This window comes from Oncorhynchus mykiss, chromosome 6, assembly GCF_057628025.1.
Source record: "Oncorhynchus mykiss isolate SJ-2025 chromosome 6, ASM5762802v1, whole genome shotgun sequence".
In the NCBI taxonomy this organism is placed as follows: domain Eukaryota; kingdom Metazoa; phylum Chordata; class Actinopteri; order Salmoniformes; family Salmonidae; genus Oncorhynchus; species Oncorhynchus mykiss.
Genome location: NC_143027.1, coordinates 12450826 through 12579502, shown reverse-complemented (window position 1 = coordinate 12579502; position 128677 = coordinate 12450826). Strand labels below are relative to the sequence as shown.

The window sequence follows — 128677 nt, the reverse complement described above, 5'->3', positions numbered from 1 at the left end:
GCTACTCTTCCTGGAGTTTATTATGGATCCACATTACTTCCTGCCAAGGCAGCAGCTACTCTTCCTGGAGTTGATTATGGATCCCCATTACTTCCTGCCAAGGCAGCAGCTACTCTTCCTGGAGTTTATTATGGATCCCCATGAGTTCCTGCCAAGGCAGCAGCTACTCTTCCTGGAGTTTATTATGGATCCCCATGAGTTGCTGCCAAGGCAGCAGCTACTCTTCCTGGAGTTTATTATGGATCCCCATTAGTTCCTGCCAAGGCAGCAGCTACTCTTCCTCGAGTTTATTATGGATCCCCATTACCTCCTGCCAAGGCAGCAGCTACTCTTTCTGGAGTCTGGCAAAGTTAAGGCAGTTATACCATTTTTAAACATTACAATATATTCATTACAGAATTCACAACACACTAAGTGTGTGCCCTCAGAACCCTACTCCACTACCACATATCTACAATGAAAAATCAATGTGTATGTGTGTGTATAGTGCATGTTATCATGAACCGCAGTGGCGGTTCTAGCTTGTATGGCTCCCTGGGCGAACCCCCCCTTCAGCAGCCCCCCCCCCCCCCCCCCCCCCACAGAAAAAAATAAGACTCATAAATATAAAAAATAAGTAACAAAGACAAATAGAAAATAATGATTTTGATTTTCCGCTCGAGCATCAATGCATTACCCCTCCCCCAACACTGTCAACCAAGAGTCAAGACTAAACCAGTTCACCTTGATGGTTTGTATTATTCTTAATTTCACACAAACCAGAAAAGAATGCAGCAATATGTCTGTGAAACTATATATTAACAGTATTATGAATGAATTGTGGTTTATTTGGTTGTATTTCGTAGTGTGACTGATTTGACTAATTGCATTAGTACTGTACAAAGTTAGAGGTGCACTATTTGATAGATTCCCCTGCTCCCCCTACCTTGGGCTTCCAGTGGGGAGACCTGAGGTCAACCTAACCCCGCCCCCCTCCCCATCTCGTACTTCTGAGTGGGAGACCTTCCCAGGCGGTAACCTGCCAAGCTCACAAACTAGTATCAGGGCGCCCACTCCGACAAGGTTAATTGACCCACAGTCCCACACGGTGACATGATATCATTGACATGACGTGCAAATGAGCGATAGAAAACCGATCGCGCAAATGTCACCATTCCAAACATGTTGGTGCGGACGCACCGTGCCGCCCCTGGCAAGATGCCAGGGGATTGTGACGAGACTTCTGGTGGCATGTCTTGTGGGGTATGCATGGGTGTCTGTGCTGTGTGCCAATATTTTAAACAGACAGCTCGGTACATTCAGCTTGTCAACACCTTTTACATAAACAAGTAGTAATGAAGTCAATATCTCTTCCACATTGAGCCATAAGAGATTGACATGCATGTCATTAATGTTAGATCTCTGTGTACAGTACCTTGCGAAAGTATTCGCCCCCCTTGAACTTTGCGACCTTTTGCCACATTTCAGGCTTCAAACATAAAGATATAAAACTGTATTTGTTTGTGAAGAATCAACAACAAGTGGGACACAATCATGAAGTGGAACGACATTTATTGGATATTTCAAACTTTTTTAACAAATCAAATACTGAAAAATTGGGCGTGCAAAATTATTCAGCCCCTTTACTTTCAGTGCAGCAAACTCTCTCCAGAAGTTCAGTGAGGATCTCTGAATGATCCAAAGTTGACCTAAATGACTAATGATGATAAATACAATCCACCTGTGTGTAATCAAGTCTCCGTATAAATGCACCTGCACTGTGATAGTCTCAGAGGTCCGTTAAAAGCGCAGAGAGCATCATGAAGAACAAGGAACACACCAGGCAGGTCCGAGATACTGTTGTGAAGAACTTTAAAGCCGGATTTGGATACAAAAAGATTTCCCAAGCTTTAAACATCCCAAGGAGCACTGTGCAAGCGATAATATTGAAATGGAAGGAGTATCAGACCACTGCAAATCTACCAAGACCTGGCCGGCCCTCTAAACTTTCAGCTCATACAAGGAGAAGACTGATCAGAGATGCAGCCAAGAGGCCCATGATCACTCTGGATGAACTGCAGAGATCTACAGCTGAGGTGGGAGACTCTGTCCATAGGACAACAATCAGTCGTATATTGCACAAATCTGGCCTTTATGGAAGAGTGGCAAGAAGAAAGCCATTTCTTAAAGATATCCATAAAAAGTGTTGTTTAAAGTTTGCCACAAGACACCTGGGAGACACACCAAACATGTGGAAGAAGGTGCTCTGGTCAGACGAAACCAAAATTGAACTTTTTGGCAACAATGCAAAACGTTATGTTTGGCGTAAAAGCAACACAGCTGAACACACCATCCCCACTGTCAAACATGGTGGTGGCGGGGATGATAGGGGACGCCATGTGCGACTGACGTGTTTTCCGTTTGCTCCCGTGGTATTCTTAAAGTTTATGTGAATTCTGCAGCAAAACCATATTTATTTTCAAATATTAATTTGGTGATCCCTTTCCGTAAAAACCAAGACTACTTTGCTTCCGAATGTCAGCATGTCGACCAAACATAAGGCCAACATGACTTTGAGAAAACCCGGCCTACAAGACCGCCCTCTCCTGAGTCTGAGGGCCCGGGGACGCACACTTTACCCGGGGGCGCGGCTTGGCCTGGCTGCGCTGAAATGAACATTCTCGAGGCCATCAAACTACTACGCTCTGAGATAGTTGAAATGAAAACACAGGTGGTTGCTACGATTGAGGCCAGAATACAGGAGGTTTCTGATACTTTAAAAGCAGATTTAACCATCCTGCGGAACGAGACTGTGCTGGAGGCCTCCGCTACTAATGTCTCCGATTTTACTACATCCCTGGAGGCTGAAGTTAAACACCTAGCTGCGGATTTGAAAAAGGTGAGGGAGAGCTGTGTGAGTTTAGAGGGATTCTCTCGCCGCAATAATCTGAGGCTTGTATCAGTCCCAGAGTCCGCGGAAATGCATCGCGCCACGGATTTCGTTTCAGGGCTGCTGAAGGATGTTCTTGCCTTAGATGAAAAGCCCCTGATTGATCGAGCCCACCGGTCGCTGCGCCCAAAGCCCCGGGATGGGGAGAGGCCCCGTGACATAATTCTTCGAGTGCACTTTTTTCATGAGAAGATGGAGATCCTCCGACGAGCCCGCAATACCACTCTGAGCTTTCAAGGACAGAGCTTTTCCATATACCAGGACTACTCCCCCACTGTTTCCAGGCAGCGCGCAGCTTTCGGACAGGCCAAACGAGTACTTCGGGACCATCCAAGTGTGAAGTATGGACTGCGATTCCCGGCCCGTTTATGGATATCTCATGAGGGTAAAGACCACACATTTGAATCTCCGGAGGAGGCTATGGCTCACATTCAACGTCACATCAAGCAGTCTTGAATATGCTCACAGTTTAGCAACTGTTGCTTGCGAACTGTGGATAGTAAGTACCCCACTTGTGACACAAGTTTCATTTCTTCCTTTCTGTCTGCTATCCCCAATTTAGATTCTCATTTGTTGATTTTAGGGGGGGATTTCAACTGTAAAATGTCCCCAGTTCTTGACAAGTCCTCACAAACAAATACAGGCCCATCTAAATGTGCCCTACTTATTCAATCCTTTCTTCAGAAATATGCTATGTTTGAGGCCTGGCGTTTCCTACATCCTACAGATAGACAGTATTCCTTTTATTCTCATGTTCATCAAACATACTCCCGGATTGATTACTTCTTTTTGGACAAAAAACTTCTGCCTAACCTTCGGCAGTGTACTTACGAGAGTATTGTTATCTCTGACCATTCACCATTAGTGCTTGAACTAGAGTTTCCCCAGCGACCTCCTAGGTGTTATCAATGGCGTCTCAACCCCATTTTACTCTCAGATAAGGAGTTTGTCAATTTCACTTCTTCTGAAATTACCTCATTCCTAGAAATTAATTCAACACCAGGTATGTCCTGCTCTACCATATGGGAGTCTCTCAAAGCATACCTACGTGGCCAAATTATTTCTTATACAGCCAACCAAAACAGAGTTCGCTCCCAGCGACTTCGGGACCTGAGCGAGTCCATAGCCACATTGGATGAGAAGTATGCTATGGATCCTTCCTCTGATCTGCATAAAGAGCGCCAACTACTCCAATCTGAATTTGATGAGCTTTCTACCAGGCAAGCTGAACAGTTACTCTTGCGAGCTCGATACAAAGTCTATGAACAAGGCGACAAGGCCAGTAAACTCCTTGCACATCAGATCCGTAAATCTGAGGCCTCACGTTTAATTCCACAAATAAGGACCCCGTCTGGTGCCACCACAGTTATACATAAAGAGATCAATGATCAATTTAAACAATTTTACTCTGCGCTATACACCTCTGAATCCCCTCAAGACCCTTCGCTGATTGACTCCTTCTTTAATGGCTTGAATATGCCTTCAATTGATACAGACTCCCATGACTGTCTAGAAGAAGAATTTACGCTTGAGGAGATTGCAACAGCAGTGTCCGCAATGAAAAGTGGTAAATCACCGGGTCCGGACGGTTTTCCAACCGAATTTTACAGGACGTTTTCTGGTCTGCTTTGCCCATTCTTGTCCCGACTATTTGCAGAGTGCCTCAATACTTCAAAGCTGCCGCCTAGTCTTTATCAGGCTTCAATTTCATTACTACTAAAGAAAAACAAAGACCCCCTGGAATGTGGATCCTATCGCCCAATCTCGCTTTTAAACTGTGATTACAAAATCCTAGCTAAGCTTTTAGCCATCCGTATGGAAGGCTTGCTGCACCAAGTAATACACTCTGACCAGACTGGCTTTGTGAGAAATAGGCATTTATTTTTCAATATTAGGCGCCTTATGAATATACTGTACTCCCCAGCGTCGGAGGACCCGGAGGTGGTGGTCTCACTTGATGCCGAAAAAGCGTTTGACCGCGTTGAGTGGGATTACCTAACAGCTGCCCTTTATAGATTTGGCTTTGGCCCCAAATTCATTGCGTGGATAAAGATTCTTTATTTTTCCCCCATGGCTTCGGTACGGACCAATAACTTGTCCTCTGACTATTTTCCCTTGCACCGCGGATCCAGACAGGGTTGCCCACTCTCCCCCTTGCTGTTTGCTTTGGCAATCGAGCCTCTCGCCATTGCACTACGCTCTAATGATGCCATTCAAGGCATAATCAGGGCGGGCTGGGAGCAGAAAGTCTCGCTATATGCTGACGACCTCCTTTTGTTTATCTCCAACCCCGATACCTCATTGCCACGTGCCCTATCTGTTCTTAAAAAAGTTTGGATCAATCTCAGGGTACAAGCTTAATCTAGGCAAGAGTGAGCTCTTTCCGGTAAACAAGGCTGCTTTAAAGTGCTCTTTCACAAGTTCTCAGTTTAGGATTGTCCGGGATCAATTCACTTACTTGGGAGTAAAAGTGACAAGGAAATATTCAAATTTGTTTCAGGAAAACTTTGTTGCTCTAGCAGACAGATTGAAACAATCTTTTACTTTTTGGAATTCGCTACCCCTTTCTCTTATCGGAAGGATTAATGTCATTAAAATGAATGTGTTGCCCAAATTTTTATATTTATTTCAATGTTTACCCATTTTTATTCCAAAATCTTTTTTTATTTCACTGGATCAAACATTCATGCATTTTATTTGGAATGGCAAGGTACCACGGATTGGTAGAAAACATTTACAGAAGCCTAGGTCATTGGGGGGTTTAGCTTTACCAAATTTTCAGACATACTACTGGGCTGCAAATTTCAGAGCTGGTCTGTACTGGCTGCAGACTGATCCTACTGGCCCTAGACCACTCTGGGCCCAGATGGAGTCTGAATCGTGTAAACCTGCAGCACTTTCTTCTGTGCTGTGCTCGTCTCTCCCAGTGTCCCTAGGCAAAAGGTGTGCCAACCCAATTGTAAAGCAGTCTCTTAAAATTTGGAATCAGTTCCGTTTAGCCTTTAGCCTCCGAGGCTTTTCTCTATCAGGCCCAATCAATCAGAACATTTTATTTCCTCCATCTTTGAATGATGGGGCTTTTGGCATTTGGCACTCACTAGGCCTTTCCTCGCTAGCCCAACTATTCTTTGATGATACATTTGCCTCTTTTTCTCAGCTGCAGGAAAAGTTCAATCTCCCCCAATCCCACTTTTTCCGCTATCTCCAGACTAGAAACTTTGTCAGGGCTAACACACCTGGATTTCCCAATAGGCCTGCGAATACTGCTATAGAGAGCATCTTGGAGCTGAACAAGCTTCCTAGAGGCGCAATTTCAGATGTATATGCAATCATTCATGACCTACAGAACCCTTCTCTGGTGCCTTTATTAAAGACTCGATGGGAAAAGGATTTGGGGGAGGAACTTGGGGAAGACGCCTGGGAATCTGTGCTGCGCAGGGTACACTCGTCCTCTTTTAGCACTAGACACAGCCTCATTCAATTCAAGGTGGTTCACCGTATCCACTGGTCGGGGGCCAAACTTGGAAGAATATTCTCTGATTTTGATCCTACCTGTGTCAGATGTAAGGTGGAACCGGCCACACTGTTGCATATGTTTTGGGGCTGTCATAAACTGTCAGGTTTCTGGGAATTAATATTTAAATGTTTCTCTGATATATATGACACTGTTATAGATCCGTCTCCCCTTACAGCCCTTTTTGGAGTACTGCCCATGGGTACCCCCCTATCAAGAATCCAGTCGGACACTGTTGCTTATACAACTCTTTTAGCTAGACGGCTAATACTACAGAACTGGAAGATGGCAGCTCCCCCATCTTATAAATATTGGGTGAGCCTGGTGTGTTTGACTTGTCTGGAGTATGGTATCTTTAAAGCTATTTTTTTATTTGTATTTTTATTTGTGTTTTTTTTCTAGTTGAGTGTATTATTTATATTGCTTTGTCTTGTCTGTGTGTGTGTATGTTCAAAACTTAATAAACAGAGTTTTAAAAAAATAAAAAAAATAATGCAAATTGAATGTCCTCCATGATTCACCAAAATATACTTTGAAAGACCAAGCAAAGTACTTTAAGTATATGTTACCTTTTCAGTCTCCTCCATTTCCACTAACTGAAGTGAACTGTAAGGATTATTTTCCTAATAACAGTGTCAAATGAACAGCTGTACAGAAAGACTTGTGTGAGGGACAAATTGGAGAGGAGGAACGTATCTATTTATTATGACCAAAAGTGTCATTGTACACTGACAACTCAAATGTCCTCTTAAACCTGCAATCTGGATCCCTGCACAGCCTCATAGAGGATCTAGATAATTTATCTAACCTCTCAGGAGTACAACCGAACTATGATAAATGTTATTAAGTATTGGACCGCTAAAAAAATACAACTTTCACATTACTGTGTAGTAACTGTTTTAAAGTCACCATTGGCCTCATGGTGAAATCCCTGAGCTGTTTCCTTCCTCTCTGGCAACTGAGTTAGGAAGGACGCCTGTATCTTTGTAGTGACTAGGTGTATTGATACACCATCCAAAGTGAAATGAATAACTTCACCGTGCTCAAAGGGATATTCAATGTCCGCTTTTTATTTTTTACCCATCTACCCATAGGTGCCCCTCTTTGATCCCTGGTCTTTGTGGTTGAATCAGTGTTTGAAATTCACTGCTCGACTGAGGGACATTACATATAATTGTTTGTGTGGGGTACAGAGATGAGGTAGTCATTCAATCGTCATGTTAAATACTATTATTGCACACAGAGTGAATCCATGCAACTTGTTATGTGACTTGTTAAGCACATTTTTACTCCTGAACTTATTTAGGCTTGCCATAACAAAGAAGTTGAATACTTATTGACATTTCAGCTTTTCATTTTTAATTCATTTGTAAAACAAAAAAAATATTTTAACATAATTCCACTTTGATATCATGGAGTATTGTGTGTAGGCCAGTGATACAAAATCTAAATTGAATAAATGTTACATTAGGGCTGTAACACAATAAAATGTGGAAAAAGGTTTTTTTTTTAAATAAATAAAAAAAAATAAACATGGTGGTGGCAGCATCATGGTTTGGGCCTGCTTTTCTTCAGCAGGGACAGGGAAGATGGTTAAAATTGATGGGAAGATGGATGGAGCCAAATACAGGACCATTCTGGAAGAAAACCTGATGGAGTCTGCAAAAGACCTGAGACTGGGATGGAGATTTGTCTTCCAACAAGACAATGATCCAAAACATAAAGCAAAATCTACAATGGAATGGTTCAAAAATAAACATATCCAGGTGTTAGAATGGCCAAGTCAAAGTCCAGACCTGAATCCAATCGAGAATCTGTGGAAAGAACTGAAAACTGCTGTTCACAAATGCTCTCCATCCAACCTCACTGAGCTCGAGCTGTTTTGCAAGGAGGAATGGGAAAACATTTCAGTCTCTCGATGTGAAAACTGATAGAGACATACCCCAAGCGACTTACAGCTGTAATCGCAGCAAAAGGTGGCGCTACAAAGTATTAACTTAAGGGGGCTGAATAATTTTGCACGCCCAATTTTTCAGTTTTTGATTTGTTAAAAAAGTTTGAAATATCAATAAATGTCGTTCCACTTCATGATTGTGTCCCACTTGTTGTTGATTCTTCACAAAAAAATACAGTTTTATATCTTTATGTTTGAAGCCTGAAATGTGGCAAAAGGTTGCAAAGTTCAAGGGGGCCGAATACTTTCGCAAGGCACTGTACATGTAAGGGCCAGCCGTGCTGCCCTGTTCTGAGCCAACTGCAATTTTCCCAAGTCCCTCTTTGTGGCACCTGACCAGACTACTGAACAATAGTCTAGATGTGACAAAACCAGAGCCTGTAGGACCTGCCTTGTTGATAGTGTTGTGAGGATGGCCCTTTAGGCATATGGCGTGCCTAGTTCTGAGGGCTGGTCAGGAGACGGAAGGCAGTTTGTGTCCGAGAGGGCAGCCAGGTCTGACATTTACAGCTTTGGCAAGACTAAACTGCCCCTCCCCCCTTTCAAATGAAAATTGAGGCACACAGCCACCTTCACATTCTATTAGACAGTAGAAACTTTAAACCCTCATGGCTGAAAACTAAATTTAGTAAAATGAACTGATTCTCTGGATTGAGACCATTAGAAGAATGAGGACCCAGTAGCTAATACCAGTGATAAGTCTTCAGCGAGACCTATCCGAGACAGACAATCTTTGACCTTTCAGATTCCAATCTCAGCAGGCCTAGTAGTCCATATGACTCAGTGCAGGGAGGGTTTCTGATACACATTCCTTGATCTTTATGAGCCATTACAGGTGGTCATAAATTAAACATAGCGCCTTGCCCGCCAGCCATTACAGGTGGCCTCTCAACCATGGAACCCAGGCTGGTGCCCCTACGGACATGATCTCTGTCACTCATACCTACCTTACCCACACAGGCAACAACCATCAGCATCACTCCAATAGAACTGATTGCGGTGAGGGGAAGGGGGTGATGGGAGAAGTAGGCTCCATTAGTTTAGGTATAAAACTGTATATGTCGTATTCACTCTCTTCAAGAGCCGTCCATTATCTTTTTCAATTATAGTTAACACACATCCTGCATCATCATGCTTTCCTGTCTGTCTGTATATGATATGAGCAACACAGTAGAGTCCAGGGCTCTCCAACCCTCTTCCTGAAGAGCTACAGTCCTGTAGGTTTTCACTCCAACCCTGTTCCTGGAGAGCTACCGTCCTGTAGGTTTTCACTCCAAACCTGTTCCTGGAGAGCTACCGTCCTGTAGGTTTTCACTCCAATCCTGTTCCTGGAGAGCTACCCTCCTGTAGGGTTTTGATCCAACCCTGCGTAGACACATCTATCCAGACAGAAACCCATTTGCCCCATCTGGTCCATGACACCTACCTGAATGTACACCCCCTCATCCTACTTGTCCTCTCTTTTGCCTATGAATAATCTGTTACCAGAATCAGTAGCAGCACCAACAGTAGACTGATGTCATTTTTCAACAATAGCTAGGCTGTACAGTCCGTGGGCAGGCAGGTTGTCCCCATTCACTGCCCTAGCAATGCCTAGTGGAGGTGATCTACTTTGTAACTCAACCAGAAGAAACAGGCCTCTGTCATTTCTCGGGTGTTTGTTCAGTAGCCGTCCCTCCCTCCAACCGTACCGTGCCCGGCTCTACACAATCATAGCCTACCAACCAACCAACCAGCAGCAGTACAAAGCCAAATCACTGCCTACACATAGCGCTAAGCGAGACACCGCCCGTAGAGGTCTGAACTGGGATAGTGAAAAAGTTACGTCGCGCACCACAGCGGTGTCACACAATAGTGGGCACACCAGGGAATTTATAACAGTCTTGGAAAGATGCTGGAACGGAAGGAGTCTGTAAACGTTAATCTATGAATAGTTTGTTCTTTGCGGTTGAGAAATAATTGTAAGACTGAGTTGACATAATTGTGTCCTTTCGATAAATGTTGCAGTAGCTGCGCACCTGGATGAGCTACATTGAAAAGGATCTTCACACTAGCGCTCTACCAATTCGACGTTTCAAACTGCAAGGTCATTTTGATTAGCACCAGAAGTTTGCAATGTTTTGCCGAAATCAAACAACAAGAGCCACGATTGCCCGGGGTTCAGCCCTTGAAATGGAGATACGGCGAGGAAAATTCAGACGAAGTGTTTTGTTGGACACTTTACAGGTAATTGAGGTTCTTCTTTATTGCCACCACGATGTCCTTCCCAGTATGTGGTTTTCGAGGACAAGCGTATGGGGTTTTGTTTACTTTCACTGGTCGTTCCGCCATGCATCAAAGCGCAATGATTTCGCCCAGTGACGTAGCGCAGTTTCGCGGTGCCCCGCAATCATTTGTTCTTCTATGGGGCACTGAAAAAAATGTGGAGTATTATAGCTAATCTCAGGTTTTTACACATTTTGTCATGAGCCTAAGATAAAATGGTGCTGTTTTAGAGCTCAGGGATTCTTTAAAAATGGGACAATCTCAAATTTGTTCCCACAAATATACATTTTGTCCTAATATTAACAACATTTTAATTATGTATGTGTATGTATGTATGTATGTATGTATGTATGTATGTATGTGTGTGTGTGTGTATAATAATGAAGTGTCTAGGTTGAGCGTAAAAGTGATAATTTGAAAAAGTTTCTATACGCTAGATTTACAATGGTTTGGGAACTTCAGTTGTGAATGATACAAACCTTAGAAATCCAAAGATATATGGACCGCATGCTGGACTATAGGCTACTAATGATTTGAGAAAGACCTGTCATCCGGAGGCCGCACGCTTTCCTGCCGGTCCGTTTTTCAATGATACCGGGTAGTTGGTTTTATAGTGGAGCTGTGCTTAATATGAGCAGCTGAGAAATAAATATAAGATAACTTATTTCACTCCGGGCATCAACCACTGTTTGAGGAGCATGATCTCAACTAAGGGACAGGTAATATTCTGCCCAAACTCTGCATGCCATGGGCTCTCCAACCCTTTTCCTGCAGCTACCATGTGCATCACTTGGGGAAACCAAGTGAAATATGTTCGGGAACTTCGGTAGTAACATGTTTTTTCAACAAAAGATATTTCACTAAACTGCTGACAGCCCCTCTAAAAATGAATAAAGGAGAGAGGAGGAGATGGAAACGCACGGTGGTGAGATACTCTGTGTTGCTAAAAGTAATGTGTCACCTAATTCATTATGAGCACATAAAAACATGCCCTATTACTAGGTTATTCAAACTCAAATACAAATGTAATATAATTGTAGGCTAACTCTGTAAGCAGCCCTGCACAACCAATAAACCAACAGCATTGCCTAGGGCTATACTTTCTCTCCCAGACAAATTGTGGCGCATAGCATTAGGTAACCAGTCCATTCAGCATGAATAATAATGCACACCACACTCAAAGGTGGTTACTTGAATTTGTTTAATTTCGGAGTATAGGCTAGACCAATCATGTACCAAAGACATCTTCAATCAGTTTTGTTTGATGTTTTTCTGCCATGTGTAATATGCGGTAGGTTATGTATTGTATAAAGGCACAAACATCATTTTAATTCAGTTCGGGGTGGAGGGGGGGGGGGGGGGGGGCTTGGGCTCATAAGCCTATGCATAAGCTCTAATATGCATACAGGGTTTTGAATGAATCATCACCTTGTTGTGTTAGACTTTAAAGCAACATCCACAACAGCCTTATTTTCCACTCAGTTTCAACCTGCTGTTGAACTTCTTTCTTCAAATTGATCATCACAGTGAGGTGAGTTTTAAAAGCATGATGTTGTTTTGATAAGTGTTTGATGTAATTTCCTATTGCATTTGCGTTGAAGTCAGTGGTTAGAGGGACAATAGATCCCCGAGTACCAGGCCATTAGCGATCTGATGATCTTTAGCAAGTTTGGTAGAACCAACGCATGTCCAGAGTGCATAAAAGTAGATTACTGTGACTCAACGGTCCTGTCGAATTTTACTGTGGTCATGACACATGACTGGCGGTAATATGGTCACTGCATTCCTGTAAAGCTTTGAGAGGATCTAATGTTAAATACTGTTGAATATGAATGGCAAATTACTCTGGCTGCACAGCTGATTGGCAAATGTACTGTAAATTGAGAAATCGTGATTTAAACTGAATAAAAAGAAGAAACTACAATATGAAACAAAGATAAATGACATAGAATTATAGTAAAAAGTTTGTATGCACTGATATGTAGTCTACTTGTGCCTTTAAAGAAATTAATGTAGTTCTATTCTGTCTGTCATATAATCGATGAGGTGCCTGTTAATTTATCATTGAATCATACCCTACTTCGCCAAATGGGTGATTTAACAAGCGCATTCGCAATGTGTACCTAACCATAAACATCAACGCCTTTCTTCAAATCAATACACAAGTATATATTTTAAAACCTGCATATTTAGTTAATATTGCCTGCTAACATGAATTTCTTTTAACAAGGGATATTGTGTCACTTCTCTTGCATTCTGTGCAACAGAGTCAGGGTATATGCAGCAGTTTGGGCCGCCTGGCTCGTTGTGAACTGTGAAGACTATTTCTTCCTAACAAAGACTGCCAACTTTGCCAAACGGGATGATTTAACAAAAGCGCATTTGCGAAAAATGCGTAATCGTTGCACGAAAGTACCTAACCATAAACATCAATGCCTTTCTTAAAATCAATACACAGAAGTATATATTTTTAAACCTGCATATTTGGTTAAAATAAATCCAGGTTAGCAGGCAATAATAAATTAGGGAAATTGTGTCACTTCTCTTGCGTTCATTGCATGCAGAGTCAGGGTATATGCAACAGTTTGGGCTGCCTGGCTCGTTGCAAACTAATTTGCCAGAATTTTACGTAATTATGACATAACATTGAAGGTTGTGCAATGTAACAGGAATATTTAGATTTATGGATGCCACCCGTTCGATAAAATACGGAACGGTTCCGTATTTCACTGAAAGAATAAACGTATTATTTTCGAAATGATAGTTTCTGGATTTGACCATATTAATGACCTAAGGCTCGTATTTCTGTGTGTTTATTATATTATAATTAAGTCTATGATTTGATATTTGATAGAGCAGTCTGACTGAGCGATGGTAGGCAGCAGCAGGCTCGTAAGCATTCATTCAAACAGAACTTTCGTGCGTTTGCCAGCAGCTGTTTATGACTTCAAGCCTATCAACTCCCGAGATTAGACTGGTGTAACCGATGTGAAATGGCTAGCTAGTTAGCAGGGTGCGCGCTAATAGTGTTTCAAACGTCACTCGCTCTGAGACTTGGAGTAGTTGTTCCCCTTGCTCTGCAAGGGCCGCGGCTTTTGTGAAGAGATGGGTAATGATGCTTTTAGGGTGGCTGTTGTCGATGTGTTCCTGGTTCGAGCCCAGGTAGGGGCAAGGAGAGGAACGGAAGCTATACTGTTACACTGGCAATACTAAAGTCCCTATAAGAACATCCAATAGTCAAAGGTATATGAAATACAAATGGTATAGAGAGAAATAGTCCTATAATTCCTATAATAACCTCAACCTAAAACGTCTTACCTGGGAATATTGACGACTCATGTTAAAAGGAACCACCAGCTTTCATATGTTTTCATGTTCTGAGCAAGGAACTTACACGTTAGCTTTTTTACATGGCACATATTGCACTTTTACTCCAACACTTTGTTTTTACATTATTTAAACCAAATTGAACATGTTTCATTAATTATTTTAGGCTAAATTGATTTGATTGATGTATTATATTAAGTTAAAATAAGTGTTTATTCAGTATTGTTGTATTTGTCATTATTATAAATAAATAAATTATTATCCGATTAATCGGTATCGGCTTTTTTTGGTCCCCCAATAATTGGTATCGGTATCGGCGTTGAAAAATCATATTCGGCCGATCTCTATACACATGGATTTTGTATTGTAGAGTAGTGGGAACACACTTAATGTGTTGTGACAAGTGTTATGTCATGTCATGTCGTTTTTTTTGGGTGCATTCGGAAAGTATTAAGACCCCTTCACTTTTTGCACATTTTGTTACGTTACAGCCTTATTTTTAAATGTATTAAATCGTTTTTTCCCCCTCATCAATCTACATACAATACTCCATAATGACAAAGTAAAAACAGGTTTTTAGACATTTTTGCAAATGTATTAAAAATACAAAACTGAAATATAACATTTACATAAGTATTCAGACCCTTTGCTCAGTACTTTGTTGAAGCTCTGTCAGGTTGGATGGGGAGCGTCGCTGCACAGCTATTTTCAAGTCTCTCCAGAGGTGTTCGATCGGTTTCAAGGCCGGGCTCTGGCTGGGCCACTCAAGGACATTCAGAGACTTCAGAGACCCGAAGCCACTCTAGACGTGACATTTGGAATTCAGGTCAAAGTGTTCAATCTTGGTTTTATCAGAAAATATCATCTTGTTTCTCATGGTCTGAGAGTCCTTTAGGTGCCTTTTTGGCAAACTCCAAGCAGACTGTCATGTGCCTTTTTACTGAGGAGTGGCTTCCGTCTGACCACTACCATATAGGCCTGATTGGGGGAGTGGTGCAGAGATGGTTGTCCTTCTGGAAGGTTCTCTTATCTCCACAGAGAAACTCTGGAGCTCTGTCAGTGACATTCAGGTTCTTGGTCACCTTCCTGACCATGGCCCTTCTCCCCTGATTTCTCAGTATGGACAGGCGGCCAGCTCTAGGAAGAGTATTGGTGGTTCCAAACTTCTTCAATTTAAGAATGATGGAGGCCACTGTGTTCTTGAGGACCTTCAATGCTGCAGAAATGTGTTGGTACCCTTCCCCAGATCTGTGCCACAACACAATCCTGTCGTCTCGGAGCTCAACGGACGATTCCTTCGACCTCATGGCTTGGTTTTTGCTCTGACATGCACTGTCAACTGTGAGACCTTATACAGACAGGTGTGTGCCTTTCCAAATCATGTCCAATCAATTAAATTTACCACGGGTGGGCTCCAATCAAGTTGTAGAAACATCTCAAAGATGATCAATGGCAACAGGATTCCTGAGTTGCCATTGATCATCCTGAGTTCAATTTCGAGTCTCATAGCAAAGGGTATGAATACTTCTGTAAAAAATAAAACATTTTTTTATGTATTTGCTAAAATTTCTAAAACCTATTTTCGCTTTGACATTATGGGGTGTTGTGTGTAGATTCAGGGGTAAAAAAAAAAACTTTTAGCCATTTTAGAAAAAGGCTGTAACGTAACAAAATGTGGAAAAAGTGAAGGGGTCTGAATACTTTCCGAATGCACTGTAACTGTCTTAATGTTGCTGTACCCTAGGAAGAGTAGCTACTGCCTTGGCAGCAGCTAATGTGGAGAGAATGTGAATGTAGCAGTGCAGACTGTGAATTCTGAAAGGATACTTTAAGGAATCTTAATTGTGCCATAGTGCAGGGAATGAATCTCTGTCTATCTTGCTGTGCTGTGTTTTTTTTATAATTCATGTCACAGGAAACCTAATAAATGGCTAGAGAGGAGCACTCCATTATTGAATTGATTCGCTACTTGCCTTGGTTCCCTGAGTGAAGGCTGCTATCCCTCTTATTTGACCTCCGTAGATCAGATGACATTCTCTCTAGCAAGAAACAATTTCATGTTTCAAGTTTTAATGTCACACGCAGTACAGTGAAATGTCTTTCTTGCAAAACCCAACCATGCAATAATCAATAACAATGTAACACAAGAAAAAGAAAACACAAAAATAAGTCATATGAAGACCATAATAAGTAAGTTAGCATACAATATACAGGGTCCGTTCCAATAGCATATTTACAATGTGCAGGGATACTGATCCAGGTAGATATGAATAGTAAGGTGACTAGGCAACAGGATGTAAGATAAACAGAGGAGCAGCAGCTTGTATGTGAGTGGGTGTAGATTCAGTATAAATGTATTTGCATGTTATGTGTGAGTGATCAGAAGATGGAGTGAGTGAGTGTGTGTCTAGGGCCCTGTGAGTGTGCACAGAGACAAAAATAAAAAGGTCAATGAGGATACAAGGTTAACTCAGTCTGTGTAGCTATTTTGTGAACTTTTTGTCAGTCTTATGCTTGGGGATGGAAGTTGTTCAAGAGGCTGTTGGTGCCAGACTTGATGCACCGGTACCGCCTGCCGTGCGGAAGCAGAGAGGTGGTTGGAGTCTTTAACGATTTTCCGGGCCTGATATAGATGTCCTGGATGGCAGGGAGCTCGGCGCCAGTGATGAACATGGGCTGTCTGCACCACCCTCTGTAGCGCCATGCAATCGAGGGCGGTGCTATTGCCATACCAGGCAGTGATCCAGCCAGTCAAAATGCTGTTGTGCCTTCTTTGTGACTGTGTGTGTGTGTTTGGACCATTTTATGTCTTTAGTGATTTGGACACCGAGGAACTGAGGAAGCTGTCGACCTGCTCCACTGCGGCACGTCGATGTGGATAGGGTCGTGCTCGGCCCCCCGTTTCCTGTAGTTCACGATCAACTCCTTGGTCTTGCTGATGTTGAGGGAGAGGTTCTTCTGGCACCACACTGCCAAGTCACTAAACATCTCCCTGTAGGCTGATTCATTGTCACTGGTGATCAGGCCCACCATCGTTGTGTCGTCAGCAAACTTGATGATGGTGTTGGAGGCGTGCGTGGCCACACAGTCGTGGGTGAACCGAGAGTACAGGAGGGGACTAAGCACAAACCCCTGTGGGGCTCCTATGTTAAGGGGCAGCGTGGCGGAGGTGATGTTGCCTACCCGCACCACCTGGGATCAGCCCGTCAGGAAGTCCAGGATCCAGTTGCAGAGGGAGGTGTTCAGAGTCCTAAGCTTGGTGACAAACTTGGAGTGGACAGTGGTGTTGAATGCTGTACTAGTTGATGAATGAATGTGTCTGTGCAGATGTGGTTGGACTGCTCATGGCCATCTGATTTTGGAGAGGCATCATGTCGGAAAGTTATTACTAGTGGGTTTAGTTTATTAGGATCCCCATTTGCTACTGCACATGCAGCATCTACTCTTCCTGGAGTCTACATAAAAAGCACACATACATAACAAAGTACAGAACAGTTATAGACAACAAGATATTTCATTAAATTGGAGTATATATTGCAAAGACACCAATACCAATAAAAGATGCCAAAAGCCGGCTATTACCGGCTAACAGAAACTCGGCTAACAGAAAACCTGTCACTTAATTTAGCTCTGCTGTACTGTAGCTGTACTGTAGCTCTGCTGTACTGTAGCTCTGCTGTGCTGTAGCTCTGCTGTACTGTAGCTGTGCTGTAGCTGTAGCTCTGCTGTACTGTAGCTGTGCGGTACTGTAGCTCTGCTGTACTGTAGCTGTACTGTAGCTATGCTGTAGCTCTGCTGTACTGTAGCTGTACTATACTGTAGCTGTACTGTAGCTGTAGCTGTACTAAACTGTAGCTGTAGCTGTACTATACTGTAGCTGTACTGTAGCTGTGCTGTAGCTGTACTGTAGCTGTGCTGTGCTGTACTGTAGCTGTGCTGTACTGTAGCTCTGCTGTACTGTAGATCTGCTGTACTGTAGCTGTACTATACTGTATCTGTACTGTAGCTGTGCTGTAGCTCTGCTGTACTGTAGCTGTAGCTCTGCTGTACTGTAGCTGTGCTGTGCTGTAGCTCTGCTGTACTGTAGCTATACTATATTGTAGCTGTACTGTAGCTCTGATGTAGCTGTACTGTAGCTGTAGCTGTGCTGTACTGTAGCTGTGCTGTAGCTCTGCTGTGCTGTAGCTGTACTGTACGGTATCTGTACTGTAGCTCTGATGTAGCTGTACTGTATCTGTACTGTAGCTGTAGCTGTACTGTACTGTATCTGTACTGTAGCTGTAGCTGTACTGTACTGTATCTGTACTGTAGCTGTAGCTGTACTGTACTGTATCTGTACTGTAGCTTTGCTGTATCTGTGCTGTGCTGTAGCTCTACTGTGCTGTACTGTAGCTCTACTGTGCTGTACTGTAGCTCTACTGTGCTGTGCTGTAGCTCTACTGTGCTGTACTGTAGCTGTACTGTACCTCTGTTGTACTGTAGCTGTACTGTAGCTGTGCTGTACTGTAGCTGTACTGTAGCTGTACTGTAGCTGTAGCTGTGCTGTACTTTAGCTGTACTGTAGCTGTGCTGTACTATAGCTGTGCTGTAGCTCTGCTGTACTGTATCTGTACTGTAGCTGCACTGTAGCTGTACTATACTGTAGCTGTACTGTAGCTGTACTATACTGTAGCTGTGCTGTAATGTGCTGTGCTGTAGCCGTGCTGTAATGTGCTGTGCTGTAGCTCTGCTGTACTGTAGCTGTACTATACTGTAGCTGTACTGTAGCTGTACTATGCTGTAGCTGTACTATACTGTAGCTGTACTATACTGTAGCTGTACTGTAGCTCTGCTGTAGCTGTGCTGTAATGTGCTGTACTGTAGCTGTACTGTAGCTCTGCTGTACTGTAGCTGTGCTGTAGCTCTGCTGTACTGTAGCTGTACTATACTGTAGTTGTACTGTAGCTGTACTGTAGCTGTACTATACTGTAGCTGTACTGTAGCTCTGCTGTAGCTGTGCTGTAATGTGCTGTACTGTACCTGTGCTGTACTGTAGCTCTGCTGTACTGTAGCTGTACTGTAGCTGTAGCTGTGCTGTACTGTAGCTGAAACTGTGCTGTACTGTAGCTCTGCTGAGCTGTACTGTAGCTGTACTGTAGCTGTAGCTGTGCTGTGCTGTACTGTAGCTGTAGCTGTACTGTAGCTGTACTGTAGCTGTAGCTGTGCTGTACTGTAGCTGTGCTGTACTGTAGCTGTAGCTATGCGGTACTGTAGCTGTACTGTAGCTGTACTGTACTGTAGCTCTGCTGTGCTGTACTGTAGCTGTACTGTAGCTGTAGCTGTGCTGTACTGTAGCTGTGCTGTACTGTAGCTGTACTGTAGCTGTACTATACTGTAGCTGTACTGTAGCTCTGCTGTAGCTGTGCTGTAATGTGCTGTACTGTACCTGTGCTGTACTGTAGCTCTGCTGTACTGTAGCTGTACTGTAGCTGTAGCTGTGCTGTACTGTAGCTGAAACTGTGCTGTACTGTAGCTCTGCTGAGCTGTACTGTAGCTGTACTGTAGCTGTAGCTGTGCTGTGCTGTACTGTAGCTGTAGCTGTACTGTAGCTGTACTGTAGCTGTAGCTGTGCTGTACTGTAGCTGTGCTGTACTGTAGCTGTAGCTATGCGGTACTGTAGCTGTACTGTAGCTGTACTGTACTGTAGCTCTGCTGTGCTGTACTGTAGCTGTACTGTAGCTGTAGCTGTGCTGTACTGTAGCTGTGCTGTACTGTAGCTGTAGCTGTGCTGTACTGTAGCTGTACTGTAGCTGTACTGTACTGTAGCTCTGCTGTGCTGTACTGTAGCTGTACTGTAGCTCTGCTGTGCTGTGCTGTACTGTAGCTGTACTGTAGCTATGCTGTACTGTAGCTGTACTGTAGGTCTGCTGTGCTGTACTGTAGCTGTAGCTCTGCTGTACTGTAGCTGTAGCTGTGCTGTAGCTCTGCTGTGCTGTACTGTAGCTCTGCTGTGCTGTACTGTAGCTGTACTGTAGCTCTACTGTACTGTACTGTAGCTCTGCTGTTCTGTAGCTGTAGCTCTGCTGTTCTGTACTGTAGCTCTGCTGTACTGTAGCTCTGTTGTACTGAGATCTGAGATCTAGCTTTTGCTTGATAGGGACGTTCCACCCTGAATAAATCCTGCCCTATAGGCCCTTTTCTCTTCCAGTGTTAACACATTACTTATGGGCAATTCTAGTGTTATGGATGAGGCTGAATTGACAATGTGTGTGTGTTTGTGTATATAGAACAGTATACCCCAAAATGTGGACTCCTAAATGTTGAATGTTACATTCGGAAAATACTAACTTTAGTTTTGCATGCTTAGGTTGAATTTCCAGTGGCATTGCTCATTTTGTTGATGAGCATCTAAACTGTTTAGATTTTCACATTTTGTTTTTCAGTTTGTCATTTAGTCTTTCCACCGACAACAACCAAACAATCACTGCCTTCTCTCTCCATAATCCGCTTTCCATTCCTCATACAAGATTAATGTGGGTTTCAGCCATTGTGTTTCATGTTAATGATGTTAGATAATGTAGGTTTCAGCCATTGTGTTCCATGTTAATGATGTTAGATAATGTAGGTTTCAGCCATTGTGTTCCATGTTAATGATGTTAGATAATGTAGGTTTCAGCCATTGTGTTCCATGTTAATGATGTTAGATAATGTAGGTTTCAGCCATTGTGTTCCATGTTAATGATGTTAGATAATGTGTGTTTCAGCCATTGTGTTCCATGTTATTGATACCCTGGAATACCTGAGAGTTTCTCACAGCCAATTTCTTCCCTGTGGGACTGCAGTGCCCCCATTAGATCTCAATGCTCCGACAGAGCCAGTGGCATATCAATGAAGCAGGCAATGGTGTTGTGAAAGAACCCCTTTCACCCTGTGAAGCCCAATACAGGCTCTGTGTGGGGTTTCCATTAGCCGGTAATAGCCGGCTTTTGGTTGACTTAAATGTATAGAAAAGCTGATAAATAAAATTAGCACATGCTAGTTATTGCATATCAGATCTCCCCTCTTTCTAAATTCCGCTCTCATGTGCGTGTGCTTTAGATGGTGTTTTCCGCTAAATGCATTATGGAACAAACATTTGCACGTAGCCTACTGCCTTGTGCGCATTGCTGCGCTTAAGTGAACAAAAATAGTTTATCAACATTTTAAGATAAACCTTCTGATCTGTGGCATCAGACTCATTTGCTTTAAAATATATTAATATATTATGTAGCCTACAGCCTACTGGTTGTATGAATTTGGGATCTATCATCCCACAACTGTCCCAGAGTCTGTTTGGTATAGGCTATTTCTTTCTCGACAAGCTGACCAATAGAATAGGTCAACTTTTCTACTGTGGGGATAGTTTGACATAGGCTAGTGATTTTTTTTCTGTTCGTTACTCAACTTGTTGGCTGAGGAAAAGTAAACGTGGACAGTTATTTTAATATCGTCAAATTGCTCATCAGAATTAGGAAAGAAAGACTGCACATTGTTGCACCCTTGACTTGCATGTTCTGTTAATATGAATTACCTTCATCTATTTGTGATTTGTGTCATTCTGAGCACCGTGGGTGAACGCCCTAATGGGTTATGAACCCAATGCCTATGGGTCCGATACATTTAAATGCTGCAGGTCAAATGTCCTGAGCCACATTTTCCAGAACAGAAACTCATGTGTGTGTCTTTGTTTGTTCCACCACCACCACTCTTGCCAGGCTGGGCAGAGGTTCAGAGTTTTATTTTGTATTTTTTTATAGGTAGGCCTGAAGAATTCTAGGTAAAATAACCCTATCAAAACGGAAAGCTCCTTGAGAGGTAATACAGTATGTCAGGTCTATTGGGTAAAAATCAATGATAGCCCATTGTATAGATAATAGAACAAAAATGAACTAAACTTTTAAGAGATCAGATTTTTTTGTTTATATACTGAATAAAAGTATAACCACAATATGTGAAGTGTTGGTTTCATGAGCTGAAATAGAAGATCCCAGAAATGTTCCATACGCACAAAAACCTTATTTCTCTCAAAATGTTGTGCACACATTTGTTTACATCCCTGTTAGTGAACATTTCTCCTTTGCCAAGAAAATCCATCCACCTGACAGGTGTGGCATATCAAGAAGCTGATGAAACAGCACGATCATTACACAGGTGCACCTCCCGAGTGGGTGGGCCCGGCTCCCCAGTGGTAGGGCCTATGCTCTCCCAGACCCACCCATGGCTGAGCTTCTGCACAGTTGTGAAATCCGTCGATTAGGGCCAAATGAATTTATTTAAATTGAATGATTTCCTTATTTGAACTGTAACTCAGTAAAATCATTGATATATTTGCATGTTGCGTTTTTTACATTTTTGTTCAGAATAAATAGTTTGCCACAATGGCACACAGTTAGCTAGCTACCCACCTACTTCCTTTCTGTTAGCATCATGTTTTCTGGATACGCCTCTTTTCGAAATCCACCAAATTAAAATTTGTTTGTATTTAAAAAAAATATTATATATATATATATATTTTATGTTTTTTTGGCGGGGGGGTGTAGATCAGCTTTAATATTGCAGATAGATTGTGGCAACCACGGCTGGTTGTGATACAGCCTGGAATCAAACCAGTTGCAAAGAAAAAGCCATATCTCAGACTGGCCAATAAAAATAAAAGATTCAGATGGGCAAAAGAACACAGACACTGGACAGAGGAACTCTGCCTAGAAGCCCAGCATCCCGGAGTCTCCTCTTCACTGTTGATGTTGAGACTGGTGTATTGCGGCTACTATTTAATGAAGCTCCCTGTTGAGGACTTGTGAGGTGTCTGTTTCTCAAACTAGACACTCTAATGTACTTGTCCTCTTGCTCAGTTGTGCATTGGGGCCTCCCACTCCTCTTTCTATTCTGGTTAGGGCCAGTTTGCGCTGTTCTATGAAGGTAGGAGTACACAGCGTTGTACGAGATCTTCAGTTTCTTGGCAATTTCTCACATGGAATAGCCTTCATTTCTCAGAACAATAATAGACTGACGAGTTTCAGAAGAAAGTTCTTTGTTTCTGGCCATTTTGAGCCTGTAATCAAACCCACAAATGCTGATGCTCCAGATATTTAACTAGTCTAAAGAAGGCCAGTTGTATTGCTTCTTTAATCAGGACAACAGTTTCCAGCTGTGCTAACATAATTGCAAAAGGGTTTTCTAATGATCAATTAACCTTTTAAAATTATAAACTTGGATTAGCTAACACAACGTGCCATTAGACCACAGGAGTGATGGTGGCTGATAATGGGCCTATGTAGATATTCCATAAAATATCTGCCGTTTCCAGCTACAATAGTCATTTACAACATTAACAATGTCTACACTGTATTTCTGATCAATTTGATGTTATTTTAATGGACAAAAGAATGTACTTTTTTTTCAAAAACAAAAAGACATTTCTAAGTGACCCCAAACTTTTGAACGGTTGTGTGGTGTGGTGTGTTTTCCCGGGTTTTTCTTTATTTTTATTTTTTTCTACATTGTAGAATAATAGTGAAGACATCAAAATGATGAAATAACACACATGTGGAATCATGTAGTAACCAAAAAAGTGTTAAACAAACAAAAATATATTTTATATTTGAGATTCTTCAAAGTAGCCACCCTTTGCCTTGATAGCAGCTTTGCACACTTGACAATTGGCCCAGCGTCGTCCGGGTTAGGGTTCCCTTCTGTCCAGCTCCTCTGCTTCACTCTCTTTGGGAGTTGGCATCTGCCTTTTCAATTGCCCCGCACAAAACACTAAACTCACTGCAAACTATTCTGTCCATGCTGTTTTGCTGCCACAGAGAGACACCCATGTATGGATAGTGGGAGTGATAGAGAGAGAAATGGAACGCTAAGAGTTCAAACTCGACCCTACAATGTCATTTCTGACACTACCCACCCAACCACCATGGCCACCAACAGCTATACTTTGGTTTAGGAAGTGGTTGGATCATGTGATGTTGTGATGGAGACACCCACACCCAGCACACTCTCTCCCAGTCCCAGCTCTTCACCCACTCTCTCCCAGTCCCAGCTCTTCACCCGATCTTTCCCAGTCCCTGGCGGCCGCCCACTCTTTCCCAGTCCCAGCTCATCACCCACTCTTTCCCAGTCCCAGCTCTTCACCCACTCTTTCCCAGTCCCAGCTCTTCACCCACTCTCTCCCAGTCCAGTTAGCCTCCAGGAGCATGTGGCAGGGCCTGTGGAGCAGAGCGCCATGGGCCTCGTTCCAATACTTACAAAATGCACCCTGCCTTCCTGGAGGTTATAAATGATCTAGAAATGATTGGATGAGTGAGAGCAAGGTTACCAACCTATTGCTTTCACCAATCCTACATTGTCCAATCAGTGGGAATGTCAAGGCAGGGAGGACCCATCTCTCTTTGATCTGTACCAGTTCAGTCCGGCTGGGCCTATGATGCTGTGGAGCTGGTGCAAAACAACTTAAATTACCAGGGATGTAGTTTATTCCCAGCTTTGTGGTGTAGAAGTTATTTTGCTGGAGTCATTTACGAGTTGTGTGACTGCTTGTAATCTATCTGCAACATTCAATGCTCCAGAAGTTTTGTTGAGACCTGGCGCATACCTGCACTGTTCTCAGACATGCACTATTTCGGGCATGAGAGCACTGTTAAAATGTTTAATGTGGTATGGCAGAGATTGCATGACTATAAACCACCAATGTGTTTTTCCAGATGATTTATTTAAGCCTGTCTGTGCATGAGCATACAGGCTTAGAGACAGGCCCTACATCCTATATGGATATAGGGCCATCTCAATTCAATATGCTTTAATGGCATGAATGACAAGGTCAATCAATGTTGGCAAAGCGTAGTGATATACAAAAATTATGAAGACAGTAATAAAAATAGTAGCTATAAAATATATATATACACAAAAACATATTCAGACACCTTCAATTTTTTCAAATTTTGTTACATTACAGCCTTTTTCTAAAATGTATTAAATGTTTTTTTTCCTTCTTCAATCTACACACAATACCCCATAATGTCAAAGATAAAACAGTTTTGTAGAACATTTTGCAAATGTGTTAAAAATAAACAATGGATACCTTATTTACATAAGTTCAGACACTTTGCTATGAGACTCAATTTAGCTCAGGTGCATCCTGTTTCCATTGATCATCTTTGAGATGTTTGTACAACTTGAAGTCCACCTGTGGTAAATTACATTGATTGGACATGATTTGGAAAGGCACATACACCTGTCTATATAAGGTCCCACAGTTGAATTGTCCGTAGAGCTCAGAGACAGGATTGAGAATACGGCAGACAGAGTGGGAGGATCGTCACACACAGATCTGGGGAAGGGTACCAACATATTTCTGCAGCATTTGAAGGTCCCCAAGAACACAGTGGCCTCCATCATTCTTAAATTGAAGAAGTTTGGGACCACCAAGACTCTTCTTAGAGCTGGCCGCCCAGCCAAACTGAGCAATCTAGGGAGGAGGGCCTTGGTCACTCTGACAGAGCTCCAGAGTTCCTCTGTGGCGATGGGAGAACCTTCCAGAAGGACAACCATCTCCGCAGCACTCCACCAATCAGGCCTTTATGGTAGAGTGGCCAGACGGAAGCCACTCCTCAGTAAAAGGTGCCAAAAAGGCATCTAAAGGACTCTTAAGAAACAAGATTCTCTGGTCTGATGAAACCAAGATTGAACTCTTTGGCCTGAATGCCAAGCGTCACGTCTGGAGGAAACCTGGCACCATCCCTACGGTGAAGCATGTTGGTGGCAGCATCATGCTGTGGGGATGTTTTTTCAGTGGCAGGGAGTGGGAGACTAGTCATGATCGAGGGGAAATATGAACTAAGCAAAGTACAGAGAGATCCTTGATGGAAACCTGCTCCAGAGCGCTCAGGACCTCAGATGGGGGCAAAGGTTCACCTTCCAACAGAACAACAACCCTAAGCACACAGCCAAGACAACACAGGAGTGGCTTTGGGACAAGTCTCTGAAATGTCCTTGAGTGGCCCAGCCAGAGCCTGGACTTGAACCTGATCAAACATCAATGGAGAGACCTGAAAATAGCTGTGCAGCAACGCTCCCCATCCAACCTGACAGAGCTTGAGACGATCTGCTGAGCAGAATTCAGAGAAACTCCCCAAATACAGGTGTGCCAAGCTTGTAGCGTCATACCAAAGATGAATTGAGGCTATAGTTGCTGCCAAAGGTGCTTCAACAAAGTAGTGAGTAAAGGGTCTGAATACTTACGGAAATGTGATATTTCATTTTTTTGTTTTTTATAAATTAGCAAAAATGTCCTTTTAAATCTGTTTTTGCTTTGTCATTATTGGGTAAAGTGTGTGTAGATTGATGAGGGGGGGGGGGGGGGGGGGCGACGATTTAATCAATTTTAGAATACGGCTGTAACGTAACAAAATATGGAAAAAGTCTAGAGGTCTGAATCCTTTCCGAATGCTCAGTGTCAATTTAATTCACCACAGGTGGACTCCAATTCAGTTGTAGGAACATCTCAGGGATGATCAATGGAAACAGGATGCATCTGAGCTCCATTTTGAGTCTCATAGCAAAGGGTCTGAATACTTATGAACATAAGATATTACTGTTCTTAATTTTTTTATACATTTGCTAAAATTTCTAAAAACCTATTTTTGCTTTGTCATTATGCGCTATTGGGAGTAGATTGCTGAGGATTTGTTAGATTTTTAAAAATCAATTTTAGAATAAGGTTGTAGAAAAATGTAGAAAAAGTCAAGGTGTCTGAATACTTTCCGAAGGGGGGGGGTGACAGGTGGTCGCTCTGTCACTCACTCAAACTCAAACTCAGATTCACACCGATGCTGGTGCTGTTGCCACGGAGAGGAAGCACCTCGAATCATGAACACGGGGGGAGTCGTGTCGAGGAATGCAAAAACATCCCCTCAACTCAGCTATGCTCAAGACAGCCCAGGGCCTGGAGAACAATACACAATCTATCACTCAGTGCTCTGGCCCAGCTCAAGACTCATGCCTGGGGCACAAATGCCACACTGAGGGACCGCCTTAAGGGGCTGGGGGAGCCAAAGGGTTCCTCTTAGGTTTCCCTGGCATAATGCATGTGACAGGGGTGCATTAGTGATGCCAGGAGGAGGTTTAACCCCTCACCCCCCCTTTGAAACAAAGCCTGGACCCTCTCCTTCTCTGAGAGGCTTCCTTGGTATGCAGAACGTACCTTTGGCAAATAAATGATGGCGTGTATAGCTTGAGTTTGTTTTGCTAGCTGCCGGCTTTGTCTGTGTGTGTGGACAATGCTTGTGACTGTTTGTACATCCAAGATAGAGAATACTTTGTCCAAATGTAATACATCAAGCTGCGCCCCCCCATCTTTGCACAAGATTAAACATTTAATTTTTTGAAAACAGCATCCTGCCATTGTTCACAATTCACAATGCAATAGTATTATAATGCTTGGTGAGAAGGGAAAAACAAATGGCATGCCTTACAATTGAACCAGCCTCTCTCTCTCTCTTTCCTCTTCCCTCTCTCCTTTTTCCTTCTCTCCTCCTCCTTTCTTCCTGTTAAGTTGGTTGTGGGCATTTCCTCTGAAAATGATCCATGAGCACCAACATGTGAAGTTCATAGGAGCATGTCAAATGAAAGCTAAAAGTTTATTTTTGTGAAATGAAGGCATAGGTGCATTTTTCAACAATGTTCCATCCCCGAATATTTGCATAATTTTAGAGTTTTGATTTTGTGACGAACCGGCTCAAAGCCCGTAACAAAAGGGAGACAACGTGGAGGTAAGGAGTAACAAAATATATATTTATTAAATAAAGCAACTAAGGAAAATATACAATGGTGTGTGTAATCAGTAATCAGTAGTGTAAGTGAGTGTTTTGCATTGCATGAATGCGATAATGCAGGGTGTTGAAAGGTGCTAAAGCAAACAACCAAAAACCACCAAGAAACACAACTAAATCTATCAAAGTGTCTGCATGGAGAGAGTCTCCTCCGTGAATGTGGAAGAGGTCTATTTATCCTGGGACACACCGGGCCCAGGTGTTTCCCATGTAGCTGACGACCCTCCCAACTCCGCCCACCAGCATCCTAATAAGGAAACAAGAACAAAGAGAGAATACGGCAGACAGAGTGGGAGGGTCGTCACAATTTCTGGATAAACAGATGAAAAAGGGGTCTTAGAAAACATCAGAAAAGTCTTAAAAGGTATCAGAAATACATAGGAACACAATGTTGACCTAAAGACCCCTGCCAACTAATATCAACACTTACATTTTGTTTTGGAGAAACTGTTTACCTTATGTAAGTTTAAGAAATATTGCCTTGTGCCTCAGCTATCTTTTATGTGTCTTCCTCATGAGGGAGCATAATGAAAGTTCACAGTAACAAGTAATGGTAGACCTATAAATGATTAAGTGATTGAAACTCATAACGGAATTTCCAAAAAATCTTTAACGGAATTACTGCAACTGATTTGGCTACATTGGAAAATCATAATAGTCACAAACCACAGTTGCGTCACCTGTTACTGTCCTCCCTTCCACTGGCATTCTGTTATGTTCTACTGATAACTGTTTTATTTCTGTTGTCTGGTGGTCAAATCAAGACTGTCTCTCGCTCTGCCTCACTCTCTGATTCTCCAGTTAATGTCGCCTCTCTCAGCTCTTACCGACACCTACCCATGAGCCCCCTCCCTTTCCAATTACAGTGACCAGCATCCTCACCCACTGAGCACCGACCGACACCGGACATCCATGGACATTGAAAAGTATACTGAACAAAAATTGAAATGCAACATGCAACAATTTCAAAGATTTTACTGAGTTACAGTTCATATAAGGAAATCAGTCAATTGAAACATATTCATTAGGCCCTAATATAAGGATTTCACATGCCTGGATACAGATATGGATGTGTTGGTCACAGATACCTATTTTTTTTTTTAAATGGACCTCACAATGGGCCTCAGGATCTTGTTATGGTATTTCTGTGCATTCAAATTGTCATTGATAAAATGCAATTTTGTTCATTGTCCGTAGCTTATGCTTGCCCATACCATAACCCCACCGCCACCATGGGGCACTCTGTTCACAACATTGACCGCTCGCCCACACAATGCCATATACGTGGTCTGCAGTTAGACGTACTTCCAAATTCTCTAAAACGATGTTGGAGGCGGCTTATGGTAGAGAAATTCATGTTAAATTCTCTGACAACAGATCTGGTGGACATTCCTGAGGTCAGCATTCCAATTGCATGCTCCCTCAATTTGAGACATTTGTGGCAGTGTGACAAAACGGTACATTTTAGAGAAGCCGGAGGTGGGGACATGTTTTAGAGAAAAATATGATAAGAACATTGGAGCAGCCAAATGGACTGTGTGCAACTCACCATTCGCTAGAAAATATTTTGATAAAAAAATGAACAAATTAGTCTCCTTCTGTACACCTACAGTTGAAATCGGAAGTTTACATACACTTATGTTGGAGTCATTAAAACTAGTTTTTCAACCACCAAGTTAAACAATTTAAAGGCAATGCTACCAAATACTAATTGAGTGTATGTAAACTTCTGACCCACTGGGAATGTGATGAAAGAAATAAAATCTGAAATAAATAATTCTCTCTACCATTATTCTGACATTTCACATTCTTAAAATAAAGTGGTGATCCTAACTGACCTAAGACAGGGAATTTTTACTAGGATTAAATGTCAGGAATTGTGAAAAACTGAGTTGAAATGTATTTGGCTAAGGTGTATGTAAACCTCAGACTTCAACTGTATGTCTGTATAGCAGTGGTAGCCTTTTTTTATTTGCCTGTTCCTTTTGTGTGCGTCTCTTCACATTCCCTGCTGTTCCATAAGGTGTATTTTCACCAATTGCATCAGTAACCTGATGTGGAATAGAGTTCCATGTAGTCATGGCTCTAGGAAGTACTGTGTGCCTCCCGTAGTCTATTCTGGACTTTGGGATTGTGAAGAGACCACTGGTGGCATGTCTTGTGGGGTATGCATGGGTGTTCGAGCTATGTGCAAGTACAGACAGCTCGGTACATTTAGCTTGTCAACACTTCTTACGAGAACAAGTAGTGATGAAGTCAATCTCTCTTTCACTTTGAGCCATAAGAGATTGACATGCATATCATTAATGTTAGCTCTCCGTGTACTTTTAAGGGTCAGCCGTGCTGCCCTGTTCTGAGCCAACTGCAATTTTCCCAAGTCCCTCTTTGTGGCACCTGACCAGACTACTGAACAGTAGTCCAGTTGCGACAAAACTAGGCCTGTATGATCTGCCATGTTGATAGTGGCAGAGCAGGGCAGAAGACATAGCAGGGCTTTATTATGGACAGACTTCAGCCCCATCTTAGCTACTGAGTTATCAATATGTTTTAAAAATTACAACTTGCTAAATGTCCTCATTATTGATTACGAGATTTAGTTGAGGTTTAGAGTGTAGTGAATGATTTGTCCCAAATACAATGCTTTTAATTCTGGAAATATTTAGGACTAATTTATTCCTTCCCACCCATTCTGAAAATAACTGTAGCTCTTTATTAAGTTTTGCTGTCATTTCAGTTGCTGTAGTATCTGGCGTGTATAGTGTTGAGTGATCCGCATACATAGACACAGTGGCATGTTGTTAGTAAAGATTGAAAAAAGTAAGGGGCCTAAACAGCTACCCTGGGGAATTCCTGATTCTACCTGGATTATTTGGAGAGGCTTCCATTAAAGAACACCCTCTGGGCCTCCCGGGTGGGTTCGCACCCAGGCTCTGTCGCAGCTGGCCGCGACCGGGAGGTCCGTGGGGCAACGCACAATTGGCCTAGCGTCATCCGGGTTAGGGAGGGTTTGGCCGGTAGGGATATCCTTGTCTCATCACGCTAACCAGGTCGCCAGATGCACGGTGTTTCCTCCGACACATTGGTGCGGCTGGCTTCCGGGTTTGATGCGCGCTGTGTTAAAAAGCAGTGTGGCTTGGTTGGGATGTGTTTCGGGGGACGCATGGCTTTCGACCTTCGTCTCTCCCGAGCCCGTACGGGAGTTGTAGCGATGAGACAAGATAGTAACTATTAACAATTTGATACCACGAAATTGGGCAGAAAACGGGGTAAAATTCAACAACAAAAAGAACACCCTCTCCATAACACAAGTTTTTCAAGCAGCGGACTATGATTGATAATGTCAAAAGCTGCACTGAAGTCTAACAAACAGCCCCCACAATCTTTTATCATCAATTTCTCTCAGCCAATCATCAGTCATTTGTGTAAGTGCCCTGCTTGTTGAATGTCTTTCCCTATAAGCGTGCTGAAAGTCTGTTGTTAATTTTGTTTACTATAGAATATAGTCAAACACAATTTTTTTCTCCAGAAGTTTACTAAGGTTTGGTTGGCTATTTTTTATTATAAAAAAATAAAAAATGTTTGCAACTGCGACCTGCCCATATATAGCAAAGCAGTGTGACACAGACAACAACACAGAGTTACACATGGAGTAAACAATAAACAAGCCAGTAACACAATAAACAAATCAATGACACAGTAGAAAAGCCACCGGAGAGGGAAACGGAACAGAGGACGAAGGCGCATGTACCTCCGGATCCCAGCTCGAATCGGAAGCCCCTAAGGAATAAGGCGCCAGAACCTCTGGATCCAGGGCGGGAAAGACGTTTCTGGTCTGCGTCCCATCCGGGCTTAACATCTCCAAGCAGGCCCTCTTTGCCAGAGAACGCTTACTTCAACTTCCACGGCGAGTAAAAACATATCAAATGTTATTTGTTACATGAGCCAAATACAACAGGTAAACCGTAAAATGCTTACTTTCAAGCACTTAATAACCTCTTTGGGCTAGGGGGCAGTATTTTCACGTCCGGATGAAAAGCGAGTAAACTTCCTGCTACTCAGGCCAGATGTGGATAGAAAACACTCTGAAGTTTCTAAAACTGTTTGAATGATGTTTGTGAGTATAACATAACTAATATGGCAGGTGAAAACCTGAGATAAACCCAACCAGGAAGTGGGAAATCTGAGGTTTGTAGTTTTTCAAGAGATTGCCTATACAATATCCAGTGTCTGTGGGGTCAGATTGCACTTCCTAAGGCTTCCACTAGATGTCAACAGTCTTTAGAAAGTTGTTTCAGGCTTCTATTGTGAAAGGGGAGAGAATAAGACCACTCAAAGCAGGTGGCTCAGCTGAAAGCCATGAGTTGTTTATCGCGCGAGAGCCCTAGCTCCATTCCCTTTCCTTTCTAATGACAATGGAATTGTCCAGTTGGAATATTATTGAAGATTTATGATAAAAACAGCCTAAAGATTGATTATATACATTGTTTGACATGTTTCTACGAACTTTAATGGATTTTTAAAAACTTTTCGTCTGGAGTTAATTCCCGCGCTTTCTGCATTTGGATTAGTGAACTAAACGTGCAAACAAAAAGGAGGTATTTGGACATAAAGATGAACTTTATCGAACAAAACTAACATTTATTGTGGAACTGGGAATCCTAGGAGTGCATTCCGATGAAAATAATCAAAGGTAAGTGAATATTTATAATGCTATTTCTGACTTTTGTTGATTCCACAACTTGGCGGGTATCTGTATGGCTTGTTTTGGTGGCTGAGCGCTGTACTCAGATTATCGCATGGTGTGCTTTCGCCGTAAAGCTTTTTTGAAATCTGACACAGCTGTTGCATCAAGAAGAAGTTTATCTTTAATCCTATGTATAACACTTGTATCTTTCATCAAAGTTTATGATGAGTATTTCTGTAAATTAATGTGGCTCTCTGCAAAATCACCAGATGTTTTGGAGGCATAACATTACTGAACATAACACGCCAATGTAAACTGAGATTTTTGGATATAAATATGAACTTTATCAAACAAAACATGCATGTACTGTCATGACGTTGGCCTGGAGGGGAGGTTTATGACAGTCATAAATACCTCTTCCTCCCTTTTTTCTCTCTCTACCCTACTGATGTTACATTTGCAAATCCCTTGGTTAACATAGAGATTCTGGGAACATCAGAAGGTGGGGGGAAATGAACTATATTCTGGTAATCACCCGATGTCAAAGGAAGGCCAAAAAGATCATCAAGGACAACAACCACCCAAGCCCCTGCTTGTTCACCCCACTACCATCCAGAAGGCGAGGTCAGTACAGGTGCATCAAAGCTGGGACAGAGAGACTGAAAAACAGCTTCTATCTCAAGGCCATCAGATTGTTAAACAGCCACCACTAGCACAGAGAGGCTGCTGCCCACCTACAGACTTGATATCATTGGCCACTTTAATAAATGGAACAATAGTCACTTTAAGAATGTTTACATATATATTCTTTAATTTAAGCTTTGTTTAGGCAAATCAGTTAAGAACAAATTCTTATCTACAATGACGGCCTAGGAACAGTGGGTTAACTGCCTTGTTCAGGGGCAGAACAACATATTTTTACCTTGTCAGCTCGGGGATTCGATCTTGCAACCTTTCGGTTACTGGCCCAATCCTCTAAACACTAGGCTACACTCGGCTACCCCCCCATATCTCGCATTACTCATCTCATATGTATATATTGTATACTGTATCCTTCACTATCTATTGCATCTTAGCCGCTCTGTCACTGCTCATCCATATATTTTATTCTTAAATATTCTTACCCCATTCCTTTACTAGATTGTGTGTATTAGGTTTTGTTGTGGAATTGTTAGATATTACCTGTTATAAACTGCGGCACTGTCGGATCTAGAAGCATAAGCATTTCACTACACTCACAATAACATCTGCTTACCATGTGTATGTGACAAATAAAATTTGATTTGATAAGAGTCTTGCTTGGGCCAAGAAACATGAGCAATGGACATTAGACCGGTGGAAATCTGTCCTTTGGTCTGATGAGTCTAAATCTGAGATTTTTGGTTCCAACCGCCGTGTCTTTGTTAGACGCAGAGTAGGTAAATGGATGATCTCCGCATGTGTTGTTCCCACCCTGAAGCATGGAGGAGGAGGTGTGATGGTGTGGGGGTGCTTTGCTGGTGACACTGTCCGTGATGTATTTAGAATTCAAGGTACACTTCACAAGCATGGATACCGAAGCCTTCTGCAGCAATACGCCATCCCATCTGGTTTGTGATTAGTGGGTCTATCATTTGTTTTTCATTGTCCTGTTTACTTTATTTACTATTAGACAAGATCTTCGTCAGCACCTATTGACACTGCATTGACACTGCATTGAGTAGAATGCTCAGCTGGGCATCAGTCCTAAAATAAATATTCAAAACAATATTGTGACTAAACGTGCAATCCATGAATTGGCTATAAAGATTTGAATATGCTAGTCATCAAATTACAACTCGTTTCTTTGGTAATTTGTTATTGGGTCGTTTTTAAGGACACAAAGGGCTTAACTGTGGATCATTTGGCCAATATCTCTGATCTATTGATGGCGCTGGCAGTGCCCAGTCTGAGGTTTCTCTCTCTCTTTCTACTCTCGGATATGAACGGGTCTATCGGATCTGAACCATAAGGGGTCTGTTTTTCCACAGGCCTTTTCAAAACGGGTCTGAGTGTCCTCGGGTCCATTCGATAAATGTCTCCGTTTAAAATGCATACCAGGTCGGGAGGGAAAGCCACTTTTGAACCCATGAAGACCTCTACTTTAGTAGTATATACTTTAGTATACAGACTGGTCCTCTTTTCTGATTAAATTTTTCCTTTAGAGAATACACCCCATTTGATTCATTTTCCCATTGGCAGTCAACATACACATGCTTGCTTTCTTGTGTACACACACACACACACACACATCTCTTGTGTTGTGCAGCAATCAGTAGAGGGTGTCAGGTTATGGTTGAACAGCTGAAGGCCTGTTGAGAATGTGCTGAACATCCTTTCCCTTCCCTGTACAGACGCATACTCACACACACTCATGTCCAACGCCTGTGGGCCAGGGTCAGCAGACTCTGTCCAGAGGCAGGACAGTTTTGACACATTTGTAGATTAAAGTAAAATTCCTCCCATAAACTATCTTTTGGTATTTGTTTAATTCGTCCATTGTTGATATAGTCCCAAACATTTTTGCATGTCAACAATCAAGTTTTCAAGATATGTACTTTCAAAATACAGAAATACAGACAGTATGATTAATTTAACTTTTATTTAACTAGGCAAGTCACAAATTCTTATTTACAATGACAGCCTACCAAAAGTCCTCCTGCGGGGACGGGGGCTGGGATTTAAAATACAATACAAATATAGGACAAAACACACATTGTGACAAGAGAGACAACACTACATAAAGAGAGACCTAAGACAACAACATAGCATGCATCAGCTGTATTTCTGTATTTTGGCAGGAAGTGACTAACACAAGTCTGTCTCTAGAATGTCTATGCCCCTATCAGTGATGTGTATGGACACGTGTATATACACACACACACACACAAAAGCCTACACACACACAAAAGCCTACACACACCAAGACAATGACTAACTAACACCAACGCCCTCTCACGGCAGCCCCATTCACACAGTCACAAGCAGGCTTTTGTGTGTGGGCACCGACTCCTGAGCTGTCATGGGTTAAGACTTGTCTATGCAACACAGTTCAATGGAGATGCATCATTCCTGAATACCTTCCAAAAGTCTAGGAGTATAAAGACTACTCCCATTGGTAGGGTTGCACAATTCCAGGAATTTTCAATAAATTCCCTGATTTTCCTGAAATCCAAGTTGGAAGATTGCCCGGAATCAAGAGGGAATAAGCAGGAAATCCATAATCCTCCAACCAGGAGCCGTGCGTCCTCCAAAATACAACCCAGCCGAGCCTCACTGCTTCTTGACACAGCGCCCGCTTAACCCAGAAGCCAGCTGCACCAATGTGTCAGAGGAAACACTGTACACCTGGAGACTGTGTCAGCATGCATTGCACCCGACCCACCACAGGAGTCGTTAGTGCACAATGGGACAATGACATCCCTGCCGGCTAAACCCTCCCCTTACCCAGCTGACGCTGGGAGAATTGTGCTCTGCCCCATGGGTCTCCCAGTCACGGCTGGCTGCGACAGAGCCTGGACTCGAACCCAGATTCTCCAGTGGCACAGCTAGCACTGGGATGCCTTAGACCACTGCGCCACTTGGGAGGCCATTCCACTAGTTTCTGTTTTGTCTATTGTACTGATAGTTTGGCAGAGGAGGTCTCTCACTAAACTAGTTGAGAGAAGGATAGGAACACACGCATCCCTGGAGTTTACTAGGATGGGTAGAGATGGAATGTCTGCATTCATTCATGTTTAATGTCCTTGTTCCTGTACATAAGAGCCCTGATAATACTCTCTGGGACTAAACAGACGGACAGATTTCAGACCTATCAGTTAGTCAGTAGCATGTTTCAAGCTCACAGCTTTCTCAAACCAGGCAGTAACAGATGCTGGGGTTCTATTCCTCCTTGAGAGGAAACACACTAACGGTGACGCAAACATCAACCGTTCGCTGTCCCCCAACAGGTGGTTTCTTTAACACATTGTGGTCACAGCAAGCGGTGGAACAGCCACCCGCTGCTTTTAGATGTTTTTAGCTGTCTGCACAGTATCTGAGACTCTGAGCATTCTCTTGCCTTGCCAGATGCTGACTGACTGCTACTGGTCTGGGATGACATTGCAATCTAGTGCACATGGTGGTGGGGTCAGTATCCAGAGTGTCAGTCCAGTGCACATGGTGGTGGGGTCAGTATCCAGAGTGTCAGTCCAGTGCACATGGTGGTGGGGTCAGTATCCAGAGTGTCAGTCCAGTGCACATGGTGGTGGGGTCAGTATCCAGAGTGTCAGTCCAGTGCACATGGTGGTGGGGTCAGTATCCAGAGTGTCAGTCCAGTGCACATGGTGGTGGGGTCAGTATCCAGAGTGTCAGTCCAGTGCACAGGGTGGTGGGGTCAGTATCCAGAGTGTCAGAGTCTAGAGCCCAGGGTGGTGGGGTCAGTATCCAGAGTGTCAGTCCAGTGCACATGGTGGTGGGGTCAGTATCCAGAGTGTCAGTCCAGTGCACATGGTGGTGGGGTCAGTATCCAGAGTGTCAGTCCAGTGCACAGCGTGGTGGGGTCAGTATCCAGAGTGTCAGAGTCCAGTGCCCAGGGTGGTGGGGTCAGTATCCAGAGTGTCAGACTCCAGTGCCCAGGGTGGTGGGGTCAGTATCCAGAGTGTCAGAGTCTAGTGCCAGGGTGGTGGGGTCAGTATCCAGAGTGTCAGTCCAGTGCCCAGGGTGGTGGGGTCAGTATCCAGAGTGTCAGTCCAGTGCCCAGGGTGGTGGGGTCAGTATCCAGAGTGTCAGTCCAGTGCCCAGGGTGGTGGGGTCAGTATCCAGAGTGTCAGTCCAGTGCACAGGGTGGTGGGGTCAGTATCCAGAGTGTCAGAGTCTAGAGCCCAGGGTGGTGGGGTCAGTATCCAGAGTGTCAGAGTCCAGTGCCCAGGGTGGTGGGGTCAGTATCCAGAGTGTCAGACTCCAGTGCCCAGGGTGGTGGGGTCAGTATCCAGAGTGTCAGAGTCTAGTGCCAGGGTGGTGGGGTCAGTATCCAGAGTGTCAGTCCAGTGCCCAGGGTGGTGGGGTCAGTATCCAGAGTGTCAGTCCAGTGCCCAGGGTGGTGGGGTCAGTATCCAGAGTGTCAGTCCAGTGCCCAGGGTGGTGGGGTCAGTATCCAGAGTGTCAGTCCAGTGCACAGGGTGGTGGGGTCAGTATCCAGAGTGTCAGAGTCTAGTGCCCAGGGTGGTGGGGTCAGCATCCAGAGTGTCAGAGTCCAGTGCCCAGGGTGGAGGTGTCAGTATCCAGAGTGTCAGAGTCTAGTGCCCAGGGTGGTGGGGTCAGTATCCAGAGTGTCAGAGTCTAGTGCCCAGGGTGGTGGGGTCAGTATCCAGAGTGTCAGAGTCTAGTGCCCAGGATGGTGGGGTCAGTATCCAAAAGTGTCAGAGTCCAGTGCCCAGGATGGTGGGGTCAGTATCCAGAGTGTCAGTCCAGTGCCCAGGGTGGTGGGGTCAGTATCCAGAGTGTCAGTCCAGTGCACAGGGTGGTGGGGTCAGTATCCAGAGTGTCAGAGTCTAGTGCCCAGGGTGGTGGGGTCAGCATCCAGAGTGTCAGAGTCCAGTGCCCAGGTTGGTGGGGTCAGTATCCAGAGTGTCAGAGTCCAGTGCCCATGGTGGTGGTGTCTTTGTGTTACTATTCAGAGCCCGTTGGTTTAAGTGTAGCCTATCACTTCAGCATGTCCAGCCCATAAACACCTTCAAGTTCACACGGTCACTAAGATTGCATTCCAATTGGAACACTATTCCCTATTTAGTCAATAGGGCTCTGGTCAAAAGTAGTGCACTACATAGGGAATAGAATACCAGGTATGCATCCTAAGCCTCGGGAACAGGGGAACCAGAGCCAGGTCACATGCCTGTCTGCTTACAGCACCTGTACTCTTCCCTCCATCCCCCTCTCCTTTCCTTTCCTTTGGACAAAGGATCTGTTCACTTTCTCTCCCACACACATCACATCAACACCTGGCCATTGTTAGTAGAGGCAGTCAGGGCCTCCCTCTCAGAGGGGTGTGCTTTCTCATTCTCTCCCTCTGTGTGTTTGTGCATGTATGCTCGGAACGGATTTATAGTTATGTTGTGGAATTTCACAGTACATATTGTAACCAAAATACTAGGTAAATGTCTGTAGATTGTGTGATGTGCGTTAGTGTGTGTGTGTGTGTGTGTGTGTAGGCTGGTGGCTGATTGAAGTCCATGCTGTGTGGTAAAAATTAAAACACGAAGCAGAACAGACTCTTTGGTCTTTTAAAAACCTCTGTATGTAGAATATTGTGTGCTATAGCTTGGAGAATGAATAAGTGTGACTGGAAGACAACGTAATGTTTGTTTACAGCATTAGGGCTGTTTTCCTAAAGAAGTTAAATACGCTTTGTTACGTTTCCTGGCCACGATACTAACGTGTATCATGATACTGGTATCGTCCCGGCCCTAGACTTAACATGGTCCATACACACCCACACAGTCGTGAAGAGGGGACGACACCTCATCTTCCCCCTCAGGAGACTGAAAATATTTGGCATTGTCCCTCGGATCCTTAAGTTCTACAACTGCACCAACAAGAGTATCTTGACTGGCTGTATCACCACTTGGTATGGCAAATGCACTGCCCTCGACCCCAAAGCATGGTGGTGCAGACGGTCCAGTACATCACTGGGGCCGAGCTCCCTGCCATCCAGAATCTCTATATCAGGCGACGTCAGAGGAAGGGCCAAAAAATTGCCACAGACTGTTCACTCTGCTACCGTCTGGCAAATGGTACTGGCGCATCGGCTCTCGGACCAACAGGCTCCAAGACAGCTTCTACCCCCAAGCCATAAGACTGCTAAATAGCCTTAAGCCTGCTAAATAGTTAAATGACTATCTGTACTGATGCTATCTTGCACGAACTATATTCACACTCACTCACACACAGTAGTAGGCTAGATTACCAACAATGACGAGACAGCCTACAGGGAGGAGGTGAGGGCTCTCGGAGTGTGGTGTCAGGAAAATAACCTCTCACTCAATGTCAACAAAACAAAGAAGATGATTGTGGACTTCAGGAAACAGCAGAAGGAGCACCCCCCTACCCATATCTACAGAACAGCAGGGGAGAAGGTGGAACATCTTTTAAGTTCCTTGGCGTACACATCACGGACAAACTGAAATGGTCCACCCACACAGACAGTGCGGTGAAGAAGGAGCCACAGCGCCTCTTCAAACTCAGGAGGCTGAAGAAATTTGGCTTGTTTCCTAAAACCCTAACAAACTTTTACAGATGCACAATTGAGAGCATCCTGTCAGGCTGTATCACCGCCTGGTATGGCAACTCTCTCCACCCTCTGGAGAGCCCTGCGGTTGTGGGTGGTGCAGTCTGCACAATGCATCACCGGGGGCAAACCACCTGCCCTCCAGGACATCTATAGCACCCAATGTCACAGGAAGGCCAAAAAGATCATCAAGGACAACAGCCACCCGAGCCACTGCCTGTTCACCCCGCTACCATCCAGAAGGCGAGGTCAGTACAGGTGCATCAAAGCTGGGACAGAGAGACTGAAAAACAGCTTCTTTCTCAAGGCCATCAGACTGTTAAACAGCCATCACTAACACAGAGAGGCTGCTGCCTACATACAGACTCAAAATCATTGGCCACTTTCATAAAAGGATCACTAGTCATTTTAATAATGCCACTTTAATAATGTTTACATATCTTGCATTACTCATCTCATATGTATATACTGTATTTTATACCATCTATTGCATCTTGCCTATGCCGCTCTGTCATTGCTCATCCATATATTTATATTTATATATTCTTATTACTTAGATTTGTGTGTATTAGGTAGTTGTAGAATTGTTAAATATTACTTGTTGATATTGCTGCACTGTCAGAACTAGAAGCACAAGTATTTCGTTACACACAGTAACATCTGCTAACCATGTGTATGTGACCAATAAAATTTGATTTGATACTGGTACACCCTGTTTATAGCTCCATTCTTGTGTATTTTATTCCCCTTGTGTTACTATTTGTATTTTCTAACTCTGCATCGTTGGGAAGGGCTGTAAGTGTTTCACGATGAGGTCTACACCCGTTGTATTTTCTAACTCTGCATCGTTGGGAAGGGCTGTAAGTGTTTCACGATGAGGTCTACACCCGTTGTATTTTCTAACTCTGCATCGTTGGGAAGGGCTGTAAGTGTTTCACGATGAGGTCTACACCCGTTGTATTTTCTAACTCTGCATCGTTGGGAAGGGCTGTAAGTGTTTCACGATGAGGTCTACACCCGTTGTATTTTCTAACTCTGCATCGTTGGGAAGGGCTGTAAGTGTTTCAAGATGAGGTCTACACCCGTTGTATTTTTTTAACTCTGCATCGTTGGGAAGGGCTGTAAGTGTTTCACGATGAGGTCTACACCCGTTGTATTTTCTAACTCTGCATCGTTGGGAAGGGCTGTAAGTTTTCACGATGAGGTCTACACCCGTTGTATTTTCTAACTCTGCATCGTTGGGAAGGGCTGTAAGTGTTTCACGATGAGGTCTACACCCGTTGTATTTTCTAACTCTGCATCATTGGGAAGGGCTGTAAGTGTTTAACGATGAGGTCTACACCCGTTGTATTTTCTAACTCTGCATCGTTGGGAAGGGCTGTAAGTGTTTCAAGATGAGGTCTACACCCGTTGTATTTTTTTAACTCTGCATCGTTGGGAAGGGCTGTAAGTGTTTCACGATGAGGTCTACACCCGTTGTATTTTCTAACTCTGCATCGTTGGGAAGGGCTGTAATTTTTCACGATGAGGTCTACACCCGTTGTATTTTTTTAAAACTCTGCAGCGTTGGGAAGGGCTGTAAGTGTTTCACGATGAGGTCTATACCTGTTGTATTTGGCGCATGTGACATACAATTTGATTATGATTTGACTGAGAAAACAATGCCACTCTATTGTGAAATCCACTTCAACTTTTGGATGCTCGACAGCTGTTGAGTTTGCAAGGGCTGAGGTCACTGGTTACGGTTGGTCTGGAGGAATGAGCGACTGTGTTTGTACACCAATACGTGTACCTAACTGTCCATTTTCAGTTGATGTTGAGTACCCTTTTAGCCTTGATTTTTGTTTTAATTTCTGTTTCCCTTTTATAGTTTATAGTTCCCTTCATGCTCATTACAATCCCTCTTCAGGTAATAGCGACAGATTGGATTTTTAATAGCTACAGAATGTATTTTTCTCCAGTGACCCCATTCCCATTCTTACTGACCCCATTTGAACACTGACTGTGGCCTCAGAGGGAAGTTGGTGATAGAAAATAGGTCTGCGGTTTCTCTCTGCTGTGGTTCTCTTTCACTTCCCGAAGAAGGAAAACAAGACAACTGAACACTGTCTTCCAGCAGTGCTGTACTCAACCTCTCCTCAAACTTGTTTACTCTTAATTGCTTTGTTTGGACTAACAGAGTTCTTGGTTTGTTGTGGATTCACTTAGTACTCACATCCTGTGTGTGTGTGTGTGTGTGTGTGTGTGTGTGTGTGTGTGTGTGTGTGTGTGTGTGTGTGTGTGTGTGTGTGTGTGTGTGTGTGCGCGCTAAGAGTCTCACCAAGTATAAAAATGGAAAGCGCCATTTGCAGTTGTTCCTGTAGAGGGAGCCATTGTTCCATTGTGTAATGTCCTTATCTAGTACAGAGCAAAAACTTCTCATTCTGTCTAACTATTGTCTACATAACTACTGTATGTAGAATATATATACATGTAAATCTAGGATTCATCTCTCTGAGTATCCATCAAAATGAGTCTCAAAAGACAAATTGATGAGCCATAGAAATCCAACTTCATCCAAAAGAGACAAAACAATGAATTGTCACAATATAGACGTTACCTTCATGAGGACGGAAATCAATGGAGTTGAATTGGCTAATGTGCTCATGACGAGTTAATTGAGGTACAGGGTGATGGGATGAAGCTTAGCATATGTACAGTGACTGAGGGCTTACAAGCGGCCAGGGAGGGTGGCTTGGAGGCTCACAGAAAGTTCTGGCAGGCTCCAGCTGTCTTGGTGTTGAAGTGTCTCCAGAGGGATAAGTGTGGAGGAAATGCTTGTGTCAGTGAACATGTGTAGCCTGTTAGCTGTGTGTGTGTGTGTGTGTGTGTGTGTGTGTGTGTGTGTGTGTGTGTGTGTGTGTGTGTGTGTGTGTGTGTGTGTGTGTGTGTGTGTGTGTGTGTGTTACTCACTGTTTCTCTCTCATAGTTGTCAGGCAAGAATGCTGCTGAGATATTTCAAATGTGTCAAAGGTCCCTATGCTAGCTCTCCTTCTGCTACTGATGCTGGAAAAACGTGACATAGACTACTACTCTCCCATACCGCTCCAAGTGTGTGATTCACTGTTCTCATGCTACATGCCCACTAATGATAGAAAACAATGATATCACTCTATATTGCAAAATCTGTTAAAAACTATTGTGAAAGCTCGTTTACAGTATTCTAGTGAGCTATGATGTCACATTGAGAACAGACAACAAAGTGAATTCCCTCTGTCATCTGTCTGGGTCTGTGTCCTCCGGAGGTTTCTGTATGACTGCCGTCTGGTTTCACAGCTCATCAGACGATATCATTAGGTGAAACAGGTGTGTTGCATGATACGCCTGCCGACTGACTCCCGCTGACTGCTACTGACTCCCACTAGAAGAAAAACACACTGAATCACACAGACAGTGTACCGCATCATCAAATGGTTTCTCAGACTAACACCCAATTCCATAGATAATTTATTGGCTCACAAGTTCACACAGTCCTTGACCGTCTCAAAGTGTCCTTGAGATTTTGTGTGTGTGGGGGGATGTTTTGTGTATGTTTTCCCACAGTCTTTCTATTTATATGTGTCTATATCAGCGCATGCTGATGTTTGTGCGTGGGAGCTGTGGCGTGGGTGGGGCTCAGTTTACCGATTGGGGGTAGATGACAGCCAGGGTTCTTTTATTGTGGTTTGGGGCCCTGCCCTGCTGCCTGACTGTTGGCAGACTGGAGACACTTAAACAGATCTGACTCTGGTACTCTCTTACACACACATAGTATTAATGGAATTCCACGGTAACGGAATTACACTCTGGCTCAGTTTTTTTCTCTTGAAAATGTATGTTAAATACGTATAAGAATATTTGGAAGATAAATACACAATGCAGAGACAGAGGACGAGAGGTCAATGCAGTACTAACGATCAAATGGTGGATTTTCTGTAGTAGGGGATTAATGCAGAGGCATGGGGTCTATATATTCAACCTGAAATAGGATACTTGTTATTTGGCCATTTGACCCAGTTTTACTGCAAGGAATTCTAATTGGTCAACCACAGGCTAGGGCTGGGTTATACTACATTCTGTCCCGTTGTTCACTGGAGAGCATCACTGAGGACAGGGGAGAATGACCATCTACTTCTATATGATTTATCCTCTTCGAATAAACCTATTTTCCTCCCATTAATTTGCTTTGGGGTCTGTGTTATTAAAGAATAACATCAACTGCTAACACAAACCAAAACCATTTGATTTTCACAGTTTAACAAACAGTACAACTCTATACACAAGGACTACTTTTAACAATTTCCCCTAAAAAATGAACAAAAAACGAATTTGGTGTAAGAACTGTGCAGATGCAAACACGAGTAACTACATTACCTTAAAATCTTTCTCAGGTTTTTTGCGACCACGTTTCCCAAAAACTCTGTTAGCTATCATCTCCGAATTAAGATTGAAAGATGTCTGCAGAAAGAATGTGGTGTCAGCGATGACATGACACCTTGACTTTGGAAAAAAAATATATATATTTTGGTTATTAAACCACAGTATGTGAAGTGGATTTACACCTGGTAATGGAATTACATCGTTGGTTCCTGATTTGTACTACAAAGAAATTCATAAATATGAATGTCATTCTCCTCATGTTTTACAAGTTTGGACATCACAGTATAGTACAGTATATTTCAGTACAGTACAATATACACTGCTCAAAAAAATAAAGGGAACACTAAAATAACACATCCTAGATCTGAATGAATGAAATATTATTATTAAATACTTTTTTCTTTACATAGTTGAATGTGCTGACGACAAAATCACACAAAAATTATCAATGGAAATCAAATGTATCAACCCATGGAGGTCTGGATTTGGAGTGGCACTCAAAATTAAAGTGGAAAACCACACTACAGGCTCATCCAACTTTGATGTAATGTCCTTAAAATAAGTCAAAATGAGGCTCAGTAGTGTGTGTGGCCTCCACGTGCCCGTATGACCTCCCTACAATGCCTGGGCAAGCTCCTGATGAGGTGGCGGATGGTCTCCTGTGGGATCTCCTCCCAGACCCGGACTAAAGCATCCGCCAACTCCTGGACAGTCTGCGGTGCAACGTGGCGTTGGTGGATGGAGCGAGACATGATGTCTCAGATGTGCTCAATTGGATTCAGGTCTGGGGAATGGGCGGGCCAGTCCATAGCATCAATGCCTTCCTCTTGCAGGAACTGCTGACACACTCCAGCCACATGAGGTCTAGCATTGTCTTGCATTAGGAGGAACCCAGGGCCAACCGCATCAGCATATGGTCTCACAAGGGGTCTGAGGATCTCATCTCGGTACCTAATGGCAGTCAGGCTACCTCTGGCGAGCACATGGAGGGCTGTGCGGCCCCCCAAAGAAATGCCACCCCACACCATGACCGACCCACCGCCATACCGATCATACTGGAGGATGTTGCAGGCAGCAGAACGTTCTCCACGGCGTCTCCAGACTGTCACGCCTGTCACATGTGCTCAGTGTGAACCTGCTTTCATCTGTGAAGAGCACAGGGCGCCAGTGGTGAATTTGCCACTCTTGGTGTTCTCTGGCAAATGCCAAACGTCCTGCATGGTGTTGGGCTGTAAGCACAACCCCCACCTGTGGACGTCGGACCCTCATACCACCCTCATGGAGTCTGTTTCTGACCGTTTGAGCAGACACATGCACATTTGTGTCCTGCTGGAGGTCATTTTGCAGGGCTCTGGCAGTGCTCCTCCTGCTCCTCCTTGCACAAAGGCGGAGGTAGCGGTCCTGCTGCTGGGTTGTTGCCCTCCTACGGCCTCCTCCACGTCTCCTGATGTATTGGCCTGTCTCCTGGTAGCGCCTCCATGCTCTGGACACTACGCTGACAGACACAGCAAACCTTCTTGCCACAGCTCGCATTGATGTGCCATCCTGGATGAGCTGCACTACCTGAGCCACTTGTGTGGGTTGTAGACTCCGTCTCATGCTACCACTAGAGTGAAAGCACCGCCAGCATTCAAAAGTGACCAAAACATCAGCCAGGAAGCATAGGAACTGAGAAGTGGTCTATGGTCACCACCTGCAGAACCACTCCTTTATTGGGGGTGTATTGCTAATTGCCTATAATTTCCACCTGTTGTCTATTCCATTTGCACAACAGCATGTGACATTTATTGTCAATCAGTGTTGCTTCCTAAGTGGACAGTTTGATTTCACAGAAGTGTGATTGACTTGGAGTTACATTGTGTTGTTTAAGTGTTCCCTTTATTTTTTTGAGCAGTGTACTATGCTCTACTGTACTGTACTGTACTGTATTGTACTGTGCTCTATTCACTGCAATCCAAACTTGTGAAGCATAAATCTATGATAGGTTCAGATTTCCATTTATGAGCTGAACATAACGGTATGCTGGTGGAAGGGAGGAACATAGCAGGTGACCCAACTGTGGTTCATGACTATTATGATTTCCCATTGAAGCCAATTCAGTTGCAGTAATTCCATTAAGGATTTTTTGGGGTACTTCTGTTACCAATTTGGTAACTGAATTACAAGTTTGAATCGCTTAATTCATAAACAAAGTTGATATCAGTAAAATCACTATAACTAATATGATAGGTCTACCATTACTTGTTAATTCTGTGAACTTTCATTATCTTTCCTCCTCATGAGGGAGAGAAATTAGGAAATATCTTCAAGATATATGGGTTGTTGGTAATTGTAAATTACAAGACAGAAGGCAATATTTACGAGACAGAAGGCAATATTTACGGAAGGTAAAGAATTTGTCAAAAACTAAATATAAATGTTGATATTAGTTGGCGGTGGTCTTTACGTCAACATTGTGTTTTGATGTATTTCTGATACCTTTAAGAATGTGCTTTCCTAGACCCTTTCCATCTGTTTATCAAAGCCTCTACTTCTGACACATTTTGAAGATGAAGAAAGGTTGAAATTTGACACCCAAGTTGATGTGCACCTAGGAACTTTATGTTTTGTGTTCATGGGTCCTTTTTGATAGAAATGCCCTCAAGTATTTTAGACCTTTGCAACTTGGTCAGTTCAACACATCCCCATGTATGTCAGGGGTGCGTAACTGGTAGCATGGAAGTCAAACGCAGGAGAGCAGAACTTGGTCAGTTCGACACATCCCCATGTATGTCAGGGGTGCGTAACTGGTAGCATGAAAGTCAAACGCAGGAGAGCAGAACTTGGTCAGTTCGACACATCCCCATGTATGTCAGGGGTGCGGAACTGGTAGCATGGAAGTCAAACGCAGGAGAGCAGAACTTGGTCAGTTCGACACATCACCATGTATGTCAGGGGTGCGGAACTGGTAGCATGGAAGTCAAACGCAGGAGAGCAGAACTTGGTCAGTTCGACACATCCCCATGTATGTCAGGGGTGCGGAACTGGTAGCATGGAAGTCAAACGCAGGAGAGCAGAACTTGGTCAGTTCGACACATCCCCATGTATGTCAGGGCTGTGGAACTGGTAGCATGGAAGTCAAACGCAGGAGAGCAGAACTTGGTCAGTTCGACACGTCCCCATGTATGTCAGGGCTGTGGAACTGGTAGCATGGAAGTCAAACGCAGGAGAGCAGAACTTGGTCAGTTCGACACGTCCCCATGTATGTCAGGGCTGTGGAACTGGTAGCATGGAAGTCAAACGCAGGAGAGCAGAACTTGGTCAGTTCGACACGTCCCCATGTATGTCAGGGGTGTGGAACTGGTAGCATGGAAGTCAAACGCAGGAGAGCAGAACTTGGTCAGTTCGACACGTCCCCATGTATGTCAGGGCTGTGGAACTGGTAGCATGGAAGTCAAACGCAGGAGAGCAGAACTTGGTCAGTTCGACACGTCCCCATGTATGTCAGGGGTGTGGAACTGGTAGCATGGAAGTCAAACGCAGGAGAGCAGAACTTGGTCAGTTCGACACGTCCCCATGTATGTCAGGGCTGCGGAACTGGTAGCATGGAAGTCAAACGCAGGAGAGCAGAACTTGGTCAGTTCGACACGTCCCCATGTATGTCAGGGCTGCGGAACTGGTGGCATGGAAGTCAAACGCAGGAGAGCAGATTTTGGTAAATAGCCAGATCCGTTTAATGTACATAACTACCGGCATACAAAAATAACAAAACACATGGGCACAAAACCCGTATCGCACCAGTCACATAAAACACGCGTACTTACAATAAACAATTCCCCACAAGGACATGGGGGAAACAGAGGGAACATATACAACATATAATTAGGGAATTGATGAAACCAATTGAATCCAGGTGAGACAAAACAAATGGAACATGAAAAATAGATTGATGATGGCTAGAAAACCGGTGACGTTGACCGCCGAACACCGCCTGAACAAGGAGAGGAACCGACTTCGGCAGAAGTCGTGACAATGTATCTGTACTCCCTTTCCTACTCTGACTGTGTTTACACAGGAAGCCCTATTTCAAAAAAAAAATCAATAATTGTTCATTTGACCAATCAACATTGCCTCTTTTGCCAATAATTGTGCCAGAGATAAGAATTGGAATGGGTTTTAGACAGGCCCATCTAACCTAGTGATTCAGTAGGTTGACTGATGACCTGAACAGTAAACGGTCAAACCAACAGGGGGTTTCTCTCCTCATGTGAAAGAATCCAATTCAATCATGCTGGTTGGTTAATGTTTAATGGGCTAAAGTTACACAGTGGACAGTGGAGACTCTCCCTTTATCTTCTTAGCTGCCATCCCTTCATCCCCTACCAATGTATCCATAGCAGTGACTGGCCAACCCTGCTCTTGAAGGGCTCCAGTGTATGCAGGATTTTGTTTCGACCCCACACTAAAACACCTGATTCAAAATATCGAAGACTATATCAATCATAGTCTTCGACCTCTAGATCATGTGGAGTTTAATCAGGTGAGGAACAAAGAGCAGGATTGGCCAGCTCTGGCTAGTCTGTAGCTAATAGCCACTACCTATTGACTGGCCGACTGGCCGTGTGTTCCACCCTGCTGATTACAGACAGGAAATGTCCCATATTACTCTACACATCCGCTCAGGAACACAGAGCACGCCGGGCATTGTGAACGCAGCCCAATATCCCAGGCTGTTACGTAAGGTCCAGGGCAAGCTAGACTGGCACACTGAGGAATGTGTGTGTTATGTGATAAGATTCTCTCTCTTTCTCGGCCCATCTCACCTTGGGACATGGTCTTCATATTTTCCACATGTTCTCCTATTTGATCAAATATGGTGAACATAGACGCAGGTACATTATAATAGAATGGTTCTGTAATGTAAAAGAAGCAACTGATTAGTTCTGGTGCTACAATTCTAGAATAGTTATTGGCTCTGTGTATGTGACCTTTTCCATCAAAAGAGTCTATAGATTTCACTGCCTCGAAGTCCTAGAATCACATGAATCCATGATCTAAAGATGTGCCCTAATGCCTGAATGGGCAATGGAGTGACTTCACACACCTCCCGCTAGCATTGGAACTCTTCTCAGCAGAAAGAAGCCTTGAGAAACGAGAATAGGTGTTCTCTCCTGCCTCTGAGAGCACTATGCAGAGGATTATTTCCCTTGTTTAAGAGTGTTTGTGTTTTAACATTCTAATGTTGTTTTAGTACTGTGGTTTTGAAGTTTTGACAAGTGACTTACATACAGGATTTTGCCCAACCTGCTGCTGCAGAGTTCCACATGTCAGATAGAGTTTCTGGGGGGACTGCTAGGTGGTATCTGGAGGTTTAACCTCTGAACCAGTCACAGGCTGTTTTCATAAACACTCAACACCCTCCCTCCTGTGCATTCTAATCCACTATTTATCTTTCCACCTCCCTCCACTAGAACAATACATCTATTTTCTTACTGTACATAGCCTAACCCAGTGTCTGAGGGAGATTAGCCCCGGCTAATTTAAACTTCAGGCTGAAGGCTTTTCTTGGAGAAATGACCTGGTGAGCTACTGCTCCTGTGTTCTGTGAGGGTGGTGGTGTGGGGGGGGGGGGGGGGGGGGCTTAGTACAGTTGATTTGTTTTCAGATGTGCAGGGAATTGTGCGTGCACATGTGTTTTTATTTTGTAGTGTTTGTGAACAACAGAGGAATAAATGTGTGTAAGAAGGTCGTGAGAGTTGTGCGCGAGATGACCCCAGTTTCCTGTGAGGGGCTTCGCTTGTAGTTATTGCGGTCTCTCCCACGCCACATGGAAGGACACACACACCAGATGCACTGGCACATCATCTGTAATTCACTGGAACGCCTGGACCCGCTACAGGACGCGCGCAAATGAGACAGGAGACAGAAAATGATTGTGGGATCGGCCCGGATTTGGGAGCAGTTTTCTTGATTTCAGCCATCTCCATTTCGTTACTGTTTTGAAGAACACAGAAGACATAACCCCAGAAGTTTATCAGAGGAAAATGAGAGGAACATTTGGCAGAAAGTGGACTCTAGAACGTTTAGCTTTGGGATTTTCTCAATTTCAGGACTCCGAAGTTCCACTGGTGAAGAGGAACACCTAGAAATAACTATAACTGTGCAAGTTAGAGAGCCAGCGCTTCAAGAGTTGAAGACTGGGCACCAACATTTGGCTGCGTGAACTGAGAAAACACTGGAAAGTTATACTGTTAATAAATTCACTGATGCTTGGAAAACACAATTTTTCTCATAAACATATACGCCTGACATCTTTAATAGGCTACTACTTGGAAATACACTTCGATTGCAAGCCCAAATTGTAGACTATTTATTAGGCTACAACTTGGAAATACACTTCCCATCGATTGCAAGCCCTAAATTGTAGACTATTTTTAGAGTATCAAATTCAGTAATAGACCTATAGTTTCAACTGATAGTTTTCACAATTTCATGAATGATACTAGCACATTTTTATTTATTTTTTTAAATTGGAGAATTCCACCCATTAGCCTGTTTTCCGTTTGAGGACGCCTCTTTTTAAATTGACAGGGTTTTCCTGAATAGTCTATAATACATTATTAAGTAAGCAATGGAAAGGTTTATGTCATACGGGACTTGTATTGTCAAATATGCATTTGAATTGACCCTCCCAAAAGCCCCAGTGTCCGACATTATGCATAATAGTTCCCTCTCGTCCGTGAATATACAGAAACGAACGATGTCCACTCTTAAAATATGAATAATTCAGATATTTTTCTCATCTCATTCATTGTCACCGTTACCTTACGAGAGGTTTTCAGGGGTTAGTCTTTCATTTGCTGTTAGGTTGGGCATATTTTTTTCTTGTTTTATCTAAGTGTGGTAATGCGCCATCTGACACGGTTTTAATATCACTCGTTATCAAGTGTCTGAAAAGAACAAAGCTATCCCCCTCGCCACTTCCTTTTTTTCAGATGCCCCTTTAATGGTTTGGTATTTCGTATTTGTTTATTTTAAAGGGAGTGGAGTCTCTTTCTTTATTTCTTTTCTCCCACTTTGTGTTTAATGCTCCGTTTCGAGAGGCGCGTTGTACGGGTTAATTTAGCGCGAGTTCCCCCGGCTCCTGTAGTGATTATTGCGCACAGTGGGGTTGCTGTGCTGTTCGTTCCCGCGGAGGCGATGCCCTTTTGCGGAGAGGTCTTGTCACAGTGGACAGACGGCACCCTCACAATCAGGACGCAAGGACACAAAGAGAATAATTGCATTAAAAAGGACCATTCTTTCCGCAACTGCCCAGGAGGGGTGTTGACTGTGGGTGTTTGAGAGGCTCTTTGTTGCTTGAAAAGAAGTAGCCAAGAATATGCACTGTGGACTAGCTGTATGTTTTATGAACAGTGTTACTGTATACTGTTAGGGCGCTCGCACACGTCTCTCTACCTCTTTGGTTCGCGGAAAAGTCAGTGCTGTGCAGTTTTAACAGAGAAACTGGTTTGAATAGTTCGAAAGACAAAAAGTTTATGGCGTATGCTCTTTGCGCATTGGATTTGGAGACCGCTGCGCGCCTCCAGTACTTTATCTAACAGTACATTCTCAAAATTAGTATTTTCTCTAAATCTTCATGTTACTGTCTGCTAAGTTTTTCATTTGCCACCATAAGCGTTCGTAGCATTTTTTTTCCTTGGGAATTTGAGTTCTCAGCTCCCTTAAACGCCTCACATTTGTAACAAATTCATTTTAAAAGGGGGGCGTGGAAGTGAAAACCTTCAATCATAGGCTACCTCAATTTGTGGATATTTCTTCGAGGGATGCCAATGGACAGATACGCTGACATGGAGGACAAACTGCGCATTTTGGAGGACCTGAACATGATGTACATTCGCCAGATTGCCCTGAGTTTACAGGTAATTAACGTAGACCGTCCCCAAAGGTTGACTGCACTTTTATGGAAGCTATCACTGTCACATCTGATTCCCAGCGCCTCTCACAGGAGCTGATGTCCTAGCTCTTCTTTCACCTGCTAGTCGATGTGCGGTGTTGTCATGTCATATCTTTGCCTTCTCTCCCAAGTCAAGCAGGGCGTTTCAGTGAAGTTATATTTTGAAGTGTATGTGTACAAATCATAGGGTGGCAATAGACAGGGAGAGCGAGTAAGCTGTGGTCTATCTCAGACAGTATCTGATGTGGCAGGGACCAGCGTGTACAGGCGCTCACTTCCGACTTTCCACTGAACTGTGAACATACAGTAGACATGAGCCAGTTTACTGAGTGAGTTCCCAGCTCCGCTGCTTTTACATATTAAGAGTTAGGAGGGGCTAACTGAAGAATGTCCCTGACCAAGGTGTCATGCTTACTCTGGTGTGGTCTCCAGAAGTTCTCAGTGAGAGAGAACAGAAAACACCACAAGTCATGTACAGTTTGTTACTCTCTAACCCAGCGTACTAACACTATCTGCAGCTGCATGCTGTATGTGTGGGACTCACAAGTCCCCAATGGGGTAAACGTGGGTGCGTGTGACAGGGAAAGAGAGATGGAAAGGAAGAGAGGCCTAATGATGCAATACGTATCAATTGCCAAGTGAAATGGGACTGTACTGGTTCTTATGTAGTCAGTGTTATATCGTTGATGTGAACATTATACATAACAATTTAGTCATTTTGGGACTAAGCTGAGCATTACAGTCCACCTCACAGAGAACACAATGTGTCTGTTATTTGATGAGCAGAGTGTCTGAACTAAAGGGACATTGAATATTTCTGCACTAGAAGGTTAAAATAACACTCTGAAATTGTGAAAATTATGATAATGCCCCTTTTGTGTATGAGCTGTTTGAAAAGATGGCAGAAATGTCTGCCTGTTCAGGTGGGGTGGAGTTTTTAGCCCAGATCATGACATCACAATCTGATCTGATTTATAATAGACCAATGACCATTCATCTGGGTAAGAGAGTGGGCTCTAGACCATCCTATCAGCCAATCTGGGCTGTGTATGTAAATATATTCTGATTTATTTCTCCCACACAATCAGACAGTATTTCAATGGCCAAAAGATGCTCGGGGAACTAAATTATTACAATTATATTTTGGAGTTATTTTCATTAAATAAACACACACAGTGATTTATTAGACATACAGTGATGATTTAAAAATAACATTAAAACACTGCATGGAGGCTTTAATCTGAGGAGAGAGGCAGGAGACACATGGCCATTGGAAATCATACAGGGAATATCAAAAGGAAATTCTAATGTAACATTTTTGGATGCTTGGCTGCTCTATTGTGAAACTATGTTAGCTCTGCAGCTGTTGTGTGTTAGGAGCGTGTCATCTACTGGTTTTACCTTGGGACCTTGAACCAGGTTTTCTGTCATCCAATATTCGCATGGTGATTTTTAGTTTTTAGTTGTTGAAATCTGGAAAACTATGTTTCATTCTATATTGATAGTAAATGTACCAATTATATGACAACAGTCCCTTCTTTTTTTATTGTCAATAATTCAATTTTGCCCATAATGTTAAGCTCACTGGTTTGAGACCACAAAATCAACCACATCCGTGAATTAGTACTGCTAATAACTCTATATTTTAAATACTAGTATAGAGGTTAAATTATTAAAAAATATAGGTTCATTATCATTTTTACACACTTTCTTCCTGGTTTTAGTTGTTTAAGTTCAGACTGGAATATTTTATTACAATAAAAAAACAAACATTCAAACCCATTGAAGGTCGTGACCCACCATCTAAGTGACAATGGGAGTGTCAGCCTCTGCAACTGTGGGACCTGAAGGGCGCTGTGTTGGGGCAGTAGTATCACCATGGCACAAGTTGGCATCTCACCTCCACTACTCATGGAGCTGTGTCTTAGCTAATCTGGCCCAAACAGAAAGCCAGTTGGTCCATTTGGGTATACGATGGACAACATGACTTTTTAATAGAACAGTGGGTGTCTAATGGGCACACGCATACACACAAACACACACTTGTTCTTCTATCCTCTTGGGGACCTAAAGTTTATTTCCATTCAAAATCCTATTTTCCCTAACCCTTAACCCTAATTCTAACCCTAAACCTAACCCCTAAAATGAAAATAGCCTTTGTCTTCATGGAGACGTGGGAAATGTTCCCACGAGGAAGAATTTCCCTCATTTTACTATCCTCGTGGGGACATTTGGGGGTTTCAGGTCCCCATGAGGATAGAAGAACAATACCACACACGGACACCCCCACCCAGATGGGTCTCCTTTGTGTCCAGAAGATAATTTATAACACCGGCTTTTCCCCTGACGTTCCCTGCCTCCCCGTTGAATCCTCAATCCCTCAATCCCTCAGCCATTACAGAATCATCACGGATGCTCTCACGAGTTGTACCCTTTCATCCCAGTCACCAGATGTCAATCAGTCTCAAACCACTCATTTATACTCTATGAAAGAGCCTTCTTTGAGCCACTGACTTGTTTACTTCACAAACAAACTGGAAAAAGCCAGTCAGTCTACATGCTGAATCTGTGTTCTATGCTGGCAGAAAGCAGTGGCAGATACACTCTCAACAAAGAGATCCCAACTGGGTTGTCAGTGTAGGATCTCAGTAAACAGGCTTGTGTTTCTCTTCAGTGTCCTCAATGGTTTCCCTGTCTGGGTGGGTTGCTGGAATCGATTATATATATGTGGTAGAGCTGTGCGACCCACTACAACTCCATGCTGAGTTCTCCGTGTGCTGCAGCGTGGCCTCCATAAGCTGTAGCAGACCATCATTTGCCCTAAAGGTTGGTAGTTTAGAAGAGTCCTGTGGATGATCCAGTTGCTATGGTCTAAAAACAGTAAACTTTCCCCTTATTGCTGTCTGGGAGGCTTGTGTCTGTTCAAGGTGCAAACATGAGTTCTCAGCTTAGTTCCTGGAGCTCTACTGGTAAGACATTGGTCATCGGTGGGCAGCTGTCCTGAGCTGCTGTGCTTACACAGAACAAGAGAACACACCCAGAGGGTCAGAGCCAGCATTCCAGACCTTTACATAATCAGAGTATGTCAATGCTCCGGCTCACAGCAAGTTATATTCCCTTACTCCTTGGTTTGTTTTTAGTCATCCAGGTAGACACTCCTTACCCTCCTTACAACATCCCTGTTTGTTCAGGTTATAAAGGGTAGATAGCATGAGTTTTTACTCACCAAAGTAACAATGTAGTGTGGTCAATGACTTAGTAACTTAGTTGTAGTCAACATATTTTCGGATATCTTCGGAACTACCCACAATGCACTATTGTAAATGTCATGTGGAGAACTGGTGCTACCTAGCTAGCTCCAGCTGGCTAATGTTAGCTACTAGCCATGCTAGTATGTAATTACATTCAAGCCCAAGTGTTGGCATTGGTGAACTACTATGTACATCCACGAAGAAGAAACAATATACATTAATACACCAAAGTGCATCTCCTCTTCTCCTGTGCATTTGGTAGTCAAGCGAGGTGAGTTGTTTTAGTTTTCCGTCATCTGTAGCTAGTTTTAGTTTACATTTCAGACCCAACAGCTTTTTAAAAAGCTAAATATGCCAAGGAGGTTTGTTGTTGGTGGTTGCAGTAATAATACCCACAAGGATGAGGTTACGACTCATTTGTGGCCCAGAAACGAGAAGCTAGCTTTAAAGTGGGACCGGTTTGTCCAGTTGAAGCAAGCGAATTGGAGTAAGGTAACCGCGGGACGTCTACTGTATGCAGTGTTAATTTTACCTCGGAGGACATCGATGGCTATAATCAGTGGAAGACAATATTTGGAATGAGACTCTGACTGAAACCAGGTGCTGTACCAAGCATGAATGTGAAGCCTGCAACCTCTATTTCCTACCGACCTACGGGTACATTGTGAGTGTCAGTAGGGATGGAGATGAACCGAATAAGTTCACTGTGGATTTACCTCATAATATCGCTATTGGATTAGCTGACTTTGCCTCGGCTGGTGAAAAGGCCTCTCCCTCTGAAGCTCCTCTCCTAGACTCTTCTTTGGTAGCTAAGCCATCAATTGGTAACTCTTCTCTCTATCTGCTGGATTTGTTGTTGTTGTGTTTTGTGGGTTCCTGCCTGTGCTAGACTAGTTGGTGGTGTTCTCTGGCTTACTACTTGGCTATCTAGGCTAGTTAGCTGGCTAGCTAATAGTGATGGGGGAAAATTGATAGTTCCATATCGGGATGTTCTTTTTGACGATATTTTGTATCATTTTGACAATATCGCAATATGTTTGCGCTAGTTGGCTGTACCTGCACAAAAACGATTTGTGCAGGTACAGGTACGATTTTTTTCATGGCTTGTTCTCTTTTTTTTAACAGAGAGCCTATTTATTATTTTTTATTTAACAGAGAGCCTATTTAGCGCTTTTATTTCTATGACTGATCTCAACTTGTTTTCTCACGGCTCTCTCTTGTGTCTCTGCAGCAGACATATGGTGAGCAATTTGTTTGGAACACAATAAAACCCTTGTATCGAATTGCAATAGGAATAGAATCATGGGAATCGCAATAAATATCATATTGGCACCAAAGTATCATAATAATATTGTCTCGTGAGGTCCCTGGCAAAATAACTAGCTATAGCTGGCTGGCTAAGATATAACTGCATATACCGGTAACATTATTTGATAACTGGTTAGGTGGTAGGTTTGGGCTGTAACCAGATTTTCCTATCCGCGTACCCTCATACCGTCCTTGTCTCACACCAGGATTTACGGTATTACCGGCTTAGTACACAAGGGGGCACCAACAACGCCCATTGGGCGTCTATTACCAGAATATACGAATTGCAAAGACAGGCAATCCAGCTCAAAGTTATACATATATACAGTGAACAAAAATATAAACGCAACATGCGACAATTTCAAATATTTTACTGAGTTACAGTTAATATAAGGAAATCAGTCAATTTATATAATTTCATTAGGCCCTAATCAATACATTTCACATTAATGGGAAATATGCGTCTGTTGGTCATGGATACCTTAAAGGTAGGAGGGACATGGATGAGAAAACCAGTCAGTATCTGGTGTGCCCATTGCCTCATACATTGTGACACTCTTTGCATAGAGTTGACCAGGCTGTTAATTGAGGCCTGTGGAATGTTGTCCCACTCCTCTTCAATGGCTGTTCAAAGTTGCTGGATATTGGTGAGAACTGGAACACGCTGTCGTACACATAGATCCAGAGCATCCCAAACATGCTCAATCTGTGACATGTCTGGTGAGTATGCAGGCCATGGAAGAACTGGGACATTTTCAGCTTGCAGGAATTGTGTACAGATTGTTGCGACATTATTATGCTGAAACATGAGGTGATGGCGGCGGATGAATGCCATGACAATGGTCCTCAGGATTTCGTCGCATTCAAATGGACATTGATATATTTTTTAAACTGAACCTTTATTTAACTAGGCAAGTCAGTTAAGAATAAATTAATATTTACAGCGACGGCCGACAAAATGCAATTGTGTTCGTTGTCCGTAGCTTATGCCCCCCCCCCCCCCCCCCCCGCCACCATGGGGCACCATGTTCACAACGTTGGCATCAGCAAACCGCTCTCCCACACGATTCCATACACGTTGTCTGCCATCTGCCCTGTACAGTTGAAACTGGTATTCATCCGTGAAGAGCACACTTCTCCAGCATACCAGTGGCCATCGAAGGTGAGCATTTTCCCACTAAAGACCTTTACAACACCGAACTGCAGTTATGTCAAGACCCTGGTGAGGACGATGAGCACACAGATGAGCTTCCTTGAGACCGTTTCTGACAGTTTGTGCAAAAATTATTCAGTTGTGCAAATCCACAGTTTCATCAGCTGTCCTGGTGGCTGGTCTCAGACGATCCCGCAGGTGAAGAAGCCGGGTGTGGAGGTCCTGGGCTGGTGCGGTTATACATGGTCTGCGGCTGTGAGGCTGATTTTGGACATACTGCAAAATTCTCAAAATTGATGTAGGAGTCAGCTTACGGTAGAGAAATTAACATTCAATTCTCTGGCAACAGCTTTGTTGGACTTTCATCATTTCTGGGACCTTTTATTTCGGGCTCATGAAACATGGGACTAACACTTTACATATGTATGTTGTGTTTTATATTTTTGTTCAATATACATTTGAAGTTATTTCTGTTGAAGTTTACATTATAGGGAATAGGCTAGCTTGCCGTATCCTCCATATAACGTCACACCCCGCAAAACATTTTCTGGCATGACTTTTGCATTATTTGGATTTTTTTTATCAGTTTTATGTAATAACTTGTAAAATAGGTGTAATTTTGCATCAGGACTGTTGATGCGTATACTAATGCAAATCCATATGTTGCATGAGGTTACGTTTATGTTACCTACCCTTTTAACAAGTCCCTTTTTAAAATAGGAATCACCACATTCTTGGCTCCTCTGCGCTGTTATTCTTGTTTTTCATGGCTCTCTCGCTCACCTCAGTTATGATGCTCCTAAGGGCCACAGTAAAACACCTAGTCAGTGACAGCGCTGTGAAGCCCTTTTGTCTACGGAATGCAGGAATTCCCAGCCCACTGCCGGCTGATGGGAACAGGAAACAGCCCAGTGAAACAAATGGTTCCCAATAGAGGAGTCAGCATGATGCCTGTACACACACACACACACACACACACACACACACACACACACACACACACACACACACACACACACACACACACACACACACACACACACACACACACACACACACACACACACACACACACACACACACACACTGTAGATCATTGACAGATATAGTGGAGATGCCTGAGTGACTGCATTAGTGAGTGTGCTTTCCAGGGCTCTGTCCTCCAAGTCACTGGCCAGTCCCATGCCCCCTCTGTCCTTTTACTGGGGGTCACAGGCAGAGGGGAGGGCCCTAAATGGCTATAATTAGCCTGTGGCCCAGAGTGCTGTCTAAGGTCAAATACACTATATGATAGGTCACCCTTGCACTTTTCTTAAATAATTCTCAATTTCTTCTAAAGTTGAAATAAAAAATAAAAAACATTTGATCTCCACACCTTATTGGATTTTCAACATTGAAGAATAAATAGTGTTTTTGCAAACTTAAGTTTAGAAATTTAATTCAGAAAATAAATACAATTAACATGGACAACATTATTGGCACCCTGACACTAGTACTTGTTTGCACAGCTGTTGGCCAAGATGACTCCTGACAAATGCTTCTTGTAGCTTCCTGCACCTTTCTACTGGCAATTAGGCTCACTTTTCAGCAAACTGCTCTAATTCTTTCACGTTTGAGGGGTGCCCTCCACCAACTGCTGTTTTCAGCTCTCGCCATAGGTAATGGACTTGTTTTCAGATCTCGCCATAGATAATGGATGTGTTTTCAGCTCTCGCCATAGGTAATGGACTTGTTTTCAGATCTCGCCATAGATAATGGATGTGTTTTCAGCTCTCGCCATAGGTAATGGATTTGTTTTCAGATCTCGCCATAGGTAATGGATGTGTTTTCAGCTCTCGCCATAGGTAATGGATTTGTTTTCAGCTCTCGCCATAGATAATGGATGTGTTTTCAGCTCTCGCCATAGATAATGGATGTGTTTTCAGCTCTCGCCATAGGTAATGGATTTGTTTTCAGATCTCGCCATAGATAATGGATGTGTTTTCAGCTCTCGCCATAGGTAATGGATTTGTTTTCAGATCTCGCCATAGATAATGGATGTGTTTTCAGCTCTCGCCATAGGTAATGGATTTGTTTTCAGCTCTCGCTGAATGGAGACCGTGTTCAATGGAGACCGTGTTTTTGGACACTGGGTTGAACATTGGACTCCAAATCACCTTTTATAATCTGCTGATTTCATGATGCGTTACTCACATTCAAGGCCCCCAGTACCAGAGGCAGCAACGCAACCCCACAGCATTATCAAACCTCCCCATGTTTGACTGTAGGGAGGGTGTTCTTTTCATTGAAGAACCTTACTACTCTATTCTGATCTTCTTCGGAAACATACTGTACCACATTGTGTGTGTGTGTGTGTGTGCCCTGCCCCACTTAGCAGGCGTCCAGACTGGAGTGCAGCAAGATAGTTCTGGTCTGTTGCTCCCCTCCCCTCGGTTCCTCTCCCATCCCCTCCGTTCCTCTGCCATCTCTTTATTTTTTATTTAACCTTTAACTAGGCAAGTCAGTTAAGAACAATGACGGCCTAACCTGGCCAAACCTTAACCCGGACGACGCAGGGCCAATTGTGCGCCGCCCTATGGGACTCCCAATCACGGCCAGTTGTGATACAGCCTGGAATCGAGCCAGGGTCTGTAATGACTCCTCTAGCACTGAGATGCAGTGCCTTAGACCACAGCGCCACTCGGGAGCCCCGAGCATCTCCCCCTCTACCCTCGATTCCTCTCCCATCTTCTGCACTTCCTTCTGTTTCTCTTCCATCTTCTCCTCCTCCTCCGTTCCTCTCCCATCTCCTCCTCCTCCGTTCCTCTTCCATCTTCTCCTCCTTCTCCGTTCTTCTCCCATCTCCTCCTCCTCTGTTTCTCTTCCATCTTCTCCTCCTCCGTTCCTCTCCCATCTCCTCCTTCTCCGTTCCTCTGCCATCTCCTCCTCCTCCTCCGTTCCTCTCATATCTCCCCCCCTCCGTTCCTCTCCCATCTCCTCCCCTCCCGTTCGGTCTCCTCCCATCTCATCCTCCTCCGTTCCTCTGCCATCTCCTCCTCCTCTGTTTCTCTTCCATCTTCTCCTCCTCCATTCCTCTCCCATCTCCTCCTCCTCTGTTTCTCTTCCATCTTCTCCTCCTCCTCCGTTCCTCTCCCATCTCCTCCCCTCCCGTTCGGTCTCCTCCCATCTCCTCGCCTCTGTACCTCTCCCCTTGTTATTCCACTGGATGCTGCCTCTGTTTGCCGAGATATTAGAAAGATCACAGAGAAGCTGCTCAGAGACAGAGAGGATTAGTTGACCCAACAAGTAACCCCAGTAACATGGTTCATTTTGATATGTGGTGTATAGGTGGGCCGTGATTAATAAACATGTTCCATAATGTAGACTAACAAGACTGATATGAAGGCTGTCCCTGCTGGTCCTGGTATGCTGAGTACTAGGCCATCATGTATTTAGGAGGTCAACTCTGTTTTTGTTGATTTACTTGTTGATTTATTGATTGTTTACTTGGTTTAAGACCCAGAAGAGTAAAAGTGATGGTGTACGCTCAAAGCTACTACAAAGGTCCATCCACCCATTCATTCATCCAACCATGCACCCATCCATCCATTAATTAATTCACGTCCAGTCAGCAGGGAGATCCAGGGTCTCCTCTCCCAAGTGTTGGTTCAGCTGTCAGGTTGTGGAAGTAGCTTAACTGATCCCAGATCTGCCTTCCGCACAGAAGGTGTGCTAAGCCATGCCAGATAAGCCTTTGGTGTAGCTGGATATATAATGTGTGTCTGTGTGCGTGTGTCTGTGTGCGTGCGGGTGTGTGTTAGTGCGGTTGTCGGATTGTGTGTGTGTGTGTGTTAGTGAGGTTGTGTGTGTGTGTTAGTGCGGTTGTGTGTGTGAGAGTGAGGTTGTGTGTTAGTGTGGTTGTGTGGTTGTGTGTGTGTTAGTGTGGTTGTGTGTGTGTGTGTTAGTGTGGTTGTGTGTGTGTTAGAGTGGTTGTGTGTGTGTTAGTGCGGTTGTGTTTGTGCGGTTGTGTGTGTGTGTGTGTGTGTGTGTGTGTTATTGCGGTTGTAGGGTTGTGTGTGTGTGTGTGTTAGTGCTGTTGTAGGGGTGTGCGTGTGAGTGCGGTTGTGTGTGTGTGTGTGTGTGTTAGTGCGGTTGTGTGTGTTTGTGCGGTTGTGTGTGTGTGTGTGTGTGTGTTAGTGCGGTTGTGTGTGTGTGTGTGTTAGTGCAGTTGAAGGGTTGTGTGTGTTAGTGCGGTTGTGTGAGTGCGGTTGTGTGTGTGTGTGTGTGTGTGTGTGTGTGTGTGTGTGTGTGTGTGTGTGTGTGTGTGTGTGTGTGTGTGCGGTTGTGTTAGTGCGATAGGGTTGTGTGTGTGTTAGTGCGGTTGTGTGCGTGTGTGTGTGAGTGCGGTGTGTGTTATTGCGATAGGGTTGTGTATGTGTGAGAGAGTGCAGTTGTGTTAGTGCGGTTCTGGGTGTGTTAGTGCAGTTGTGTGTGGGGGTGTTAGTGCGGTTGTGTGTGGGGGTGTTAGTGCGGTTGTGGGTGTGGGTGTTCATGCGGGTGTGTGTTAGTGCAGGTGTTAGTGCGGTTGTGTGTGTGTGTGTGTGTGTGTTAGTGTGGTTGTAGGGTTGTGTGTGTTAATGCGGTTGTAGGGTTGTGTGTGTTAGTGCAGTTGTAGGGTTGTGTGTGTGTGTGTGTGTGTGTTTGTGTGTGTGTGTGTGTGTTAGTGCGGTTGTAGGGTTGTATGTTAGTGCGGGTGTGTTTGTGCAGTTGTGTTTTTATTTTATTTTAATCTTTATTTGTGGGGTTGTGTTAGTGCGGTTGTGTTAGTGCGGTTGTGTTTGTATGTTAGTGTGGTTGTGTCTGTTAGAGTGCGGTTGTAGGGTTGTGTGTATGCAGTAAGTAAGCCTTCAGTCTATACAGAATCCTGTTGTTATGGTGAGGGCCACTACATGTGTGTATTTTGATCTCTCTGGGTTCTATCATAATGGGACTCTGTCTGTCTTTGCAACTGTGCCCTGCATGGCTGTCGCACCGCAGTTGTGCCCTGCAGTTGTGGAGAGGGAGTGGGCATGGGGATAGGCGGTAGAGAAAGGGGACATTGTGTATGGTCACCCACGCCCCCGCTGGCCCCAGCTTGGGTCCTGGTGTGGTTAGGACTAGGAGCAGGCCTGCCCTAGTCTCAGGAACCAGTGAAATGCCTTGACTTGAGCCAGCTTCCTTTTGAAAGACACCAGTCAGGAGCCAGGAGGGTGCAGGAGGAGACAGACAGCCAGCCAAGCAACAGCCTAGCAACAGCCCCCTCCCCCCAGCCCTAACTTTCTCTGCTTTCTCCCTGCTGCCCACTCTGTCCTTTCACTCTGTCCACACTGTCCTCCCATGCACTCTCCATGCACTCTCTCTAAAATCATATTAACTCCATCTGTTCTCATTCACACTCTGTTTTACCACTCTGTTTTACCATTCTGTTTTACCACTCTGTTTTACCACTCTGTTTTACCACTCTGTTTTACCATTCTGTTTTACCATTCTGTTTTACCATTCTGTTTTACCACTCTGTTTTACCACTCTGTTTTACCACTCTGTTTTACCACTCTGTTTTGGTTTACCATTCTGTTTTACCATTCTGTTTTACCATTCTGTTTTACCACTCTGTTTTACCACTCTGTTTTACCACTCTGTTTTACCATTCTGTTTTACCACTCTGTTTTACCATTCTGTTTTACCACTCTGTTTTACCATTCTGTTTTACCACTCTGTTTTACCACTCTGTTTTACCACTCTGTTTTACCATTCTGTTTTACCATTCTGTTTTACCACTCTGTTTTACCACTCTGTTTTACCACTCTGTTTTACCACTCTGTTTTACCATTCTGTTTTACCACTCTGTTTTACCACTCTGTTTTACCATTCTGTTTTACCACTCTGTTTTACCACTCTGTTTTACCACTCTCTACCTTGTCTTCTCTCTCTCTCTTCCTTCTATCCTTCTCTACTCAGCTAACACAGCTCACTCAGACGTAGCACTCTGGCATGATAAGATGGACAGCAATACAGAGCCAGAACAAATCTCAGCTTGATTCATGTTGTCTCTGAGTAGAAAGTAGTCAAAAAACCACTGTGTAAATTGTTAACAACCTTGCCCAAGAGGAGAAATTAAAAACACAAGTCCTAAAAACTTCTGAAGATACTCTGGAGTTGCAGCTGGCTGTGTGTGCTGTTTTTACAGATGTCGGCTGTCTTTTCATGTAAATTGTCTGTGAAAAAGCGTTTCTTGATAGTATATTTGTTTGTGCTTATAAACTTTTGTTTTAATTTGTCCATGTTGATGTAATGTACATCTGTGGTTATTATTTTTGTGTACTTTTGAGATTACAGTATTTGTACATGAATATAAGTGTGTGTGTCTCTATTGTTTACAAGACAATTGTCAAGGAGTGTTGTGATTCTGTTCTATGTGAGTATTAGTGTATTTTTACAGAATCCATGTACATTTATCTGCGTCTGTGGGGATTGATACGTGTTGTGTGTGTGTGTGTGTGTGTGTGTGTGTGTGTGTGTGTGTGTGTGTGTGTGTGTGTGTGTATTAGCCTGTCCATTTCAGTTATTGTATATGTGTATATAGTTATGGTAGGCACTCTGTCTTTAAGAAGCCAGTGTTAGGACTGGAAGGTGGAGTCTCATTTATAAGTGCTTCTCTCTCTCTCTCTCTCTCTCTCACTCTCTCTCTCTCTCGCTCTTCCTTCCTTCCTTCCCTCCCTCCCCCGGGACCAAATAAACAAACACTTATCACCATCAAAACAAACAAGTCACCGCTGGATATTCCCCTGAAGTGGCTAGCGCAGACATCCTTGTGACTCAGAGAATTATGTTGCTGGGACAGATTGCCGAGGTGTGTGTTTAGTGCAAGCATGTGTCAGGCTGTGAAATTGAATCACGCCTCACCACAGGAGTGTGTGTGTATGTGCAGGATGCCTCTGCAGGACTACACATTGTCTCTCCTAGCAAGAGTTGAAGGCCGCTGTAGTTCTGAGTCTGGGCAGGAGAGAAACACTGTCAATGTTCTTAAATTACTCTAAACTCTACCAGTCGCTGTGAGCTCAAGTGGCCCAATTCTATGGCTTTCATTATTTTGCTTCTGCAAGACAGTTTATTAGGTTCATGGAAATGGATCGCTCTTACAGACAGTGAGTCACGTGGCTATATACAGTGAGGGGGAAAAAGTATTTGATCCCCTGCTGATTTTGTACGTTTTTGCCCAATTTTAATGGTAGGTTTATTTGAACAGTGAGAGACAGAATAACAACAACAAAAAAATTATCAGGGAAATAAGTATTTGACCCCCTCTCAATCAGAAAGATTTCTGGCTCCCAGGTGTCTTTTATACAGGTAACGAGCTGAGATTAGGAGCACACTCTTAAAGGGAGTGCTCCTAATCTCAGTTTGTTACCTGTATAAAAGACACCTGTCCACAATCAATCAGATTCCAAACTCTCCACCATGACCAAGACCAAAGAGCTCTCCAAGGATGTCAAGGACAAGATTGTAGACCTACACAAGGCTGGAATGGGCTACAAGACCATCGCCAAGCAGCTTGGTGAGAAGGTGACAACAGTTGGTGCGATTATTCGCAAATGGAAGAAACACAAAAGAACCGTCAATCTCCCTCGGCCTGGGGCTCCATGCAAGATCTCACCTCGTGGAGTTGCAATGATCATGAGAACGGTGAGGAATCAGCCCAGAACTACACGGGAGGATCTTGTCAATGATCTCAAGGCAGCTGGGACCATAGTCACCAAGAAAACAATTGGTAACACACTACGCCGTGAAGGACTGACATCCTGCAGCGCCTGCAAGGTCCCCCTGCTCAAGAAAGCACATATACATGCCCATCTGAAGTTTGCCAATGAACATCTGAATGATTGAGGACAACTGGGTGAAAGTGTTGTGGTCAGATGAGACAAAAATGGAGCTCTTTGACATCAACTCAACTCACCGTGTTTGTAGGAGGAGGAATGCTGCCTATGACACCAAGAACACCATCCCCACCGTCAAACATGGAGGTGTAAACATTATGCTTTGGGGGTGTTTTTCTGCTAATGGAACAGGACAACTTCACCGCATCAAAGGGACGATGGATGGGGCCATGTACCGTCAAATCTTGGGTGAGAACCTCCTTCCCTCAGCCAGGGCATTGAAAATGGGTCGTGGATGGGTATTCCAGCATGACAATGACCCAAAACACATGGCCAAGGCAACAAAGGAGGGGCTCAAGAAGAAGCACATTAAGGTCCTGGTGTGGCTTAGCCAGTCTCCAGACCTTAATCACATAGAAAATCTGTGGAGGGAGCTGAAGGTTCGAGTTGCCAAAAATTAGCCTCGAAACCTTAATGACTTTGAGAAGATCTGCAAAGAGGAGTGGGACAAAATCCCTCCTGAGATGTGTGCAAACCTGGTGGCCAACTACAAGAAACATCTGACCTCTGTGATTGCCAACAAGGGTTTTACCACCAAGTACTAAGTCATGTTTTGCAGAGGGGCCTCATTAAAATGCAAATCAAGTTCTAACATTTTTGACATGTGTTTTTCTGTCTCTCACTGTTCAAATAAACCGACCATTAAAATTATAGACTGATCCTTTCTTTGTCAGTGGGCAAACGTACAAAATCAGCAGGGGATCAAATACTTTTTTCCCTCACTGTATATGGCATTTTTCCTATTTTGTTGCCTAACAACCTGGAATTCAAATGGATTTTAGGGGGGGTTTGTATAATTTGATTTACACAACATGCCTACCACTTTGAAGATGCAAAATATTTTTTTATTGTGAAACAAATAATAAATAACAAAAACTGAAAACATGAGCGTGCATAAGTATTCACCCCCCCAAAGTCAATACTTTGCAGCAATTACAGCAGCAAGTCTCTTGGGTTATGTCTCTATACGCTTGGCACATCTAGCCATTGGGATTTTTGCCCATTTTTCAAGGCAAAACTGCTCCAGCTCCTTCAAGTTGGATGGGTTTTGCTGGTGTACAGCAATCTTTAAGTCATACTACAGATTCTCAATTGGGTTGAGGTCTGGGATTTGACTAGGCCATTCCAAGACATTTAAATGTTTCCCCTTAAACCACTTGAGTGTTGCTTTAGCAGTATGCTTAGGGTCATTGTCCTGCTGGAAGGTGAACCTCGGTCCCAGTCTCAAATCTCTGGAAGACTGAAACAGGTTCCCTGTATTTAGCACCATCCATCATTCCTTCAATTCTGAACAGTTTCCCAGTCACTGCCGATGGAAAAAGATCCCTACAGCATGATGCTGCCACCACCATGCTTCACTGTGGGGATGGTATTCTCGGGGTGAAGGGAGGTGTTGTCACACCCTGACCATAGTTTGCTTTGTATGTTTCTATGTTTTGTTTGGTCAGGGTGTGATCTGAGTGGGCATTCTATGTTGTGTGTCTAGTTTGTCTGTTTCTGTGTTTGGCCTGATATGGTTCTCAATCAGAGGCAGGTGTTAGTCATTGTCTCTGATTGGGAACCATATTTAGGTAGCCTGTTTGGTGTTGGGTTTTGTGGGTGATTGTCTCCTGTGTCAGTGTTTGTACCACATGGGACTGGTTTCGGGTTTTTACATTTATTGTTTTGTAGTTTGTTCATGTATAGTGTTTCTTATTAAAAAAACATGAACTTCAACCACGCTGCGTATTGGTCCGCCTCTCCTTCGACGGAAGAATCCCGTTACAGGTGTTGGGTTTGCGCCAGACATAGCGTTTTTCTTGATGGCCAAAATGCTCAATTTTATTCTCATCTGACCAGAGTACTTTCTTCCATATGTTGGGGAGTCTCCCACATGCCAACTTTTCATTTTTTTATTTTTTTATTTCACTTCACCAATTTGGACTATTTTGTGTATGGCCATTACATGAAATCCAAATAAAAATATATTTAAATTACAGGTTGTAATGCAACAAAATAGGAAAAATGCCAAGGGGGGTGAATATTTTTGCAAGGTACTGTAAAGCAGGCAGACCGGCATCGAGGCATTCAGTTACTGTTTGAGTGAACGTTGGGCAAAACAAGTGACCTAAGCAACTTTGAGTGTGGTATGATCGTTGGTGCTGGGTGCACCGGATCCAGTATCTCAGAAACTGACGCAATCCTGCACTTTTCATGCACGACAGTGTCTAGGGTTGGCGGCAGTCCTGTGGGCAAAAACAGCTAGGCTAAGCAAGAAGATACTGAACTTTAATTAATTGGCGTGCAGATTCAGGGAATCAACTCCAGATGCTTCTAATTTTAGATTTCGGTTTGGCTCTCAGCTAGATATTCTCTGTTGGGCTTATACATCTTCACATTTGCGGCAAAAAAATGTGATTTATACACAGAGTATACCAAACATTAGGAACACCTTCCTAATATTGAGTTGCACCCCCTCCTTTTTCCCCGAGAACAGCCTCAATTCGTCAGGGTATGGACTCTACATGGTGTCAGAACCGTTCCACAGGGATGCTGGCCCATGTTGACTCAAATGCTACCCACAGTTGTGTCAAGTTGTCTGGATGTCCTTTGGTTGGTGGGCCATTCTTGATACACACAGGAAACTGTTGAGCATGAAAAACCCAGCAGCGTTGCAGTTCTTGACACAAATCGCTGCGCCTGGCATCTACTACCACACCCTGTTCAAAGGCACTTAAATATTTTGTCTATATATTCACCCTCTGAATGGCATACTAACACAATCCATGTCTCAATTTGTCTTTCACCTAGATTCACCTGGTGAATGTTTTGTATACTAAGTGTATGCATGTTTCAACACAATTTCCCTAGGTCAAAGCAAATATAGTACGCTGCTCTTTGTGCCTCTCAAACTAAGCTATTGCAGTCTTAGGATACCTGGTAGTAAGGTTAACTGATGCCTGTTTATGGGTAGATACAGTTGAAGTCAGAAGTTTACATACACCGTAGCCAAATACATTTAAACTCAGTTTTTCACAATTCCTGACAATTAATCTTAGTAAAAATTCCCTCTCTTAGGTCAGTTAGGATCACCACTTTATTTTAAGAATGTGAAATGTAAGAATAATAGTAGAGAGAGGGATTTATTTCAGCTTTTATTTCTTTCATCACATTCCCAGTGGGTCAGAAGATGAAATACACTTAATTAGTATTTGGTAGCATTGCCTTTAAATTGTTTAACTTGGGTCAAACGTTTCGGTGAGCCTTCCACAAGCTTCCCACAATAAGTTGGGTGAATTTTGGCCCATTCCTCCTGACAGAGCTGGTGTAACTGAGTCAGGTTTGTGGGCCTCCTTGCTCGCACATGCTTTTTCAGTTCTGCCCACAACATTTCTATAGAATTGAGGTCACCGCTTTATGATGGCCACTCCAATACCTTGACTTTGTTGTCCTTTAACCATTTTGCCACAACTTTGGAAGTATGCTTGTCCATTTGGAAGGCGCATTTGCGATCAAGCTTTAACTGATGTCTTGAGATGTTGCTTCAATATATCCACATACTTTCCCTTCCTCATGCAGCCATCTATTTTGTGAAGTGCACCAGTCCGTCCTGCAGCAAAGAACCCCCACAACATGATGCTGCCACCCCCGTGCTTCACGGTTGGGATGGTGTTCTTCGGCTTGCAAGCCTCCCCCTTTTTTCTCCAAACATAGCGATGGCAATTATGGCCAAACCAGTTCTAATTTTCTTTCATCAGACCAGAGGACATTTCTCCAAAAAGTATGATCTTTGTTCCCATGTGCAGTTGCAAACCATAGTCTGGCTTTTTTATGGCGGGTTTGAAGCAGTGGCTTCTTCCTTGCTGAGTGGCCTTTCAGGTTATGTCGATATAGGACTCGTTTTACTGTGGATATAGATACTTTTGTACATGTTTCCTCGAGCATCTTCACTAGGTCCTTTGCTATTGTTATGGGATTGATTTGCACTTTTCGCACCAAAGTACGTTCATCTCTAGGAGACAGAACGCGTCTCCTTCCTGAGCGGTATGGCGGCTGCGTGGTCCCATGGTGTTTATATTTGCGTACTATTGTTTGTACAGATGAACATGGTACCTTCAGGCGTTTGGAAATTGCTCCCAAGGATGAACCAGACTTGTGGAGGTCTATGATTTTTTTTTTAGGTCTTGGCTGATTTCTTTTGATTTTCCCATGATGTCAAGCAAAGAGGCACTGAGTTTGAAGGTAGGCCTTAAAATACATCCACAGATACACCTCCAATTGACTCAAATTATGTCAGCCTATCAGAAGTTTCTAAAGCTATGACATAATTTCTGGATTTTTCCAGTCTGTTTAAAGGCACAGTCAACTTCGTGTATGTAAACTTCTGACCCACTGGAATTGTGATACAGTGAAATAATTTGTCTGTAAACAATTGTTGGAAAAATTACTTGTGTCGTGCACAAAGTAGATGTCCTAACCGACTTTCCAAAACTATAGTAGGTTAACAAGAAATTTGTGGAGTGGTTGAAAAACAAGTTTTAATGACTCCAACCTAAGTGTACGTAAACTTCCGAATTCAACTGTAGATGGCTGTGTGGATACCTTTTACTTTAGGTGTAAATCCCCAGAGAGGACTGTGGGAGCTGGGACTGGGTCAGTCTCTCTGGTCTGGACTGAGGTGGGCTGGCTGGGCTTGACTGGGCTGGCTGGGCATTATTTAACTGGAATGGGCTGCCCGGACAGCCTGTTCTCCCCTCTGCCTCCGGAAGATTTCGTCAGCGGAACAAACCCTCAGACAGGGTGATGTTATGCAACCCCCCTACCCACAAGCTCTCGATTAGGGGTCACTAGTACAGGGTCACAGACGGAGTGGGGGTCTGGGGTGTTGAAACAGTGCCCTTTTTTAAGTTGGCTGACTTTGACTCTGGGATGGCTTCCCATAAGGCTGTCTGCCTGTTATGTTGTGGAGTTCTTTTCTCCTGCACATGTTTGCTCTCTTTCTCTCCCCTTGCTCTTGCCCTCTCTGTCTCTCTCTCCTTCCTCACTTTTTCTTTCTCTCTCTCTGCACAATAGCCTTTCCCAGTGAAGAAGCAGAATGCCACACTCTTCCTCCAGCAGGGTGGTGTCTAATCTTGACTGGGAGATGTAAAGGCTAAGCTAGTTTACTGTAGTGGTGCAGGCCTTTTCATTGGCCCTTGGAAGCACACAGCTCACTCCTCATCGGCTGGCCACTTGTCTGTCCCAGAGACCCATTGTTAACCCCTGCTCAGCCACGCCCCCCTCAGACAAGGTGTCATTGGTCAGTGTGTCAGAACACCGGTCATGTTCGTAGATAATGTTTGTGTCAGGGACACTTAGGCTGAACTTAAGCCCCTTGACCCCACTGTTGTTGACCACGGCTGTCTTGTAATGCCTGTTGCTGTGAGAATGTAGAGAATCCATCTAAACCACGTGTCAAAATCATTCCACGGAGGTGCCGAGTGTCTGCAGGTTCTCTCTCCTCCCTGGCACTTGATGAATGAATTAAGGTCACTAATTAGTAAGGACTAATTACCACCTGGTTGTCTAGGTCTTAATTGAAAGGAAAAAGATCTGCAGATGTTGTTGATCAGATGATGGTCCTACAGCAGATGTTGTTGATCAGATGATGGTCCTACAGCAGATGATGTTGATCAGATGGTGTTAATCAGATGATGGTCCTACAGCAGATGATGTTGATCAGATGGTGTTAATCAGATGATGGTCCTACAGCAGATGATGTTGATCAGATGATGTTGATCAGATGATGTTGATCAGATGATGGTCCTACAGCAGATGATGTTGATCAGATGATGTTGATCAGATGATGTTGGTCAGATGATGTTGATCAGATGATGTTGATCAGATGATGGTCCTACAGCAGATGATGTTGATCAGATGGTGTTAATCAGATGATGGTCCTACAGCAGATGATGTTGATCAGATGGTGTTAATCAGATGATGGTCCTACAGCAGATGATGTTGATCAGATGATGTTGATCAGATGATGGTCCTACAGCAGATGATGTTGATCAGATGATGTTGATCAGATGATGTTGGTCAGATGATGTTGATCAGATGATGTTGATCAGATGATGGTCCTACAGCAGATGATGTTGATCATATGGTGTTAATCAGATGATGGTCCTACAGCAGATGATGTTGATCAGATGGTGTTAATCAGATGATGGTCCTACAGCAGATGATGTTGATCAGATGATGTTGATCTGATGATGGTCCTACAGCAGATGATGTTGATCAGATGGTGTTAATCAGATGATGGTCCTACAGCAGATGATGTTGATCAGATGATGTTGATCAGATGATGTTGGTCAGATGATGTTGATCAGATGATGTTGATCAGATGATGGTCCTACAGCAGATGATGTTGATCAGATGGTGTTAATCAGATGATGGTCCTACAGCAGATGATGTTGATCAGATGGTGTTAATCAGATGATGGTCCTACAGCAGATGATGTTGATCAGATGGTGTTAATCAGATGATGGTCCTACAGCAGATGATGTTGATCAGATGGTGTTAATCAGATGATGGTCCTACAGCAGATGATGTTGATCAGATGGTGTTAATCAGATGATGGTCCTACAGCAGATGATGTTGATGGCTGCTTGACCACACTGCCCCTGGCTCTTAACAGTGTGGTAGTCATAACAGTACTCACAGTGAAGCGGTTACCATGACAAACCGTCGCGAGACTGCCTCCTCCACAGTCTTTAGCCGGAGGTGAAGATCTCTGTTATAGATGTAGAGATGGGTAGTGCGTGACTGTACTGTATTTGAGTGTAGTCATGCCAAACGGGCCCACTCCTCCTCCCTCCAAACCTCATTTCTTATATCTTACCAGATCTTCATCTGTTTTCCATTCCACTTCTTTACTCGACCACATCTAGGGCTGTGGCGGTCGTGAAATTTTATCAGCGCGTTATTGTCATGCAAAAGACTGCCGGTCTCACGGTAATTGGCCATTAATTAACATGAACACGTATAGCTTCTCCAGGCCTCCACACATACAAGCCGCTGATGCGAGCCTTTGGAAGATTTAAAGTATAATAAATCAATTGAATATACACCATCACAATACATCCATGATTTACTTTAGTCAGGTCTAAAGAAACATTATGATATAAAGATAATGTATTTCAGAAGAAAATAACATGAGTTGGCCTACTGTAATCTGGATATGCGCCGTGCCATACTCTGTAGACTTGTTCATATAGGGGTCAAGATATGCTTATAAATCGCATGCTATTATTAGATTTTTTGGTAAGAAGAATATAATTGAACTTAGCTGAATAAAATAGTAAGGATATGTTTCCCATTCTGCAGCAAGAGTGCACATATGAAGTGGCTATGTTGAGCGTGAAAGTGATCATTTGAAACAGGTCCTATATGTTAGATTTAGAGTTATTTGGCAACTTTAGTTGTGAATAATACAACCCTTAGAATGTCTTAGAAATCAAAACATAGAGTACGGTATATTGGCTAAATGATGTGACTATAGGCTATTGATGATTTGAGAAAGAAGCAGAAAAAGCTTGCACTCTGTTCCTTGCCTCAGGCTGCACACACTGTTCTCTCATCAAGTGAGCATATTTTCAGCCATCAGACTAGTCTCAATTGAATCTTGTCTTTACTAATATGTGAAATTCATTTCGAATGGCCCGTTATTGGACAAGAACAGCGGCGGTGGGAAAAGACGTAATCTGTATGCACCCGAATAGCAAATGGAGGCCACTTTCCCAAGGGTTCGTTTTTCACTCATGTCGGTAGGCTACTACGGTTATTTCACTGTATAACCGGTAATATTCTACCCAAACGCTTTATGCCATGGGCTCTCCAACCCTGTTTCTCTCCAACCCAGTGCTTAATTTAGGAAAACAAGTTACATCTCTTCGGGAACATCGACAGTAGCATGTTTTCACAATGAAACATTTTAAATTAAACTGACAGTCCCTCTCTCTGCACACTGGAGAATGGAATGAAGGAGAGAGGGGTGGAGATGAAAACTCATGGTGGTGAGATATTCTGTAGCTAAAGGTAATGTGTCAGCCTATTAATTATGAAAATATAAAAAGTGCTGTATTACTAGGCTATTTGCACACCTGGATTGTATAATATTTTCCCATAATTCTTTAAAAAAAATTCAAGGTCTTTCAAGTTGATTGTTGATCATCGCTAGACAGCCATGTTCAAGCCTTGCCATAGATTTTCAAGACGATTCTATGTCAAAACTGTAACTAGGCCACACGGGAACATTCAATGTCGTCTTGGGAAGCAACTCTCTAGTACTTACCAATGGCAATCATACCCATAACATGATACAGCCACCACCATGCTTAAAATATAAAGTGCTACTCAGTGATGTGTTGTGTTGTTTTTGCCCCAAACATTTGTATTCAAGACAAAAAGTTAAGGATGTTTGTATCTTTGTAGAGACTGGGTGTATTGATACACCATCCAAAGCCTAATTAATGACTTCACCATGTTCAAAGGGATATTTATTTGTACACATTTACCAATCGGTGCCCTTCTTTGCAAGGCATTGAAAAACATCCCTGGTCTTTGTGGTTGAAAGGTGTTTGAAATTCACTACTCAATTGAGAGACCTTACAGATAATTGTGTGTGTGTGGTACATGTTCACCATTATTGAACACGGAATGAATCCATGCAACTTATTATGCAATTTGTTACACTTGAACTTATTTAGGCTTGCCATAACAAAGGGGTTGAATAATTATCGGATCAAGGCATTTCAGCTTTAAATGTTTTTATTAATTAAAAAAAAAAAATCTACAAAAAAAAAATCCACTTTGACAATATGGGGTATTGTGTGTAAATCAGTTACACAAAATCTAAATGTAATCAATTTTAAACTCAGACTGTAACGCAACAAAATGTGGAAAAAGTAAAGGGTTGTGAATACTTTCTGAAGGCACCGTAGGGAGGCTACAATGGCAAAGGGGGATAACTAGTCAGTTGTACAACTGAATGCCTTCAACTGAAATGTGTCTAACGCATTTAACTCAACCCCTCTGAATCAGAGAGGTGCGGGGGGCTGCATTGACATCCACGTCTTAGGCTCCCAGGGAACTGTGCGTTAACTGCCTTGCTCAGGGACAGAATAACAGATTTTTACCTCGTCAGCTCGGGGATTTGATCCAGCAACCTTTCGGTTACTGGCCCAACGCTCTAACCACTAAAAATGAATTCCAAGACATGTCATTAGCATGCCATGCATCTCATACTATAGACTTTTACTGTATAAGCCATTTAATGTATGCTCATAAGTTATCACACATTATACCTATAGTGCCTATAAAGTATTAACAATCTGATTTATGCTTTCAGAAACATTGCTAGTTGAACGCTAAGAACTTGTATTTGGCAGAGCATGCAGTCAGTGTATTTGAAGCCCGTTTGTTCTCAGTTAATTCTGTAGGCCATCCGTTTCCTCCACTCTCCTTTCCATCACCCAGGCTGCAAAACGCTTTCATCCATCACCAGCTGACAGCACGATACGCATCAGCGCACACCAACTTCCCAGCGCACCCACAAGGCTTTGCAATTTAGCCACGGCCAGGGAACAAGGAACGGCTAATGTTTTGCTTATAGAGTAGGCTTGGGATAAATATACTGATTTATTTGACAAATATTATAATATATCAGTTCAAAAGTTTGGACACGCCTACTCATTCAAGAGTTTTTTTTCATAATTTTTTTATTATTTTCTACATTGTAGAATAATGGTGAAGACATCAAAACTATGAAATAACACATATGGATTCATGTAGTAACCAAAAAAGTGTGAAACAAATCTAAATATATTTTAGATTCTTTAACGTAGCCACGTACCTTGATGACAGCTTTGCACACTCTTGTGTAAAATACACCAGGTGCAATTTCGAAAATTTGGTTGTGCATCAGCAGTTTTTCTCTTGTCATTCACTCAATTAGCTGATAATTAGTCATGTCAATTTTTAGATTTGTAGTTAGTTCAGCCAGCGATCAAACTTGTAGTAATCATGGCTGAATACCGACCGGGCATGCAGGGCACGTGCCCAGGGGCCTTGACCTCCAGGGGCCCCCCCCTTTTTTGATTTAGTTAGTTATTTTCACTTAGATATCATATTAACATGGCATAAGTATTGGCAAAATGTGTAGAATTGTAGGAATTTAGCTTTAAAGGCCCCCACCAGAGGGCAATGCTGCCCCTATTTTGAAGTAATTCCTGTCTTATATTTTGAAGTAATTCCTGTTTAGGTTCCACCTGCGAAGAATGACGCAGGCTGCTAATGCATATTCATGAATTGGGGGGTTGGAACGAGTTGGAGAAATAACAAGTAGGGTACTGACACCTTTCAGTGTAGCTTTCTAGCATGCTAGCCTTTTCTACATAGCTAGGTAATGTTATCTGTTGTTGTTATACCATATTCAAAAGATTAGCCAGGTGGCTAGGCTAGGCCGGTGGTTCTGCAGCTGGATTTGTAATACGCATTTAGGAAAAACTTTGCCACGGATTAATAGAGGAAACCAGTAACTTTTGACTTGGGCATTTATTGTTATCTCAAGTTTTGGAATGTTCCATAAATTGCGACCGCGAATATGCCTTACAAAGAATAGGATGAAGCTCCGGTAATATGGATAACTTAACTGTCTGGACTAGAGATGCTCTTTTATACATTGTAATGGACACGGTGCAACCTTTGGTAGACTGCTGGCAGGCCATTTAGCTGCGTGACAGCAATGCCAAGTCAGCCAGTGCTCATGCCATGGTTCTCACAGCTAGGGGAAGGGAAATGATAGGCTACAATAACGTTGCTCATGATGCCCGCCGCTAATGATATGTAACGACACCCTGAGCACATGGGGCGTGAAACAAAACACCAATACCAATGTAACAGCACAAAATAGATAATAAACAACTTCGTGGAATTTTCTTTATTTTCATTATAAGATATACACTAATGATTTCTAGCTGCACCAATCAAAGCAGTGGATCGTGGTCAAAACCATTCATCTTGGGGCGACGGAGGGAGCAGGGTTCCAAAATCATATCACACGCAATTTTACCATTTATGAAATGGTCAAATATACACTACCATTCAAAAGTTTGGGGCCACTTAAAAATGTCCTTGTTTTTGAAAGAAAAGCACATTTTCTGTCCATTAAAATAACATCAAATTGATCAGAAATAGAGTGTAGACATTGTTAATGTTGTACATGACTATTGTAGCTGGAATCGGCTGATTTTTTTAATGGAATATCTACGTAGGTGTGCAGAGGCCCATTATCAGCAACCATCACTCCTGTGTTCCAATGGCACGTTGTGTTAGCTAATCCAAGTTTATCATTTTAAAAGGCTAATTGATCATTAGAAAACCCTTTTGTAATTATGTTAGCACAGCTGAAAACTGTTGTCCTGATTAAAGAAGCAATAAAACTGGCCTTCTTTAGACTAGTTAAGTCTCTGGAGCGTCAGCATTTGTGGGTTCGATTACAGGCTCAAAATGGCCAGAAACAAATAACTTTCTTCTGAAACTCGTCAGTCTATTCTTGTTCTGAGAAATGAAGGCTATTCCATGTGAGAAATTACCAAGAAACTGAAGACGCTGTGTACTACTACCTTCACAGGGGAGTGGGATGCCCCAGTGCACAACTGAGCAAGAGGACAAGTACATTAGTGTCTAGTTTGAGAAACAGACGCCTCACAAGTCTTCAACTAGCAGCTTCATTAAATAGTACCCACAAAACACCAGTCTCAATGTCAACAGTGAAGAGGCGTCTTCGGGATGCTGGCCTTCTAGGTAGAGTTGCAAAGATAAAATCCATAGCTCAGACTGACCAATGAAAAGAAAAGATTCAGATGGGCAAAAGAACAGACACTGGACAGAGGAACTCTGCCTAGAAGGCCAGCAACCCAGAGTCGCCTCTTCACTGTTGATGTTGAGATTGGTGTTTTGCGGGTAGTGACCCCAAACTTTTGAACGGTAGTGTATATTTTATATAATTGCAAGAAATGTACTTTAAAACATACATTTCTCTCCACCGTCAAGAGATGAAAAATTTGTATGCAAGTTGGGGGCCCCCAAAAGGCTAGAGCCAGCCCTGCATGTAAAACATTTGCTATTTGGTATTTTATATTTGCTTATTGCTGAGGCGAAATGTTGTCACAGTCCCGGATTGAAATTTGGATAGATGATAGTCATCTTCATATTTTCCAAACACCTCAGATTATCCTTTATTTAAACAGAGTCCAGGCAATGACCGTTTCAGAACCTCACAAGCACCGACTGTCACACAGTCTCCACACGGTAAACTGGCGATGATGTAATCTTGAAACGTTATTTGCTTGAGCAATGGAAATTCGTCGAGGATAGAGAAAAGAGGGGGAGGAGGAAGAGATTTAGCAGGGATTTGGGTTACAGTACTGTTGTGGCACAGTAGCCTAGCTGTGGACACATGCGCTGTAAGAAAACAACGTACCTTTGCTTTAACACAGGCGATTTGAGTCATACGGGATCTGTCACTATTTCAAAACCACTGTGGAATCGGACGCACATGCATTCTATTTATTTTGGATATCATTTTCCATAGTGGGCAGCTATAGCCACAGTCAGTAACTGATTTGACAGACGCGCAACCTTATACTAAAACCTTGCCCACGCTCCTGCCTGCTTTCTCGGGTGTGCACACCCGCCTCCTCAGCCACCCGCCCGGTGCTGGAGAGCGAGTCGGAGGGGCTAGTTTACTGATGACAGCGCAGAGATGAGCTTGGGCAGATGAATGCCACATTCACCACTGGTCCTGCGCGAGCCAGGGATATCCGGTTTTGGTGAACGGACTATAGTGATCACACAACACACTGCAGTGGGCTGCATACAACCTTTCTGAAGATACTTGGATATTCTGTTAATTGATTGATTTATGTCTTGAGGAATCTGTTTTCTGGGTGTGAGGGAGGTTTGGAACGTTGCGTGTAGCCTGTTGCGTAAGCGTTTTGCCGGTTTGGAGACTTGAAGAGTGTACATCTTTCAATCATGGCCGGCATGAATAACTCAAAGAATCAGCGGGTAAGTGTGCTGGCTTTTTGTTGATCGAAGTAAATAGGTAATTTATGTTTTCATAGGTGTTTCTAGTGGAAATGTCGACACGCTTTAATTTAGAGACTATTTGATCTTGGCTACATAGGAATTGTGCGTTCTTCTGCCATAAAATCATCACAACAGTCTGTCATGACATAAATACATATGACAAGTCCACTTGTAGTAGCTCATTGTACAGCAGGGAAAGTACATTGTTAAAAGTCGTGCCATTTTTATGGCGAAACCCTGTGGGGACAAGGAGAGTGCATGACATACTGTATGCCATCATGACCATGAACAAACAGTTCTTCTCTGTGGTGACATTGAAGGCATGCTAGATTATTCTCTACAAATGGACATTAGTCAAAGACACACACATTCTTTGGCTGTGGCATAGCTCTCATCTGGTTGGGTCACAGGGTAGATGGAGTGTGGTTTGGGATGTTCTGTGGGACATTAGGAGACATTGTCTTTCAACTTCTGAGAAGTGGGACATTGCAGCTACTGTGCTTTTTAATGACGTTTCAGTCATCAATACATTTCCAGACTGTGGAGAGCTGCTGTAGATGCCTTGTGCTTCTGTCAGAGTATTATAGCAGTGGCCTGAATCTCTGTCCATTTCTCTTGTACCACACTGACTTTGATACAGGACAAGATCACCTGTATTTGGACCTGTCTTATCATATACAATCTCAATGTCAACTTGTGTTGTTCTATGTGCTGGGCTCCAGGCACATGCCAGCATCACTGAAGCACTGCTGCAGCAGACAGAAATGTTTGGGCTTGAGGGTGTGTGACCGCTCTTATGAGGACTGTCTATGACTCCTTCCTGTTGTGTGTGTGTGCATGTTTTGTTGCCTATACGGATTCGTTGTAGTCTAATATGAAAAAAGTCACTTGCGTTGTGACACAGAGGCTGCTACAGCCAGTCTCTCTTTTATATATTTTAATTCTAGGAATCTCTCTACATCTCCATTCGCTGTCATTACTAGTCACAGAGACAGACATACTCTTATCATTAAATGTAAAAAGGTCATCATGCTAGTTTCAGTAGAGATCTCTTTTTGCGTTAGTGTAATGACAGGCCTACCGTCTGTGTACATGTGATTCCTCTGCTTTCCACAATCAATATAGTCACTGCAGAGGAGCAGAATGCAGTAACATCCTGTCTCTCTCTCTCTCGCTCTCTCGCTCTCTGCTCGGCTTCAGCTGTAAAGGTCAGGACATGTTTCCTCTGTCTTTCACATATCTGTCATTGTGACTGCCTCTGGCCACCCAGGCCAGCGCAATATCATGGCTCCTGTCCTGGGGGTTAAGGACCGTGACACAGGTATGATGTTGTAGGACTCCTGTCCTGGGGGTTTAGGACTGTGACACAGGTATGATGTTGTAGGACTCCTGTCCTGGGGGTTAAGGACTGTGACACAGGTATGATGTTGTAGGACTCCTGTCCTGAGGGTTAAGGACCATGACACGGGTATGATGTTGTAGGACTCCTGTCCTGGGGGTTTAGGACTGTGACACAGGTCTGATGTTGTAGGACTCCTGTCCTGGGTGTTAAGGACTGTGACACAGGTATGATGTTGTAGGACTCCTGTCTTGGGGGTTAAGGACCGTGACACGGGTATGATGTTGTAGGACTCCCAATTCTCTAGTCGGCACGAGCTAATAGGGGCCATTTCTCTGTGTGTGTGTGTGTGTGTGTGTGTGTGTGTGTGTGTGTGTGTGTGTGTCCTTGAAGTTATTGTCGAAGTGAGAACCAGAGAGGAGGAGGTGAAGTGAGAGATTTTGGGCCCAGTGATCCAGCAGGTGACATATTTTATTTTTTTCGCTCACCAAGCCTGGAGTTTTTGTATGGCTTATTTGCTACGTGTGGCTTATTTGATTAATGATTAGGTTCTTACGAGCGTACTGATGTAATTAGGACACATGACATCCTGGCAACTTTGTGAAGAAAAAACAAATATAGGAGTTGTCTGGTCATCACTAGTTACCACAGCCACAGTCATAAACCTTGCCTATTTCTGCCATTTCTCTTCTCAAAATGTGATTTTAACCACACTGCTAACCTTATGTCTAACCTTAAATTAAGCAAAAAAAAGCTAAATATTTGTTTTCATGAATTTTTAAGATACAGATTTTTAAACTTTGGCTGTGGTAAGTAGTGTAAACCCCTTGTGCCTTTTCTTCACATGCGTTATCTGGCCTCTCATTGGCTCGAGTGGTCCCACCTTATCTTGCCTCCTACCGAGGGCCTTCGTCTTTGAAGACACTGCTTTTCGTTGTTAGAGCGGCCACTACAGTATCGGGTCAATGTAATTTATCATCTGTGAGAACCGAGCCACACACATTCCACATGCTCAGTCAATAGTGTACCCTTTTTACCTCACATTCAGACATAAAATGCATACTTTACTCCTTTACGCTGAAGTTGGAGACTTTTATCTCCCTCACCAACTTTAAACATCTGCTATCTGAGCAGCTAACCGATCGCTGCAGCTGTACATATTCCATCGGTAAATAGCCCACCCATTTTCACCTACCTCATCCCCATACTGTTTTTATTTATTAACTTTTCTGCTCTTTTGCACACCAGTATATCTACCTGCACATGACCATCTGATCATTTATCACTCCAGTGTTAATCTGCATAATTGTAATTATTCGCCTACCTCCTCATGCCTTTTGCACACAATGTATATAGACTCTTTTTTTTATTTTTTCTACTGTGTTATTGACTTGTTTATTCCATGTGTAACTCTGTGTTGTTGTCTGTTCACACTGCTATGCTTTATCTTGGCCAGGTCGCAGTTGTAAATGAGAACTTGTTCTCAACTAGCCTACCTGGTTAAATAAAGGTGAAATAAAAAAATAAATACAATTTAGTTCTCTCTGTCCCGACTTGTTTTTAGAAGCGGCGAATCATTCTGGTTGGTTTTTCTTGATGAGCTGCAGGGTGCCTCCTACGAGCCTGTTGAGAGAGGAGATGTGGAAGAGGGATGGAGGAGAGATGGAGAGCAGTATATTAGACAGTCAAAGTGATGGATTTCTCTGCAGGGGATAGATTTATATGTATGTAGATAGACTCCAGCAGCCAGACAGGTAATTCAGTGTGGCAGGCATCTCTCGCAGCAGACAGGTACCAGTCAGTCATTTATATAGTCTGTCAGGCCCTCGTATGGCCTACCTGTTTAGTGGGAGAACAGTTCACAATGATCCGTGTTACACTGCTCTATGTCTGATTGAAAGGTGTGTGTGTTTTACCACAGTCCACACCTACAGTGGGGCAAAAAAGTATTTAGTCAGCCACCAATTGTGCAAGTTCTCCCACTTAAAAAGATGAGAGGCCTGTAATTTTCACCATAGGTACACTTCAACTATGACAGACAAAATGAGAAAAAAATCCCACTTAAAAAGATGAGAGGCCTGTAATTTTCACCATAGGTACACTTCAACTATGACAGACAAAATGAGAAAAAAATATCCAGAAAATCACATTGTAGGTTTATAATGAATTTATTTGCAAATTATGGTGGAAAATAAGTATTTGGTCAATAACAAAAGTTTATCTCAATACTTTATATACCCTTTGTTGGCAATGACAGAGGTCAAACGTTTTCTGTAAGTCTTCACAAGGTTTTCACACACTGTTGCTGGTATTTTGGCCCATTCCTCCATGCAGAGCTCCTCTAGAGCAGTGATGTTTTGGGGCTGTTGCTGGGCAACACGGACTTTCAACTCCCTCCAAATATTTTCTATGGGGTTGACATCTGGAGACTGGCTAGGCCACTCCAGGACCTTGAAATGCTTCTTACGAAGCCACTCCTTTGTTGCCCGTGCGGTGTCTTTGGGATCATTGTCATGCTGAAAGACCCAGCCACGTTTCATCTTCAATGCCCTTGCGGATGGAAGGAGGTTTTCACTGAAAATCTCACGATACATGGCCCTATTCATTCTTCCCTTTACACGGATCAGTCGTCCTGGTCCCTTTGCAGAAAAACAGCCCCAAGGCATGATGTTTCCACCCCCATGCTTCACAGTAGGTATGGTGTTCTTTGGATGCAACTCAGCATTCTTTGTCCTCCAAACACGACGAGTTGAGTTTTTACCAAAAAGTTATATTTTGGTTTCATCTGACCATATGACATTCTCCCAAACTTCTTCTGGATCATCCAAATGCTCTCTAGCAAACTTCAGACGGGCCTGGACAGGTATTGGCTTAAGCAGGAGGACACGTCTGGCACTGCAGGATTTGAGTCCCTGGCGGCGTAGTGTGTTACTGATGGTAGGCTTTGTTACTTTGGTCCCAGCTTTCTGCAGGTCATTCACTAGGTCCCCCCACGTGGTTCTGGGATTTTTGCTCACCGTTCTTGTGATCATTTTGACCCCACTGGGTGAGATCTTGCGTGGAGCCCCAGATCGAGGGAGATTATCAGTGGTCTTGTATGTCTTCCATTTCCTAATAATTGCTCCCACAGTTGATTTCTTCAAACCAAGCTGCTTACCTATTGCAGATTCAGTCTTCCCAGGTGTACAATTTTGTTTCTGGTGTCCTTTGACAGCTCTTTGGTCTTGGCCATAGTGGAGTTTGGAGTGTGACTGTTTGAGGTTGTGGACAGGTGTCTTTTATACTGATAACAAGTTCAAACAGGTGCCATTAATACAGGTAACGAGTGGAGGACAGAGGAGCCTCTTAACTTCTTGCGTCGAGCAATCCCGTATCCGGGAGCGTAATCATAGCCTCAAGCTCATTACCATAACGCAACGTTAACTATTCATGAAAATCGCAAATGAAATGAAATAAATATATTGGCTCATAAGCTTAGCCTTTTGTTAACAACACCGTCATCTCAGATTTTCAAAATATGCTTTTCAACCATAGCTACACAAGCATTTGTGTAAGAGTATTGATAGCTAGCATAGCATTAAGCCTAGCATTCAGCAGGCAACATTTTCACAAAAACAAGAAAAGCATTCAAATAAAATCATTTACCTTTGAAGAACTTCGGATGTTTTCAATGAGGAGACTCTGTTAGAGAGCAAATGTTCAGTTTTTCCAAAAATATTATTTGTGTAGGAGAAATCGCTCCGTTTTGTTCATCACGTTTGGCTAAGAAAACCCCCCCGAAAACCCCCCCATAAAATCGACAGAAACATGGCAAACGTTGTTTAGAATCAATCCTCAAGGTGTAAGTAAGTCATTCGTGGCAGTTGGGTTTCTCCTCTGAAGCAAATGGAAAAATGCAGCTGGAGATTACGCAATAATTGCAACGGAGGACACCAAGCGAGCACCTGGTAAATGTAGTCTCTTATGGTCAATCTTCCAATGATATGCCTACAAATACGTCACAATGCTGCAGACACCTTGGGGAAACGACAGAAAGTGTAGGCTCATTCCATGCGCATTCACAGCCATATAAGGAGACATTGGAACACAGCGCCTTCAAAATCTGGGGCATTTCCTGTTTGAAATTTCATCTTGGTTTCGCCTGTAGCATCAGTTCTGTGGCACTCACAGATAATATCTTTGCAGTTTTGGAAACGTCAGAGTGTTTTCTTTCCAAAGCTGTCAATTATATGCATAGTCGAGCATCTTTTCGTGACAAAATATCTTGTTTAAAACAGGAACGTTTTTTTTATCCAAAAATTAAGAGCACCCCCTATATCGAAGAAGTTAAAGAAGAAGTTACAGGTCTGTGAGAGCCAGAAATCTTGCTTGTTTGTAGGTGACCAAATACTTATTTTCCACCATAATTTGCAAATAAATTCATAAAAAATCCTACAATGTGATTTTTCTGGATTTTTTTTCTCATTTTGTCTGTCATGTACCTATGATGAAAATTACAGGCCTCTCATCTTTTTAAGTGGGAGAACTTGCACAATTGGTGGCTGACTAAATACTTTTTTGCCCCACTGTAATCAACCAACCATGTTCAATGTTAGTTAGCTAGCTAGCTAACATTAGTCATTAACTAGCAATGCCAATAACTCTGAGATACAAACGTTAGCTAGCTAACAGTACGCTTTAACTTGAAATTAAAATGATGTTCTGACAAAATTAGAAATGTATAATATATGAACATTTTGCTGGTTAGGCTCTCTTACCCAAATACATAGATGGACGCTTCTCCCTCTCTGTCATGGATGCCATGGTTGCCCTTAGTTTGAAAATGTAATCCGAAGACAGGTCTTTTATACAACAGCCTTCTGTGTTCTCTTTTCGACTCCCTCTTCATATTTGCAATCAAATGACAGAATTTTCTCCAATTCCACTGGGCATGCCACTGATTTCAAAACTCGTTCCTCCGGTAAGTGGAGAGCAACACTTTTGCATTTCTACTACGTGATATCTTTTATTTTTTTTAAAGCCACGTTAAAAAGGATTACCTACACATACTGACCAGCTCACGTTATAGACAGAAGCGTGCTACATGGCTGACCAATCCAAACTCATCTCCTGGGAAGGCCATCCCATCCATTATCTCAGGCAATCATGGCTAGCGGGAAGGTTCTTGACTTTTTCCGTGGCTCAACCAACTAGGCTTGTAATATAAACAATGTATTCGTATTTACAGGTGGCATACAAGTTTGTTAATAAGGCTCTCCTGTGAAGTAGTGACGCGTGACATATGCCTAGTTTCCTGAAACGAGTCACATATGATGATGAACACTGTCCCCTCAATGTCCCATGAGGCTCAGTTGGTAGAGCATGGCGCTTGCAATGCCAGGTTTGTGGGTTTGATTCCCACAGGGGACCAGTATGGGGAAAAAAAAGTCTGAAAACGTATGAACTCACATCTGTACTGTAAGTCGTTCTGGATAAGAACGTCTGCTAAATGACGTAAATGTAATGATATGACAAGGTGGCAGAGCCAATGGTCCTGCTCACAGCATCACCACAAGCATCTTCTACTTGCTATCTACTTCTATGTGTGTTCTAAATAAGGCAGCAGCAGTGACGTTAAGTCAGGGTGTGTTTGTTTTCGTTTGGTGTGTTTGTGTATGCATGTTTTGGATGTGTGGTCTATGTGTGTAGTCACCCAGGGTCCAAGGTCCCCCTGCAATGTCTGCTGGAAGTCTATATTAGGGGAAGGTTAGAGTGGAAGGGTTAGGGGGGGGGGGGTTTAAGGGCCAGCTATGCCGGCTCATCTGATTAGCCCTGATTTCCTCATCCAGCTTCAGACACAGAAAAGCCCTGGATTAGAGAGTGCCACGCAGCCACCAGCAGTGTGGGTGTGACTGTGTGTGGGGTGTATGTGTGTGTGTGTACAGGCACCACAAGTGGGGTCTATCTCTTTCTGGCACACCATGTCCTCTCCCCCTCATCCCTCCTCTCTTCTACAGCAGATTCCTCTCTCTGCATTGTATCTGTCTGTCTCTCGCTCTGTCTCTCTCGCTCCGTCTTTCTTCAATTGAATTCCAGGATGAAGAGAAGAATCAAAAAGGTCTCGTTGAGAGAGATCATAGGAGACTTTGATCAGGGTCTTACCTAGACCTATCTTAACAGTTACTCTCTTTTCTCTTTCGTTAGCTTACAAGAAAAGCCAGCTAATCAGTTAACGAGCCAGCGCTCTGAACATGTGTAGTAGTTTGTGGCTTTGTTCCAACCTACAATATAACACTGGGCCTTTTCTACTGTCTATTATGCTTGTGTGTGTATAGGCGCCCTGCTCTGCATAATGGTTTTGTGTGTAATTAATTTCCTCTTGCAGCTCCCGGACAGTCAGTTCTGCCAATCATTCTCATTCGAGTTTTTCCCATTCCTTTTAGATTGGCAGACGATGGAATGTAGTGGAGTTAGGGCTGGGCGATATGGCCCAAATATCATATTTAAATATAACCTTTATTTAACTAGGCAAGTCAGTTAAGAACACATTCTTATTTACAATGATGGCCTACCGGGGCACAGTGGGTTAAAACCTCTATAGGATTGGTGGGTCCCCCTTCGGGACGGTTGAGCTAGCGTAGGCTGTGATTAGCATGAGGTTGTAAGTAACAAGAACATTTTCCAGGACATAGACATATCTGATTATTGGCAGAAAGCTTAAATGATTGTTAATCTAACTGCACTGTCCAATTTACAGTAGCTATTAATTACAGTGAAAGAATACCATGCTATTGTTTGAGGAGAGTGCACAGTTATGAACTTGAAAAGTTATTAATTAACCAATTAGGCACATTTGGGAATTCTTGATACAAAATTTTGAACAGAGAAACGATAGTTAATTGGATCCGTCTGGAATAATACATTAAGGCCCTTCTCTTGCATTTCTTGCATGATGGTACAAAAAAAAATACAAAAAAACGCATGTTTTTTTCTTTGTATTCTCTTTTACCAGATCTGATGTGTTATATTCTCCTACATTCATTTCACATTTCCACAAACTTCAAAGTGTTTCCTTTCAAATGGTGTCAAGAATATGCATATCCTTGCTTCAGGTCTTGAGCTCAGAATGTCATTTTAGACGATACTGGAGGTTTTAACTCTCTGAATGTGCACGCCAATGAATTAATTTGGTAAATTCAGTATCTTCTCAGATTAGCCTACTTATTTTAGTCACACCTTTAAAACCTGAGCCTTGAGGACACTTTATGAGGTACAAGTGGTACTAGCCCTGTGTAATTGATAACAAACCAAGCTAATCTCAGTTCATGAGGGTGAGTCTGCCAGAAGGTCTTAGTGAGTCTGTAAGCAGGGCTTGGCTTGGCTGCCAGTCTCTACTCTTAACGGATGAGCTTGTTGTTGTGAAGCTCTTAGGCACTTTCCTTTCACCATGGACGGGCTTGGTCTCTTCAAACTAAACCCTCACACACATGCAAATACACATTCACATAGGGCTGGGTGATATAGCCTGAAATCAGATTGTTGTATTATTATTGTTGTTTTTTACTCGTGGGCGATTCACAATATATATATATATATATATATATATATATATATAAGCAGTAATCTAATGAATTCAGGGCTTGTAAAATGACATCTAGGCTAAATATAAACCTTCCACAACCATCAGACCCACTAATAATGGCATTATTTCATCAAAATTGTTTAACCTGCTTATTTGTAGTAATCCCTGATCTGGCTTTCAAGTCTGTCTATAAAAATGACATTTTGGTTCCAAATTTAACCAGAATTATGGACAATGCACATTGGTTAATAATCACCAACTTCTGGTTTCAGGCATGATAGAAAATGAACACAGGTCTCGTGAGTAGCCACATCATATTTATTTTTAAAGTCAAGCGAAAGATCTGTTCAACATTTTGGGAGTTGAGACATAAAAAGGGTATCGTTACAAATGTTAAGTTCTCCTCTATTACAGGAAAATCATGTGTGTCGGTTTCCATATGGCCGATTTTATGTCGGACCAAACCTCAGATTCAAATAGCGAGTTGAAACTGTTTGGCGTCAGAGAGGAAGAAGTGATCTTTAGTCTCTTTGTTGTTGTGAGTGGCAGGGGAAGGAGCTTGGTGTCTGTGCGAGCGGGAAGGTGCACAGAAGAAGTGAAGGAGACGAGACCAAAAAAACAGAACGCTCATAAAACTGAAAAAAAAATACTCACCTTAATTCTTGCGACACCGACCGCGATAAAGGCATTTGAAACATCACGCTAAAACATTCCTACTCTCACACGCATGAACCCATGACCCCCACGACCCCCAGCTAGTAGTGTACTCTTTCATAGAGCTGGACCCATGGAAAGTTTGCTGATTCTCAACACTGGGGCCCCACAAGGGTGTGTTCTCAGCCCTCTCCTGTACTCCCTGTTCACCCATAACTGCGTGATCATGCACGCCTCCAACTCAATCATCAAGTTTGCAGACGACACTACAGTGGTAGGCTTGATTACAACGACGAGACGGCCTACAGGAAGGAGGTGAGGGCCCTCGGAGTGTGGTGTCAGGAAAATAACCTCTCACTCAATGTCAGCAAAACAAAAGAGATGATTGTGGACTTCAGGAAACAGCAGAGGGAACACCCCCCTATCCACATCGATGGGACAGTAGTGGAGAAGGTGGAAAGTTCCTGGACGTACACATCACGGACAAACTGAAATGGTCCACGCACACAGACAGTGTAGTGAAAAACACACAACAGCACCTCAGGAGGCTGAAAAAATGTGGCTTGTCACCAAAAACCCTCACTAACTTTTACAGGTGCACAATTGAGAGCATCCTGTTGGGCTGTATCACCCGCCTGGTACAGCAACTACACCGCCCACAACCACAAGGCTCTCCAGAGGGTAGTGAGGTCTGCACAACACATCACCGGGGACAAACTACCTGCCCTCCAGGACACCTACACCACCCAATGTCACAGGAAGGCCAAAAAGATCATCAAGGACAACAACCTCCCGGGCCATTGCCTGTTCCCCCTGCTACCATCCAGAAGGCGAGGTCAGTACAGGTGCATCAAAGCTGGGACAGAGAGATTGAAAAACAGCTTCTTTCTCAAGGCCATCAGATTGTTAAACAGCCATCACTAACATAGAGAGGCGGCTGCCTACATACAGATTTGATATCATTGGCCATTTTAATAAATGGAACACTATTCATTTTAATAATGCCACTTTAAGTAATGTGAGATATGTAAACATTCTTATCTCATATGTATATATTGTGTACTGTATCCTTCACTATCTATTGCATCTTTACCGCTCTGTCACTGCTCATCCATATATTTTATACTTATATATTCTCATTCCTTTACTAGATTGTGCGTATTAGGTTTTGTTGTGGAATTGTTAGATATTACTTGTTAGATACTGCTGCACTGTCAGATCTAGAAGCATAAGCACTTCACTACACTCGCAATAACATCTGCTTACCATGTGTATGTGACCAATAAGATGTGATTTGAAATGACGTGAAATGAAGTTGATTCAACCAGTGTGTGTCTTGTGAGTTGTTTGTGGATAGTTTATTACATTTGCTGGTTCTGTTCAGTGCTATATGTATTGGGACAAAGCTTCTGGTTCTTCCACCATTAGACCACTGCAGATTTCGTTCAGGCCCTGGTGACTTCAGCACTCTGGCTGAAGACTGGGAAACACACTCAGACCGGAGGGAGAAGTCTGTGCCTTGGACAGGATCGTGGTTGAACTGCTTTGCCACTGCGTTGCTATCGTTAATGGAGGTACACAAATACCCCAACGAGGCATTTTTAAGGCATTAATTCTGCGCGGTTACAGGGTTAATTCTGTGTGGTTACAGGGGTCAATTCTGTGTGGTTACAGGGTCAATTCTGTGTGGTTACAGGGTCAATTCTGTGTGGTTACAGGGTCAATTCCGCGTGGTTACAGGGTCAATTCCGCGTGGTTACAGGGTCAATTCTGTGTGGTTACAGGGTCAATTCCGCGTGGTTACAGGGTCAATTCTGTGTGGTTACAGGGTCAATTCCGCGTGGTTACAGGGTCAATTCCGCGTGGTTACAGGGTCAATTCCGCGTGGTTACAGGGTCAATTCCGCGTGGTTACACGGTCAATTCCGCCTGTTTACAGGGTTAAAACAGAAACAACTCAAAGGGTTAAGTTTAGGTATTCACTCCAAGTGGTTATAATTAAAAACAACATGCTGTTACCACCAACCATCAACCATCAGGAGTTGGCGTTCAGTGCTGGGAAATCATTTTTATTGTTTCTGCAGAGGATGACATATATGATGTTCTCAGGACCTTATCAAACTCTCCTATTTTTAGTGATCAGGCTAAATGCCCCCCCATAGGGGCTACATCCATAGGGGCTACTTGGCCCATCCATAGGGGCTACTTGGCCCATCCATAGGGGCTACTTGGCCCATCCATAGGGATTACTTGGCCCATCCATAGGGGCTACTTGGCCCATCCATAGGGGCTACTTGGCCCATCAATAGGGGCTACTTGGCCCATCCATAGGGGCTACTTGGCCCATCCATAGGGACTACTTGAAGAATCATGAGACCAACATCTAACTGGTAAAATGCATATGAAAGTGTACTTTAGGAGTACTCCAGGTAGAGCAACATTTTGTTGGTGGACAGTAACCGAAAAAGGTTGAGAACCACTGTCCTACTTGAACAAGCCATTGGTTTTGGGTGATTTTTTTTTTTTTTTTGTATATTTGCGTCTGGTGGAATTTGTTTGTGTGTATGTGTTAACCTATGCTATGTCTCTGTGTTTGTGTGTATGAGGGATGGATAGACGAACAAAGTCTGAGCCTGTTTCTTTGTGCATGTCTTGAAACTAGGGTGTGTGTGTTTGCAAGTGTATGTTTACGTGTGACAAGCTTGCGTGTGTATGTGAAGGAGAGAGAGAGAGAGCTCATGTGTTGTGTGTTAATGACAGTCTGCTGATGTGCGTTCCTCTCGCCCCCATGATCATATCCCACAGTTCCCTGGGGCCTCTCTTGGCCCTGCCCCTCCCTCTCCTGGCCCTCCTGGCCCTGCCCCTCCCTCCCTCTCCTGGCCCTGCCCCTCTCTCCCTCCCTCCCTCTCCTGGCCCTGCCCCTCGCTCCCTCCCTCCCTCTCCTGGCCCTGCCCCTCGCTCCCTCCCTCTCTCCCTCTCCTGGCCCTCCTGGCCCTGCCCCTCCCTCGCTCCCTCCCTCCCTCTCCTGGCCCTCCTGATACTGCCCCTCCATCCCTCCCTCCCTCTCCTGGCCCTGCCCCTCGCTCCCTCCCTCCCGCCCTCTCCTGGCCCTGCCCCTCCCTCCCTCTCCTGGTCCTGCCCCTCCCTCCCTCCCTCCCTCCCTCCCTCCCTCCCTCCCTCCCTCCCTCCCTCCCTCCCTCCCTCCCTCCCTCCCTCTCTCTCCTGGCCCTGCCCCTCAATACCTCCCTCTCCTGGCCCTGCCCCTCAATACCTCCCTCTCCTGGCCCTGCCCCTCAATACCTCCCTCTCCTGGCCCTGCCCCTCGCTCCCTCCCTCCCTCTCCTGGCCCTGCCCCTCACTCCCTCCCTCTCCTGGCCCTGCCCCTTACTCCCTCCCTCTCTCTCTCTCCTGGCCCTAACCCTCGCTCCCTCCCCCGCTCTCTCCCTCGCTCCTTCCCTCTCCTGCACCCTCCCCTCCCTCTCTCTCCCTCCCTCGCCCCCCCTCCCTCTCCTGGCCTTGCCCCTCCCTCGCTCCCTCCCTCCCCAGGTCCTGCCCCTCCCTCCCTCACTGCAGCCATGCTTTTGGTGTGGTAGCGAGGGAAAGCAGGAGAGAGAGAGAGAGAGGAAGGGATCTGGTGGAGTGGGCAGACACATAGTTGTGGCAGACTAATTGTGCCTGCCCACTCTACCCAAATCTTGCTCTCTATCTCTCTCCTGCTTTTCCCTAAGGTCTATCCTTCTCTTTATATTGTTCTCTATCCCCCTCTCTCTCTATCATCTCCCCCTCTGTCTCTCTCCTTGGTAAACTTTAAAAATATATACATATATTTAACCATTATTTAACTAGGCAAGTCAGTGAAGAACTAATTCTTATTTACAACGACGGCCTTAACAAGGCACACCTGTTTATTGAAATGCATTCCAGGTGACTACCTCATGAAGCGGGTTGAGAGAATGCCAAGAGTGTGCAAAGCTGCCATCAAGGCAAAGGGTGGCTACTTTGACGAATCTCAAATATAAAATATATTTTGATTTGTTTAACACATTTTTTTTGTTACTACATGATTCCATATGTGTTATTTCATAGTTTTGATGTCTTCCCTATTATTCTACAATGTAGAAAATACTAAAAATAAATGAAAAACCCTTGAACGAGTAGGTGTGCCCAAACTTTTGACTGTGTGACTGTGTGTGTGTGTGTGTGTACATATGACTTTTTGTTACTGTACAGCCTTATTCTAAAATGTATTAAATTGTTTTTTCCCCTCATCAATCTACACACAATACCCCATAATGACAAATCAAAAACAGTTTTTTTAGACATTTTTGCTAATTAATTTAAAATAAAAACTTAAATCAGTTACATAAGTATTCAGACCCTTTTATCAGTACTTTGTTGAAGCACTTTTGGCAGCGATTACAACGTCAAGTCTTCTTGGGTATGATGCTACAAGCTTTGCACACCTGTTTTTGGGGAGTTTCTCCCATTCTCCTCTGCAGATCCCCTCAAGCTCTGTCAGGTTGGATGGTTAGCGTCGCTGCACAGCTATTTTCAGATTTCTCCAGAGATGTTCGATCGGGTTCAAGTCTGGGCTCTGGCTCGGCCATTCAAGGACATTCAGAGACTTGTCCTGATGCCACTTCTGTGTTGTCTTGGCTGTCTGCTTAGGCTCATTGTCTTGTTGGATGGTGAACCTTCGCTCCAGTCTGAGGTCCTGAGTGCTATGGAGCAGGTTTTCATCAAGGATCTCTCTGTACTTTGCGCCTTCCATCTTTTCCTTGATCCTGACTAGTCTCCCTGCCACTGAAAAACATCCCCACAGCATGATGCTGCCGCCACCGTGCTTCACCGTAGGGATGGTGCCAGGTTTCCTCCAGACATGACGTTTGGCATTCAGGCCAAAGAGTTCAAGCTTGGTTTCATCAGACCAGAGAATTTTGTTTCTCTGGTGCCTTTCATGTGCCTTTTTACTGAGGAGTGGCTTCTGTCTGGCCACTCTACCACAAGGACATTATTGGTGGAGTCCTGCAGAGATGGTTGTCCTTCTGGAATATTTTCCCATCTCCACAGAGGAACTCAGGAGGTCTGTCAGAGTGAACATCGGGTTCTTGGTCACCTCCCTGACCAAGGCCCTTCTCCCCCGATTGCTCAGTTTGGCTGGGCGGCCAGCTCTTGGAAGAGTCTTGGTGTTTCCAAACTTCTTCCATTTAAGAATGATGGAGGCCACTCTGTTTTTGGTGACCTTCAATGCTGCAGAAATGTTTTGGTACCCTTCCCCAGATCTGTGCCTCGACACAATCCTGTCACAGACAATTCCTTCGAACTCATGGCTTGGTTTTTGCTCTGACATGCACTGTCAACTGTGGGATCTTATATAGACAGGTGTGTATGTTACATGATTAAGCATCTTGGTGTCTGCGTGCCGGAGGGGAGGCAGAAGGGTGTAAGGGCATATTTACAGCTTCTTCCTGACTACTCTGTGCCCCGACTGACCCAAGCCTCAACGCACAGAGACACCAGAATGCTTTCAGGGATACACCCCACTAATGGGCCCACGAGAGACACACACACACACACACACACACACACACACACACACACACACACACACACACGTTTGCCCTCTTTCTCCCATAAACACAAACGCTCTTCTTCACAGTCATTGTCACATTTAAACTGAACTGTCACACTTACCCTCTTGTTACAGTCTCACTCCACACTCAAAGACCAACCCTGTTCCAATCAGTAAAATGTCCAAACCCATCTCTCCCTCCCTCTCTCTTTCTGCCTGCAGGACAGTAACATCCAGAAGAAAATAGACCATGAGATCCGGATGCGTGACGGGGCCTGTAAGCTGCTGGCTGCGTGCTCCCAGAGAGAACAGGCCCTGGAGGCCTCCAAGAGCCTGCTCACCTGCAACACCCGCATCATGGCCTACATGTCGGAGCTGCAGAGGATGAAGGAGGCCCAGGTCATGCAGAGGGTTGCACTAAGGTCAGAGGGCAAATGGGCAGGGCAAGGGGGCGGGGTAGGAAATTAGGTGCATAAATGGAGCTATACCCATAGGGTGAAGGGTTTAATGTGGTCTGAGTGGGCAATTGAGCAGGGTTTACAATTAGATTTTCCGTTGTTGTCATCCTCTTCTTTCTGTCTCTACTAGGTCATCGGACGCAGGGCCCACGGACGACAGACTACCCTGTAAAGGAAAGGTGGCCATCTCAGGTAGGCCCCGTGTGTGTGTGTGTGTGTGTGTGTGTGTGTGTGTGTGTGTGTGTGTGTGTGTGTGTGTGTGTGTGTGTGTGTGTGTGTGTGTGTGTGTGTGTGTGTGTGTGTGTGTGTGTGTGTGTGTGTGTGTGTGTGTGTGTGTGTACCTATGTAAAGGAAAGCTGCATGTCTACCCAATAGCAGAGCTTCATGTAGTCCACTTCATCAGGCCCTGACACCCTGTCTCATCTCCTATTATGCCATGCATATGCTGTCCGTCATGCTGAGGGGGGAGGGCTCATGATGATAAGCAAGATCGTCTCTGGGTCTCATAGCCACCCTCCAAGGAGGACCCCCCACTACGGAGGGGTGAGCGTATGTGGGTTATGGAAAGGGGTTCATTTAAAGGCTGAGTGTGGGATACGGGGTTAGGCTGAGTGAAAGGGGGGTTATAATGAGGGAGAAATGGTTTGGGGGGGAGAGAGAGGACTGGGTTTGGGGGGGAGAGAGAGGACTGGGTTTGGGGGGGAGAGAGAGGACTGGGTTTGGGGAGAGAGAGAGAGGACAGGGTTTGGGGGGAGAGAGAGGACAGGGTTTGGGGGGGGGGACTGGGTTTGGGGGGGGGGGGGAGAGGACTGGGTTTGGGGGGAGAGAGAGGACTGGGTTTGGGGGGGAGAGAGAGGACTGGGTTTGGGGGGGAGAGAGAGGACTGGGTTTGGGGGGGAGAGAGAGGACTGGGTTTGGGGGGGAGAGGGAGGACTGGGTTTGGGGGGGAGAGGGAGGACTGGGTTTGGGGGGAGAGGGAGGACTGGGTTTGGGGGGGGAGAGGGAGGATTGGGGGGAGAGGGAGGACTGGGTTTGAGGGGAGAGGGAGGACTGGGTTTGTGGGGAGAGAAGGAATGGGTTTGGGGGAGAGAATTAATGGATTGGGGGAGGGAGGAATGCTTTTGGGGGGAGGGAGGATTGGGTTGAGGGGAGAGAAGGAATGGCTTGGGGGGAGAGAAGGAATGGGTTGGGGGAGGGGGAGAATGGGTTTGAGGGGAGAGGGAGGAATGGGTTTGAGGGGAGAGGGAGGAATGGGTTTGAGGGGAGAGGGAGGAATGGGTTTGAGGGGAGAGGGAGGAATGGGTTTGAGGGGAGAGGGAGGAATGGGTTTGAGGGGAGAGTGAGGAATGGGTTTGGGGAGAGGGAGGAATGGGTTGGGGGAGAGGGAGGAATGGGTTTGGGGGGATAAGGAATGAAGGGTTGGGGGAGAGGGAGGAATGGGTTTGGGGGATAAGGGGTGAGGAGGGGGAGGGAACGAGGGGTGAGGATTTAAACATTTTATGGTTTAAAGAAATTATGCAAAAGAGGTTGCAAACAAGTTATGCTGCTCATCTAATTGGTTGACATATTGTCAATGGAGAAATGTTGTGACTAAACTTAACACAAAGAAAAATAACTTGTATTACCAAATAAAGATAAATGACATAAAGCACAATGGAAAAATACTTTGGAGTACCTTAAATGATATCATGGGCAGAAAACCCAATTATTCTCCATCGTTCATTGAAGGTGATGGTTTATTTATAACAAAACCTTTCGATATTGCCAATAATTTCAATGACTATTTCACTACAGAGTTGTTTATCAACGAAAAAAACAGAATATTATTCAATGGAAGCTTCTCTAACATCAGATATGTACAATGCGGTGTCCCTCAGGGCAGTTGCTTTGGAACGTTACTCTTCTCTATTTTTACAAATTATTTGCCACTGGTCTTACACAAAGCTAGAATGAGTATGTATGCGGCTGATTCCGCACTCTACATGTCAGCACCCAAAGCCAGTGAGCTCACAGTAATAATTCGATATTCAACTGATTATGCCAGTAGGCAGATTATGCAATAGTCATGTAAACACCTTATTCTACTTATATTAATCGGCGTACGGTCAAAATCTAAATAAACATCTGCTGATTAAAACACCTGGTTTTCTGGGCAATCTTTTGAATTATCATGACGTGTAAACATCTTAATGGGCATTCCAGTGGTGTATCTGATCTGCTCATGTGCCAGCACCGGGAGCTCAAATCTCCCTCTTTAGCGCGAGTGAAGTCGGAACAACTGAATGTACGAGTCTTAGAAGTAGTTTTCACAAACAAACATGATATATTATGTCCGAACTCAGAATCAAACATGCTTCCCAAAAATAGTGTGATCGCTGTGGTAGAACGTTTAGTTTGATTGGTGATTTTCGGCATTGATCAGAGTGCCATCAGGTAACCTGATTTCAGATGTGTCCATGTAAACAGGATTATTAAGGAAATCGTTCTTCTTCCAAAGCATGTAAGCATTTTAATTTGAACTATTATATTCATCTGACTATCCACAATAGTCTCATTATTGTATGCATGTAAACATACTCCTACTCATTAAAGGGTGTGATCATTGCGCAAGTTGAGGAAGCAAAACTCCTAGGTATAACATTGGATGGTCAATTATCATTAGACAAAAGTCTACTGTACTAGTTGTTCAGGCTTTGGTCTTGTCCTATCTTGATAACTGTCTGGTAATATGGTCATGTACTGCAAAGAAAGACCTAGCAAAGCTGCAGCTGGCTCAGAACAGAGCAGCACACCTTGCCCTTAACAGCACATAGAGAACTAACATCAACAACATGCATGCCAGTCTTTCCTGGTTGACGAGAGATTAACTGCTTCTCTTCTAGTTTTTTTTGAGGAATACTGTGACAAATTCCAGAGTGTCTGCATAATCAAATAACATTCAGCTCAGACACCCATACATACCCCACAAGACATGCCACCAGGGGTCTCTTCAGACACCCGTACATACCCCACAAGACATGCCACCAGGGGTCTCTTGAGACACCCGTACATACCCCACAATACATGCCACCAGGGGTCTCTTCAGACACCCATACATACCCCACAAGACATGCCACCAGGGGTCTCTTCAGACACCCATACATACCCCACAAGACATGCCACCAGGGGTCTCTTCAGACACCCGTACATACCCCACAAGACATGCCACCAGGGGTCTCTTCAGACACCCGTACATACCCCACAAGACATGCCACCAGGGGTCTCTTCAGACACCCGTACATACCCCACAAGACATGCCACCAAGGGTCTCTTCAGACACCCGTACATACCCCACAAGACATGCCACCAGGGGTCTCTTCAGACACCCGTACATACCCCACAAGACATGCCACCAGGGGTCTCTTCACGTTCCCCAAGTCCAAAAGGAATTGACAGCAACGCATAGTTTTATACAGAGCCATGATCGCATGGAACTCCCTTCCATCTCCCATTACTCAAGCAAACAGCAAAATTACCTTTACATTTTTTTTTATACAAAATAACAACTAATGGAAAGGCGGAAACTGTGAGGGCACACTCTAACACACTCTCTAACACACACATATTTTTTTTTAGTTGTATTGTTTGTATAATGTTTTAGTTGCATTGTTTGGATATCGTTGTATTTTACATTTGTGTGACTTTCCTTGTCTATCAATGTTTTGTTACTTGTCATGTTTTTTGTAGACCTACGAAGTGTAGCTGCTGCTTCGGCAAAGCCAATGGGGATCATAATAAACTGAAATAAAAGGATGAGGGTGGGAGTAGGAGAGAGAAGAGGTAATTAAAGGATTATGATGAACTGCGCTGGTTCAGTGGGAGGACAGGAGGACAGGGGGCTCTGAGGTCTGTCTGTAAGCTTCGGACTGCTCACAGCTGGAGGGGCACACACACACACACACACACACACACAGTTGATGAACAGAAGTTATGACTTATCATTGATTGACTGGGTCGACAGGAGCCGTTTAGCGAGTAAGCTCAGTGCAGAGCATGGGCTTCATCATCATACACACAAGCGCGGACGCGCGCATTATGACAGGGACTGCCTGGTGGAGGAGATAAAAGATTGTGTGTGTGGTATGAGTTTGTGGTTGTGTATATCTTACATTTGACGGATTTCACTGACTGTCCTTTGTCATTGCAGACCTGCGGATCCCTCTCATGTGGAAAGACACAGAGTACTTCAAGAACAAAGGAGGTGAGGAGTCAGTGTGCTAGAACTGGTGTGAATAAACTCATCAATGATTCATATCAGTGTGCTAGAACTGGTGTGAATAGACTCATCAATGATTCATGTCAGTGTGCTAGAACTGGTGTGAATAGACTCATCAATGATTCATATCAGTGTGCTAGAACTGGTGTGAATAGACTAGACTCATCAATGATTCATATCAGTGTGCTAGAATTGATGTGAATAGACTCATCAATGAGTCATATCAGTGTGCTAGAATTGATGTGAATAGACTCATCAATGATTCATGTGCTATTATCCATCGCTTTGATTTTGTGTGAAGAGATGTGATGTGAGTCAACTGAGTGAGTGAAGCCATGTGAATCGATTAGAATTTGGGTAAAGTGGTATCCACAAAGCCTCCCAGAGTAGGAGGGCTGATTTTAGAATCAGTTTAATCTTTTAGATGATAATGAATAACATTACATGGACAGGTGGGAGATCGGATCCTAGATCAGCACTCCTACTCTGAGACGCTTTGTGGATACGGGCCCTGGGAAAGAGAACTCTTAATGTATTAGAACTGAAGCACTGAACATGTGAGCATAACAGTTCATGCTCTTTTAAACGGCTATTGAAATGTATGTACGTTTCTATTTTTCCCTCTGTAAAGTCAGCAGCTCACTGACAAGCAAACATTCCAACAGTAAGTGATTGGGTATGATGGCCTCTGGCCTAGAAACCTGCTGCACAGACAGCCCTCTTCTGCTCTGTTGTCTTTGTCTGTGCTACTGCAGCAAAGAGGCCTGGATCTGCGTAGGATCTGGTATTTGTAGTTCTAGGTGCTCTTTTGATACCGCTGTGTTATGGTTTATGTTGACTGCTACGTGTTAAGGTCAAAACGTCATGGTAAAAAAAACTAAAGTGCTGAAACCCGACTCCTTGGTGAGGTCTGAAACACGACTCATTGGTGAGGTCTGAAACCCGACTCCTTGGTGAGGTCTGAAACACGACTCCTTGGTGAGGTCTGAAACCCGACTCCTTGGTGAGGTCTGAAACCCGACTCCTTTGTGAGGTCTGCATGACCTAATAGATCTATAATGAGGCAATTAGTGCAGGTTTTTAAGTGCAGTGGGAAGATAAGGAAGCCTAAGATGGCAATGATAGAGTGTGCGCTTTTGATGCATGCACACACACACCCGCACTCACACTCCCAAATACATTTAGTGTAAAACGATACACTCTCACTCCCAAATACATTTAGTGTAAAACGATACTCACACACCCAAATACATTTAGTGTAAAACGAAACACTCACACTCCCAAATACATTTAGTGTAAAACGATACACTCACTCCCAAATACATTTAGTGTAAAACGATACTCACACACCCAAATACATTTAGTGTAAAACGATACTCACACACCCAAATACATTTAGTGTAAAACGATACACTCACACTCCCAAATACATTTAGTGTAAAACGATACTCACACACCCAAATACATTTAGTGTAAAACGATACTCACACACCCAAATACATTTAGTGTAAAACGATACACTCACACACCCAAATACATTTAGTGTAAAACGAAACACTCACACTCCCAAATACATTTAGTGTAAAACGATACTCACACTCCCAAATACATTTAGTGTAAAACGATACACTCACACACCCAAATACATTTAGTGTAAAACGATACACTCACTCCCAAATACATTTAGTGTAAAACGATACACTCACACACCCAAATACATTTAGTGTAAAACGAAACACTCACACTCCCAAATACATTTAGTGTAAAACGATACTCACACTCCCAAATACATTTAGTGTAAAACGATACACTCACACACCCAAATACATTTAGTGTAAAACGATACACTCACACTCCCAAATACATTTAGTGTAAAACGAAACACTCACACACCCAAATACATTTAGTGTAAAACGATACACTCACACACCCAAATACATTTAGTGTAAAACGATACACTCACACTCCCAAATACATTTAGTGTAAAACGATACACTCACACTCCCAAATACATTTAGTGTAAAACGATACACTCACACTCCCAAATACATTTAGTGTAAAACGAAACACTCACACTCCCAAATACATTTAGTGTAAAACGATACACTCACTCCCAAATACATTTAGTGTAAAACGATACTCACACACCCAAATACATTTAGTGTAAAACGATACTCACACACCCAAATACATTTAGTGTAAAACGATACACTCACACTCCCAAATACATTTAGTGTAAAACGATACTCACACACCCAAATACATTTAGTGTAAAACGATACTCACACACCCAAATACATTTAGTGTAAAACGATACACTCACACACCCAAATACATTTAGTGTAAAACGAAACACTCACACTCCCAAATACATTTAGTGTAAAACGATACTCACACTCCCAAATACATTTAGTGTAAAACGATACACTCACACACCCAAATACATTTAGTGTAAAACGATACACTCACTCCCAAATACATTTAGTGTAAAACGATACACTCACACACCCAAATACATTTAGTGTAAAACGAAACACTCACACTCCCAAATACATTTAGTGTAAAACGATACTCACACTCCCAAATACATTTAGTGTAAAACGATACACTCACACACCCAAATACATTTAGTGTAAAACGATACACTCACACTCCCAAATACATTTAGTGTAAAACGAAACACTCACACACCCAAATACATTTAGTGTAAAACGATACACTCACACACCCAAATACATTTAGTGTAAAACGATACACTCACACTCCCAAATACATTTAGTGTAAAACGATACACTCACACTCCCAAATACATTTAGTGTAAAACGATACACTCACACTCCCAAATACATTTAGTGTAAAACGAAACACTCACACTCCCAAATACATTTAGTGTAAAACAATACACTCACACTCCCAAATACATTTAGTGTAAAACGATACACTCACACTCCCAAATACATTTAGTGTAAAACGATACACTCACTCCCAAATACATTTAGTGTAAAACGATACACTCACACTCCCAAATAGATTTAGTGTAAAACGATACACTCACACTCCCAAATACATTTAGTGTAAAACGATACACTCACACTCCCAAATACATTTAGTGTAAAACGATACACTCACACTCCCAAATACATTTAGTGTAAAGCGATACACTCACACACCGTGCTGCATGTGAAGAACACTCTTAAAGCTACTTAGGCCAGACTCTCACAGTGCGGCTGTCCAAGTCCAACAGCTGCTAGAGTTGGTGTTGTTCATCCCAGTCTGTCCAGTTTGACAGCCAAACCCACAATCCTCCAATAATTTACTCTGTAGCCTCCGTCTGTTTAAAACATCCACAGAGGGTGCAGATAGTGCCAGAGGAGTTCTCAAGTGGGGAAATCTAGTCAAATGTCTTCCACATGCTGCTTTTCTCACTTCTCTCTCTACCTCTCTCTCTCTACCTCTCTCTCTCTCTACCTATACCTCTCTCTCTACCTATACCTCTCTCTCTCTCTTTACCTCTCTGTCTCTGTCTGTCTCCCTCTGTCTGTCTCCCTCTGTCTGTCTCTCTCTGTCTGTCTGTCTGTCTGTCTGTCTGTCTCTCTCTCTTTATCTCTTTATCTCTCTCTCTCTGTCTGTCTCTCTCTTTATCTCTCTCTCTCTGTCTGTCTCTCTTTACCTCTCTCAGAGCTGCATCGGTGTGCAGTGTTCTGTCTGCTCCAGGTGGGGGCGGAGATCCACGACACAGACATGGTGATAGTGGACCGGACACTCACCGACATCTGCTTTGACAACACCATAGTGTTGTAAGTCCTATTTGTGTTATGTTGTATCTAAAGCTGTGTTTACACCATTATTGGCAAAATACCTAATCTGATTGGTCAAAAGACCAATTAGTGGAAATACACTGCTCAAAAAAATAAAGGGAACACTAAAATAACACATCCTAGATCTGAATGAATGAAATATTCTTATTAAATACTTTTTTCTTTACATAGTTGAATGTGCTGACAACAAAATCACACAAAAATGATCAATGGAAATCAAATTTATCAACCCATGGAGGTCTGGATTTGGAGTCACACTCAAAATTAAAGTGGAAAACCACACTACAGGCTGATCCAACTTTGATGTAATGTCCTTAAAACAAGTCAAAATGAGGCTCAGTAGTGTGTGTGGCCTCCACGTGCCTGTATGACCTCCCTACAATGCCTGGGCAAGCTCCTGATGAGGTGGCGGATGGTCTCCTGAGGGATCTCCTCCCAGACCTGGACTAAAGCATCCGCCAAATCCTGGACAGTCTGTGGTGCAACGTGGCGTTGGTGGATGGAGCGAGACATGATGTCCCAGATGTGCTCAATTGGATTCAGGTCTGGGGCGGGTCAGTCCATAGCATCAACGCCTTCCTCTTGCAGGAACTGCTGACACACTCCAGCCACATGAGGTCTAGCATTGTCTTGCATTAGGAGGAACCCAGGGCCAATTGCACCAGCATATGGTCTCACAAGGGGTCTGAGGATCTCATCTCGGTACCTAATGGCAGTCAGGCTACCTCTGGCGAGCACATGGAGGTGTGCGGCCCCCCAAAGAAATGCCACCCCACACCATGACTGACCCACCGCCAAACTGGTCATGCTGGAGCATGTTGCAGGCAGCAGAACGTTCTCCACGGCGTCTCCAGACTCTGTCACGTCTGTCACGTGCTCAGTGTGAACCTGCTTTCATCTGTGAAGAGCACAGGGCGCCAGTGGCGAATTTGCCAATCTTGGTGTTCTCTGGCAAATGCCAAACGTCCTGCACGGTGTTGGGCTGTAAGCACAACCCCCACCTGTGGACGTCGGGCCCTCATACCACCCTCATGGAGTCTGTTTCTGACCCTTTGAGCAGACACATGCACATTTGTGGCCTGCCTGAGGTCATTTTGCAGGGCTCTGGCAGTGCTCCTCCTTGCACAAAGGCGGAGGTAGCGGTCCTGCTGCTGGGTTGTTGCCCTCCTACGGCCTCCTCCACGTCTCCTGATGTACTGGCCTGTCTCCTGGTAGCGCCTCCATGCTCTGGACACAATGCTGACAGACACAGCAAACCTTCTTGCCACAGCTCGCATTGATGTGCCATCCTGGATGAGCTGCACTACCTGAGCCACTTGTGTGGGTTGTAGACTCCGTCTCATGCTACCACTAGAGTGAAAGCACCGCCAGCATTCAAAAGTGACCAAAACATCAGCCAGGAAGCATAGGAACTGAGAAGTGGTCTGTGGTCCCCACCTGCAGAACCAATCCTTTATTGGGGGTGTCTTGCTAATTGCCTATAATTTCCACCTGTTGTCTATTCCATTTGCACAACAGCATGTGAAATGTATTGTCATTCAGTGTTGCTTCCTAAGTGGACAGTTTGATTTCACAGAAGTGTGATTGACTTGGAGTTATATTGTGTTGTTTAAGTGTTCCCTTTATTTTCTTGAGCAGTGTATATCAGAATTGGGCTGCCTGTCTAAACACAGCCTTGCTGTCTTATCTTTCATATAGAGAGTGTTGTTTGGTCTGTATAAGGGCATGTTTATTTAATGTCATGATTGTATGATAAAGATAGATAAGATCATGGATATATTTTTTAAATCCTGTGTCAGTTTCTGATACATATATAGTCAAAAGTTTGGACACATCTACTGATTCAAGGGTTTTTCTTTATTTTTACTGTTTTCTACATTGTAGAATAATAGTGAAGACATAAACTATGAAATTACATATATGGAATCATGTAGTAACCAAAAAAGTGTTCAACAAATCTAAATATATTTTATATTTGAGATTCTTCAAAGTAGCCACCCTTTTCCTTGAAGACAGCTTTGCACACTCTCAACCAGCTTCACCTGGAATGCTTTTCCAACCGTCTTGAAGGAGTTCCCACATATGCTGAGCACTTGTTGACTGCTTTTCTTTCACTCTGCAGCCCAAATCTTCCAAAACCATCTCAATATCTCAATTGGGTTTCTGTCGGGTGATTGTGGAGGCCAGGTCATGTGATGCAGCACTCCATCACTCTCCTTCTTGGTAAAATAGCCCTTACACAGCTTGGAGGTGTGTTGGGTCATTGTCCTGTTGAAAAATAAATGATAGTACCACTAAGCGCAAACCAGATGGGATGGCATGTCGCTGCAGAATGCTGTGATAGCCATGCTGGTTAAGTGTGCCTTGAATTCTAAACAAATCACTGACAGTGTCCCCAGCAATGTACCATCACACCTGCGCCTCCATGCTTCACGGTGGGAACCACACATGCGGAGATCATCCGTTCACCTACTCTGCATCTCACAAAGACATGGCGGTTGGAACCAAAAATCTGAAATTTGGACTCATCAGACCAAAGGACAGACTTCAACCAGTCTAATATCCATTGCTTGTGTTTCTTGGCCCAAGCAAGTGTCTTGTTCTTATTGGTGTCCTTTAGTAGTGGTTTCTTTGCAGCAATTCAACCATGAAGGCCTGATTCACACAGTCTCCTCTGAACAGTTGATGTTGATGTGTCTGTTACTTGAACTTTGTGAAGCATTTATTTGGGCTGCAATTTCTGAGGCTGGTAACTATGAATGTATCCTCTGCAGCAGAGGTGACTCTGGGTCTTCCTTTCCTGTGGTGGTCCTCATGAGAGCCAGTTTCATCATAGCGCTTGATGGTTTTTCCGACTTCAGTTGAAGAAACGTTAAAAGTTCTTGACATTTTCCTCATTGACTGACTTCATGTCTTAAAGTAATGATGGACTCGCGTTTCTCTTTGCTTATTTGAGCTGTTCTTGCCATAATATGGACTTGGTATTTTACCAAATAGGGCTATCTTCTGTATACCCCCCTACCGTGTCTCAACACAACTGATTGGCTCAAACACATTAAGAAGGAAAGACATTCCACAAATTAACTTCTAACAAGGAACACCTGTTAATTGAAATGCATTCCAGGTGACTACCTCATGAAGTTGATTGAGAGAATGCCAAGAGTTTGCAAAGCTGTCATCAAGGCAAAGGGTGGTTACTTTGAAGAATCTCAAATATAAAATGTATTTTGATTTAACACTTTGATGATTACTAAATGATTCCGTATGTGTTATTTCATCATTTTGGTGTCTTCACTATTATCCTACCATTTTGGAAATAGTAAAAATAAAGAAAAACCCTTGAATGAGTAGGTGTCCAAACTTTTGACTGGTACTGTACACTGACTGTACAAACCATTACGAACACCTGCTCTTTCCATGACATAGACTGTACAGGTGAATCCAGGTGAAAGCTGTGATCCTTTATTGATGTCCCTTGTTAAATCCACTTCAATCAGTGTAGATGAAGGGGAGGAGACAGGTTAAAGATGAAGGGGAGGAGACAGGTTAAAGGAGGATTTTTAAGCCTTGAGACAATTGAGACATGGATTGTGTTAATGTGTCATTCACCAATTGAGGGTGAATGGGCAAGACACAAATATTTGAGTATGGTAGTAGGTGCCAGGCGCATTGGTTTGTGTTATGAACTGCAATGTTGCTGGGGTTTTCACGCTCAACAGTTTCCCATGTGTATCAAGAATGGTCCACCACCCAAAGGACATCCAGCCAACTTGACACCACTGTCGGAAGAATTGGAGTCAACATGCGCCAGCATCCCTGTGGAACGCTTTCGACACCTTGTAGCCTCTATGACCTGACAAATTGAGTCTGTTCTGAGGGTAAAGGTGTCTGCAACTGAATATTAGGAAGGTGTTCTTAATGTTTGTACACTCAGTGTACATTCTTTGTATGTATAAGTATGTGTTTTCGGTGTGTGACTGTGTGTGTTTGCATATATTTGTTTTTGCTGTGTGCATGTGTGTGCATGCATTTCTATGCACGTATAACTGTATCTCTCCATATGTGTTTGCCGTTTCAAGCAGCGAGGCCAGCCCGGGATTTGAGCTGCGCGTGGAGCTGTACAGCTGCTGTTCAGAGGAGGATTACTCGACAGGGAACACGCCTCGGAAACTAGCCAGCAAACTGAGCAGCTCTCTGGGCCGTTCGGCAGGGAAGAAGCTCCGCGTCGCCATGGACCCTGGAGCCTGCAGCCCCATCAGCAACGGAGGAGGAGCCACACTGCTGCTGCCTCTGCCCACAGTGGTGTGAGTGTTTATGTTGTGTACACACGCTACTTCTGTAGTGATATTCACACATCCTGAGACGTATTTCTAGTCATTCATACAGACACACGTATGCAGTCCTGCAGCGAAACACCCACACAAAGTCACTGACGTAGACACCGACGTGTGTATTTAGTACCACAGTCACACAGCTCACCAGTGCCTCTGCCATGTGTTCTGTTCACAGGGGACCGAAGTACCATCTCCTGGCCCACACCACCCTGTCACTGTCACACGTCCAGGACAGCTTCCGCACACATGACCTCAGCATCTCGGGCAACGGTAGGTCACAGGAGGGATGTGGTTTATCCATGTACAGTAAATATGGGTCAGACTTTTCTTTCTCTCCCTCCCTCTGTTTCGGTACCTCTCGCTCTCTCAGCTCCCCACACCTCTCTGATTCAGAGGGATTGGGTTAAATGCGGAAGACAACATTTTGGTTGAATGCATTGTTGTTCAACCGACTAGATATCCTCTTTCCCATCTCTTTCTCTCTCCATTTTATCCCAGTCCCCCTCCCTCTCCCAGCCACGGTGTTAGCTGACTGACAGTCATTGTCAAGGTCATAGTAATAGATTGGAGTGCTGTGTAAAACTCCAATGATGAGGTGTACAGGGGAGTAGACACCCTGACATGTGCTACAGCTTAATTCATTATTACAGCTGTAATATAGTTTGATGTTGTTAAGGGGCTCACCTTGCAGCTGTGAGACTTTTATTCCCTGCTATTGTGTGTGTGTGTGTGTGTGTGTGTGTGTGTGTGTGTGTGGATGTTTTGTTTCATTCCTTGCTCTCTCTATCCCCCTCTCTGTCTTTCCCTCTAGAGGAGTGTTCACACTGGGTGCCTCTCTACGGCAGTGTGTGTTGTCGCCTGGCTGCCCAGCCTCACTGTATGACCCAACAGATGATGAGCGGCTGCTTGAAGGTCAAGGTGAGGGTGTCTGCGTGTGTTTGGGAGGATAGCAAGGCATGTCTCTCTCTCGCTCTCTAATTAGCGCATCTGTCTCTCACAGCAGTTTGGAGGTGACCCTCAGAGTTGGACAAACGTCTACGGCGTCCTTAAAGGGACAAACCTTTTCTGTTATCACCGGCAAGAGGATGTAGAGGCTAACATACAGCCAGCTTTTACCATTTCCATCAATAAGGTCAGTGGATGAAACAATAAAGCATGCTAGCTGGTGGCCCCTGACCCCACAGCAAAAAGTCCTCATTCAGCTTCAGACAGAGATAGTTTTGTAGAATCATGCATCAATCAGTAGCTCTGACTGCTCTGCTCTCAGGAGGATCAAGCTGAACCCAGTGAGGCGGAACAGGGCACTGCTTCCACCTACTGGTGGGGATGGGGAAATACATTTGGAGTATTGTCTTTAGGGCGACACAATAATATCTCCTTTCTCCTGAAATGTACACTCATTTACTACTTCCCAAAGCATTGGATTGGTGGAGGCATGGGCTACAGGAAGTTTCCACCCATTATACCTGTCCTTTCCTTTCAAATTAGTGAAGGGAAGTGAACATGTGCACACGTTGGGAGGAATGACAGACAACTGGGACGTATTTAACTTATATTTAACTAGACAAGTCAGTTAAGAACCAATTCTTATTTACAATGACGGCCTACCCAGGCCAAACCTGGACCACGCTGGGCCAATTGTGCACCGCCCTATGGGACTCCCAATCACGCCTGGATAGCTGATAACTGGGACAGATTCATGCTTGAGGTTACTTGAGTGGACTTGGCATATATGTCACTCACCGCTCTGCGTGTCAGTAAGTGCATTCACGCACTGTGAGTTGACGAGAAAATCAATGCTTTGATGTTTAAATTCATCTTTTTGGGGAGGTTATTGAATAATTTGATCAAATGCAACATTATTAGCTGATTGTGTGTGTGTATCCGGTGTGTTAGAAGACGAGAATACGGGCGTCGGAGAAGGACCTCCACAATAAGGCTCAGAGCATCTGTATCAGTAACCATTATGGAGGAGAGGAGGTGACACACACACTCTCAGCAGACAGTCGTGAAGACACACACCGCTGGATGGAGGCCTTCTGGCAACAGTTCTATGACATGAGTAAGTAGGCTGATCACATGATTAGGGGCCTGAGTTCTTCATTGGTGAGCTCAGGGAAAAACTCCTGGCCCTAGAGTAGACATACACACCCTACACCATAGGTCCTGATATGCTCTTGTTCATGTGCTCATTGACTCCTGATGTGTCGTTAGTGGTTTTCTCAGGTTGATTGGATGTTGGAAGATGACTGACAGTTTCCTTCTTCCATGCAGGCCAATGGAAGCAGTGCTGTGACGACCTAATGAAGATTGAGCTGCCATCTCCCCGGAAACCAACCCTGGTCACATCGAAACAGGGTTCTCTTTACCATGAAATGGGTAAGACAGCGACACAAATTGCCCAAAATACTTTTTATATGATTCAGTAATATGTTGTGGACACTTAGATTTGAGTTTCTTTCTGCTTTTATTTATTTGTAATAAATCTAGAACATATAGTAATTTGTTAGTTATACGTTTAGGGTTACAAAAATTATAGCTTAATAATAGGTTAATAGGTTTACAAAAACAAATAAATGAAACTGAACAAAAATATATAAATGCAAATTGCAACAATTTCAATGATTTTATTCAGTTACAGTTTATATAAGGACATCAGTCAATAGAAATACATAAAATAGGCACTAATCTATAGATTTCACATGACTGGGCAGGGCGCAGCCATGGGTAGGCCTACACTTGTGGAGTCAAGCCCAGCCAATAAATAAAAAATCCCAAAAATAATGGCTTTATTACAGACAGAAATACTCCTCAATTTCGTCAGCTGTCGGGGTGGCTGGTCTCAGATGATCCCACAGGTAAAGAAGCCAGATGTGGAGGTCCTGGGCGGACGTGGTCTGCGGTTGTGAGACCAGTTGGACGTACTGCCAAATTCTCTAAAACAACCTTGGAGGCGGCTTATGGTAGAGAAATGAACATTAAATTATCTGTCAACAGCTCTGGTGGACATTCCTGCAGTCAGCATGCCAATTGCACACTCCATCAAAACTTGACATCTGTGTCATTGTGTTGTGGACAAAACTCCACATATCTGTGTAATGATCATGCTGTTTAATCATCTTCTTGATATGCCACACCTGTCAGGTGGATGGATTATCTTGGCAAAAGAGAAATGCTCACTACCAGGGATGTAAACAAACGTGTGGGCAAAATCTTAGAGAAACACGCTTTTTGTGCTTGTGGAACATTTCTGGGATTTTTATTTCAGCTCATGAAACATGGGACCAACACTTTAAATTTTGTTCAGTATATTTCCAGAGGATGATCGTCCCCTTAACCGCATGCGTGTTTCTGACTGTTCTAACAGTGGTGGTACATATGCATGAGCTCTCCATCGGACTCTACTCTGAGCTGCCTATTACCGCACTAGCACACCAACCTCTATGCATAATGGATGGAAGTGTTCTTTTCTCTGACGTGCTGACTCTCTCTCTCCCTCTTCCTTTATCTCTCTCTCTCTCATTGTGTGTCTCTCAATCCTTCCTTTTTGGCTATCACCTTCCCTGCCACTCTCCCTTGTTCCTGTCCTCAAATTACATTTCCCCCCCCCCCCCTTTTTTCTACCATTATCATTCTATTCCCATCATTGTTAATTTTACACTCCAATGGAATTCTAATATTCATACATTCTAAATGAACTCCTTTTTACCGTGTTATGCACATCAATTTATTCCCCAAATCATGTATCACAACTTTATTTCACCCTGCCCGTCAATGCACATAAAACCTGCACCCCCCCCCCCCCCCCCCCGGACCCTAGCCCCCCTCACCATCCCGTCCTGTGAGGGTATCTTGCTGCAGGATAATGCTGTGTCTGCTGAGATTCGTGCTCTGCTCTCCTCCTATTACAACGACAGGTGAAGTACCAGTGGGGTCCACTCACACACTGCAGTATTGAACCTGACCCCACCCCCCCCTTCAACTAGCATCACCAAGTCTAGGTCTACCCTCTCTGAACTGTATTCGACTGTCTCAACGTTATTAGGACGGTCTGCCCGGCCACAGTAATGACTTTCCTCTGTTCCTCCTAGTTATTGACACCTCTGATGACATCAGCACGGTGACGGACATCCTGGCGCGGCGGATGCAGGAGCTGGAGCTGAGGAGCCAGCTGGGGACCTCTCCTCCCTGGATGTCCCTGTTCGAGGACTCTCCTGGTTGCCCCCGCACCCACAACCGCCTCCCCCACAGCCCCCTGCGCTGCCCCCGGCCCGGCCTGCTCTCCTCAGAAGCCAGCCTGACCTCGGACAGCGACAGCCCCTGCAGCACCAGTCCTTGCTCCCGCCACAGTGGCTGGGCAGAGCCCCTCTCCCTCTCCTCCCACTCCTCACACTTCCGCCCCCGCACCCTCTCCCTGGACGCCAAGCTCAGCACCCTCAGGGGCAGGGGGTGTGGAGGGGTGTTACAGTGCTCCTGTCAGCCCCCCTCCTCCTCCTCCCTTGCCCCCATCCCAGCCCAACGCGTCCCCCAGGCCACCCTATCCTGCTCCAACTCTACCTCCAGTAACAGCTCCAGCGAGGGCAGCCACAGCCCTGAGTTGTCAGACGGCACCCCTTTCTCACACCCCTCTTCGGCCCGTCAGAGCCTCAGGAACTTGAGGGCTAAACTGGACCCCCGGAATTGGCTCCAGAGCCAGGTATAACCCAGCTCAGACCCCCAAATCACCCAAGGCCCTGGTAAGAACTGACAGGAAGGAAGCCCCCACTTCCTCTCTGATGAAAGGGCCTTGGTATTAACTGGAATGACTTCACTCTAATGACAGGAGAATTGTCAGTGTATGGGAATGTTTAGTATCTGAGTGTGGTCATAGGGTTGTTGGTGTAACTTGTGATCTATTCAAATGGCTAGACCCACTGTCGTCGGTAATGGCAATTAAATCCTGCCAAAAAAAGTCCTCTGAAACTACTAATACACTGATTTGCTTATTGCATGATTGTGCTCGAAGTCAAGGAATGTGTTGTTTCAGATCTTTAAACTGCTCAGAAAGTGAATGAATTTTGAAAACTCAACTTAATGCAACTGTGCTCCCATTAATTTACTGTGCTACTTGTTACTACTACTACTACTGTGATAACATCCGGGTCACTTCCTCTGCTGGGTTTTCAGAACTTCCCCTACATTCATGAACACATTGTAGGCCTAATACACATCAACCAATATTTGAGTTCACCAGGACATTCCGTTAAGAAACTGACTGCAATTATTTGTACCAATGTTTGGAGTAATTATAATGAATTGAAGGAAGCCAAAGGTAATGTACTACATAATCACGAGAAGCCATATTAACTCCTGTGTTACACTGCCTCATTCAAGTACCGTGTGCAAATGAACTGACTTTGAAGAGCGTAGAACCTGGGAATGTGCATACATGGGTGAAGAGTTTTGGAATCCCACAACTCTGACCTCTTAGTTTGTGGTACTACAGTCATAATGTTATGCCCGGCAAACCGGTCTCAGAATTCTGCTGCAATACCATATGAAACATTGTAATCGATCAAGTATGCAATACAGGACATATTGATCTCTAGAAAATATTGTGTTGTGTTTTTTTGTCTTGAAATAGTGTAGTCTTTCACCTAATGCCAAGCAGCTGATTGTATTGGTTAAGTGACGAGGTGGGCAGGGGTAGGTGTGTCTCTGGTCTGTGCAGTAAAGCCTAACAATCCCTGTGCTTCTAATGGACTTTCTAACATGCTACTGTGTCCCAAGGGCTCGCAGCTGGCTCACTCCTTTTTACTCAGAGCAAAACAACCGTACATGCTTCAAAGTGGCATTTGTTACTGTAAAGTTTTTTTGTAATAACTTAACAAAACTAATTTTCTTATACATTATACATGATTGATTTTGTTATAAATACAGCTATATTGATTTATTTTTAACAGATTGCATATCTATAACTGTGTCTAATAGATAACATTGTAATGTTAACCTTGCAAGAGTGTCTTATGTTAGCAGACTGTCTGCATGCACGTCATCCTAGGGAAGGAATAAGAACTGTCAGTCATGTTTTAAATACTGTATTAACATCACAATAATAAATGATGTATCCATTCAGAAACAGCCTGGGATTATTTATTCTGTCATATCTCTCCTTTTTAGTGGAAATGATATACATCGTATAATCCCAGTAGAAATGTCACGTCAGTATGACATGAGGATTAAAGCCATCTCCTAACTCTAGATCAAACACCATGTGCTTTTAGTCAATGTTGACTAACTCTGTGTCAGTTGACCAAAAAACCTATGTCAACATAGACCCATTCTATTGACAGAGCATGCCCACACACTTTATTCAAAATAAATAATAAAACGAGTGCATGCCAAAGTATTTTGTTTTTATACAGTTTAGAGACTGAATTAATATTTCACCCATTTAGAGTTGAAGTCTGAATGTGCTCCAAGAGCCCATTGACCTAGATATCACAATCATTCTCTGCACACGGAATCCAGGGCTGCGTCGCGATTCTCCACCCGTCTCCCAGTGTGCACTTCCACACATTAACAGTCATGGATTTAAAATAATTGTGGTTTGGTAAAATCCTTTGCTAGACAGACTTTCCACCATTGTTAAATCTATGATGTGGAGTGTAAAAGTGCACACTTTGGGAAAAGGGTACACAATTGGGAAGCAGCCAAACTGTCACATGAATCTTTCAATAGGAATTTGTGCTTGTTGAAAATGCCATTTTCACAGTGTTGAAAGTAAAAGGAAAACCACACAGTAACTGGATTGTCTCATTTCAAGAATGTGCTAACACTTTTATTCTATTGCGAGTGTGATGGATTATACAGAGTGGGCTTTTTCTGGATTCAAATGGGGTTTAGGTGGAGGGCATGGCCAATGGTGCAGCTGTTGACTTAATCACTGAAATAAAAGCTAGACAGTCAGAGAGAATACACATTTTTTATTAATGGATTTTGTTGTTTGAGTCACTCAGATGGTATAAACCATGGCAAAATGTGTAGAATTACAGGAACTTTATTATCTTTGAGAACTAACAAATACTTAGAGGCCTTCCTGTTGGCCCCAGTGACTAAATGTAGCTGTTCTAAAGCAAAGTTGCTGCAATTCTACACATTTTGCAATGAGGCTGACTTTTTTTTCTAAGAAAATGTCCTACAATTCTACACATTTTGCCATGGTTTATGCTATCTGAGTGACTCAAACAAAATCCATTAATTAATGTTTTTATTCTCCCTGACTGTCTAGCTTTTATTTCAGTGATTGTTAGTTCTCAAATATAATCCTGTTTACAAATATATAGGCCCATTATCTTTTCTACATACTTTATATCTAGTTTAAGTCAATTAAATTAAATGAAGTTGTATTGGTCACATACACATATTTAGCAATGTTATTGCGGGTGTAGAGAAAATGCTTGTTCCTAGCTCGAACAGTGCAGTAGTATCTAAAAACAATTCACAACAATACACACATCTAGAAGTAAAATAACGGAATTAATAAATATTAGATAACACTGACAAAAAAATCCACCCCCCATTTTTTTTATTTTATTCATAGGCGGCCCAGAAAAAAACTTGGCCCGCCCGAGACTAGTGTTACAAAATATATGAGTCTCCTTCACCAGCTGGCTGTCTCCCTCTCTCTTAGCCTGGGGACAATGTTATAAAAGATACTGATGAGTCATGCCCCCTGTCTGTCTGTCTGCCTGTCTGTCTCTGTGTAGGTGTTGTGCTGTCACATTGTGTCCCCTAAGGGAACTATGTTATTCATCTCTAGTCCAAGCGGGCCTCCCTAAGGTTTCTTAAATATGTTTTAGCCCAGCAATAGCACACCTGATTCAACTACTCAACTAATGATCAAGAGCTTGAGTAGTTGTGGGGACTCCCGAGGTACTGGGGTTAAAAAACACTGTCATGTGAGAGGCTGCCTCATGGGAAAGAGCATTCCAACGATCACACAACTTAATATTTATCTTAATATTACATAATAAACCAGGTTTATTTTCCAGTCTTTAATGAATCCTGTAATAATGTGAATCTCAATAGTCCGTCAATCATTGCATGATGTAATTCAATGGGGGCATTTTGATGAATCATTTAAAATAACATACTTTGGATCACATCAGTTTATAGTAGACAGTACAAGGAAATCCTGTTCATTGAGGGGGTGAATTATATTCCTCACATCCCCCAGCCTAACTCTGCAAAAGATTCAAACTGGGGGTGCCATGTGGCTAGCAGATGCGATATGGCTAGCAGATGCCATGTGGCTAGCAGATGCCATGTGGCTAGCAGATGCCATGTGGCTAGCAGATGCCATGTGTGTTGGCCGCCCGTAGCGCCAATCCGGCCAAGGTCCTCCAGGCAAATGTGGAGAAGCGTGCCGGGCAGGTGCCGGCTCTGTCGATGTACCCCGAGGCGATGTGGTGGAGCCGTTTCGCACCAAAAGTGTGATAGTGTCCAGGCATTACCTGGTCCACCTGCTCACTATCCACCAGCCCCACCAGGCGCTCACAGCTACTGACGTAGTCGCTGACACGGCTGGTGGGCAGCCAGTCGATCATGGCTCCGTCATAGACCACGTCCCCGCTGAACAGCATCTTGTTGTCCCCGTCGTGCAGGCAGATGCTGCCCCGGGAGTGGCCGGGCATGTGCAGCACCTTCAGCTGCCTGTCACCCAGGTTGATGACATCACCTGAGGGAGAGCAAGGAGAGAGAGACGTGGAAAATGGACTCATTGAGCAATAAGATATTCCAACTGCATTGCAGCACTGACACAGCAGAAGTGTATTGACTGGTGTAAAAATGACACAGGGATAGGCCGCTAGGTGGGGAGAGTTTGCTCCAACTTTGTCAAGTGAGCAGCAATGAGTGAAAATGAAACAAGAAGGGACAAAAGACCTGCTATGATGAAGAAAATGGATCAGGAGTGAGAGAGAGTGTGTGTGTGTGTGTGTGTGTGTGTGTGTGTGTGTGTGTGTGTGTGTGTGTGTGTGTGTGTGTGTGTGTGTGTGTGTGTGTGTGTGTGTGTGTGTGTGTGTGTGTGTGTGTCATAAAAAAAAGATAACTTGTGGTCTGATCTCTGTGGATGTGAATGAAAATGAGGACGTTCTCCCTGTCAGGCTCTGTAGTTATTCAGTATGGCTGGGTCTAGGCTGCTGTACTTCCCTGGCTGAAATAAAATCCATCAAAGTTATGGGCTGAGTATGAAAACAGCATCTCTGCAGATACAGGCATACTGCAGAATAACAACCACTAATGCTATTTGTGAGCCACTGTCATTCACACATTAAAGCCATGACCTTAAATAATCCCTCCTATGGGACCCATTGTAAGCAACAACATTGTACAGTTCATGTAACCGAGTCAAACTGATGTAGGGAGTGAAACGTCATCTTAACAATGTGCAGCCAGAGACTCAACAATAGGCCTTTTTGAAGCTCTGACTTCTATTGAGAGAGTATGATGAGATTGACTATACAGTTAGAAAACTGTATAAAATAGGGGTGGATCATGCTTGATGTGAGGCTGTGTGTGTGTGTGTGTGTGTGTGTGTGTGTGTGTGTGTGTGTGTGTGTGTGTGTGTGTGTGTGCGTGTGTTCTTGCATGTGTTCGCTTGCATGCGCACCTGTGCACGAGTGTGTGTGTGTGTGTGTGTGTGTGTGTGTGTGTGTGTGTGTGTGTGTGTGAGTGAGTTGGGAGGTCAGTGTTGGTGCCCTGCCAAGTCTACTCTGCAGTATACATTTCCCTATGGGATGCAGCTTAATGTGAAAGCGGATTCCAATGCAATGTTGATTTTTTGTAACAAGGGGCAAATCCACATCCTTTAAGGACTGTGTAATTACATTCATATTGACCATATCCTTCTCTCAAATCCATATCATGCATTAGAGACTGAACACAGCAAATGGTCTTTCAGATTACTGGTAACAATCATGCCACCACATTGGTGTACCATAACCACTAGATTGTATGGTTTGGTTATTACCTTCTTGTAGTATGTGTGTTGGTTGTACAGCCTTGACTCTGTATCCTCTGGCCCTCCATCCTGGCCAGGGAGCTTGGACTATCTCTCTGTCAGACAGCCACGTAACGGTCTCGAAGTTGTCTCCGTTGGCCAGTGCATCAACCTCTGCACTGTGGACTCCCACCTGTTGGAACTGATGCAGACCACCTGAGTGGTCGAAGTGGGCGTGGGTGGCGATCGCCAAAATGGGGTTCTTTCGCTGCGGGTCGTCTCCAAGCAGACCTTTGGTGTTAATGTAATCTGGTAAACTCCTCAACCCCAAGCCTGTGTCTATCACTACATCTTGGTGAGATCCTCGAAGGAGCCAAATATTTGCTCTGTTTGACGATTCAAAAAACTTCTCCTGGATCCAGTACAGACCTTCTCCGATGGATTTGTGCGCGTACCAGTCCGTTGCAGACATCCCAGTTCATGCACTTGGCGTAATAATCAAATATGTTATGCGGTCAATTTTGTAGCTGCACACTGGTACTATAATATCAATATATTGTTGTGGGAGGAACGCATGTTGACTGAACGAATATAATGTGAAACCAAACACTAATTGTCAGCTAAGAACACACCCACCATGTCGTCATAAAAACCATGCCCTTGAATGCATCGCTACAAAGCATCAGTTGTGTGCGGAGGAGAACGGTTTCCATCCGATTGAACCTGCTCTAAACTCCCCCCCGAACCGCGATTGACCAACCAGAGCTTACCGTAAACCAGCCACTCAGACCTCGGACACTTTTCGCAAAGAATCTCCATTGCGCCTTTGGCCTACACTTGCGGTCCAAACACTTAAAACACTCACCCTCGCCCACTTACCCTCGCCTTATGCCCTTGGGGGAATCCCCGTCGCCATCTTGAAGGGCAGTCCAAATGGTTAGCCAAGCAAGGGAAGTTTGCAACGTAAGCCCTCCAGCCCTGGTATGTAGTCCAAACACTTAAAAGACACACACTATCCACACAGTCCCTTGTTTATTGTAATTTGTATTATTTTTATTAACAACAAATCAATACAGAAAGTACATGGGTATTATCAATAAAACCGTTCCAATAAGGCATGACATAAGGTATCCTGCTGAAACAAGGTTCGTACTGCTCTGTTGTTAAATGGACCCAAAATAAACAAATCTTTCCTACTGATGAGTCAACAGGGTTAATGGAAGGTAGGTTCTCAGGGTCAGATCTTGACACGTTCCTGAAGAATAAAGGCATCTAAAACAATTGTACAATCTTTAGGTGTTACAGGGATCTTGTAAAGTGATAAGAATTCCTTATAACCAAGTAAAAAACACCTCTACATTTACAAGTTGGCTCACCAATAGGATATTATTTCAGAACCAATATTCTAAAAACAAAGTATTTTTATACAATAATACAGATTATTCCCAAATAATATCTGTGTAGAGAGAAATTGTGCTTATAAATTAAGGACCGTGACAAGTAAACCTGCCAATGAAAATCAGTTTCACTTTGTCAATATTATAATTGCAAACCAGCATGAAGTTAAGGCCACCAAAAGTAAAGAAGACATGATGAGGAATAAAATTCCACATAGAAGTGGGTCTTCTTAGGAATTGTTTTATCCAATTGATCTTAAAAGTATTATTTAAGGTAGTAAAGTCCAGAAATTTCAGCCCACCATACTCATACTGTACTTGTTTTCCTAATGTACTTTTCTTAGCGGATGTACAATTGTCGCAAATGTAATTATGGGGATTTTCAGTCCCCGGAGTGAACATAATTGTACACTCGCAAACCCGACTGAAAAAGAGGGCTGAGGGGCTTATGTTGCAAACTTCCCTTGCTTGGCTAATCATTTGGACCGCCCTCCTTGGGATGATGGTTTGTCTTTTAAGTGTTTGGACCGCAACCAGGGAGAAATATTTTTCAAGGGAACATAAAATTGTAAAACGGTGTGCCTGGGGCACATGTAGTACTGACAGTTGGTACCTGGAGAGGTTAGAGGGTGGTGTCTTTTATATATATATATATATATATATATATATATATATATATATACAGTGGCGGTTTTAGCTTGTAAATCTTGGTGGGGCAAAACAAAAAAAATGTGTAGTGTCAACACAACACTAAACAATACATTCATTGCACTGTAACGGTGACAAACGGTGTCCACAAACTGTTAGGGCCTACATAAAGCTGTCCCAACATCTTACCACTGCTGCACCTGGCTATCAGCGGAGCCTTGTCTGACAGCTAAACAGTTAATTCAGCCTCATTTACTGCCTTTTAAAAAACATAGCTGATATGGCTGACTTGCTTAAACAAATGTGGTTTCTAATGACAGTTGAGATGTACAAACTATGGCATAAGGGGACAACAAGCTGATAAGAGGCAATCCGTAATTTCGATTAAGACATTAATGAGCGAGCTAGGACGGACATAGTCAATATAACTATTTGTTTAGCACTTTTGAAATGTACAGCGACAGAATTCAGAACATGGGCCGCTCTTACAATGTTCTCCCTGTACACCAAGTCAGAACCATAGGATAAATAAAGGGGTCATATAAGCAGACAATGAAAGCTCTTACAATATTTGATGATTACATTTCTCTAAAACAGGTTATAAAAAATCTAATTTTATTGGTCACATACAAGTGATTAGCAGATGTTATTGCGGGTGTAGCGAAATGCTTGTGCTTCTATCTCCGACAGTGCAGTAATATCTAACAGTAATATCTAACAAATTACACAACATATACCCAATACACACAAATATAAGTAGGAATGAATTAAGACTATATACATATGGACGAGCGATGTCAGAGCGAAACGGACTAACATACAGTAGAACAGTATAGAATACAGTATATATATATATATATATATATGAGATGAGTAATGCAAGATATGTAAACATTATTGAGTGAATGAGATACCGTAGAATAGTATAGAAAACAGTATAAACAGTGGGGAGTACTATTCTACGGTATCTTAGTCACTAAATGTTTGCATATCTGGCATTACTCATCTCATATGTACAGTGGGGAGAACAAGTATTTGATACACTGCCGATTTTGCAGGTTTTCCTACTTACAAAGCATGTAGAGGTCTGTAATTTTTATCATAGGTACACTTCAACTGTGAGAGGCGGAATCTAAAACAAAAATCCAGAAAATCACATTGTATGATTTTTAAGTAATTCATTTGCATTTTATTGCATGACATAAGTATTTGATACATCAGAAAAGCAGAACTTAATATTTGGTACAGAAACCTTTGTTTGCAATTACAGAGATCATACGTTTCCTGTAGTTCTTGACCAGGTTTGCACACACTGCAGCAGGGATTTTGGCCCACTCCTCCATACAGACCAGACCTTCTCCAGATCCTTCAGGTTTCAGGGCTGTCGCTGGGCAATACAGACTTTCAGCTCCCTCCAAAGATTTTCTATTGGGTTCAGGTCTGGAGACTGGCTAGGCCACTCCAGGACCTTGAGATGCTTCTTGCGGAGCCACTCCTTAGTTGCCCTGGCTGTGTGTTTCGGGGCTTTGTCGTGCTGGAAGACCCAGCCACGACCCATCTTCAATGCTCTTACTGAGGGAAGGAGGTTGTTGGCCAAGATCTCGCGATACATGGCCCCATCCATCCTCCCCTCAATACGGTGCAGTCGTCCTGTCCCCTTTGCAGAAAAGCATCCCCAAAGAATGATGTTTCCACCTCCATGCTTCACGGTTGGGATGGTGTTCTTGGGGTTGTACTCATGCTTCTTCTTCCTCCAAACACGGCGAGTGTTTAGACCAAAAAGCTCTATTTTTGTCTCATCAGACCACACAACCTTCTCCCATTCCTCCTCTGGATCATCCAGATGGTCATTGGCAAACTTCAGACGGGCCTGGACATGCGCTGGCTTGAGCAAGGGGACCTTGCGTGCACTGCAGGATTTTAATCCATGACTGCGTAGTGTGTTACTAATGGTTTTCTTTGAGACTGTGGTCCCAGCTCTCTTCAGGTCATTGACCAGGTCCTGCCGTGTAGTTCTGGGCTGATCCCTCACCTTCCTCATGATCATTGATGCCCCACGAGGTGAAATCTTTCATGGAGCCCTAGACCGAGGGTGATTGACCGCCATCTTGAACTTCTTCCATTTTCTAATAATTGCGCAAACAGTTGTTGCTTTCTCACCAAGCTGCTTGCCTATTGTCCTGTAGCCCATCCCAGCCTTGTGTCTACAATTTTATCCCTTATGTCCTTAGACAGCTCCCTGGTCTTGGCCATTGTGGAGAGGTTGGAGTCTGATTGAGTGTGTGGACAGGTGTCTTTTATAAGGGTAATGAGTTCAAACAGGTGCAGTTAATACAGGTAATGAGTGGAGAACAGGAGGGCTTCTTAAAGAAAAACTAACAGGTCTGTGAGAGACGGAATTCTTACTGGTTGGTAGGTGATCAAATACTTATGTCATGCAATAAAATGCTAATTAATTACTTAAAAATCATACAATGTGATTTTCTGGATTTTTGTTTTAGATTCCGTCTCTCACAGTTGAAGTGTACCCATGATAAAAAATTACAGACCTCTACATGCTTTGTAAGTAGGAAAAACCTGCAAAATCGGCAGTGTATCAAATACTTGTTCTCCCCACTGTACATATGAGATGAGTAATGCCAGATATGCAAACATTTAGTAACTAAGATACCGTAGAATAGTATAGAATACAGTATGTACATATGAGATGAGTAATGCCAGATATGTAAACATTATTAAAGTGGCCAGTGATTTCTAGTCTATGCTTATAGGCAGCAGCCTCTAATGTGCTAGTGATGGCTGTTTAGAATAGAAGCTGTCCTTGAGATAGAAGCTGTTTTTCTCTTGGTCCCAGCTTTGATGCACTTGTACTGACCTCACCTTCTGGATGATAGCTAGGTGAACAGGCAGTGGCTCGGGTGGTTGATGTCCTTGATGATCCTTTTGGCCTTCATGTGATATCGGGTGCTGTAGGTGTCCTTGAGGGCGGGTAGTTTGCCCCCGTTAATGCGTTGGGTAGACCGCACCAACCTCTGGAGAGCCTTGCGGTTGCGGGCGGTGCAGTTGCTGTGCCAGGCGGTGATACAGCTATAAAAGTTAGTGAGGGTTATAGGCTACATGTGCACCACCAAGTCAGAAAAGTAGGCGGAATTAAGAGGGGTAAATAGACCAAATTTTTAGGGTGAGGCACTTGGACTACTAACATCTTACTACACAACATACACTTATTATTACTTTCTTAGCTACAGTATACATATCTCCCTGGCATATTACATCATTTATGCAGCAGTATACAATACATTTTTGGACTCACCTTGTTGTGCTCTGCTCACTTGAACAGGAAGGTGGATCGGTGGACCTTTGTGGGGAAATTTTGTCATCAAAGTCTGGCATTCTCTGGATTTATGGTGCATTCAAGACAACTGGGAACTTCTTTAAAAAAAACAAGGTCGAATCATGATGACGTCATTGATCTTCAGGTCGCAGCTCTAGAAAGAGGCTGGATTTACAATTCCGAGTTGGATGACTGTTCAAAACGTATTTTCCCAGTCGGAGCTCATTTATTCCCGACTTCCCAGTTGTCTTGAACTCACTGAAGTCAAGTTTTCGCAGTTAACAGTTGTTTTGAGTGCGGCACAAATCATGCTTCATTGACAGCATGGCCAATGTTGAAAGTTTATCATTTTAAATTTGGAAAAGATCCCCTTATTTCCAGATTTGGGACCAAACAGTAACTCCACTGAATAGTAGGCTAGTGATTGCTTTGCAATGCTTGCAGTTAGCCACTGTTACTGATTCCTTCCAAACCACTCATTGTTGAATTTGCGATTTCCAACTTGTTGTGTAATGTTTATGTCCAATGGCCGAAGAGCACTCATACGTTTTATCTATAATTTCTCTTCATTATTTCTCTTCATATGACAAGGATTAAAATGGATTTTCCAGCTAAGATTTAGAAAATATGATGTTGACATGATCAGTCCAATCAAAGCTACTATGGATATAACGTGATTTGATGTGGTTTTATCTGTGGCCAATGACCTTGAGCCTTCTTGGATGGGCACTTCTAATGTAACTCTATGGCAGCACACAAGGGGCTAGAATTTTCTAGCACTACCCTTAGACTTGGTGGTGACCTAGTGTCCCCATGAGTGACAGAACATGGGGCCAACCACAGCGCTTCGTATATTCTGCTGGCTTGCCCCACTACCACAGAAAGCACTGAGCTAGGCTGAAACACCTGCATTTTGGAACTGCCTTACTCAAGAAAATAAAAGAGACCATGTTTGTATGCGGCTTTATTAACTCTATGATATATATTTTTTTACATTGTTTGCAAATGTGATAAGGTGCGTCTAGGTGATAGGTGTAGGAGTCAGGGGCAGGAGAGCAGGGATGTCTGAGAAGCATGTTTTATTAAGACAGTCCACCAACACAGGAATGGCACAGTCGAAAAGGACTACGCCCTCGTAACAGAGAACCGATGCAAACGCACAGAGGAACAAACACAGTTCCGACACAATATACACTTACGTAACCGTGAAAACAAATAAAGGTAAATCCAACCGAGCACATCACATAAAAAGACTAATCCCGCACAAACTTAGGCAGGCAACAGGTTACCCTTATTCACACAGAAATTAACGCAAACGAAACCAGGTGTGAAAAAAGAACCAAAGACAAAACAAACAGAAAGGGAAAAAAGGATCGGTGGTGGCTAGTAGACCAACGCGCTGCCCAAACAGGGAGAGGAGTTACCTTCGGTAGAAGTCGTGACAGTAAAGCATGCTTCATATATATATATATATATATATATATATATATCGCATAAAGCATGCTTCATATATATATAGGTATCGCATAAAGCATGCTTCATATATATTCAGTGCCTTGCGAAAGTATTCGGCCCCCTTGAACTTTGCGACCTTTTGCCACATTTCAGGCTTCAAACATAAAATTATAAAACTGTATTTTTTTGTGAAGAATCAACAACAAGTGGGACACAATCATGAAGTGGAACGACATTTATTGGATATTTCAAACTTTTTTAACAAATCAAAAACTGAAAAAATGGGCGTGCAAAATGATTTAGCCCCTTTACTTTCAGTGCAGCAAACTCTCTCCAGAAGTTCAGTGAGGATCTCTGAATGATCCAATGTTGACCTAAATGACTAATGATGATAAATACAATCCACCTGTGTGTAATCAAGTCTCCGTATAAATGCACCTGCACTGTGATAGTCTCAGAGGTCCGTTAAAAGCGCAGAGAGCATCATGAAGAACAAGGAACACACCAGGCAGGTCCGAGATACTGTTGTGAAGAAGTTTAAAGCCGGATTTGGATACAAAAAGATTTCCCAAGCTTTAAACATCCCAAGGAGCACTGTGCAAGCGATAATATTGAAATGGAAGGAGTATCAGACCACTGCAAATCTACCAAGACCTGGCCGTCCCTCTAAACTTTCAGCTCATACAAGGAGAAGACTGATCAGAGATGTAGCCAAGAGGCCCATGATCACTCTGGATGAACTGCAGAGATCTACAGCTGAGGTGGGAGACTCTGTCCATAGGACAACAATCAGTCGTATATTGCACAAATCTGGCCTTTATGGAAGAGTGGCAAGAAGAAAGCCATTTCTTAAAGATATCCATAAAAAGTGTTGTTTAAAGTTTGCCACAAGCCACCTGGGAGACACACCAAACATGTGGAAGAAGGTGCTCTGGTCAGATGAAACCAAAATTGAACTTTTTGGCAACAATGCAAAACGTTATGTTTGGTGTAAAAGCAACACAGCTGAACACACCATCCCCACTGTCAAACATGGTGGTGGCAGCATCATGGTTTGGGCCTGCTTTTCTTCAGCAGGGACAGGGGAAATGGTTAAAATTGATGGGAAGATGGATGGAGCCAAATACAGGATCATTCTGGAAGAAAACCTGATGGAGTCTGCAAAAGACCTGAGACTGGGACGGAGATTTGTCTTCCAACAAGACAATGATCCAAAACATAAAGCAAAATCTACAATGGAATGGTTCAAAAATAAACATATCCAGGTGTTAGAATGGCCAAGTCAAAGTCCAGACCTGAATCCAATCGAGCATCTGTGGAAAGAACTGAAAACTGCTGTTCACAAATGCTCTCCATCCAACCTCACTGAGCTCGAGCTGTTTTGCAATGAGGAATGGGAAAAAAAATTCAGTCTCTCGATGTGCAAAACTGATAGAGACATACCCCAAGCGACAGCTGTAATCACAGCAAAAGGTGGCGCTACAAAGTATTAACTTAAGGGGGCTGAATAATTTTGCACTCCCAATTTTTCAGTTTTTGATTTGTTAAAAAAGTTTGAAATATCCAATAAATGTCGTTCCACTTCATGATTGTGTCCCACTTGTTGTTGATTCTTCACAAAAAAATACAGTTTTATATCCATATGTTTGAAGCCTGAAATGTGTCAAAAGGTCGCAAAGTTCAAGGGGGCCGAATACTTTCGCAAGGCACTGTATCTATATGTGATATACCCTTTCCAAAACCAAAATCTAACAGAGAGAAGTGTAGTTTGTGGATAAAACTTTGTGGACGACTTCATTCACAGTTGAACACAACAAGCAAGATAGCTAATGAAGGACACGTTTGCTCCAAGGTAAGCAACTAAGTTAACCTTTTTCATAGTGTGTGATATCTCAATATATTACTAAGAGAAATAAAATAAACTGGCTAGATAAAGTTAGCAACAATGTTAACATTATACAACTAAGTTAAACTTTGTTAGCTAACATCAGCTAGCTAACTTTGTTAGGCTACATGGTGTATCACAAATCTTAAGACATCATTCTTTCAGAACTTTGTTGATGGGAAGTCAAGCCTTCAGTACCCAAATCCAGCTGCTGGAGGAGGTTTAACCAAACCTAGCCTACATTACTAAATGTTAACAGACAGTCAGGGGCACATTTCATACGTTTATCCTTTAAAAAGAGGCTTTGTACATAAATGCAACTCGGCCACTCAGGAACATTCACTGTCTTCTTGGTAAGCAACTCCAGTGTATACTTGGCCTTGTGTTTTAGGTTAGGTGAAAGGTGAATTTGTCTCCAAGTGTCTGTTGGAAAGCAGACTGAAACAGTTTTTCCCCTAGGATTTTACCTGTGCTTAGCTTTATTCAGTTTTTTTTACCAAGAAGAAGGCTGCAAAGCCGAAACGTCTGTGTACGCTATCCCTGATTCAGTGAAAAGGATGAAAAAAATCAAAAACGATGTATGCTTTATGCAATATCTTTTTGAGTGCGGACCCACTAAACAAAAGGTGTACAGTATTATAAACTCCCCAGTCCTTGCCGGTGACAAACATACCCATAATATGATGCAGTCACCACCATGCTTGAAAATATGAAGAGTGGTACTCAGTAACATGTTGTTGCATTTGCCCCAAACATACCGTTTCCTATTCAGGACATAAGGTTATTTTCTTTGCTACATTTTTTTGCAGTTTTACTGCAAAGAGCTAATTGACTCTCTGCTTGACACTAACAGAAGACCCATTGTCCCGCCCTGACCTGAGATATCTCTGTTTTCTCTATATTTTGGTTATGTCAGGGTGTGACAAGGGTGGGTACGCTAGTTTTGTATTGTCTAGGGTTTTGTCGGTCTAGGGTTTTGTAGGTCTCTGGGTTTTTGTAATTCTATGTTGGCCTGATATGGTTCCCAATCAGAGACAGCTGTTTATCGTTGCCTTTGATTGGCTTGCCTGTGTAGTTGCCTGTCAGCAATCGTTTGTATAGCTTCACGGTTCATTTTGATATTTTGTTCAGTGTTCATTATTTTAATAAATAAGAATGTACGCATACCACGCTGCGCCTTGGTCCAATCTTTATAACGAACGTGACACCCATCCTATCTGGCCCTGTGCCCTCATTGAATCGTGGCATTGAACACTTTAGCAGGATTCTTTCTCTTCACAACTGGTTACGTGATTATTGCAGCTCAATGGGTGTAACTTTTTTTGACAATTTCAATACCTTTTGAAAACAAAACATGTTTTATAAGGAGGATGGGATCAATCCAAATTATTTGGGTTCCTGGATCCTTTAACAGCATTATAGGGCTGCATTCAGACAATGACTTATCAACGACTCAAGCCTAGCTCAGCTTATCCCTACCATTGTGACACAGAGTTGTCATAATGCTTGAGCAATTGTACATTACACCAGGGGCGTTGGTAGACACAATACAATGTAAGTAACCTAATTTATGTCCCTCTAACTGCTCTGAATGATGTCAGGCTGGTAGGTGTAGCTGGTGTAGAAAGTCAGGCGTTGGAGAGCAGAGATGAGTGAAACAACGCATTACCCGACAGCACAAAGTAAACAATTTACAAAGTGGAAAAAAGAACGGTTGCCACAAAACATGGGTGATAAACAGCACCGGTACAAACCAGCCGGAACAATCCGACCTGAACAAATAACAATCACACACAAAGACATGGGGGGAAACAGAGGGTTAAATACATGACCAGTAATTGGGAAGTGAAAACCAGGTGTGAGGAAAAACGAGACAAAACAAATGAAAAATGACAAATGGATCGGCGATGGTTAGAAAACCGGTGACGTCGACCACCGAACACCACCTGAACAAGAGAGGCATCAACTGCGGCCAAAGTCGTGACAGCTATTGTATGCTGTAATCATGAACTAGATTTCTACTGTTAGCACTGAGGCGGTGTACCCTAGGAGGAAGTCCACTGTGTGCAGCTCACCCTGCACTAACATAAATAACATGAGCATATCTACGTCTGCTAAGCTTCTCAGTAAAGCAATGAAAACAAGTAAGCATACCAGAAGAAAAGTGCTCAAAATAGCCCATGTTAACATATGTAGCATAAGAAACAAGGTTATGCCTCCCGGGTGGCGCAGTGGTTAAGGGTGCTGTACTGCAGCACCAGCTGTGCCACCAGAGACGCCCAGGCTCTGTCGTAACTGCGACCGGGAGGTCCGTGGGGCGACACACAATTGGCCTAGCGTCGTTAGGGATGGGTTGGCCGGTAGGGATATCCTTGTCTCATCGCGCACCAGCGACTCCTGTGGTGGGCCGGGCGCAGTGCGCCAAGGGTCCCAGGTGCACAGTGTTTCCTCCGACACATTGGTGCGGCTGTCTTCCGGGTTGAATGCGCGCTGTATTAAGAAGCAGTGCGGCTTGGTTGGGTTGTGTATCGGAGGACGCATGACTTTCAACCTTCGTCTCTAAGGGAGTTGTAGCGATGAGACAAGATAGTAGCTACTAAATCTGATACCACAGAATTGGGGAGAAAACGGGGTAATATTCAACAACAAAAAAACACACAAAAAAGGTTATGAAATTAATAATTTGCTAGTAACTGATGACATTCATATTCTGACTATCTCTGAAACTCACTTACCTTTAATGATACAGCGGTAGCAATACAAGTTTATAACATCTACAGAAAAGATAGAAAAGCCGATGGTGGAGGTGTTGCTGTTTATATTCAGAACCACATTCCTGTAAAGATTATAGAGGATCTCAGGTTAAATACTGTTGAAGCAATATTCTGGTGGAAAGCTGCTATAGACCACAAAGTGCTAACAGTCAATATCTGGAAAACGTGTGAAAATGTATGTGATATCAACAGAGAGGTATATTTTATGGCTGATTTAAATATTGACTGGCTTTCATCAAGCTGCCCACTCAAGAAAAAGCTTCAAACTTTAACCAGTGCCTGCAACCTGGTTCAGGTTATCA

The 128677-nt window shown here is 43.5% G+C and overlaps 2 protein-coding genes across 42 annotated transcripts; one reads left to right on the top strand and one right to left on the bottom strand.

Annotated features, from left to right (window-relative positions):
• Positions 1-10109: 10109 nt before the first annotated feature.
• rtkna (rhotekin a) lies at positions 10110-113018 on the top strand. 41 transcript variants are annotated; one of them, XM_090239297.1, is made up of 13 exons: positions 10138-10623; positions 94258-94457; positions 94624-94685; positions 98680-98733; positions 102428-102545; positions 106649-106870; positions 107076-107170; positions 107712-107818; positions 107904-108032; positions 108800-108962; positions 109175-109279; positions 110721-110817; positions 110992-113018. In XM_090239297.1, the coding sequence occupies exons 1-13, from the start codon at positions 10513-10515 to the stop codon at positions 110996-110998; spliced, it is 1470 nt and encodes a 489-aa protein (XP_090095423.1). In that variant the 5' UTR covers positions 10138-10512; the 3' UTR covers positions 110999-113018. The 41 variants fall into 41 exon arrangements, with proteins under 41 accessions (XP_021460957.2, XP_090095423.1, XP_090095413.1 ...); XM_090239287.1 differs by having other exon boundaries at positions 108797-108962; XM_090239295.1 differs by having other exon boundaries at positions 107901-108032.
• Positions 113019-115131: 2113 nt separating this feature from the next.
• On the bottom strand, positions 115132-117477 carry LOC110525282 (acyl-coenzyme A thioesterase MBLAC2-like). Its single transcript, XM_090239307.1, has 2 exons — positions 116913-117477; positions 115132-115619 (listed from the first exon to the last, which is right to left on the bottom strand). Exons 1-2 carry the CDS (start codon positions 117352-117354, stop codon positions 115231-115233), a joined length of 831 nt encoding a protein of 276 aa, XP_090095433.1. The 5' UTR covers positions 117355-117477; the 3' UTR covers positions 115132-115230.
• Between the last annotated feature and the right edge of the window lie 11200 nt (positions 117478-128677).

What these genes read in the sequence shown, in the direction of transcription:
- rtkna (XM_021605282.3), top strand. Translation starts at nt 10,513, where the DNA reads ATGTTTTGCCGAAATCAAACAACAAGAGCCACGATTGCCCGGGGTTCA. An exon ending in TTTTGTTGGACACTTTACAG is followed by an intron (nt 10,624 to 94,257) that starts GTAATTGAGGTT and finishes TTCTGCCTGCAG; the next exon opens with GACAGTAACATCCAGAAGAA. An exon ending in CCTCAGCATCTCGGGCAACG is followed by an intron (nt 107,171 to 107,711) that starts GTAGGTCACAGG and finishes CTTTCCCTCTAG; the next exon opens with AGGAGTGTTCACACTGGGTG.
- LOC110525282 (XM_090239307.1), bottom strand. Translation starts at nt 117,354, where the DNA reads ATGTCTGCAACGGACTGGTACGCGCACAAATCCATCGGAGAAGGTCTG. An exon ending in AACACACATACTACAAGAAG is followed by an intron (nt 115,620 to 116,912) that starts GTAATAACCAAA and finishes GCTCTCCCTCAG; the next exon opens with GTGATGTCATCAACCTGGGT.